Source organism: Coturnix japonica, chromosome 14 (genome assembly GCF_001577835.2).
Source record: "Coturnix japonica isolate 7356 chromosome 14, Coturnix japonica 2.1, whole genome shotgun sequence".
Lineage (NCBI taxonomy): Eukaryota > Metazoa > Chordata > Aves > Galliformes > Phasianidae > Coturnix > Coturnix japonica.
In genome coordinates, this window is record NC_029529.1 from 3,280,328 (window position 1) to 3,386,224 (window position 105,897).

A 105,897-nucleotide genomic window follows, 5' to 3' on the forward strand; every position below is an offset into this window, starting at 1 on the left:
TCCCTCTCCATACCACACCTGCCACGCTTTGGTTCGCCCTTCCCCTGAACAAGTTTTTCCCCTTCTCTTTGAGAGTGGTTCTTTTCAGCTGCCCATGAAAGGCCCCTGTTCCCGGTGATGGATTGCACCTGATTTCAATATCAATGAGGGCGTGCTCTGCTCCTGCAGCTTCTAGCAGCTTGTTTAGCCCGGGTTTGTTAACAGGGTCGCCCTCCTCCCCTCCCTCACTGCCTCCTTCTCTGCACCGAGGGCAAAAGCTGTGGCTGATCTCATCCTCAGGAAGGAGTTCTCCTGCTGTGGGCTGGACAGTGCAGGTGATGGGTGTGGGATGTTCAGGGGCACTGAGGTGGGGTTTATTGAGGACTGTGGGATGGGGAAGGATGGTGGGTGTGGGGTCTCCGTGAGCCCTGAGGTGTTGCCACGGTTCCTCCTTGCCCTCCTCTCATTTGAAAAAAAAAAAAGTGAAAGAGAAGAAAAAGTGAAAGAGAAGAAAAAGTGAAGATCCTTTTTTCCTCCCCAGCCTTTTATCTCCCCCTCCAAGACTTGCTTTCAGTCCTCTGTCGAATGTGTCCATTGCTAAAGGAGCCAGAGGGTGCCATAAATCCAGGCAGCCAGAAGCAATGCCTCTTGCTCCCTCCTTGTCCAACAGGCGCCTTTGTTCCCACTGCTAGTGATTTATGGCCCTTGATTTGGGGCTGCTCCCTATAGTGCTGTCCCCCCTTGTCCCCAAGCTGCGGTGAAAGTACTGGGAAAAGGAGACTGGGAAATCCCATAAAAAAAGTGAAGAGTTGGACTGGATGCTGTGTAGCCAGACTTGCTGCCCCATGGGCAGTGCCCAGCTCTCACTGCACCTGAAAATGTGCCTCTGTGCTGGGGCATCGTGCAGGAGGGTGAGTCACAGTCAGGGTTTTGTTCCTCCTTCTCTCTCCCCTCCCCTGGATTTAGTTAAGCTTCGTGTCACGGATAAGAGGAAAAGGAAAACAGGGAGAGGGGAAGCGACGCAAACTGTAAAAACAGTGAAGGAATCCTCCAGCTCCCCGGGGAGCTCAGGAATGGGAATGAGGGCCTACATTTTCCAACGGGAAGCACCAAGGGAAAAATAAACTCTCCAGATGAGCCGGAGAGGTGAGTCCCTCCAGACGGGGTCAAGATGCCTGGAGCTGCCAGATGGCTCTTCTTCCTCATCAGCCCCCGGCGTTGTCCTTCGAGGCCTGGGTTCATATGTCTTGTGTCTTTGGATATGTCCATGTCCTTCTGTGGAGGTGTCTATGCTGTTCCCAGGTATGCACTGATGTAGGCTCTCTGGGTTCTATTGCTAGCATAGCAGAACAGCCATCCTGTGCCAACTCTTACCAGGACCTGAGTGGTAAAATCTGATCCTGATTGAGGTCATCCTTTTATTTCCTAGCAGGCAGCAGCATGGTCGATTGTGTTGCCTCAAAGCATGGCAGTGAAGCTCTGTGATAACAAGTGGTGTCATCAGGACATAGCTCCTGCTGTCATATTGCCTCAGGGTTCCTGTGTAAGCAGTGGGGTGACCATCCCCAGCTGAGCTCCCTAGCTCAGTTCACCACTTTTCCCTGGTATGTGTGGTGGCTATGGGGACATTGGATCAGATCTTTGAGTTTGCTTATCCATCCTGCCCTTGTCTAACTGAGTCAAGCCTTATCCCCTGAACTTTTCCTTTTATTTGCAGCTCTCAGGAGCAGTCAGGTCCCCACCACCAGGAGCAGAGCACCTGGAGGGCCTCATCCTTCTCACTTTGGTGAAGTCCCGTGGTGTGTGATGTGTGTGAGGGATGAGGCACAGCACAAGGCCTCTGATGTTCCTTGTAGCTCTCCTCGGGCGGTGCTTACAGGCAGTGAATTGAGGCAAAAGTCCAGGGAGATAAGTAAACTGTAATTGATCCCACAGGAGCCCAGTGTCCAGTGCAGCTGGCCCAGATGATGCATTGAGGTCCTCACAAAGGCTGGATGCTCAGCCCTTCTCCAAGAGGACTCCTGGTGCTGAGCTGAGCTCCTGCCTCTTCTGCTTCTCCCCAGGCTCAGACTTCTGCTGAGATTTCTCTGTCGAGGTTGGGGCTGAGCACACAGCTGGGCTGCTGCCAAGCTCCCATTTTGCAGGGGAGCTCGGAGCCCTGTTCTGCAGCAGGGCCGTGGGGGCTGTTGGCAGCAAGGCGAGCAGCTGTGCAGTAAGACATGGTTGCATCACGGAGGTGGATCTAGGTGCGGCCCCACGGCGGGCTGTTCGTGCCTTGGGGCTACTCTTTGCTGTGGTGTCTGACAGCTGCTGGCAGGTAAGGGCTGGCCAGCAGGATCAGCGCTGTCTGAAACGCAAACCAGAAAAAGCTGCTGCAGGGTAGGGATGGGCGCCTGCTGGAGCCTTCTTGACAGCTGGATTTCCTGTGCTGCTGCCAGGTCCCCTCCATGGGTCTCCCCACAGTCCCCATGCAGCTCCCAGAGTCAGTTTCTCCTCTGAAAAATGAGGGATTTGAGTAAATTTGGGGTGTGGGAAAAGGGTGCCTCAGGTGGGTGAGAGGTGGGCTGTACTCTCCCCTTTCTTCTCTGGAAATTCCTCATGTGTGTGGGTTTTCCACCCAGTCTGCATGCCACAGCAAGGGATCCAGTTTGGGTAGCTTCTTCTCTCTTGCTCCAAACCACAGCAGAACTGCTGTGCCTATAGCCCAGGTTACACCACGCGTCCTCCCAGGGCTTTTGGCACGTTCTGGAAGTGAGTAAAACCAAGAGCTAGGCAGGGCATTGACATATACAGAGATACCCATCATATTTTCCCAGGCAGCTTTGTGGTGTGTGGGGCATGGGCATTGTGATTAATTAAATCGTGTCCCCATAGCAACGGGGTAGGAATTGGAGGAATTATGTATTTACTTTAATGTTCAGTGGCAGCCTTCATACTGAGATGAAATGGGAGCCCCTCTCCACGCACACACAGCTCTGGGGCAGCTTCTACTGCATTAGAGGGAAGAAAGGCTGCCTGTTTCTCAAGATGCCCTTTTCTATTCAAGCTCCTTCTCCATGTTTTTATTCAGTTGTGTCTTACACCAGGCGTCAAACCAGCCCAAGACTATTATGTGTTGAAAGCTTTCCCTGTGGAGCAAGCTGCCTGGATCTGCCTGGTGTTTTCCAGTCCATCTCCCCAGTGAGACACTCAGACACGTTTAAACGGGCACGTTGCAACAGGGCCCAGAGAGAGGATGGAGGAAGGTTTGCCAGGCACAGGAAGGCTGCCTTCTCTCCCTCTCCATGGTACAAGTGAGGAAGGCCATTACTTTTCCAGCTCCCAGTGCTGGGATTTTTCACCTGGTACCATGGCCGATAGTGAGAGGGGAAGATGCCCTACTGGTGGCAGAGAGGCAGTGGGAACTGCATGGTGGGGATCCAAACAAGGGTGGGGACTTTGCTGCTAATGTGAACTGAAGGGAGATCAGGCGAGGGATGCTCTTTTCTGGCAGCTCTGCTTCTCCCTCTCATCTGGCCCTACGTGTCCCTCCAGGCTTGGGAAGCAGGGGAACACTGGGGCACTTCTTTCCCAGGTGGAAATTTCCCCTTATCCTAGAATCACAGAGTCGCAAAGGTTGGGAAAGACCTCTAAGATCCCCATGTGCAACCCCAACAGATCCCATCATGCACACTGACCAGTAACTGTGTCCACAGGTGCCACATCTCTATGATTCTGGAACACCTCCGAGGTCGGTGACCTTACTGTCCTGCCCTGGATGGCCAGCATGGTTTCCAAAGGGGCATCACCCCATCCTGGCATTGGGCTTTGTGATTTCCTGGGCTCTTCAGGGCTCTGACAATTTCAATGCCATGCTGGCAACAACATTTATTCACTATATGCATCCAAGAGAGGAGGCAAAAAGAGACGGGGCAGAAAAAGGGGGGACAGGAAAAAGGAGTTTTATGATTCTATGTGGCACAGAGGTGAGATTTAAGAGGATCTTCACCTTCACCCTGACCAGCTCCTTATTCCCTCATTGTGCAAACTGCCTGCAGAAGCTTGGCTGCACAGCTGACGTGTGAGGCTGAGTTCACAAAAAATGTGCCCTTTTGTGGGGAAGCAACAATGTGCAAATTCAGGTCAAATGCAAATGCAGGGCTTCAGCCAAAACGAGCAAAGGAAATCATTTGGAAGATGTCGAAACATCTTGTTTCAACATTTTTCTAGACAAAAGATTGATGGTTTCTTCATTTCAAAATAGGTTGGTGTTTTTTTTTTTCTTTTCTTTTTATATGTATATAGATATATATATTTAATTTATTTTCTATTTCAGAAGCACTGATGTAGAAAGAAGAGTGAAAAAGGTGAGAAAGACCCCAAAAAGGGAACAGAACATTGTGGTGTTGGTGGGGGGATGTTTCCAGTTGAGCTGAGCTCTTTCTGACATCTGGCCAATGTTTCCCCCCCCTTTTTGTTGGTACAGAGTGAGCAGAGAGACCCCGTCCCATGGAGCATCCCAGAGGATTGCAGTTGGAGTTTGCCCAGCAACCAGCCCAAAATGCTCTTTGGCTGCTGGGAAACCACTTTCTGTCCCTTTCGGTGCCTGATTTCAGAGCTGTGAATGGCTGCACCGTGCATCCCCACGTACCGGTCGCTGTCCCTTGGTCCCTCTGCTTTTCCAGCAGCCCAAGCGGGTGAAAGCATCCCTTTGTGCTGCAGGAACGCGGCCGTGTGCCCTGCCAGCCCTCCCGCCCCACGCCGCGCACCCAGCCCTAGATTAGCGCGGCTATCAGGACACATTTAGATATGGACCATTTCCTCCGCCGTCGCCAGTGCTGGGGGACGGAGTGTGGGAAAGCTCTTCCCAGGGCGCGGGGCCCTTCTCTCGCCCGCGTTCTTGCCCAATCCCTGCTCTGGGGCCGGTGGTTAATCGGATTCCCACTGCGCCGGGCGCGATGCAGCCGCAGCGTGTGACCCTCTGGGGGTGCGGCGTGGCTGTGGAGCCCTGTGGGAACCAGGGCGAGAAAAGCTCCGCCAGAAATGGGGAGATTGTTCAGGGTTCAGTAGTCAAGGTCTCTTCCAGCAAGGCCACTGTGTCTTGGGAGCTCGCATCCCACCTGTGATTTGTGCCCCCCACCCCCACATCAGGACGGCCTATGGAGCGGGTGGCGTTAACCCTTGGTGGTCTGGGTCATTGGAAATCAGTTTTAGAGGGGCAGAAAAGCGTTTGGATGCAGCCTGAATGAGCACTTGTTGTTCTGTGGTGTCTGTGGCATACAGGTGGTGTATCCTTGTGCTCCGGACAGGCAGAACTGGGTGCTATGTGGGAGCACCTTGCCAGATGGCATTGCTATCCCCTCTCTGTCACTGGAAGTAATAGGGAATACAGAGGTTATATGGCTTCTTCCCAGCTGACAGCACAATGGGGAGTTCTGGGTTTCTGTGCCATGCCGTGCTGTTGGATGTGGGTTGTTGCATGCTGTATGGATTGGAGCAGAATGCTGAGAGTGAGCAGGGCATAGATAGGTTTTGGTGGGGACCGTGGCCCCAGAGACCTCTCCTGTATTCCCCAGAAGAGCCAAAGCACCAGGAGGAAAGACCATGGCACTGCTCCTTGAGGAACTGGGACCACAGGGCTGGTGGATGCCCGTGAAAGGGGGAATTGAAAAGAGAAGAATCTGTGTCCCATGGCTGAGAGATGTGAACACCCAGACTCTAAGGCTGCTGTGCATGGAAGAAGGACAGGAGCTGTCTTTGGAAATTTATTCCTCACTCTTGGGGCATTTTGCAGCCGGTGGGCCATGCTGCTGGTGCTCATGCAAGGGAAACCCTGGGAAAGACCCCTGGGACTGGCTCGTGGGAACGGGCTGGCACAGACCCCCTGTGGGGCCATTTCCCAATGCCAGTGCCAATTCTGACACCTCCTCCCGGCACCCTGCTGTGCCCCCACTCTGCTCCCGTGCAGCCCGCAGCCTCCTGCCAGCCTGGGGCTCCCGGCCCATGGCTGCAGCACGGGGAAGGGAGGATGGCAAACTTCACACCAGTGTGTCAGGCTCCCAGCACACCTCCCTCTCCTCCTGCCTTGGATGTTGTTGTGAACACATCAGTGGCAGTAAAGAGGTTAATGGGAGTGGGAGGAGGGAGAGGGGGGAGAGTGAAGCTGTTCCCATGAACTGGCTCCAAAGCTTTTACAGAAGTGGAGCATCTGGCCATGGGGCTCATTTGCCCCGGAGCAGATGGTCCTGTCCTCTGTCCCAGGCATGGGCGATGGGCTGTGGCTGATGCTGGGCCCAAAGGGCCTTTTGTCTCTTGGAGATTTCACAGAAGGCAGTGCTGAGCCCCATGAAGGAGAGAGGGGCTGGGAAGGGATCCCAGGGAGAGCTCAGCAGTTCTCAGCCTAAATATGCTCTTGTAGGTGTTTTGTTTTTTTTAAAGTCTCCTAAGCTCAGTGTTGACCCCTTAACCCACAGCCCAGTGCTGGGCTCACTTGGTCCAAGTATGCCCTGAAGGCTACTTTGGCTCTGCCTTTCTCCATAGCAGGGAATTATACCCCAACAACAGATGCTGTGCTCACCGCACAAAGCAGTGCGTTGGGTGGAGAGCATCCTAGCCAAGGGTGTCACAAAAAAGAGACATACAATGTGATAGTTCAGTGCTTTGAGCAGAGCTGAGCTTAGCTGGCTCCTGGATTTCCTAAGAGCTGCATGGGAAGTTCCCATGCCAGAAGCTGCTGGGCAAGGCTGGAGCACCATCCTGGAGCAGGACCTCAGCATCACACTCCACTTTGTTTTCTCTCTGTGGTAGCAGGTGTGACATCCATCTTTGGTATTTGGAGCACACTGCAATTAGTTGCCATGTGTTTTGGACCTGTCCCTGATGACAGGGTGGCCAGGGGGACAGTGAAGATGCTCTCATCCCGATGTCTCCTCCAGTTTGTGCAGGCCAGGCTCCACCTCCATCCATGCTGGAGAATAGGCCCCTTGCTTATCCCTCTCTGAAGACAGAGTCAATCTGCCTGATTCACCCCTATCTCAGCCTGCAATCTCCAGCGAAATAGCTCTGGGCCATCTCCTCTGCAGCTGTGACATAATTACTGTTACCGGAGATTGAAGCAAAACCTCCCTTTGCTCTCTGTGCACTGCAGCCCCTTCTCAGTACTGCATTGTGTTGTGGAACAGCCCTCACCTTTTCCAGGTTTCTACCTAGGGCTGAGGATGTGAGGTCCTTTTCTTGGCTCTGCTTTATCCTTCCTTAGAGGACTTTGTACACCAATGCCTCTTCTCTTCTTGCTTCTTAAAGCAGTGACCCACCCCTGCCAATGCAGAATGTTATGATTTTTAAAGATATCCCATCGCTGGAGTCCTGAGGCTCCTCTAGGATTTGTCCTGAGCCCGTCCTGGAGACCTGCCCACAGAGGTGGGAGAAATGGCTGAGCCTGCCTCCAGGTGAGCCTCCATCATCCCACAGAGACTGTGATTTCCTCCATCCCTTTGCCAAGAATAAAGAGGACTGATGACATCTGCAACTTTGCCAACACGTTCCTTAGCCTTCTGAGTCTCCAAGCATCCAGGACAGCTGTAAGTTATTCTCAGAGAGCCTACATCCTCCTATCCCGCTGGATTTTCCTACCTTGGCTCCACCACATCCCTAAGGGAGGACAGTGCTAGTTCAGATCTTCCTCTGGACGCCTGTTTACTGGAGCAGGGGAGCGGTTTTCCAGATGTTCTGGAGGGAAGTGGCTCCATCCAGGGACCTGCCCATTGAGCACTTTGTGTCCTCGCTAAGACATCTTTTCCTTGCATGGAGGATGCGTGTGTTCGGCAGCCGGCTTGGCTTGCATCAGCTTGGAACTGCTCCCAGACACCTCGTCCAGGGCTGCACACTCACACATGTCACAGCGGCTGCAGGCTGTTGGCCCCAGGGAGAGACTGGTCTCCTGTTCCCCATCTGCAGCACAGATCATTCTGCTCATCCTAGAGCATCCCTCCCAGATCAGGTCATCTTCCCAGTCAGCCATCCTGGAGGCACGCACCCCTCTGGTGTCCCCCACTGTCCCCATTGTCCCCAACACACTCACTTTCACCATTTCCCACCAAACCCATCCTGCTGGACCACACCAACTTGATGGGGGCAGCTCAGCAGAGTGCTGCTCTTCCTCGATGCTGTAGAAAGGAGCGGCCTGGTTTGGAGAACTGAGAATAATAGAAGGAAATGCAACGTGTTGAAGTGCAGTAGGATGAGGGTATCTGGCTGCTAAATACAACAGGGGAAAGTCAATGGCAAACAGCTGCAGTGCAGATGCTGAGCAGAAACAAAAGTCTCTCCGAGGGCGGGCTGCAACTAAGCAGCAGATGCAGCCTGGGATGAGCAAATTGTTTTATCACAGAGTGAGGAGATCATTTGTCACCTTAAACAAAACCAGTGTGCCACAAATGGGAAACTGCAAATTCTCAATGACAGTGTGCTGCAGTGCAGAGAAACCGCAGATGATGCTGAGGAATGGATCCAGGACACTGAGACGTGGAGGAAGCCCTGGTCAGGAGGAGAAATGCCTTGATCCAACTGCAGCCCCTGCTTAGGTTAAGCCAGTAAACAGCCCTATTTGTTCTCAAGCACTTCAGTGTTTTATTGGGCCAGGATATTAAATGTGATGAAAAGCCTGTCTGAACCCAGAACAGAGACTCAACAGAGAGGAGGGAGGAATCGATCTGTAAGCATGAGAAGGCTGGAGATAAGGAATTGGTCATGGGCTGGGTGCTGCTGGTGAGGCAGTGCAAAGCCAGCACTGTCTTTATAGGGTCTGAATGCAGTCAGGAGCTGCAGTACATCAAATATTTTAATGGGGAGGGGTGCTGATTTCTTCGGGAGGAAGAGGCAAAACAGGCTCCTCAGACTTGTAGGTGCTCCTGGCATCCTCCCACCCTGATGGGCAGGGGCACACCAGGCTCTGTGATGCTGGCAGCCCTGTGCCTCCCCATGCCTTTCTCCAATGATCACTGAGTTTTCTGAGTTGTTTCTATTTCCCTAGTGCAGAACCAGGAATGAGAGGATGCACCCTCCTCCAACCATATTTTTATACAGTGATCAGCAATCACCATCCATTCCTTTGTGTGTGTTTCACCCTCTCCATCTCCATGCTTTAGGCTTGGGGCTGCTTGCCAAGGGCACAGAGCTTCCATGCATACCTGCTCTTCTACAGACATCTGAGTAGAGAAGAGATAGTGCCGGCAAACAGATGTCGACAGCTCCTCGCTGGGAAGCAGTCCCTCTGGACAAGTCGGGTCAGCCAGGAGTACCAGTGACTTTCTGCATTGTCCTAAAACTCCCAGCCTGAACCACACCGTGGGTTCCCACAGCTGCACTCACAAAGGAGACACAACGGGCTCCTCTGGGGACAAAACCTAATCTGAGAGATACCAGGCTGAGAAAGCTCTTCCTAAAAAAGACACAGTCAAAAGCTCTCGGATGCCCTGTGTCCGCTGATACCCGATCCAGCCGCCTGTGCTACCATTACCTCCAGGCAGGCTTTGTCCGCTGTGGCTCCCCTGAATGTCACACTTGTTCCCAAATACCAAAGGAGAACAATGCAGGGGCAAGGCAAGGAAAAGCCTCCTCTGTCCCTCCCAGCCCGAGAGTAAATATCAAATGCCTGTGCTGAGGGGGAGGGAGGGGAACAGTGAGCAGGGGGACAAAAAGGAAAAAGTCAGCAGTTGAGAAATGTCACAGTGAAACTGGGTCATGGCTATAGGGTGGCAGGTAGAATAGAACCCATATCTCTGTGTTGGGAGGCCTGGTGAGCAGCTCCTTCACACAAAGCCCCAGCATCCTCTGCCCCATGGGGCATGAGCTGGATGCAATATGGTTTTCCATCCCTATCTTCTCTCCCCACTGGTGATGAAGTCAAGTCCTCTTCAGCCCCCTCCTTCCTGCTGGCTGCACAGTTTCTTCCACTCTTAACGTGTCCCTTTGTCCCTTGAAGGGAATGTGCATCCAGCTGAAAGTGCCAACAGCCCTGTCTCATCCCGGATGGGGACATGGTCCTCCCACGTCCCTTTGCTCCCCAGAGCTCAGGCAGTGCAGGCAGGAGCCTGGCTCTATCAAAGGCTGTTGGAAATGCAAATAAACACCACCATGAGTGCAGTGGTTATCAGCTGTGCATCCTCTTCCTTGTCTGAGCGTGAAAGGGAAAATCAACTCAAAATATGCATTTCTGCCTGCACAGCTGTCCTTGCCCATAGACCGATGGAGGGGCTGGCAGGTCCATGGCTTGGACAGCCTGTCCAATGGGACAGGAAAATTGGATTTCTGACCCCAGACTCACAGATACTAGAGGCTGCTTTCCCAGAGATTTTGCCAGGCTTTTCTGCAATCCTGTAATGAATCACTGGGATCATGGAAGGAGGCAAAGCAGCAAGAACAGAGGGCAGGTGAGCTTGAAAAACCAATCCAACTGAGCCCACAAGACCAAGATGGAAAGTCTTATTTAAGATAAATTGGAGAAGTAAAGGCTGGGTTTGGGGTGTCTAGCTCTGAACTAACACAGATGCGAGGACAATACATCTGTTCTCATTTTGTCTGGTATATACAACAGGGAAGGTTCAGAGGGATCTCATTTGGGTCTTATCAGTGATGAGGTCCCAGGGACAAGGCTGGACACAATGCCATGTTATATCCTTGGTGGACCGTAATGGGAAGTTTGAGAAGTGACCCCACTGAGCAAGCCAAGGCAGCGCCGACTGCTGAAACTGCATTTTGGAGATGAATAGAGTCTCATGTGTTGCAAAAGTTGATGGAAGACTTCCTGCAAAGAGAGGACAACCCAGGAGCAGCCCCATCTGTTGCCAAATGGCCACACAGGGAGTGTGACCTTGTCTCGTAAGATAACGAGATTTATTCTGCTCCTTTTGATAGGACATTGATTAAGTCTTCCATGCTAGTGAGGGCACCAGAGGTTCAAAGTGCCGAAGGGGCAGCATGGAGTAATGCAAGACAAGGCTTCCTTGGCTATGCCCAGAGATTTATGGATGCTGTTTATCACAGTGCAGGACTGGTTATGAATATCCAACTGCTTGTGACCAGAAAGGCAGACTCCATCCAACCCGCCGCATGGAGATGAACTCCAAACAAGCCTTAAGACCCTTGGCACATCGGGAACCCAAACAGAGTGCTCTGCCAGCATTGGGCCCTGCTCAGCTGGCTGCTGTCCCAGCGCTGTGCCTCTCAATGCTGGAGTGATGAGTTCTCTGTGTGACCAAGCTGGGGATCCCACCGAGCTGGGAGGGTGTCTGTCTGTTTGTCTGTCTGCTGCACTGACAAATGGCCAGGGCCAGTTTTGGTACTCATTCAAGAAAAATAGCTGTTTTCAGTGGACGAAGCCTCACATTCCTCATGCCTTTAGGATGAGATCTTCAGTTAGGGCAACCCAACAGGACATCGCCAATGGAGCAGCATTGTGCTGGCAGCACTCCCTCAGAAATAAAGCACAGCTACAGGTGCGATAGGAGCAGAGGAGCCCTTTGTGGGTGAAACTTGGTGCTGCTGGGAGATTTCAGCCCAATTTTGGGCTGGGAGCCGGGCCCACCTGTGTGCAGGAGGAGCACAGGGCCATGTGCACTCGCGGCTGGCTGCCTGCAGGAAGCTTCCCTGTGCTATTTTTGCAGTGCTGACCTCACTGCTCGGAGCAGCCTGCCCTTCTCCAGCCTCCTCTCCTTGATAGCTGCCTTTTGCCCCGTATTTCCTCATGCGTTGAGCCATCACCTTAAGACTCTTCTCATTTCTTGAGTTCTTGTTTATCTCCCGGAGCGGCACAAGACTCTGACGGGGCTTTGCCTTCCTGTCCTGCCTCATCAGTTCCTCTGTTTACCTACAACATAAATTAAGCTTTTGTTTTTTGTTTTCTTGTATTTTTGGGTGTTTATTTTTTTCCTTCTGTTTTATTTTGTTTTTAACCCAGAGCAATCACTTGGTACCAGGAGAAATCTCTCTCCTTTCTCCTCATTTCTCCATGGTCCCCACCTCTTCTCCAGTTCTTACCACCTGCCAAGAGTATTCCTTTTGTCTTCACCACAGCCAACAAGCCCAGAGTGCGTCCTATAGTCCCCACTGCCACTAACAGGGAGGTAAAGGTTTGATCCCAAGGGGACTCAGAGGGGAAATGAAAATCCCTTTGCTCCCCCACCTCCCTGCGCTCCCCCATGACCCCTCTCCCCTCGGCGATCCCACACTGTTCCCTCACAAAACAAATTCTTCCTGGATTATATTTTAATATCTGCAAAGCCTCGAGTTTGAAAGAAAAACAAATGTGAAACCGGCTCTTGTATTTACTAGATGTGAAAAAAAGAGAAACCTCCTCCATGGTTCCTGAGAGCCCTCCTAGGAGCCCCATGAGCAGATTAGGGTGGGCAGAGCTGACAGCCGCGCACTCCATCAGACCGGGGATTGAGATGTCAGGAGTTCAAACCAAAAAGAGACGGGACAGGCACGCAGTGCAAGGGGAGAGTGTGGTAGTGGGCATCTCAGGAGCCTCTCTCCCCATGCATTACTGATTTGTGCCCTTGGGGATGCACCAGGAGTATGGGCCTGGGGAACACCTGCCTGTAGTAGAGGCTGGAGTCTGGCTTTTGCATTTGCCCCAGTTTGGGCTTGGGGGAAAAGACAGCTTGTCTGTGCCCAGCCCTCAGAGTGTTCCCTGCTTCACACAAGGGCTCTGTGCTTGTTCCAGAATAAAAGCCACAGTATTCTGACTGTACAAACCAGGAGAGCTCCTTTTAGGCTAAAGTCCTTTTTCCAGCAGAGAAAACAACTCACACACAGGTGGTTCCTGGTGGGGGATGGCTGCTCATTCCCTGTTTGGACAACACCTGAGACAAACCCAAAAGAAATGCCCTTGTCATTTTTAGGTGTGCTCTTTTGAGGTCAGGGGACGCTCACGAGGCGCAGGACTGAGGCTGCAGCGAGAGGAGCAATTGCTCCGCTGAGGACGCCTTGTCCCTTCCAGGAGTACAAACCATGTTGCCTCCACCCTTCCTGATGAGAACCTTTTCAAGCTCCAGGGAGTGGCAATAAAGAGTTTCCTTGCGTTTTGCTACCAGGCTTTTGGAACAGCCACTGACATCAGCCCTCCCCAGGTGACTGCAATGTGCAGAATGACAGCATGGATCTCTGCCGTGGTTTCCCAGCCCATGGGACTCCCCCTGCACCTTGGCTCCAGGCAGCAGGTGGCACAGGCTGCCCACGAGCCCCATGGCACCTCCTGCAATATTTGGATTTGGATTCCTCCTTGTGCAAATAAATCCAGGTCTGAAGGCTCTGGGTGGTGGGAACATCTTTCCCCATCACCTGGCTGGGTTCTTTGCACTGAACTTATATGTATGGGAGAGTAATTCCAAGAGGACTGCTCAGACCCTCAGATGGGCACCTCACACTGGGCACCTTGGTGGGAGCATATGGAGATGGAAGCACAAGTGAGGCTTGGGGGGCCTGGGATCAATAGTATCCAAGATCAAGAACGTGAGAACAAGAACATGGGAAGGAATGTTCTGAACTCTCCTCATTGCCATGTGGATTTATTCTGGCTTCTCTACATTTTGGGCTGAAAATATTCTCTTCCCAAAAGGATCGCCTGCTGTTGGTTGGCCACCACAAGGCCATCCCATGGCATGGGTGGATTTCAAGGAAGAGAAGGATTTGTCATAGCAAGCTAACTCCCCAGAGGCTTAAAAACATGTTTTTAGTGAAGTTTAAGGGGTGGTTCTGAGTTCTTCTGAGCAAGGCAATCCTGCTGCAGCTGGGTTGAACCACAGCAAGAACAAAAGCTGAGTTATAAGTATTCTGCTTGCATCTATGAAGAATTCTTCCTCTCATCAAGTCTCAGGCCTTTTCACCTGGAGCCTTTCTTCTGAATAAATTGCTGCTGTAAATTCCAGTGTCTGACAACATCCTTGTCCTTGGGCTGTGTGTGCACTTAAGAGCTTTCATGGAAGCACAAAGATTGCCCTTGCTATGCTGATTTGCAGGGGAACCCTGGAAGTTTGGAGTTCCCTGTCTTGGATGGTTTCTTCCTCTGTTCATGGCTAATCTCTGCCCTTCATTCACAGCTGGAATGAGATCTGAAAGCTGAGAACCATAGGCTAGGAGGGATGCAGAGTCCAAGCACATCCCTCATCCCCAGACTTGTCTCACCGATCCAAAATGATCTTGCAGAGCCCCCTGAACCCATTGGTATGCACTTTGGTGTCCACACGAGCAAACCCTTTGGCCACGTGGGGCCCTGCATTATTTCTGGGTCTCAGAGGAACTATTCAAGGGGAAAACCACGTGCACATTCTTCAGAACAATGGAGCCCAGCTCCAGGACGATGCTGTGGTCCAGGCGCATCCTCTGAGGACTAAACCCTACAGGAATACCTGAAAGAGGAAGACTATAGTTAAACTTCCAGTTCCCCTAGAAGGTGGAAGACAATAGGCAGCCACTGTAAGGCATTTCCTGCCTTTCTATTGTTCCCCTGATCAATCTTTGAACTCACTGTCTGCAAAGGGACAGAACTTCTAATTACAGAACTGGGTGATGAGCTGCGCACAGGCCTTTGTGTGCATCACCCCATTGTGTGCATCCCACTGGGACAGACCCCAAGCAGCTGGATGAAGGTCTTTTTGGTGAGCATTCACTGCTGCCAATGTTTCTCCATCACATGGGGCTCACCAGGACCTGGAGTATCCCACTGCCCCCCTGCACACCCTGAGCTCTGCGCAGAGCTGGCACAGGGCCGGGCTGCTCTATGGGGCAGGCAGCACGTCCCCATCCCCACACAGGGGCACCCAGCCCAGCTCAGCCCCTGCTTGCCTTTATCTTATCCCAATTCCCAGCCCTGGCTCCCAATTAAAGGGTAAAAACACGTGGGATCCAGGCCAGGCACGAATGGTTTCTGCACAGCAATTAGCCCGACGTGAGCGAAGAACAATTAGCGCTGCTCGCTGGAATTCGGCCATTGTGCCGTTCATTGTATGTTTTTGCCTTAAAAGGGGGCCACGGTGTTGGGAGGAGAGCGAGGGCCCCCATTCGCAGCGCCGGGCTGACATTTGCACTATGTTAGTCATGCTACATGTCAACATTTTTGTGAGCTTTCCAAAAACAGAAATTCTAATGGGATGTTTTAATCCTGTCCACACCCCCGCAAGTCCCCCCCATCCCCCCCTACCCCTCCTGCCTCCTTTTCCCCATTCACTTCCCACCTCCCCCCTCCTCCTCGCTGCCCTGCACTGAGCTTATACCACCCTCTCAGCTTTGGCTCCCGGAAACCAGAGCAGCGAAATTCCAATTTATACTAACATCACATGAAAAATGAACTGTGGTTTTTAATCCCCTTTGCTGGGGTGGGGGGGAGGTGGGAAAAGAGCAAAAGATTTCCTGGGGCTGTGGGATGTGGGGAAGGGGCTTTCAGAGACCACCAAGGGGAGGCAGGGAAAGTGGTGGGTGAATGTCACAGAGTGCTCGTCAATGGGGTGATGGAGAAACCAAGGAGCTGTGGGAGCCTGGAGATAAACCACATTACCGCGGGGGGGTTGGAAATAGCTTTGGTGAGAATGCAGGAGCAGGGTGACATATATCTGATGTGTGTGGATGCAGGAGCTCTGAGGCAGCCCTGGTTTCACTGGGGAGCAGTAGGAGTGGAGATGCTTGGGGCAAGGATCCAAAAGGATCCTGGGTCCTTCTGCACCATGAGGTTTTGCGGGACCTGGAGGTTCAGGTGGCTGTGAGCAGGGAGGGGAGGGTGGCACCCCATCCATCATGAGGGAAGCTGGGAGAGGAAGATCTTGGGATTTATTGGGGCAGGTGTGGAGATGGAGGGGAGGGGTAGCTCTGGGCCTGCTGCCCTGGGGACAGGAGCCCCAGTACCATGCATCCACTTGGGGGGAAGCCGAGGTACCATCACTGGTGTGAGCTGGGAGCTCTGTCTGTCTGTCCATCCTCAGTGCACTCTCCCTTCCACACCTATTTTCACCTTTATTTGTAACACAACAGATCCATTGCCCTAAGGAAAGCACACCACACACCCTGGCCATGGAGACCCAGGAGAGGCACTGACCCAGCGTGGACCCCCCCCCATTTCATCTCCCCTCTACCCATCTGAATGGTGAGCACGAGAATCTATGCTGACCACCCTCCTGCGCCCCCGCCTTTCTTCCAGTGTGTCCGTGAGTCCTCAAACCCTTCCCAGCAATGGGGCCTTGATCTGGGGGCAGTGGGGTTGGAAATGGCTCTGGTGGGAGAAGAATGTGGGATGGAGATGAGAGGGGGACTGTCCCCTCCCGCCACCACCAAAGCCTGAAATTCTTAGACCTGAAGGAGTCACCACCAAATTCCATTCAACTGACAGAAAAGAAATCAAATCCTTTTAAAGAGAGCCCACTTTCCCCACAAGAATGCTCCCCCAGCCTTTTGTTGCAGGGCTCTGCTTTCCCCCAGCAGCTCAGAGGAAGCTGCTCCAATACATTAACCAGTTTAACTCACTCGTGACCCCCCCTGCCCGCCACACAATGGGGCTCTTCGCCCGCTTTTCCCCCCTCTCCCTTTCAGGATCTAAATCCCCCGCTGTTCCCCACTCGCTGCCTCTCTCACTCAACCTTTCTCAGGCCTCTGCTTCAGCCCAGGGAAATAATAACGCTTTGCATTTCTATAGACCCCTGGCCCCATGGGATCTTAGCGCTCCCTGAGCACATCATCCTGTCCCCAAAACCCCAGGGGACCCGAGGGGTAAGGGAGAAGCCTTTGGGTCTGATGCTGTGGAGGGGTCATGGTGTTCAGATTGGGTCTTTGGAGCTGGAGAAGGTTGGGGTCAGACAGGGATGGAGATGAAGACAGCGCAGCACCCACAGGTTGGGTGTCACCAACGATAGAGATGGGGACAGCTCATCACTCACCAATGGCACCACACTACAACGGGGTGGGGAGGGTTTATATTTACAGAGGAGTTAGGAAACCTGAATATGTGAACAAAAACTGAGTCCTGCCTTGGGTCTGAATAGCACTGCCCCGTTCCCTGGTGCACACAATGAGAAGTTAACCAAACCCAGGATGGCAGCACAGAACTCTGCTGCAGGATGCTGCCGGCTTCCTACCAGTAATTGTTGCAAAGTCTCTTTTGTGCTGTCAGAAAATCCCAGAGAGAGAAAAAAAAGAAAGGTGGGGAATGGGGTGGGCAGCAGCAACGTGGCTCCCAGCCGCCCTCCTCCTTCTCCTCCATTGCACATCCAAGTGCATGGGGCCAAATTGTTAAATTCCCACAACACCATGATCGTGGTGAATTCTGTGTCCAACAAAGCTTTTAACCCCTTTTTTTTTCCTATACAATCTCAATGCAATTCACAGCTCCAGTGCTGTGCTTCTCCCCGATGACCTGAACACTTTATTATCGGGGATTTATTTACCCTTTTTAACATCCCCAAGAAGTTGTGAGCCTCTTATGGACCACCTATCGAGCACCAGGGTCAGGCTGCAGCAGGGGAGGTGATGCAGAGGGTTTAAACCAATTTAAAGAAACCTAATCCCATGGTGTGGCTGAAAGAGAGATGGCCCACAGCAGCCCCTGCCCTGGGTGAATGCAGCCAGGGAAAATCAGTGTGGGGTTTTGGTGGGGTTAATTTGCAATGGGAGAGAGCTGGTATGGTGGCTTTGCCCGCTGTCTGTCTGTCTGGTACTGCACAGAGGGGTTCCCATGGGGATCTCTCATCTCTTCACCCCCCATCACGCTGCCTCTTTGGGTACCACTCATCCCATCATCCCATTGCCTTGTCCCCTGTCTCCAGACACCCCCATGCTGGGTGTGGGCTGATCAAGGAGGCCAGGTGCCTGGAGAGGAAACCTGCAAGGACACAGCTGATCCCTGGGGAGCTGCTCTCCAGCGGGACAGTGCCAACAAAAGAAATGCTTTCTCCAGCACTGCAGCACTCCATCCCAGGAATGAGATAAGAATTGGCCCCAGGGGACCCTTGTGCCAGTAGTACAGTGGATTTCAGCCCCTGGCGCAGTGTTCTGGATGCACAGAGCCCACATTGTCACCCACCCCATGGCACCAACCGGGACCCCAACATCTGCCCGTGGCGTGTGTCCCCAGCCACCCCGGGGCTGTGAGCAGCTGTCGGGGGACAAGTGCGTGTCCTCCCCTTTTGGCTCCTGGAGAAAGGCGCTCTTTCTTTGCTCAGGGTTTCGCTGCTCGGGCTTTTCAGCTGCCTCTCAAGCTGCAGTTGCTGTGCCATCGGGTTGGAGACAAAAGGAGAACAGGAAAAGAAAACAGAGGCTCAAAGGCTGGGCTTCAGCAATAGTGGGAAGTGGCAAGTGTGGGATTTGGTTCCTGTGTCTGTAGGGTCCAACTGCTTATTTTTTTTTTCTGCTTCCCTTTATTATGGGACACTTCTGCGGCAGGATGGGTCCCTCCTTGGCTACAGGCAGTACCATACAACTCCAGAGCTGTGCCCACAGTCTTCCACAGCACTTCTGGCCATGGGTACAGTGTTAGAGGGCTGAGCAGGGTGATACATATCCCAAAAACAGGGGAAGGCCAATGCTGGGGCTTGTCTGAGGAAGCAGCCTCCCTGCTTCGTCCTGCCTGGTATTATAACATTGTTTATGCAGTGCCAGAGATGAATGGAGCACGTGACAGCAGGAAAAATGTGAGTTGGACAAGGGCCCTGCCCAAAAATGCAGCAGCCCCTGATTATGGCATTGCAAAGCAGCACAGGTCCAAACCCAAATCTGCCTCCCTGAAGCAGACACAGAAAACCCCAGGACTAGGATAAGGGGAGAAAGAGGCCCTGCCATTGGTGCCAGTTAAACATCAGGTTGGTGGCACAGCGTGGAGCAGCTCTCAGCCCAGCGTTCCCTTTCAGCTCCCATTTCTCTCTGGGAACAGAGCATCTCATCAGTGCAGCATTGTTGCCACGGCTGGCAGCCATGGGGGAACCTCAGTAGGGTTCATTTTCAGCCTGTATTGAGGGACTGCCCATCATGTGGGTTCCATAGGACATGGCACAGTCCAGCCAGATCTGCCCAAGCAGGGGTTGTTGGGCTTCCTCCTGAACCTGGCACTTGGTGGAAGCAAGAGAAGTGCAGCTTGTTTTTTAATTTGCTATTAATTTTTTAAGTCAGCCCGGATGTTGATCAGGCTGAGCAGTGCTCTGCTGGACACAGCTCTGTGAGGGGCTTGTGGGGATCACGGTGCTTCCACCCCACACCTCAGCAGGACGGCAAAGGAAACGGGCAGCACTCCCACCTACCAGAAGCGGACATGGGCGGGTCCACGCAGGACACGACCCACGGGCAGGGAGCAACTGGAGCGGGGCAGGAATTGAGAGGGGATGGGAATGGGGGTGAGGATGAGGATGGGAATGGGGATGGGGATGGGGATGGAGATGGGGATGGGGATGGAGATGGGCTCTGCCTACGCCCCGCGGCCACGCGTGGGGGCGGTGCCGGCTCCGGTCCCTCCCCGGGCGGGGCGGGGGCAGTTTAAAGGCGGCGGTGGCGGCGCGGCGGGGGACGGCGGAGGTGCGGACGGAACGCGGCCGGTGGCGGCGCGGAGAGGAGCCGGGTGGTGGAGGTGGCAGCGAGGAGGAGGAGGATGCTGAAGAGCTGCGGGAGGAAGCTGCTCCTGTCCCTCGTGGGCTCCATGTTCACCTGCCTGCTGGTGCTCATGGTGGAGCCGCCGGGCAGACCGGGGCTGGCTCGGGGAGAGGCCGGCGGGGCTCAGCGGGCGCTGCAGAGCCTGGGGGCGGCCCGGCCGGCGGGGCAGGGGGCTCCGGGCTTCCGCAGCTTCGCCGATTACTTCGGGCGGTTGAGCCGGGCACGCCGTGAGCTGCCGGCCGCCCCCCCGAGCCCCCCGCGGCCGCCGGCCGAGGACATCTCCCCCCGAGACGTCTTCATCGCCGTCAAAACCACCAAAAAGTTCCACAAAGCGCGGCTGGAGCTGCTGCTCGACACCTGGATCTCCCGCAACCGCGACATGGTAAGGTCGCACCCGGCAGGTGCCAACGGGGCCGCGCCGTTGCCACCTTCTCTTTTCGCTCCCCACGGGCTCACCGGGGGTTTCTGAGGCGGGGTTGGTGGCTTTCGGGAAGGGGGAGAGATGCGGGGTGGCTTTGGGAAGAGGGAGTGATGCAAGGAGCTTGGCCGCCCCTCACCGAGCGGTCAGACCCCAAAAACCCTGAGTTCTCGCGGTGGGTTCCTTGCCTTGACCTGTTTTCCGCTGGGGAAACTGAGGCACGGCGGCGGGGCAGCCCCTCACCCCCGGGGCAGCGCTGGGGGCTCCGGCAGCGGGTACCAGCCCTGCCTCCCCGGCACAACGCCGTCTGCACGGGCTGACCCTCTCTCCGTCCTTCCAGTACTGAAACCGAACTTACAAGAAAGAAAAAAGCATTTCCTTAGGAAACGTGCCTGGCCATCTGCTCTTGAGACACTTTTCCTAGCCGTAGGCAGCTTCCCGAGCCAGTGAAGCCCTGTCCTAACCTCCCCATCCGACTGTCTTCACGTGTTTCCTCCTGCCCCGGAGCTCCGTTTCTCGCTGTTTGTCGGAAGCCCGACGTGTCCCTGCCTCCTTCCTCGACTGCGTCGGGCCCTGCCGGTTGCCCCGAGCACCACCGATTATTTTCTCTTTAATTTATTTTACCGTGTTTTGTCCCGTGGGGATCTTTTCCTCTTTCTGCTCTGGGTTTGGCAGCGGCTCTGCCTCCCTCCTCGGTGCGGTTATTTAATGGAAGCCTCTATTATGCTCCGCTGTCACTGCGAAGGGGGTGGAGAGTGGGGGGGTGTGGGGGGGAGAAACTAACGCTCTTTGAGCACCTACGGTTGATCCTGGGAATGGCTGCTCTTCTCGCCCCCCGCCCTCCCCTCCAGTGAGCTCCGGCTTTCTTTTGGGTTTTTTTCTTTTTGCTTTGTTTTGCTCCGTTTGTCCGTTTGGATTCCCAGAGCCCCGCTCCTCGGCTCTCACGCTGTCCCCCTGGGCACGCTAACAAAGCCCCTTTTCTCCCGGCGCAGAGAAAAGGCTTCGCAGCCTCTTGTGTGGCACTTTCCATGGGAACGGGGGAGCCGGAGCCGGCCGTGTCCAGGTCAGGTTGCCTAGAGATGAGGGCCACGAAGCCAGGGGGGGCTGCAGCCCGTGAGGTGCCCGCCCGGGAGCCGCGTGCTGAGTGATGGCCCTTGTGCGGTACTTGAGGACGAGGGGCTGCGAGAGCCGGCAGCACCGCCAGCTCCTGCGGGGACACCCGGCTCTGCTGCCGTCGGTTCTGTGCTTCCCACGCTGCTCCAGCCTCTGCCTTTGGGAATCATTGGAGTTCCTCCAGGCTTGGGGCCACCGTGGGCTCCTCCTGATTTGGGGACATGTTTTGGTGTTGGTGCAGTGTGGCTCCTCTCCATCACTCCTGCATCATCTCCCGGCTGGGGATGGGTGTTTGTGCCCTGTGGTTTGTGGTGGGCTCCAATGTCTCTCTGGCTCTGAGTCAGGCCCGATTCAGTTTGGGTGTGCTGAGGGGAAGTTGGTGCAGCCCCTGGTGCAGCATCGCTCTCCCCCTCCAAACCTCCTTCTCTGCAAGAAGGGGTTAGATCTGGCAGTTATCTCCAGCCTGCCCCTGACAGATAGGGGGAATAGCCATTGTGTTCCTCCTGGCTGCCCTTTGTTCTGCCTACAATAGGCCCCGCTTCCTGCGCTCTGGCCCATTGCACTACAGTGCTCTCAGGGCAGTGGGCACCCCCTTCTCCTTCCTGCCTCTTTCTGCACAGAGGGCAGATCCCTATTCCCTGCTCAGTCTGCTCTGTGCAGTGCAACCAAGGCTGGGGACAGGCAGCCCTGGGGAAGGACTGTGGGGTTTTCCCATCCTTGCTTTGGGGGGGCATTTCCAGCTGTCTCAGTATCCTTAGGATGTTGGAGTGCAGCCTGGGGAAACCACTGGAAAGAGAGGAGGGAGGGAAGTGGCCTTTATGCTCAAATCCTGGAGCCAGCGAACCCAAACCATCCAAAAAACCATCCAAAAAACCATCCAAAAAACCATCCAAACCCACTGTTTCCTGCCATAGCAGAATTACTTAAGAAACATCCCAGTCCTGGGGCACACAGGGCAGCGGGTGCTCAGCATGCTCCATGTTGCCCACGGGGAGCCAGGGCAGGGCTGGCACCACATTACAATCCCATCCCACCTGCGTGGGAGCTGCTCGCTTCCCCCAGCAAAGCACGATAATTGCAGGCTTTGAAAAATCCCTGCTCCCGGCACTGAGGAATGCATTTGCCTTCCGGACAGCACGTTCCTCTGGTGGTGGAGCCCAGATTTCTTTAGCACCTTGGCCAGAGTTTACATCCTGGGGGAGAAGCGCACGTGTCCCAGTTTGATGCCCACTGGGGCTCTGGCGGGGCTGGGGTGGAGTGGTGCCACCAGTCCTGGGGTGCGCTGAGCACAGCTAAACTCAGTGCATGTGTGTGCATCCCTCCCTTGGGATTTGCAGCCCCTGTGGGTTTTTCTTTAGGGAGAGGTTGTTTGAGCAGGGCCACGGGCACTGTCTGGGCCATTAATTGCCCGCCCATAACGATGCCGCCGTCCTTGTCAATAAGAGTGTGGTGTGTGTGTAGCGCCAGGCGGGAGGGCGGGGGACCCTGGCTGCACAATGAGCTCATTGTTTGTGCGGAGGTTATTAAAAAATTATAGCATTTAAAATTACAGTGGAGGATTCTTCCTCCTTACTGTGAGGAGCCGGGGGGAGGAAGGGACCTTATCCTCTTGCCAGGGTGGTGTTCTGTAGGGCTGTGCCTTGCAATGCCTATGCCAGCCAGAGCCCATCTGGACAAATGGTGATGGGGACAGTACAGTAGTGCTGCTCTCAACCCAGAAAAGTGAGCTGCTGCTTCTCTTCTCCTGCAGAGGGGAGGGAAGAGGTGCAGCCCCCCTGTGTGTAAGAGTGGGGGCTGGAGGGGGCTGTGGTGCTCCTAGCACAGGGAAGTGAGATGTGGGGAGGGTGCAGGATTGGTGCGCTATGGGGTCACGGGGCTGAGGTTCCCCTTTTAGTAGGAGGAAGGTGGGGTGTGTGTGATGTGTCATCTTTGCCAGCCCTTCTGGAGCACTGTGCAGTGTGGCACAAAGAGGAAGGCTGCCTGCACTCAGCTCTGCCCGGCCCATAGGATGCTCTGCACAGCTCAGAGCAAACCCACAAGCTCACCCAGCAGAAGGGAAATGAGTCACTGCGAAAGGAGAAATGGAGGGGAGGGTGGCAAAATCTAAAGAAACGCTGTCCCCAGGGGAGAGATGGCGGCAGGGGGACTCCAGCCCTGTGCACACAGATTGGGGCTGACGCATCCCCTGGCTGCAGGGACCTTTGGGGTACCTCTGTGCAGGGCCGGGCGCAGCAGGGGTAGCTATTGTTTGGTGGGGCTTTGGCATCCTGTGTTTCTTGAAGTTGCACTTTTGAGAACAATGAGGTTTCCTGCAAGTCCCGGGGCAGGGGCTCTGGGCAGGCAGTGTGCCGCCAGTGGGCCCTTCCTCCCCTCTGTTCCCCTGGAAAATTAACTGTATGGGGATGTGAGAGCTCTTGGACTCATTCAGCACCATAGTGGGGAGTGGAGGGGCACGTGGACCTGAGGTTGGTGTTGAGTAGGTAATGGCTTAGGGCTGCTGTGTCACATTCCACTGGTGATTGGGGCTGGGGCTTTCATTGGGTGGGCTCTGTGGGCTGTTCTGTGGGGTGGGGATGCTGAGGGTGCTCATTGCAGTAGCACTAATTCTGCGCTGGGGTGCTGGGCCATGCAGCTCTGTCTGTGTTTTCACCCAGTTTCAGCCAAGCACAGACCAGCACAGCCCCTGAGCTCAGTGGTTGTGTCCCACCTGCGTCTTCTTCCCCATCCTTGGACTGTAGGGCCAGGTCCCACCGCTGCCACAATGGGGCTTCTTCCCCATCATGGGTGCTGTGGTCCCTATCCTTTCCTGGTCCTTGTCCAGGAGCTGTGCAAGAAGGTCTGTAACAAATGCAGACAAATCAATGAAAAAAGTGAGAGAGAAGTTGTAATGATCTTGGCTTTAGCTGAAATTCTCAGCTGGGTCCTGGCAGTGGAAGGTGAAGGGCCCTCCTTGCAGCAGGTCTGCATGCCCCACCATGTCCCCAAGGTGCCACCAGCATGGGGAGCCCCTCAGGGATGTGCAGGGGAGGGGCTGAGAGGAGGATGCCTCGCTGGGGTGAGGACTGAGTGAAGGCGAGCAATAAACAATGGTCCCCACGGCCTATTTATAGAGGAGTGCTCTGCGGGGTTATTTTTGGAGCCATGCGGTGGCACAGATGGTGCTTCTGATCTAATGCATCAAACGTGTTCTGTCGCAGAGGCTGTGTACCCTGGGAGGCGGGTGTTGAGGGGATCCTCCAGCCCCAGCACCTTGGGGTGTGTGCATCCCTGGGAGCCCTTCCTGTTCCCCAGCCCTGTGCTGGTGGGTTCGTGACCCCATCCTACAGTGAAACCCTTTGCTCGAGGCCATGATGATGGATTTGGGGCTGGTCTATGTATCCTCAAACCCAGGGGTGCTCAGCAGGTGTGTGGCTGTGCATTTATGAAAATTTGCCTTTCCACTTTTACTCTTTCCTTGTCAAGCCCCATGGGTCACTTGTAGCCCTGTGCCCCAGTTCAGCAGCTCACAGCTCTCCCCTCTGCTGGGTTAACCAGCGCAGCTGTATGCTAATGACCACCACTGCCCGCTTAACTCTGCTCTGCTGAGTAAAGTCAGCTCGCACCCTGCTATTGTGCAGACCCCGCTCCCTCCCCATATAACCCACAAAACCCCCACACGCCGCTGGGGCCGGCTGCCTGCGGGGTGGCACCGAGTTTCCAGCTCACTTGTAATTCATCATCCCGTGTCCCCCTCCCACCACCTCCTGCCTTCCCCCCCCCAGCCCTTTTGTCTTTCTTCTTCTGCCCTTTTGTACACGTCTGGTTTGTAATAGCGCTTGGCAGCTGGCTGTGGTTCCTCTCTTCCAGCTTTGTTTGCTGCGCTCTGATTGATCGCGATGCCTTTCCCGCTCCCCTATTCTCTACTTCTCGCCCTTCCCCAAATGCAGGGCAGACAGCAGCCCCCGGCCCCTCCTTTCCCGGGTGACATATGCCAGGAATTAGCTGTGTAAATAGAGGAGTGCAGCCGGGTGGGCAATAGGTAACAGGAGACAGTGCCCTCTATGGGGCTGCCAGTGGGCACCCATGGGTGCCAGCATCCCTCTGGCATTGCCCAGGGAGGCTGTGGGTGCCCCCTACCTGGAGGCAGTTCAAGGCCAGGCTGGATGGGGCTGTGAGCAACCTGATAAAGAGGGAGGTGTCCCTGCCTATAGCAGGGGGTTGGAACTAGATGATCTTAAATGTCCCTTCCAACCCAAACCATTCTATGATTGTGCAAGTGGACGGGGCTGTTGATGCAGATGGGGATGAGGGCAAACACACCTGGCCTGCTGCTTTGGCACTGCCATCTTTGTGTGTCAGTTGTTCCAGATGAGGTCTGAAGACCCTGCTTGGATGGAGCTGTTGGCTGCACCTGCCCTGTACTATCCCCATATCCCACATGGGTGCTGGTGGGATGTTCCCTGCTGCTGCTTCCTTGTGGGATGTGCTGGGAAGGGGCTGTGCTTTGCAATCTTCTACACCCATGATTGAGAGCATCACAGGGGCTGCTTTGGGTTTTAGCCAGGAGGGAGAACTTGCTTGTCATGGGGATGCTGGGACATGGCCCGAGCCCTGCTGTCTCAGCCCTTTGGTCCTCAAAGGCACCTCATCTTCTCTTTCAGACCTTCATCTTCACGGATGGGGAGGATGAGGAGCTGAAGAAACAAGCACGTGAGTCCCTTTGTGTGCATGGGCTGAGCGCGCGGTGCTTGGGGCTGTGCTGGAGTCCTGCCCAGCACCCCCGACCAGGGGAATGCCAAAAGAAGAAAATAAAGGTCGAACTGCTGCAGTGTAGACGCAGGGTTTTATGGGGACGTGGAGCTGGCAGCCGCTCCCCGGGGTTAGGGTCAGCTCAGCCTATTCTCCCCATGCAAATGACTCCTTTTCAGGCTGGGAAGCAATTCCCTTTGAGCTGGGCAAGCAAATAACAGGTGGCCACTGTGGGAAAAAGCAGTGGGAACAGAGTGAGGTTTTGGCTGTCACATCCTGGGTGGAGAAGCCAGGCCATGGACATCCCCCTCCCACCCCCTCATCCATCCCCTGCCCTTGCATCCAGGGTGGCTGGGGCACATCCCCCAGGGTGATGTAGGGGGGTTGTACATAGCCCTGGGGCATGGCTTAACCCCATTCCATCTGCATCCCCTGCTCACCCTATTCCTTATCTCACATTGATCCAAAGGCCATTCTTCCCAGAAATGTGTCCTTTATCCAAAACAAGGTGGCACAGAGACCATTGGGCACCATAGATTCCCTTGGGATCCCTCCCATCACACCTGCGTTGCTCACAGTGGAGCATCCACATTTGAGGGAGTGGGATGCGCCAGCACTGGGCTTTAACTCCGTGTCTCTTCCCTTAGGAAATGTTATCAACACCAACTGCTCGGCTGCACACAGCCGCCAGGCCCTGTCCTGCAAGATGGCTGTGGAATACGACAAGTTCATCGAGTCGGGGAGAAAGTAAGGAGTGTCTGGGTCTGCCTGGAGGGGGCCAGGGCTGTAATTCATAATGGGGTGGCATTTTGGGGGTTGTAATTTGTCTTAAGGTTTGCATTATTTGGGGCCATAATTCATCATGGGGTCAGGGCAGGGAGCTGCCCCAGCCTGATGGGACACGGTTGTGCTGATGCCGCAGGTGGTTCTGTCATGTGGATGATGACAACTACGTGAATGTGAGGACGCTGGTGAAGCTGCTCTCCAGCTATCCACACACACAGGACATCTACATCGGGAAGCCCAGCCTGGACAGACCCATCCAGGCCACAGAGAGGATCAGCGAGAACAAGATGGTGAGGGGGGCACATGAAGGGGGGACCACGAGGCATCATCACTCCATGGCATTGGAGGGAGGTTGGGTTTAATTTGGGCTGGGCTTTGCTTCAGCAAGAGGTGGTCTCATGGCCTTTGCTCCCCTCTCTTGCAGCACCCTGTGCATTTCTGGTTTGCCACGGGAGGAGCAGGGTTTTGTATCAGCCGAGGGCTGGCACTGAAGATGAGCCCTTGGGCCAGGTAAGCGTTGGCATTGCTCTTCCATGGGGACTCAGCATGATTCCAACGGGGCACAGAAGAGCGACAACATCTTTAGGGACGTTTGAACATGTCCTACCACTTTGCTCTCTTTGCCTTGATGGAGTTTTCTGCAGGGGCTTGGAAACAAGCTGGATAGCACCTCCATTCCCCCAAACCTAATTGCTTTTTAGTTAGAGCCTGGACTCCATGGGGTGCCCACATTGCTCTGGGCTTTGCTCCTCTGCAGCTCCTTTTGTCTCCCCACAGTGGGGGCCACTTCATGAGCACCGCGGAGAAGATCCGCCTGCCCGATGACTGCACCATTGGCTACATCATCGAGTCTGTGCTGGGTGTGAAGCTCATCCGCAGCAACCTCTTCCACTCTCACTTGGAGAACCTCCACCAGGTGCCCAAGACAGAGATCCACAAACAGGTAACCCTGCCCTGATGGCCCTGGGATGGATGGAGAGGTTGGGATTGACAGTGCCTTTGTATGCTTTTACCTGTTGGGAACTGGGCATGCAATGGGATTTGGAGAACCTGGAACAAGGCCTCGTTTGAGCAGGGGTGGTCTGGGCTGAGCCTTGGTCTGGGTTACTCAGCACACATCCCCAGCCAAGTGCCCTACAGCAAGGATTTCATCCAAGGTTTGTTAGTTGGGTTCCCTTTGTGAGCGGGATTCTTATTCTTTATCAAGCAAAGTGGGTATCCCAGCTAAGGTATGATAGATGTGCTTCCAAACAGTCAGTGGAGAGGGAGAGTCCCCTCAGAGCTAAGGGTGAATTCTGCAGCCTTCAATTGATTTCCATAGCTGCACCACCAGCTGCTTGACCCTCCGCCTTGTTCCCCCAGGTAACACTAAGCTATGGCATGTTCGAAAACAAGCGCAACTCCATCCACATGAAGGGAGCCTTCTCTGTGGAGGAGGACCCATCCAGGTGAGATGGGGGGGGGTCCTATCCCACTCCCCCCAGCAGGAGCTCCTTTGGGTTGTGCCACTGTGTGGCACATCGCTGCTGTGTGCTCAGCATCCCCCTTCTCCTCCACAGGTTTCGCTCTGTGCACTGCCTGCTGTACCCCGACACGCCGTGGTGCCCCTCCAACGTGGTGTACTAGGAGACGTGTGTGTCCCCTCCCAACCTCGTCCCAAATCTCCCCGGTATCCGACGGGTGTGCGGGACCTGCGTGCATGCAGGTGTGTCAGTCCTCCGGACGGACCTTGTTGCTGTGGTATTGCACAGTGTGTGTGTACTGAAGGCTGCTGTGCGGCCCTTTGTCCCCTGCCCACCCTGCCCTGCCTGGGGACGGCGAGTGGGGACGGGTCCTGAGCACTTAACCCCAGGGCATGGGGTGAGCCCCTGCCCGCCGGCAGCCCCGCGCCATGCGTGGGGAGCGCAGCTCCGCATCCCCCCGCCTTGCTTTGCTTGATTTCCTTCCAGATGTTGGTTTGTTTTTTGGTGTGTTTGCCTCCCCCCCACCCTTCCCCAGTTCTACCCCCTTCCTCTTTCCTAGCCCTCAAATCTCAGCATCGAGGCTCCGGCTCCTTGGTCAGGGTCAGAATTTTACACACTCTCATTCCTTCACGGCCACGGCAAATGCAAAGCTCAGTGCCAGCATTCGCACCATTCCCCAGAGCCCCCTACATCCTGCTGAAATGTTTTCAGCGGCGTAAATCTATGCACTATTTATAGAGACCAATTTAAAGACTTTCTATAAATACAAGGAGAAGAGGGAGGAGGGCTTTTCCGGAGCTGTGTGTGCACAGTGCTGTGGTGTCTCCCCTGGTGTCTCCTCCTGGGCTGAGCACAGGCAACCCCACACCCCGGCACATAGCATTTGGAGGAGCTTTGTGGGTATACCCCCCCATCTATGGGGCTAGACCATCCTCCTGTATTGGGTGGTGCTGGGGGCTGGTGCACCTGGGATGCTTGTGGCGGTGTTGTTTCCCAGCCTGGTATTGCTCTCTAGTGCAATGGGAGAGTGATGGGCACCCTAAAAACACAGGTGCCCCCTCCCCAGCTCTTCTCCCCCCCCAGCACTGTTGTATTTTGTCCCATGGCTCTGCTGGGGAACCCAGGAGTGGGGTCCCACCTTCCCAGGTACAGCCAGAGCAAAACCAGTTTGGGAAACACTGCCTGGGCGCCATATTTGCTGTGAGCCAAGGGTGGATGTAACCCATTGCAAGGAGGGCTGGGGACTCCATGTCCCATGTATCCCTCTCTGCATCCCTCTGTGTCCCCTTGTGGGGGGGGGACCAGTGGGCAAAGCCTGAGCTGAGCATTTCTGACCCGAAGCTGAGTGAAAATGGCCCATAATGGGTGCGTTGTACATATGTTATTGCGCCAGTATTTTTTTTACTGTGCCTTTTTATAAAGAAAAACAGGAAAAAAACAAAAAACAAAAAACAAAAAAAACCCAAAACAAAACAAAAAAACGAAGAAAACACAACATGGAGAGTTATGTAGATTTTTAAGATGCTTTTTATATGTTTTCTGTGGATCGGAAAAGAAGAAAAAGACAAAATGACCTTCTGATAATCAGTTTAAGAAAGAGGAGAGAAAAAATGACGATGTCTTGTAACTATCACTTACTTTAATTTATATGTTCCAGTATCTGGAATGTCACTCTGTGCTTTTTTGTAAGTAGGATGTGTCTAAAGGTGATAGCTGTGGTATGGGGGAACTGATGTGGGCAGCGCGTTCTCAGGGACGTGAACCCATTCGCTGCCGCCGTCACCAATAAAGCAGCTTTGGGCTGACCCCCGTCCTGCTCCTGGCTCCGTGTCTCTGTGTGTTGTGCTGTGCGGGTGTTCTCTCTGTTCTCACGGGTACCGACCCATAGAGCGGGGGGTCATCTCCTCCTTCCCATCCCCAAAAGGCTCTATTGGGGTTTAACACCTCGGCAAGGGCTTTTCCCAGGCTCGGGGCTGGGAGTGGAGGTGTGAGCCGGTTGTTGGCATGGTGGTGTGAAGAGCTGCAGGCGGACGGCCGCGTGGGAAGGCGGCAGGGGACTGCAGGGAGAGCCCCTGCCCGATAGCACCAACCATAGGAAAGAGCCCTCAGAGAGGTGTGGAGACAGCATCACATCTACTTCCCCCCCCGCCCCTTCCTCACCCAGTGCTCAACTGGAGCGGCTTTCATCTGCAAGTCATCTTCTCCTTCCTCTGTCCCCCGCCTTCCTCTTCACCCAGCAGCTCTATCAGAGCTTTTTTTTATGTCTCGAGCTGCACTTACTTTCCATTTTCGCTCAAACTTCTCAGTTATCAACGCTAAAAATACACCCTGGCAGGAAGTCAGCGAGTGCTAAAACACCTCACCCCAACACACACCCACAGTTCCAGGATGAAGGCAGAGCCCCTCAGATGGCCCTTTATTGGGGTGATATGGGCAGAGAGGCTCCAGAAACAGGACAGCCCCCTTTCTGCACTATGTCTTCCCTTGGCGGTCCCAGTGGGGCACCCAGGGCAGCCCAAAGAACCCATTTCCAGCCATACCCGAGCTGTGTGCTCCTGCTCTCCCTCCTCTTCTTGCAATAGGGGAGGCCCAGCACTGGGTTGGGGCTGCCAGGAGTTGGGGGTGGTGGGCTGCACAGTGCCTGGAGGGGGGGAAACACCAAAATATAGACACAGAAATAATATTAAAAAAGAAAACAAAACAAGAAACAAAAGCACCCAGAGTGCCCTGGGGAGCAGCGCGGGCAGAACAGAGCAGCCTCTCCCTCTCGACTCGTGGGCTGGAAAGTAAATAAATAAATGTGTTAATAAATAAAAGGGCAACAAAGCCCGGCCCTGCTGCTCTCACATACTTGGCGGGCGCGTCGGGACAACCCGCTTTCATCTGCGCTGCTGTGGGACGGTGTGGGACGTCCTGTTTACCCTCCGTGCTGACAACTCAGTGCCTTTCAGAGGGAGTGAGGGGACAAACCGGGCTGGTGGGGACACGGCTGCTGCAGTGGGACCGCTGCTGTGACACCGCCGTGCCCCAGGGATGCACCAGCACTGGGCTGGAGGCTCTCCTGGCCCTGCAGGGAGGATCGCAGCACTGAGGGCAAAGAGGAAGGTTCTGCGTTAGTCATTTTTGCTGCTCTCTCTCAAACCCCCTCCTATTTATTTTTTTTTTCCTCTTTAATTTGCATTTGGGTCACTTCATGTGCTGGGCTTTGTGTGAATTGCTGCTTTCCCAGCTGCTGGCGGCGCGGGGGGACTTGTGTTAGTGCTGCAATAGGACAAGCACTGCTCCTGGCAGCAGCCCCGGCAAGAAATATTTGTGAATCGGGATGGGAGGGGTGGCAGGAGACGGGGAAACTTGTGTGAATCCTCTCCAAGCTCCACTTCTAGCCAGCAAACTGGGAATGCTTGTGGGAAATGAAGATAAAAGCAGATGAATCACAGGGCTCGAGCAATGCACACATTGATTCCTATTCATCCATCCGTCCTTCCATCCATCCATCCCTCCTTCCATCCATCCATCACCCACCCACTTGTCCACCTACCTCGACTGGGCATTACCCATCCCATCAGTGTGAAATCAGAGCCTGTCAATGGGACAGCTGCCCCCAGAGCAGCCCCCTGCATTTTCCACCTCCCCCTGAATATTTTCGCTGTTTCCCACACTGTATCCCTTGCAGATGATTTAAAAAAATAACACTCCCAAGCCCTCCAAAGTGTGTTTTTCTCTTCCTGCCTCCTAAGAGCAGCCGTGTCCCTGTCAAAACCAATTCCTCTCCCTCCCCCAGCCCCAGCTCCTGGCCCCCGGCTGCTTCTGGTTTGCCTCAGCCGAGTGCTGTACTCCTGCAGCCACAACGTGAGCCAAGAGCGGAGGAGGAGGCGCACGGGAGATGAATTGAGCATCTTAAACACAGCTGGGAGCACTTCCCACGGCACTGCTGGACAAAGCTGTGGTCCCATTGTAAAGCTGCACTATATGGTTCTACAATATAGACCTGCTGTATGGCACCTCTATGCAACCCTGATATCCAGTCCTGCTGGGATGCCTCTATTGAGGGGTCAGTGCTGGGTTTGTATTGCCCCCATTAGGTGCAGGGGATCACAGTGACAGTGCAGGTGCTGCTCCAGTTGCATCCCAGCGATTGTCTCATGCTTTCCAGAGCCAACACATGAAGGACAAGCTGACCATGGATGCACTGAGGCCAATACAGGCACTGACACCCCAAACTGTACTCAGGGCTGTGAGCGCCTGTCAGACTGGGAGACACAAGTCATCCTGGGGGGTCATGGGGAGTTTTTGGGGTAGGGGTTGTTTCTGCTCCCAGCCAGAGCATCCCATCCCATCCCATCCCATCCCATCCCATCCCATCCCATCCCATCCCATCCCATCCCATCCCATCCCATCCCATCCCATCCCGTCCCGTCCCGTCCTGTCCCGTCCCACCCCAATCTCTCCACAGCTGCGTCCAGATAATCTGAGTGATGATTTATGGGGTAAGATCATCTCATGCAGTGCTGTTCGGCTGGTGGGAAGAGGAACGGGGGTGGGAACAGAGCCACTCATCACTACATCTGCAACACCTCTCAGGTCCCTGCACAGCTGGGAGGGATTAGCGGCCCGTCCTGAGCTCTGAGCGGGGATCTCATCGTGTTCACTGCGGGCTGCTGTGCCCCATGGAGCCTGCTGGGGGGGCACAGCCCTGCATCCCGCACTGCTGCCTGCTCGCTCCTCCCGTTGCTGCCTCCGCCTCAAACCCTTCCGATTGCCGAGTGCAGGACTTCAGCATCCCCATGCGGTCAGGCAGATCCGCTTCTCTCCGTTCGTGCTTCGAGCTTTGCGAGCCTGTTCTGTCTATGCAGGGGGGAGTCAGGCTCCGAGAGCTGCCGGCTCGGGCAGAGTGGAACGAGGCGATAGACGGGGCTGTGCTGCAAGGCCCGAGGTGCTGCAGGCAGGATCGCAGAGGGCAGGACGCAATTTCGGCTGCCTGCTGCCTCCCCTGGGCTGGGGAACAGGGAAACCGGAGCCCTGGCAGGGAGAACGCACAAAGATATTTGAAAGCATTTCCCCAGGGCATCCCTCTGTGCCTTATCTGCGAGGATGGAGATCTAACGGACCACTACTAAGGCTGAACATGGGGTGAGGTTCATCTAAACACATTCCTCGCGCTCCCTGCCGTCATGCAGGCACCAGCCCTGCCTCGACCCAAGCAGGTGAGCAGAGCTTGCTGCACACAGCCAGCTGCCAGCACTGGGAAAGGGCACGGGCTGCTCCCATCCCTTGGAGGGTCACCACCTGGTAAAACATTCACCTGCTGACAGCTGGGGGCTTCATTTTCCCTCCTGCCATCAGCTGCCCGTGGCTGCACCCAGCCTGGTTTAATCAGCACAGGGCAGGGGATGGGAGATACAGGTGCTTCTTTTAGGGGAGGGGAGAGGCGAATCTGTCAATTATTAACTAAGGGAGAACAACTGGTTTCTGGTTGATTCACCTCAAGGTGAAGGGGCAGCAAGAAGCCCCTTTCTGCACCTCATCAGTGGCCTCACAGCTCACACAGCACATCAATAAATACTGCATTAACAGAGTTAAAGTCTCACTGAAGGATGTCAGCCCACCCCAGCAGGGACATCTGGGGGGCATCAGCTCCCGGTGAGGTGGCAGCCATCCTACATGGCACTTCTCATTCCCCCTCTACCAGCGATCTCACAGCTCTGCTGCTGCCCTCAGCCCATGGAGACACCACAAAGCAGGAGAGGTACCAACAACCCAGGCAGGTTTATGTGCAGTGTGAATCAATAAGTAGGAGAGGTGGTTTTATATCGTTTATTTTTAAAACATGAAACCCAAGCTGAATAGAAACCACAGAAATTACATTTAAGGTTTTTTTTTTCTTTTTTTTTTTCTTTTTTTTTTTTTTTTTTTTGTTTCATTTTAGTATTTGCAAACCGAAAAGTTACAGTAAAAAATAGCTACATTACAATCAATAGAACTACAGAATTAAAAGTAAAGATACAAAAAAATGGGCTCAATCCTCTTTAACCCTCACAATTTAAAAACATTTTGGGTAAGTGCAGGAACACTCCAAAGAAACTAGCAGGTCCAAAGTTAAAAACAAAAGAAAAACAAATTATATATATTTATATATTATATATGTATATAAAGTGGTGTGATATACAACCATTATGGTTAAGAAGAAAAAAAAAACCAGAAGAGTTACAAAAAGGCCAGGAACGTGTTCATCTTTAGGTTTCTGTGCACAGTGTCCAAGAAAAGAACTGCCCTCTGAATGATGCGACTACGACTCGTGGGGCTGCCCATACTGAGGGACCTGAGGCACGCGATGCAGCAGCGGAGCACCCGGACCCGACGTGGAGGACAACAAATGGAATGAAGCTGTATGGGGAGCCCAGGGCCCCCCCGGGACAGAGGCTGCTGGAGAAGTCTCTGTGTGAGATTGGAGGAGGAAGAGGAAGGAAGGAGTTTGGAATTGCATAGCGAGGAGCGATGTGGTATCAAATACGCGGAGCACCTAAGAGCTTCGTGCTACAGTTCTCCTCTTCTGGAAAGGAGTGTTTGGAACGTTCTGGTTGCATGGCCTTTATGTTCTGCTTTGGGGCTGGGTGAGCACCAGGGAGCTCCAGGCTCCGTGACAGCCCTTCTCTTGGGCAATGCTCACCACGGGGCTCAGCCTGGGATCACACTGTTTCCCCCAAAGCACAGACTGCTCATTAGCCATCCAGGCACTGCCACCAACACAGCTGACACTTCTGGAAGGAGTGGAGAAGCCACCTGTAGCTCAAACCCCCATCACTTCTGGAAAAGGAGAGCAGTTGTTGGTGAAAACAGAACCCACCTGGTTACAGGACAGATCTCAGCCCTGCCAGGTCCCATCTCTCAAGGTGTAAGAACTACTATCAAAATCTGCCAGAGGGCTTTTCCCCTCCCAGCCCAAGATGTTCAGTGGGTTACACTGACTGGTACTGGGGAGAAAACGTTGGCTTCTCCTTGCCCCCTGTGTAGGAAGTGCTGCAAAGACCCCTACTCACTTAAGGAGAAACCCACCTAACCCAAGCCTACATCAGGCAGGGTGGCTACATTCAACAAGCCACAACGCTTCCTTACTCTTCAGAGGGCTCAGCATGTGATTTCTGGTGCTGCTAGAAGGAAATGAGAGGACCAGAAGTTAAACATGGATTTATCCACATGGGGTATCTGTACCTTGCTCATATAGGTATGCACTCACTCCTGCCTGCTAACACCTGGCAGCACCCAGAGTTCTCATGAGCAATGGCCAAGCAGCCCCCTGAGAAAGCATTTACTCTCAGAAAAGCCAAACTTTTCATGTGAACACAACAGATTTTTAGGGAACAGCTATGGAAATCCTGACTTGGGAATCATTGAAATCCTCATGCACTGCGTCCTCCTCAAAGCACTCACATGAACATCTTTGCATCTTGGCTGAGATGACCGTACACGGAAAATTAACAGCTATCAAATGGAGAAAACTGAAAAAGGACAGGAGGGGAAGGGAGCACTCCATCCTTCACATTTGGATACATGGATGCACGCTAAAAACCTTAGCTTGAACCCTTTTATCAGCACATAAAATGAACTCAGTTTAATAATACATACAGGATACAAACACTACAGTTATATTCCCAAGACAGCACAAGAAATTCACAGCCAAGTCTTGATTCGATTTCCTTTACAATTACAATGCAGTCTTGAACACTGGACACGAGAGTCCAACATGCTATTTACATTTCACATTGTGGAGATGTTCGTGTGCTTGGAAGAGTTCTCAGTTTCAAAAGAAAAAGTCATTCACACATGATGATGCAGTGGAAATAAACCAAGCCAACCAGACAAGCCAATGACCACATTTGTGCTTCTGAAAAAGTAACATGAAGTGCCTTCAGTGATGCAGTTGCCTCCAGCTGGACGAGCCTCCCTCCTTCCGCAGTCAGTGAGGTGTCCAGAGGCCAATCTCAGCTCCCCTGAATTCTGGACCCCTTTGTCAGCAACCAGTAACATGATAAATGTTCTGATAAGGTCAGCTGGGACACACCGAGCGATGTGGCCTTGGCATTTTGTCACATTAAGAACAAAGACACGCAGTGGAAGAGAGAGAAATCTCTACAGCTTTCCCTCCTACAGCTTGAAGAGTTTGGACTCCCTCAACCATGTATGCCATCTAGAACAGATGAGTCTTTGCCACATAGCACCTGCTGTTCACTCGAGAGGGAGGCACAGAGTCTGGGAGATCTTGGCTTCTGAGAGTCCCCTCCTCAGACAAAATGTGACCATATGGATGAGACTGATTGCGTCGCAGCCATAAGAATAGGCAAAGGCCATCTGTTCTTCAGCAGATCTACTCAGACCAGCCTGCAGAAATGCCATGCTGTTGCTCAAGGTTCCAGTAAAAAAAAAGGAAAAAAAAAAAAAAAAAAAAAGGAAAAAAAAGTAATAAAAATACTAAAAGAAAACCAAACCATTTTGTCTGTGTTTCCTATCCAGCGCTCTGCACAGCATGCAGCAGGGCAGCAGAGTTCCAGGATGCTTTACAAAAGTGCAATATCCATGTCAAGTAAAGGAAGTGCTGGCTGGACAAAAGTACACAGCTCACACTGCAGTCATGTTATGCTGGCCTCCGGAGAGCAAAATGTCATCTCCAAAACATTCTTTCCAGTTATATTTTGAAGTCAGAGAGCACATATCTCCACATCTGTGCCTTGCTGCAACCCCCAAGTGTCATCAGGAGTTGTTCTGGGTGGTAAGGGTGGCTATGCCGAACCTTGGAAAGAAGCAAGTCAAGGTGGCTGCTGCATTAGATGCTACAAACAAGAGGCACAGGCTTCCCCATGCCCCCTGCTGCAGCAGGCGGTGCCACTGTGTCAACTCAGATGCAGCCCTTCCTAAAGTGCAGTCACACACACTCCAGCTGCATTCTGTACACAGCAGAGGCAATATACAGAAGCACTTGCCTTCACAGGACTCCCCACACCCTCCAGCTTCCAGAACACTTGCCTCCAGGGAGTAAGATCAGGCCACAGATTTAGGGTAGCCCCCCTAAAAATGATAACCTAAGTAGCAACCTGGACACCCTTGCAGTTTGGCCTTAAGATTGTTTGGGTTTTGCTTCTTTCTTCAAACCAAGGGGAAGGTTCTGCTGCCCCTGGATAGCAATTCCACACTTTGGACCCTGCAAGTTAACCATACTGCATACTCTACTCCTGGGTTTACTGGTAGGTTTTAGGACAGGGTGGAAAATCTGGTGCTCCCGAGCCACAGTGTCCCTCCATATACCCTGCAGCACTCTCCCTGCCCTTGTTATTTGATAACACCGAGGTATGTTTCAGTGTGAAGCCCATCAAGAGTGTCTGAAAGGCCTACTCAGTCCTGAGCAAGAAAATCCTGCTTCCAGAGATTTATAGTGAAGCTTACTCCCAAATCTCATCCTGTGATGCCTCTTCTTCCCTTTCTTTCTCATCCCTTTGAATGGTAAAAGCTGGCCTGTATCTTTTTCAGTCTGTTAGTGGTTTATCTTTTGGTGAGGAGCACAAAGCTTGCTTCCCACACAGCTGGTCCCCTTTCACAGCAAACGCCATCATCTCAGCTACCTGCGAGGAGCAATTCTTACCTCACTGCAAGAAGGCAACTGACTTGAGGAAAGGCAGATCGGTAGATTTTGCGCCTCGTACAGCAAACGTGGGATCAACAGACCCTGAGTCTGAACGTCACGGAGGTGAACATTAACTGCCTCTGCCAATGGCTCAGCTCCAGTTTGAGGGATATTTCCCACTCTGTTTCTTCTGCCAGTTACTTAATGCCACGCTCAGCAGCTACGCTGAGATGCCCCTGCTCAGAGGTAAAACAAACAAAAGAAACCACAAAGGAACATCATAGTTTCCCTACTGGAAGGCTGTTACTCTACACTACTACCAGCCCCTCATGAGGCAGACTCCTCTTCCAGTAGGAAGCTGCCAGTGCCTGTTGGAGCACTGCCCTTCAGTGGGAAGTACAGCACCAGTGGAGGATGTTGCCCTTTGCAGGCACCCAGCTGCCCCTTTGCAAGCTTTGTTCTGCCTCATAGCTAAAAAAATGCCTACATGTGCCTAAATACAGTCAGATAGTGGTTAGCAATGTGCCTTGAAAAACAAAAACAAGGAGAATAAAAACATGTTCTGACAGTCACGACGTTGTCCAGATGGCATTGGGGCTTCTGATTCTGAAGCACAGAGGATATACTGATGATCTTGTGAGTTTGTTAGGATTGTGGCTCCAAAAAACTTCCTTCAGTGCCAGTTCAGCAACCCTGTGCTGTAAATGGTGATAAAAAAAGGAAATGAGAAGAAAATCCAGCAGAGTTCACAGGTCACTCCTGCAGGGAGAGCTTGCATTTACTACAAATCCATCGGTGCTTGTAGCCCCTCTTGTTTTCACAAGCTGACTGTCCCATAAGACCTAGCACCAGAGAGCTGAAACTCTTAAGTGCAAAAATCCCCACCACAAAGTCTTTTCCTGGAAAAGTTTGGCACCAAGTGGGTGGTGGTTGGCTCCTGTTTGATCTGTGTCAGCCTGATAAAGGCAGCACCCTGCTGCAGAATGCCATCTGCAAGTACCTGGGCTTCCCTGATGGAGCAGAGAGGTCAGGTTCAGAGCAATGGACAGGGTAGTTAAATGGTGCTGGGATCCTCTGCTCCTCCTTGAGAATTCACATGCTAGCTACAGTGGGAAAGAAAAAGGCATTCTCTTAGTGGTTTAAAAACGAAGTTATCAGGGTAGTGGAGTGGGTTTTTTCCCTAGAATAGAACCACAGGCTCCCAGATTACAGTGGATACGCAGTGACAGCAAGAGGCTGGGTTTCCCTTCCCCATGCAAGGCATGTTGCCCACCACAATGCCATGCTGCACATCAACTCAGCTTCCCCTGGTTGTACGCTGTTGCAGACATTGAGCCTCTGTTTCTTCACCATTTGACAGACTGAGCAGCTCTGCTGATCCCATAGCAGATCTACCACCATCTTTCACCACATCCCTCTGGGGAACCAAAGGAGAAAAACTGCGGGCAGAAGATATTCACCAATGCTTTCTACCAGGTTACTCCAACAAAGCTGGCCCCAGGCAGGTGGAGTCCAGTCATCTCTCAGAGCTGCTTTGCCTGCACGCACTTGCTCTCTCTTGTACATCAGGTGCAACAAAGTGAAGGATTGAATGCAAAAGGGGCTTCCACTCCAGTGGGCAGGTACGAGATTAGAGGGGCGTTCTGAGCTGGAGAAACAGGAGCTGCTGCACTGGAGTTCGGGCAGAAGAGCAGGATCATTCTACGAGGACAGCACAGGGGCACAGCAGTTGGCACATTGTTTTGTCTGACTGCACATGTGGGTTCTTGTTGCTGTTGTTCTTTTTTGTTGGTTTTTATTGTGTTGCTGTTTTTTTTTCTTTTTTTCTTTTTGTTTTGTTTTTTTTTTTGCTTTTGCATCTTAATGCACACTGCCAGCATCTGGACGAGGTTGGTTGGTGGCGAGGTATTTGGCTCTCATGCTGGAGGTGTACTGGAGGAAAACAAGACAGGAAAACAACAAACAAACAAACAGAACAGAGAAGTCAGAATGAATAACGTTAGGACGGAACAACAGATTGCAATCACTTCCCAGCATAACATAGGCAGTGTTTGCTGCATATCAAGGAGCTGCTGGCTTGGTCTGACAAGCAAAGTCTCACAAGTCACTGTGTAGGTAGAGCAACACACTGGTATAGCCTGCTGTGAGGATGCTGGCCAGGTCAGTGCGCATGGGCTCATGATTTATACAAGCTCCCCACAGAGAGCGAAGTCTTATGGTCACTGAGTCAAAATGTGCCATATTTCACTTGGAAGAAGAAAGGGAAATGGAAATGATACAGATGTAAAAACCTTCCTCACTCCTTCATCCTTTTTTAGTCACGTTGCCTCTTTCAACCATGCCAGAAAAAGGAGGTTGAAAAGAAAATGGGTGTAAAGTTCATTGCATCTCTCTGCAATGAGGTCATCAGAAGATTGCATGCACCACAAATGGACACTTTGAAAGGAAAGAGGGGAAGAGTGAATCCCTGTGAACAATTTATGCCTGAGAAAGAACAGACACCACCAGACTGGAAACAGGCTGCCATCCAACAAGATATTAGCTATTTAATAGTTATCAGGTGGTTAATTATCCACCATGGCATGGGATCCAGCCTGTGCACCATGCAGTGGTAGACAAGACTCCAGCTTGGGGGTGAGAAAAGAAGCTCACAGAGGTGTGAGGTGCCTTTGGTTTGGGGGTTGTTTTATCACTTTTTATTCAAAGCAAGGTAATATCAAACAGTTCCCAGATGCTACTGAGATATCCTATCCAGCTTTGGATACTGAATGGAAAAGCGTGCAAACACATTGCAGTAAGAACAAGAGACTCTTTGTGTCAGTGTGTTCAGTGCTTCGATCATGGCCATGTTAATGCTTCTGGGATTCAGTTGCCACGATACTCCAAACCAAGCAATGAGGACAGGTGCTTTTCCCTCTTTTTAATACCAGCAGGAGCTTGAATAATTCTGTAACATCCACATCTTACTTCCCAAGAGTGCTCTTCAGCACACTGACTTATTATCACCTTTAAAACTGTACCACATAAAATAGCCAGTTAAGCTGGCAAAGAGACAACTGGAAGGCAGTTCCACACCAGGAGCTATGATTTATCTTGCCCGCTAGGAAAGAACATTATGAGGCATCCTCAGGCTTTCAAAAGCCTGGCTATTCAAAGGAGGTTTCAGAGAATTAACAGCATTTTCAGGTTTCCTTCACAGACCAAACCGGGCTGAACGTCTATACAATAGAAGATAGATACTGCTCCTTCAGCAGGGCTGACCCCATTGGCAGAAGATGAAGATACCTGTGGCTTATTTGCACACTTATCTTTTACTATCTTCCATAATTGGAAAACTTTCTGCAGAACATGGATCTTTATATAAAACTCTGGCCTAGAAACAGCATCTATATTTAGAAGACAAAGGGTATACATGTTCTTCCTCTTTTCAAGATGGTTGGGATTTTTTTTTGCCAGAGAGAAAGAAAAGGTAGAATACGCCAAGCTGAGCCAGTTTAAGGACTATATTCCACACAGTCTAAGAAATATGATTACTGTTTCAGAAATGAAGTTTAGGGCATTATTAATACACGAGACTAACTCAGAGGACTCAAAGAGGCTTAGAAGTCAAATAACTTTCTCATAGGATAAGCAGGACACATTCAGACAGTGTAATGTTGAAACTTCCAGCCAAGCATCATGCTAAGAAGAGCATTTTAGAAGGCAAAAATGCACCTGATTGCTCATTTTCCATTCATATTCCATACGCAAAGCATGGTAGGAGATGAGTATGAACAGAAAATTCACAGCTGTTAAGGTTTTGCAAGATGTATTTGGAAAAATAATCTCCTAGGATCACGGAAATCCTATTGATTCAGAGCACAACTTGCAGCATCAACTTTCTTTAGAATGTTAACAATCAAGATGGACCTCTTGATGAACCACATTATTGCAATGTACTCATTGTGGAAAGAGAAGTAGGAAAGAATTTGCTCCTTCCTCACCCAGGGAAAAAAAAAAAAGCCCACAGCAGCCCAAGTGTCACTGAAACAAAGCCATCAGGATCACAAGATTCGGACAGTCAAGCAGAATGCATTTTTACATTCAAACCTACCTGCAATCCACCACAAGAAACAAACCAAGACTCAATAGTCAGAGTTAGGGCTGTTGTTCTCTCCTTAACTCAGGATTTTTGTCCCTTTGAACCTTTTCCTATTACAGTTTGAACCGGTTACTCCTTCTGTTAAGGATATCTCCAATGGTCATGAAAAGTCGGGTTGAAAATTGGAAACAGAAATAGAACTTCCGCACTCCTCTTATAACCAGCACAGCTCCACAAGCATGCACCAAATATTCAGTAACCACATTAGACTCTCTGCATGAATGCTTTGCTCCACATGCTGTCAGCAGCAGTCTCTTATCTAAGCATTTTAGTGCCTCCTTTGCTGTGAAGCAATGGAAAGATGCTGCGGAATACACAGATCCCAACATCTGGACAGGCCAACAGATGGAGATGTATCAGCAGAAACTCACCAGTCGTATGGATATGAAACCAAAATATACTATTTGCTATTAAAATAACTTAGACATTAGCTTCTTTTTAAAAGAGGATCTGAAGACTTCTAAGCCTGAGCACAGTTTGGAGCTATGAAGTCTTGCTTCCTGCTCTCAGGTGACCAGGATACACTGCCTGACACAGCCATCATGCACGCAGTTGCATTGAGTTTCCTCTAAAGACTAGCTTGCATAAAGGACAACGAACATGCACAATGCATTGATTCTTCTAGTACTCTCAGCACCCAGGTGCCTATATGCCTTCTTGTACCCTTTTAAACACAGCAAGGAGGTCACTGCCTTCTCCACACTGTTAGCTACCCCAAGCAAAGGGCCTAACAAACTTCTTGCTGCTGTTCCTCCAGGTGGCTTGTGTTTGCCAACACAGCACTCCTCCCAGGCACTTACCAGTCAGCTACGACAAACACAGCTGATTGCACAAGAGTTTATTTTGCATCTCTTGAAAGAAAGAGAACCATTCACGTTTAGCCTTGTTGAGGGCATAAACTTTCATAGGTGTGGTTAGCGAGCACATAAGAGTGAGGTGATTAACAGAAGTAGCTTGCATACAAAGGAATCATTCATTGCAAAAAAATGATAATAATTGGTTAATTTTAGAGACCATACATTCTACCAAGTCCTGTGAACTGTGCAAGATGGTGAGCATTTCACTGCTAACAGAGCTGCTCTAAAAGATCACTTACCATGTGAAACCACGACTCCAAGTAAAAACCATTGACTACTTGTAGTTAAAATAAATACATCTCTTTGGCTATCCTGACTTTGATTCCCTGCCAGAGCTATTTTAGTAAGCCAATAAAAACCAAGGTTCCTGGAGTCAAGTTCTTAAAGGTTGATCCACCTTATAAAAGCTACAGCACAGTAAACACACAGGGTTTGGTGTCATTATGAATAGGAGGTACAACACGGAGGGATACAGCCAATTCCAGCCAGTGGGTTCTGAATTCAAAGAGATTTAAGTTGACCAAGTAAAAAGGACAGAGGTTCTGTTTGTTTTGTTTGTTTTTAAAGTCTTGGAAAGAATGCAATGGCTTTTTCTTAGCCCTGCAGACAGCCACATTAACTCTGTGTGTGACCTTAGGGAAACAAGACAGTAAAGACTGAAGTCATGTTTCAGCCCAGGGGACAATTCAAGCCTAGTATAAAGACCCTAGAATTTTCCCCCCCCCCAGGCAGTATTTTATTTCATGGGATAGACTCAGAAGCAGTTTTCTGACTTCACTACAATACCACCTGCATGAAGCAGAAAGACCACCATGAGCCCAGGAGCAGTCTTTACAAGGCTTGAGACTGAAGGTAGTTGAGACCCTTCCACGGGTTCCAGCACCATGCTTCAAGACAGGTTTGTGTTCATGCACCATGGCAGAGGACACTGAGACATCCAAGTCAGACAGCACGCTTCCCAGCACGTCACAAGACAGGCAAACAAATAGCAAGAAGCAGCAAGAGCACAGACCAAGCAGCAACATGACAGAAAGGAACCCAATGCAAGGCTAAGAGAAGTTCCAGCAAGAACAGCAGGAATGGAGGAATAGCAGATTTTTGGACACATCTTTCTGGGAATGGAATAAAGATAGGGGTCATTGACTGCACAGCCCAAAAGCAATAGCCCCTTTATTCCAACTGGAACCAGCATCTTCCAGTTACTGCATGGCTGTAGCTCTCTTGGCAGGGAGCACACTGTCCTTTACACCAGGTGAGCTGCCTGGGAGCTTTCATTGCACCCTCTATTTAACCAAGCTAAAAACTCCAAGGCCTAATGCAGACCATCTACTCCTTCTGTATGCAAGTGGCTTTCTAATGGACTACTGTGAGGGAAGACACACTGGCTATCTTGGAGACCATCGGCAACAACAGCACATTGAGAATTCAGACAGTGAAATGATGCTAAGGGGGCTCTGCTCACAGAGCCCATGGGAGATGGATGAAATGATTTGGACATACACAGAACAAACAAAACAGTAAAAGGTTTTGAAACAGAGTGAAATAAATCTTAGTGCTTATGCCTTAGGGAAGTTGTCTTTAAACTGACTCCTTTCTGACTTTAAATGCAAGGAGAAGCTGCACACAGATCTAACAGGCACTGAAACAACTCTTTAGGACAGGTCACCACTACCGACCAGAGCCTTTCAACAAATTGAAAATCCTACTGAGGAGCTTAAAGCATGTGGCAGATAAACATCTGTGGTTTGGGGCACATGCTGCTGTGAGCAGTCAATACAAAAAGAGCAGCAGCGGGGATCAAGGGAAGTCAAAAAGCTGAAATAAGAGAACTGGTCCTGACTGAAAAGTTACTAGATTGGTTCTTGCTATAAAGCAGCTTCTTGGGATGGGTTAGAATAGAACTTCTATTCTGCATTTAAAGTGCACTATTAATCCCACATTTAAGGAGTGTTCAGGACTAAGTGTTCAAGCTGCTCTCCAGCGTGCACTCTGAGGTAAAGCAGCCTTGGGTGAGCTGTTGTTGAGGCACGGGCCTCTGTCGCCATCACATCGAGCACCAGAAGCCTTTCCAAGGTTAAATCTGCTGCTTGAGTCTGCACCAGAGCAAAGCTAAGTAATTTTAACCCTTGGCAGGAGGGAATGGGGTGGGAGGTGCAGAGGAAAGGAATGTGAAGAAATAAAAGGCACTGGCCTGGGATAAACAGTGCAGGGATGAGGAGTGGTTGGGAGTGGAGAAAGGGGTTGAGCAAGAAGGACCTTTTTGTTTCCAGTACCTGTTCCATTTGCGGGCGCTGTTACCAGTATGTCCGTGCACTGTCCGAGGGCTTAAGCTGCCAGCTCATATGGCTGCTACTGTCCATGGCAGCCAAATACAACTGTGATGACGCAAGAAAGAGAGAAAAAGAGAGTGCAGCCTCAACGTGCATGAAAAATACAGTGCAAGCAAGTGAAACGCTGTGGTGTGTGTCAGTGACAAGGTGGGCTCTACAAACCTAAAGGAACAGCCCTGTGGCAAGAAGGAGAAAACAGAAGGAATGAGAAGAGGGAAAAAAACAAACAAACAAAAAGCCAGGAAAAGTAACGGACAAACAGTGCGGCAGGATCATCACAGCTCAGCTTTCACCATCTGTTCTCAGAAAGAAAGCTAAACAGAGTGCATCGCTTCTGTCCACTCACTGGATAACCCCTATTTACATGGTGAACTCCCCTTCTCCCTCCCAGGAAGAGGCAGAGACATGAGCATTAGTATCCTCCTATCTCTCTCCTTCCACAGATAACTGGCTACAAACAGGTTGTGCAAGTTCTTCTGCCTCCACACCATGGACTATGGAGAGCTGTGAATACAGAGAAGTGCCCCTCCTCTGCTGACTGCCTCTACTGCAGCACTGTAAAAAGGATTTTCTCTCTCTCCATCTAGCATTATGCCCTCCCAGAAACCACGCTTATCCTGCAGCCCATTCCTTGCTTCACCGAGGCAGCAGCTCTGTTGTCTACAGGAGCAGCAATACACTCTCCTCCTTCCTCATCTCGTGCACTTCCCTATAGACCACACAGACTTCTGTCAAGCTCCTCTGCAAAAATAAAAACAAAATCTCATCTTTATCTCCTCCCAGAAACCAGCCTAAGGCACCAGGACTTGGTTCCCCTTTCAGGGTATTAACACAAACAGTTACTGAAGAACCAGGAAACATCTTGCATAACTAAAGCCCCTGCAGAAAGGAGTGTGCTTTTTTTTTTTTCTGAAGCAAAAGAGCAGCAGGGGAAGGGGAGGCAGGACCTTGGCCTACAGACACAGAAGGAACATATGTCTTGGCAGTTCCAGAGGGATAGTGGCAGGAAACACCAGTGGTAAAGCAAGCTCTTGCCACACCATACTGCGTGCATCACGTCAGCTCTTCTGAGGACTGTCTCATTGCTGAGAGCAGATAACACTACCAGAGCTTCTGTTCAGAACAACAGGCATCAGGAAAAAAACAAACAACCACCTATTTGTATTTCTAAGAAGGTTACAAGAGATCCGGCCAACTACCAAGTCAAGGATCCCCTTTCCACTATTCTACTTCATCTACGGTGAGATGAACTGGTCATTTTGAAGTGAAAACATGAATGTGATCGTCCCCCTTCCCAACACAGCTCCTACTCCTTCCTCCCCTCCCCATGAATATGAATCATGTGCCGCTGAATGTGTTTTCTTTACCTATTCTTGAAGGCTGGCTGATTACTAATCATGCTACTACTCAACCTCTGCAATCACACCACCAAGTTAGTGAGCACTGCGATGGCATGTTCTCCAAGTTCCAGTGTAAGTAAGGTTCGCAGGATATCAAAACCTTCCATGAACGTGTTTTGGTTCTTTTTTTAACTCCCCCTCCACAGGAAATTAAATACAAAAATAGCTTCTAAAGAAAGTAAAAGAGTTGTAAAACAAAAGATTAAAAAAAAAAATAAATCTCAACAACAAAAAAAATACAAGTTCCATCCCACTGTCTCTTTAGGGCAGATTAAGGAGAGAGGTTCAGCAATAACTCTGAGCTTACTGCTTTAACAATCTTCTTTTAAAACTGAAGGAATCAGTGCAGTGCCAGAGATAGCAAGAATACTGCATGCAAGTGAATCATCCTGCTGAAGTCACCCACCAAGACACTCATGCATTTCAGTGGTGGCAGGACTGGGCCCATAAGATTACTAATGTTAATAGACTTAGTTTTTAATGTTTTTATGTGCAACATCAAAAGTAGCATAGTTAAGTTTTGCTCTCCGTGGCAGGTGAGACGTGGCTCGTCTACTACTGCTTTGATTTATGGGCCAGATCCTGTGTCGGACTGCACAATCAGCTCCCTTGAGAATATACAGAGGTGGCAAATGTGTATTCCCCAAAGTCGCTGAAGCAGAGAGGAGCAGTAAAGAGAGACTTACTGAGGGAGGTGGGGACTCCCGGCCAATGAGCGGGGTATTCTCGCAACGGGGGTTCTGGAAATTTGCATTCTGGCTCCTAGGAAAGGAAGACACACATGGTAATGGGGGTATGTGCCACACTTCTCCAGGGAAGGACTCTGACATGGACATGGGGCAGAGCACACGCACCCCCAGAATTACTGCAGCAAATCAGTCTCCCTCAAAGCTTTTCTTACAGGCCAGGTGGATCCCCTCATTCAGTTCCACAATTAGCACTCAGGCTAAGGAAAATAACGCTATCTTTACACTCTTACTCGGAACAGCCCACACTGAATCACATCGAATGAATTAAAAATAGGTTTGTGTGAAAAATCTGCCTCTCTACAGAGTCAGAACTGCCAAGTTGCAGAACTGCAGATAAAATAAGGACAAAATCTAAGGGGAAGAACAAATAACGTGCCAGCCCAAAAGAGAGTCAGAGAGCCATCAGGGTTTGGCACTTCTGCAGAAAGCTCTGAAGGTCCCACCTGGACCAGGCAGCTCCAGAATGCAATAAATACCAAAGCTGACTTCAAACACAGGGAAGGAAAGAACCTGCAGACCTTGCTATGGCTCTTGGTCTCTAAGGAGGTTTAGAAAAATCCTCTGGCAAAACTGCTCTGTCTGAAGAGCTGAGCTCCAAAGGGACCAGAACCATTGTGCAATAAGGAGCCTGGACAACACTGCTTCCCTTTTCTGAGGACAGATGTCTAAATCCCACAGTACAAAGCAGGTTGTATTATTTTTGAGTAAGCTGCCTAATAAAACGCTTTCTACTGCAGTACTTTTAGGCTATCCCAGTAGATGCTAATCGGAAAACATGCCTTTTGACATTTCATACAGAATCCTTAATCACTTCCACTGCTTAGTTGAAAGTACCAGCCCTGCAACTACAAAATGTGAATGCAGCAACTTGGATGAGATGCAATTCAGCCTTTTTGTCAGGATACTCACATGTACTCTGTGACGGGAGCATTGCTGACTGTGTGTGCTGCTGCTGGAATGCTGGTCTCACTGCCATAACTACTCCCACAGCTATAGAGGCTGGGCATGTGCACTCTGTATAGATTATCGTGTGTCTGTCTGCTCCCCTGAGCAGCTGATTCTTCTTCCCCATCATCATCTGAGCTTCTGCAAGAAGGAAAAGAAGTTCCTCCTAGAACCCTACAATTACCCCATACGTGGGGTTTGCAGGAAACCATGGCAATCCTAGGAACCTCCCAGCCATCCTCCACACCTCCACATTTATACCCAGTTGGGATGCCTCAGGGTGGCAGCGTCAAACACAGCCTACACCACTGTGACTCAGACCTCCCACAGATACCATCTGGACTTTTAGACTGCACGATCCCCTGCAGTCTCCCTATGGACTTCTCTCAGGGTCTGGCAGACAGTACAGTTCTTCAGCTGCCCAGTCACATAACCAAAGAATGGACATGCATCCCCAAAATACATGTATTTTTTCCAAAGTGCCATGTTAAAGGTGCAGTACGGATGTATTGCCATGCATTCTGTAAAGCATCCTTCAGAGCTGCAGTCTGTGTCCTATTCCTTGCAGCAATGTCAAAAGGGCTTTTAAGGATAGGACTCTGAACTTCCATTATGGTTATACAGTATCTGCTTCAGCTTCTAACAAAACTTCACAAGTCTCCACATGTATAAAGCAGCAACATTTGTTTCTAGAACCTTTCTTCCCTCAGAAAAGCCAGGAATTTAAATCAATTTCAATACAGAGCAGAGCTGTTTGCAAGCTGATTTCCTTTTCCCCTTCCCGTATTTTTCTTCTGTCTCTCCTAGATAACACACACTATTATTTTATCTCCCTAATAATGGGATGAATTATCAAGATCTGAAGTACATTTTAGTGTTACAGGACAGGGCTAGAGAAACATAGTGAAACGTACTGTTGCTGGGGATAAACATCATGGGCATCACTAGAGCATCTCCACCACCACTTGCAGTTTCTGCACCACCAGGTGGCACTGAAGATTTAATCAGGGAATCACAGCCTGTACAGCTTCTTACAGGCAATAAAGTATGACATCCTCCACCTCCCTGAGGGAGCCAGAGGAAGAAGCAGTGCTCCAGATAATGCAAGAGGGAATCTTTCAGTTCACAACAGCAGCCAGAACCTGCTGGGGCTGATGGTATGGGCAGCATGAGAGATAACACTGCATAAATCTCTCTCCTTCAAACAGACTGCCGTTCGTTTTCTGAAAACACCTCTACAGCTGCATGTGGAAGAGCAAAGGAAACCAGCCATTTTCTGCAGCAGCATTCTGACACATTTCCCAAGGCTTTCTCTGTGGGCACTGCAGGCCTGGCGGGCTCTGGCTTCCTACTATTGTTCTGGATGTTCCATTTTACTTTGAACCTTGAGCTTAGGCTTAGACCACAAAAATCACGCTTCAGGACCACAGTGGAGAATTTGCTGCACAGTCTAATAGTCTTCTACAAGAACAGAAAATCCAGAGCTATTTTAATAGCTGCGTGTGGTACAGCAGCCAGTTGCTGAGGGAAGATTTGCTCAAGGCTTACAATCAGCCTGCTTGCCATCATCACTAGTAGTTCCAAACAACTCTGCTATCCTGGATTACCATCCATGTGCAAGCATCTTATCTGCCCATGCTATTGCAGACAAGACCATTTTCTGTTTCTGTTAGCTATGCAAGTCAGTTGCCATAGTGTTAGCAAAGCCAAGAAAGGCAAGTGTGAGCTGCTGCTCATCCTAGCTCTCCTCCCCATACTAGAACAAATGCCAGAGCAATGCAAGAGAAGAGGTACTGTACAGAGAAGCACATAGTTCAAGCATTTGCCTTTCTCTATAGCTATAATCATTCATCTCTGACTTGACTCTAGTCCTACAGTGTACTGAGCACTCTTTGCACATAGTATTCCAGCACAGTAAAGTTCAGACGTAAATATTAATCACAACCAGAGCAAACGCCAGCAGTTTTTTTTGCCCTTGGACCTGTGCTTAAAAAGGCCTCACGCTTGTGGGACCACATGGGAAAGTGCTCCAGATGCTAATGGGCACAAATCCAAAAGCTAGGCTTCATTAGGAAACAGCTCTACAACACTACAGAGGTTCTAAACCCTCTCTATACCTCTTTTGCTGCCAAGTGTGTGGGACACTGCACACAATGGAACTGAACATGAGGGCTGTGACAAAGGAGAAGAGAACCAGGTAGATGAGGCCTTCCACTCCATCATAGCAAAAGCCCGTCAAAGCCTGGACGTAATCCTGGAGAGAGAAATAAGCAGAGTTTCTTGGTCACTAGAGAGTTAACACCGAGTTCTAATTCAAAAGCCTTCCCCCTGGATAATGTTCTCTGAAACAGCCTAAGAGTTCACAGTTCCATCTCCAGAGCATATTTTAATTTTCATTTTGGAGACCTCATGTGTTTGTTCATAACTTCCCTCACTTTTACCTCTACTCTCAATACCCAAAGCAAATTTTGACATGGCAGTAAGAGATTAAAGAAAGAAAAAAATCCAAGATAAAACTTATCCACCCAACTTAAGTCACCACATTTTTCAATAAGCCTCTCAGCTCCTTCCCTCCATCCTCATTGCCCAAGAATTCAAGCACGGATTACCTATTTCTATACTTCCAGAGATGCGGCTAGAGCAATAGTTTGATCGTGCTTTACTGCAGCTATAGGGCATTTCATGGGAAAAGCAATAAGCTACGATGGAAACAAGCTTAAGGTGCCTTAACCTTACAGTTGTAGCTTGCAGATGTAACGAGTCATTATCTGGTTTTCTACACTGATCTTCAAACACAAAAATGCAAAGCTAACTTGATCCAAAATCCCGTTCTCCTTCCTGCTGGAGTCAATCAGTGAAGTTGTTACAAACCATTCTGGCACACCAGAGATTTGAAACTCCAGAATAATCAGTACTCTACAGGCTCTACACCCACTTAGTGCTTTCTTAACACAAGCCCAGTTACTGAGTACTCACCAAATGCAGACTCCGACAGTCTACTAAAGCTGTCAGTTGCTGCAAGTTTATCTCTGTTGAATTTAGAACCTCCTGGACCCGTGCAAGATACTCCTGTAAGCAACAAGCCCAATGATTATTACATGGAAGCAGCTTTGCAGAACCTGGCACTGGGCTTTGTACACATGTAAGGGAAGTACAGGGAGAGCAAAACTGAGGAATTACCTTGGAGGTGGGATGTTCTCTGCTTGCTGATCTCATGAGTTCCATAACATCATCTTGCATTTCCACCAGAGCTTTGTGACTTCCTGACAGCTTCTGTTAACACAAAACAAGAAGTGTTTCAGCAACTCCTGGACCAGCAGAACTACTGGGAGTTAGGACTTAAATCCAGCTAGAAAATACTGAAGCACCACCTATATGAATGGTTCAGCTTCATGAAATCTCAACTGATATGCATTCAATTCCAGTGAAGTTCTACATTCACTAACCTGCAAGTACAAACAAACATACATGCAGAGCTGTGGCCAGTGCCAGAACAGAAGGCCAGTATAAAAGGCGAGACAAAGCACTTATATTCTCATCACAGCATACAGATGGATTGTTCTACTCAGTCAGATGGCTGAGAAAGAATCAATGTTAATATTGAAAGTTGTTTTCACTGGGGTGCAGTTTTCACACCCCATTAAAGCATCCATGGCAATTTCACATGCTACAGCGCGTCAGAGAGTATACTAAGCAACCAGAAATGCAACTGATGGCATCGGTGCACAGCCTAAAAAGTGTTCTTCCCCCATCTTTGAAAACAGAGGAAGATGAGATTTAGAAAAAAATCCTAATTATAAACTGAAGCAGCTGGTGTCTACTGCACAGTGGGTGGTGTGGGTTCCTTCTGGCCTCTGATACAGAAGGCAAAGTTTGGGATGGGCCCAGGAGCTGTTCCTCAGCCCCCACACAAAAGAATAATGACTCACGTTTATACTTCAGGATGCGAACCCTTGAACATCCAAGGGATTTAAGAGGTGTATGTGAGAATCACTCCCCCACCCACGGAAGTGGCTTCGTTTTGGGAGTGGAGTGTTGCCACTGAAACCAAAAAGAAACCGCAAGAAGAGATTCAAAGCAGGAAGTCTGCAGGTTTCCATTCTGGCATGAATTGTGAGTGCTCTGCTTCCACGCTGCTGCTCTTAGAAGAGTGCCATGTAAACAGAGATACCATGAACAAAAGCCATGGCCCTCACCACATCACATACAGCCCCCTCTGAAGGGGACCATACAAACAGGCAAAGATGAAGGTGGAAAACAACTGCTCACTAAATCACGTGCACGGCTGGAATGTAGGTACCAAAGCTTTACCAACAGGTGGAGCATTTCCTGCAGCTAATATCTTGCAACTTGCTGTTTGCTGGCACCAAAAGCATTTAACCTGCCAGAAGCAGGATGCTGAGAAGTGGTGAAGGAAGGAAGGTAACATGCTGCTCACACTCACCTGCTGGAAAGGGTTGGGGTATCCAGCACTACAGGTCATGTAATAGCGGAGAGTATCTACAAAGACAAAAGAGAAAGTCACATTTATGACCTTGTTCCATTATTCCAGTGTTTTATGGTTTCCACAATGGAGGTGTTCAATTCTCAAAGCAATACACAAAATGAAAGCGTAATGTAAATGAAACCACTTCCCTCACTCTTGTGAATGGAGGAAACCAGAAAAAGGGATGTAAACTGTCCTTGGAGATAAAAGAAAACAATTGTTTTCTGCTCCCCACAATCAAGACTATTTGTTTTTTTTCCTCTCCCCTTCAACAATAAAGAAGTATGGGGCTAACACTGTCAGAGGAACCATCAGTACAAGTTTTGTTCAGAAGTCACTTCTACTCATAGCATAACCAGACCTGAGTCTAGGAGAAGTCCAATTGAATGTTTAATTCCTTCAGCTTTTGAGTATCAGAACACCATTCTGTGGTTGCTGAAAGCAACCAGAGGCAGGGACTGCTGCCTGGGATATACAGCAAGGAGGTAACTTTCAGCCAGTTCCATTCACCAACAAGATCACTAAGCAGCCACAGAAACACAGGCACAGGAGAGGTGCCAAAGGTGATATAAATACAGGCTGCTAACTAAAGTACCTGTGAAAGCACACTGTTGGGCCAGAGGAGGTGCAAACACACATCCCCATGCTACCACACTGTGCTGAAACATACTGCTTCCTAAATATTCAAGTTCATGTGCTAAAAAAGCCTTCCAGTCCAGGGACTCAAAGGGGAGACTGGTTTTAGAGTTCTGTAGAGAACATAAGAAAGCCCTCCTAATTCAAGAAAACAACCTGTAGAACGTATCACTTCAATATTGTTTTGAAAGCAAGAAACATCTTGGAACGTGCTGAGGAAAGAAATGGATATAAAAAGAGTTCTCATCTTTCTGACATGCACTGGGGATGAACAAGTAAACAGCAGTCTGTTTTCTGGTGGATGCCACTCGCATGCAATTAGATTTTAATTAGGAGTTGTCAGACTACTTAGTCAGATGCATATAATTTCTGTGCTGGAAAGGTATATTCTGTATTAAATCAGTAGTGCAGGCTGGCTCAGGAAAGAAAGCTGTTAATGGGATACCAGCAACAAGGGGTGATCCTTAACACTGAGGGGTTCTATCAGACATCGCAGAGCACTGAATGTGCACTTCTACACATGAATACAGATAAACAGAGTTAAAATGCACTTCCTAAGGCATCACCTATTTCCAGGCTTGAAGACACAGCTTCATTTCCTCTCATTCTCCAGCCTGGTACCCTCTAGTGCCCTCCATAATAAACCACCAACTGCCTGGATGAGGTCAGCACGCACAGATTACGAATCTCAGGCTTCCCCCCCCACCATTCTATGATTCACAATTGTGTGCTATAGAGGGAATGAACTCTGAGACAGTTACCAGTCCAGTACCTCCAGATTAACCCTCAAACATTTACAGATCCTCTTCAGATGAATGAGAGCACACCAGCTTAGCAAAACCAATGGTGAAGTTCACCCAGTGAAGACAACACCAGCTTGAAAACACACAGACCACCTTCTCTCTCAACACCTTTTTTTCCCTCCATTCCCTTTAATCTTCTATCTGTGGCTCTCAGTAGCAGGTATTCCAGGTTGAAAAAAAAGCACTCCCAGCTTAGAAATCAGCAAAATGCACAACCATGAGCGAGGAGAGCTGCAAAGGGAATAGACCTGAGAGCATCCCAGCTCTGCAGCACTACCCATAAATATTGAATGCACCTTTTGGCAAACCAAGGCACTGAGAACCGAATGGTGCAGCACAGGCTGCCAGCTCCCATGTGCTGTGAAGCAGCCTGACAGCTGTTATTTATAATTCATTAGCCGACTTTGGGGCAGCTCTGCCAGCTGCTCCACCTCCCCCCCCCACTAGCTCTTTCTCTGGGATGATTTTGGCCTCCCCTAAAAAGCAATTAGCAGAAGCTGAGCAGATTGGAGGGCAGTGAGAACTGCTGTGCGGGCTTTACTTTGCATGGACCACACAAAGCGCTGTGTGCAAGCACTGCACCAAGGAAAGGATTGTTCCTCCGATGCTCAGCCACCCTCCCAGGGGTGGAGGAAAAATGGTAAAAGAGCCCCTGTGCTTCAAGAAAAGCACATCAACAGCATCCCACAGCATCACACACAGCTCTGATGTTGGCACTTCTTTATGTTACATCAACAAACTACCAGAAATTGCACATTGGCTCCCACGGTGGTATCAATTTCACATCACCTATATAAGTGCATTAAATTGCATGACCTATTGTTATACATAGCTCCAGAAAGGTTTCTTTAGGGCCTTCTGGACTGCCCTGAGAGTGCAGATCACTGAGGACAGTCCTCATTATAATCACAGTTTGCAACCTGTGATCCCAGGCTCAAGGACTGCTGGCTGCAAGTGAAGTAAAGCAGTACAGTGAAATAAGTGCATCCCTTACTTCACTCTGGAAGAAGAAAATCAACACTGCTACACTGCAGTAACACCGGTATTGCAGCAGACTAGTGTAGTGTTCTGTACAGAACATGTGCTTTCCAAAATGCCACAGACAGCAGGAGCAGCATTCCCCTGCACTGAACACAGTGAGCTGATAGCTGCACTGCTTTAAAACAAATCTACAACAGGCACTGAAGCTGCCTTGATGCAGCTGCATAGCCTGCTGCTAGCAGACCTCCTGACCCACTCTCACAGTGCTCAGGCGTTGTGGGAGCAGAAAGCAAGGAAGGGAACTATCCAAAATGCTTCATCTCCACAAAGTCTGTTTTTCCTCGAAAGGAAAGTAGAGCTGCCTACTAAACATGCTTCAGCTGCTGGAAGCTACTCATTGCTTCTGCAACCATGGAGACTTACTCTTCATTTCAGAGCTTAGCAGAAATGTGAAAATGGCATTATGCACCTGCCAAAAGGCAGCAAGAAGGTCTGTAGGGTAAAGAGCAATCAGGAGAAAAAACACACCTTAGCTTACAAAACAAAGCCTAAATCTTAAACAGTTTTATCCACCATTCTTCATCTCTATTCAATTGTTTTCTACACAGACTGAATTATATATATATATATATATATATATAATATTATATATATAAAAATATAATATATATATGTATACATATAATTATATATGTGTAGAGAACACTTGAATATATATATTGTGTGTGTATATATATATATATATATATATATATATATATACACACACACACACACCCAGTGAGAGTGCCTCTGTATGTTCAGCCAGCAGAGACAGCTGAACTATATTGCCTGAGATGTTTAAGAGGAAGGAGATTCTTCTGACTCGATTTTGTTGCCTGCCTAGGTTTGTCTTCTCCCTAAGGCACAGGGATGTATCCACGTGCCATTTATGTTTCTCTTAGATATGCTACTGGAAATAGTGAGAGCAGACTGATGTCATCGTGAGTTTTTATGAAAGAGCTCATAGCCATCCCAAGTGCCCTCCACACAAAGCTTTCTGCTTATCAGAAACCCAGCAAAACAACATAGGAAAACACAGCTTCTGACCACCAACATCAGCTCAGAATGAATCTCAAAGAGTGTTTCTTTGGACAAGCTCTTTTCTGCCTATGCAGCCCAACAGCACAGCCACCACATCCCCCACGTGGGGTTTCATCCTGATCTTAGATGGGAAAAGGAGGTGGTGGTGTCAGTTCTCTGGTTCATTCAATGCTGGGCTTCTAAGATGAGAGTAAAGAGCATGAGGCCAATTAGGAGGCTGTAGATGTTAAGAGTGCTTGCTGTTCTCATCTGAGCAGCCAAGTTGCAGCATCCAGTTTGACAAACTCGGCTGGGCTGGAGCTGACAGACTCCATTATCTTTCCCTGGAGGTTTGTGGCTCCTTCAGAGGAAGCATCTCTTCACAATGCAGATTTCCAGTAAGAGAATCTGGAGAAAGCTCTTCCTGTTGTTTAGACAGATTGCCTTCTTATTTCATTTCATTCAGTAAGTCATCTGATAATAACATAATATCAATGAAAAAACGACGAGGCTAGAAGATGGCCTCCTGCTTTGAAAATAAACATCTTGGCTGCACCAAGTCTTTTTGCTAGCAGCAGGAGCTGATTATACAGCCACTGTTCAACTCCATTGGCTTTATCTCAATTAATGAATACTGGGCGCATTAGGCACATACATCATCCATCCTCTTCTGACAAATGATTTAAACCTCTCCTCTTGGAAACCTGTATTAAGGGTTTTTTCTTTCCTTCTTCTTATTTTTCTTTTTTTTTTTTAAATGCAGCACATTTTCTCTACAGAACAAGGACATCTCCTCACCAGCTAAAAAACATGACAGCAATAATGATGCACTTAATCAGATTATGCTCAGCTCCATTAACTCTATCTAGATTTGCAAATAGCAATTAATATACAAACAAATGTTAACATACTAGTTGCCCAGTATCCAGTGCTGTTATTTTTATGGGGAAAAAAACAACAACTAACAGCAAGAAAGCATTGTAAATATACAAACCTGGATTGCTCAGCTCTAATCTGAATGCCAGAGTATAAGGTTGGGAATATTATAAGACAACATGTCTAAAACCAACAACTAACAAAATGATTAAAAGGGAAATACTGACCCAGCATCATAAAGCCTCTAGCTGGCTCGCATTTAAGTTTACTTGTTGGTTCTTAAGTGTCCTTAAAAGCAGATGACAGCATCCAACCCAGTATCTTATACCAGCACCATTTCAGTTATGTGATTCCCAAGCTAAATGTGGTTTCTGCCTGTACAGCAACTCCCAGCAGATTCTTCTTCCACGATCTATTTGAGTCACTCCTTCAGCTCACACTTTTTTCCCTTTTCTAAAAGCAATCTGTTTTCTGAACTGAAACATTCACAATGGGACGCACTCTGGTGAAACTAAGTGGAACGGTTCAAACGTTTCTACCTCATCCATCCATACTGCAGCAAATGAGAGTGTGTGATGAGTCTGAGCACTGGAACTGGGAGCCTTCAAGCAGGGCAGCTTCCCCTGGGAAGACAGGGCTGCTTCTGGCTCTCAGACCTTGCCTCCTTGAACTTGTCCCTCCTGTAGCTAGAGCTCAACTGATCACAAAGCAGTTGCCACAGTCTGCAGCCAAGTGTATTGAATGTCTAAAGTAAAGCATCTTTTAATGCCATTTTAGAAGAGCCACTGTTGAGTGTCTCTAAACATTTCCACACAACAGCCCTTGTATTGTGGCCTTTCTTCCTGCTCAGGTGCACAGGATGCTCCATGATATGGGGGACCAAGCGTTATTTCCATAGCTTCCTGATCATAAGGTAAGTGAAAAATCACATGGAAAGGCAGAATATGTGATCACCTCCCCACCAGCTGCCCAGGCTCAGAAGGAAGACTTATTTCCTTCTGAAAAAATATGGAAAAGTGCTTGTGAATGCTAAATGGTTCCTAGCAGCAGTGAGCTGACATGTCGGCAGCCCTCGAAGAAGCCACCCTTCCAGCTCAGGCTGGTGACAGCACCTGCTCTTCCTCCTCCTCAGCATCTCGCTCAGCCCCATTTGCTGTTATTTATGGAGCCTTAGCAACATCTATAGCTGGTGGTTCTGCTGCAACAGAGCTTTATTTCACTCTGTTTCTTTATCCCACTCCCTGCTGGGGGAATGGGGATGCCAGACCCACAGCTACCCACAGCCTCCATTGGAATATCACTGATGAGCAAAAAACTGCCAGCAGGTAAGGGCAGAAGAAATGCAAAAAGAGTAAGGAGGGGTGTTCCTTCAGTGTCTGGTATTTCCCCTTGGCCCCCATGGCCTGTTTGCCCTCTAAACCAAAAAAGGAGACTAGCTGCTGCCTGAAACCACTCTTGTAATGAAGGAAGGATTGTCACTTTGCACAATGCATTAAACATTTCATTCTCTTCTCCTAATTAATTTCTTAGTTACAAAGACCCTTCTGTAGTGAGCTGCCAGGCGCTCCCCTCTCCCTTTCAAAGGATCAATAAATAAGGCACTCCAAGAATAATCCGTTGGGTGATAATATCAACCTGTATGTATGTACTCTTTCATAATACAATCTGCCTCCAGACATCAATATTTCTTATGGCTTCCAGTCTCCGCATCCTCAGCCATAACTATATACCTAATTCCCTATCGGCTACACAGCACTTGGCCAAGTGCATGGCAGTAACACCAGACCTTCAGTATGCAAGGCAAAGATGTTCAGGTTCCAGCAAATAAGAACCAGTAAAGAGTGTGGCTTACATGTGGAGGCACCCCTCATCTCACCAACCACTTCAGCCTAAATTAGGAGTGGCAAACACAGAATCCATCCATCAGAGGTTCAGTTGAATGCTGCTCTGATGCAGGCATTTGGCTTGAAATGGAACAGGGTAAACCAAGCAATCCAAACACTGCATTTACAATTGAAAGGGAAATTCATATTTCTTTCCTGGTGCCTACTCTTTAAATTAGCTTTCAAAAGACTCCTATTTATAGACACCATTAAGAGAAAAATTGATACATGTATTTGTTAATAACAAATATAAAAAACAAATATATTAGATGCTGGAATACAGACAAAAGGAAACTTAAAAGAAATGACAACTCCAACTACAAACTGATATTGCCACAGTTCCATTGCTTAGAAAAGGAGAAAAACAGACCAAGGGAACTACATTTAAATAACCCAGGGGTTTCTGCTGGTCCATCTTACCAGTTATTTCTGTCTGTGGGCTAGAAGGGAAAAAAGAGTCTAAAGGGATTTTTGACCAAAAAGATCATCATTATTAATTATTATTATTATTAATCATTATTATTATTAATAATGATAAAAGATATATGCATACACTTCTGACTGATGTATAAATGCATTTTGTGGAAGAATGCAGGTATCCAGAGCTCCACACACATCTGCTTTTCCCATTGCCTGCAGCCACAAGTTCTCAGCCACACTCCTATGTGACAGCTGAGCCACAGTACCTGAGACAAAGCCAGTCCTAAGACTTACCAGCACTAAGGACTGCATTCTCTTCAACCACTTTAGAGATGTAAGCATCCGGGTTAATACAGAAGTCACTGGAGCCCTAGACAGAGGCAGGACAAAAGGGAAAAGGAGCATCAAAGAACACCAATATAAAATAGCAGTTGAGCCAGGTTAACATCAGGGAATCTTCCACTGCAGGGGGGTTTCAGATGCTGAAGTCTCCCTGTGATCCCCACTAGTACAGCTTTAGGCAGCCTCAGCAGAGCTAGAGTACAAGCTCATTAGGACAGCTACCTAGAGTAAGACTCACAATAAAACAGTGCGTAACATGTACTAATAGCTACTTAATCTTGTGTCTGATAAACCTGCAGCAAAAGGTGAATGGAATTTGGACCAAAGCCACTTACCACAGCAACAGCCAGCTCCAGACCCAAGGACCCCCAGCTAACAATCAAGGCAAACACCCCAAGCAAGCACACCCTGTAGGAGACAGACAGATGGCAGATGTAGAAACTCTCATTTCAAACTAACCAGATTCTTTCACAACATGCATTATCTGCAATCCAAAGCAATTACCAAACTCAAGACATTAACAGTCACTGCATCTTCAGATAAACATTTTATGTGCTGCTAACAACAGCAACCAGAGAAGCTTATGTCCAGTTTTTGGTTCACATGCTTCTTGGCCCTGGGGCCTCAGCAGGAAGAAGACTAAGATAGAATAAAAGTCTTTGGTCAGCTCTTGGCAAGGAGGCCAAAGGAACAGAGGCAGCCCAGGGGATGGCAGACTGGGAGATGAATGACTACATTCCTGTCACTTGGGCTATTCTCACTGCGGACATTACTTTCTACATGTGAAAGACACTGAAGAGAAAAATAGCCCCATATATCTATGTGAAAAAGAAAAAAGGGGAATACCAGCAGCACAAAACACATCAAAGCAAACCAAACAACCCATAAAAATGTGGTGATTGAGAACTGGGCAAATTCCTTCTGTTTCCAGAACAAGGCTGTCTTGTGTAAGTGGTGCATTGTCCATAGATAATGAAGCGAACACTTGGCCTGTGTTGGGACTCCTGACTCTGGTGTCAAGCTGTGTGCACCTGAACACAACCCAAGTATCCCACACAGCCCCAGGAGAGAGAAAGGCACAGAATGAGGATTCACCTTGCAGCAACCACAGAGCCTCAGCAGATCCCATGCAGCGCTACAGAATACAGTGGCCTACTACATAAGGACAGCACTGCTTGGTGCCTTTGCCTAAGCACAGTTACCTGTTCAGTATGACATGGTTTTTAATCTTCCTTTCAATGAAGATGACTGGGTCAGTAGCTGATTGCTTGGCTAGAAGATCTAAAACTGGCATTTCACCACCTCGCTTGGCTCTGACACACTTGCTTCTCTATGCCACGTGTTCCCTTGGGGAAATGCCTTAATATGAACTTCTGGCTAAGAGGGAATGAGTTTCTAATTTAAACCCTGGGTTTGCCATCTGTGCATACACTTGGACCTTTGTCTGCATAACGTGCCAGGTATGAAGTCATCTGGCAAATAATGAATCTGAATATGCATTCCAATTATTAATGGTACCATCACACACCAGGACAAACTCTTTGCTATATCAGCTGCCAAGCTGTCATTATGTTTACGACACTGGTATATTTGCCAAATGTGCCAAACCAAACCAAGCTACAATACAGGGAGACAATCGCTTTTTTTCTTGTAATGGGGCTAGAGCGAGGCAACATTTGCAGTGCTTTGTAGAAACAGATATGCATTAATATTGCAGTAACATAGCAACAAGACTTCTTATAACTGTACAAACCATTGCGTGTTCTCTGTAAAGTCTCTTCAGGTGTGACAACCAAAGGTAAAGAGGATCAGACTGTGACACAAAAGGCATTCTACTAGGCTGTGTAAACACACGCAGTGCTTATCATCCATTAGCAAACGCCTTCACCACTGTAGAGAATTAAAGGAGACTTCCACAGCCTGTAAATCCAAGGGAGGATGTTCGCATTACTATCTCCCAGCTGACTCCCAAGCAAACACAGGCTACCAGTGCTGCCCAGCAGAAGGCACACTGTCCAGCTCAGTTGGTTGTTTTTGATGTGAGAGCAGGCATAACAGTATCATGGAGTTGTACAGCTCCTTCCTGTGAACAGCTATCACACGTAGCCCTACTTCAATCCACAGAGGAATGCTCTACAAAGGCACTCTACAGTAAGAGGCAGGTTTAGACTGTTCAGCCTTAGAAGTCCTTGAAATCAATTGACAACAGACTACAGGTTTAAACTAGCAGGCACTTGCAATCCTTACACACTGTACCTGGGTCAGGACTTACCCCATAAGAATGGCCCTGGAGTTTCTGATGAGCCCAAAAAGCACCAACAAACATATCAGAACATGGAACAGGAGCAGGCCCAGATATCCCAGCCACCTGCAGCAAATAAAGACACAGTCAGCAAAGGAAAACTGATGTATGAAAGGGACAGATTAAGTGGTCCGAATGTCTCATGGGGAAAAACAAGAAGAAAACAAACTTAGCCCTTGTTTTCTTTGACGAGCCACTGCTAATGATTAATTTTCATAAATCACTGGCTATTTGCTGTGTCAAGAGCCCAGGGAGGCAAATGCATTTAAACAACATGATTAGCATACACAGTTATTGAGAAACGATGCTGCTAACCTTGCTCTAGTACAAAAGCCACATACAACTGGACACCATCAGGTAAAGAAGCAGCACTGCATCTTGCTGAACTCACAATATGTTTGTTAGAAATGCTTCAGTTGATTCAAATGTGTGGATAATGGTTTTCTTTCATGAAATACAGCTGGTGTTATCTTTTATTCAATAACTTTAATAAAAAGGAATGTTAGTGTGTGGTGTTAACACATGGAAGAAAGTTTACCTTCCTACTTTATTCAAGTTAATGTGGCATACAGCTTCTCTCCTTAGTATAAGAGCACTAGCAACCAATCTTTTACATTGAAAACGTTTCCCTCTAGCTAGTAACCAACACTCTTAAGAAAAACGTTGCTGTCATGCATTTTGATTTAAACTGAATACAGTTTTACCACATGATGAAGTCAGCTGAGTGGGCCATGAGCATCTACAGTAACATACAGCCTTTTGCTCAGCCCCACAGAATACACACACATCACTGCTGCAAAACAAATGCCACAACCACTACACTAACAGGGTGCTGCATACCTGTACCAGTCATAGAGGTCAATCTGAATTGCCAACTCCTCCAGAGACAGCTCTTCATTCTTCCAGAAGGGGATTTCAGTTGTTTGCCTGACCAGATCATCCAAGAGACTTTGCAGCTTCTGGATAACATGCAAGTGGTCTGTCTGCTTTGCAAACATCTCCTCCAGGATGAGCAAATTTGGCTCTGCTGTTTGGTTCAGGGCCACTGTGGTATCAAGTACCTGTAGTATGGCAAAGGAAAAGGACAAGAAGTCAAGGAAGTAAAAGATAATTCATCCTTACTAGCAAATTATGGACAGATTCCTGTTTTCCTGTCTGAAGAGGCTCAGACTGCTTCAAACTCAACCTATAAGCAAATAATTCTACATCTCTGTTTTAATGAAGTTTAAATGCTATTTTCTATATCAAGCAAAACTGCTCAAACCCAGACACAGCCGCTAAGGCTGGGAATGCCATTTTTTCCCCAAAAGAGACATTCACCTTAATCCTAAAGAAGGTTAAAAATGACTGCAATCAAGTCTAGCAGCAGGACATCTGTTGAAGGTTACCATGCCATGAGATTAGGAGGTTAGCAGCCATCAGGGTTGCAGAAAGAGTTAATGAAGTTTGATGTAACACAGGAACAACCAATTGTGCTAAAGTGATCCTTTTTGCTAACAGACTTGTCTGCCTTGGCCTGCCTCCATGTCCATGGAATAGAGCTGATCAGAAGCTGTATTTAAAACAGGCACAATCGCAAAGAGAAGACTTCACTTAACGAGCTGTGTTTGCTTTGATATTTTTAGAAGAGCTGAAGAAAGCATCTCTCCATTAACGGAAATTTCAGCTCAGAAGCTGACAAAAAAAAGGCAGAGAGACACACACAGCCAGATTCAAGAGATGTGCTGGGAAAGCCTGCCCATTCCCACACTATCCATTTGCTTTTGTGCTCACCCGGTCTTGGACACCTGCCACGGTGCGGTTTGCATGGCGTAAGGAGTACGTTAGCCGGTGGATGCCATCACTTGTCTCCCCATTCCCATAGAAGCCAACAGCTATTCCAGCACTGCAGAGAAAAAAAATGCAAGAAAAGGTACAGCTAAAGCTAAAGGACAGCAATATAAGGCACTGCTTACTTCTACAGGTAAGTCATAGCAGTTCTTCCACAGTCACATCACAGACTTTGATAGAAAGGGATGCTGCATGCCTCCACAAAGAGCAGCTGGGGGTAGTTATGCTCCCCAGCAACCACACACAAAAATCCCCTGTAAATACTTGTGTGCACTTCCCATGTAGCCAATAACTGCTTATACAGCACACGTGACAAACCATTACTTCTCAATATGTATATTTCATTTATGGTCAATAATGGAAATCTGTTAAAGAACCACTAGGGAGCTCAGCCCTAGACATGGGCAAGTAGAAACCCAGCCGGCCAAGCTGCCCTCCAGTGGCTCCTGCAAGAGGAATGGGTGCTGCCATTGCTATGCCAGCAATCCCAAGCCTTCTCTGGATGTTAAATACAGATTGATTCATCATATTTTTAAGAAAAGAATATATAGAGCTCGCAGTGACCACTCATCCACAACAGTGGATCTTCTAGATCCATTTTCCATGTCTTTTTCACACTCTGACAGTAGATGTTCAGGCTTATTTCTTAATTTATCTTCCCATCAGAAGCATTTGTGTTGTATTGATTTAGAGAATTGGGAAGCAAAGTTTAATAACTTACTGGGTCAAAAAGCTTATTTATTTTTAAGCAAGTGAATTCCAAGCTCACAGACAATTCAACTCCAGCTGTTTAGCAAATTACCACCTATCAGCTGATTTGCTGTAACTGTTTCACACATCAGTCCACTCCAACTATGAAGTAAACCATATTAGCTTAAACCTCACTTATAGGAAGAAGATGAGTTACAACCAGGAGATTATCTCAGGCAAGTCAGCAATACCTTTTTATTAAGGCATCACTGCAGGAACTCACCACTCCCCAAGCCCTTTTTTCTCCCCTTAATAACAGGGAAAGAAAGAACTGGTGAAGGGGTCATATAACTAAACTCAGGGGAAAGTCAATCAAGACACCAATTTCCTTTTCTCATCTCACATTTGACTTTAGAGTATTTAGACTCTTTTCTGGGATGGTTCTCAAGACACTGAGATTGGGCTACAAGAAAGGAAGGCAGTGGTGGGTGGAGGACTGGTTTTGTGTTGTGGGTTCTTTTTTTTTTTTTTGTATAAATTAAAGATTTCCTGGATTAAACGGTTTCTTCACAATAACTTTGTGTTATAGCACAGCAGTCACAGAGGTGGTTTGAAGGAGATACACAAGAGGAAGGAAACAAGTGAGACAACAGCTTTCAGGGTAAGCATAGTGCCTTTGTTTTAACAGGAAGGGTCACCACCACCCAGATGGGAAATGAACCCACACAGGCCAGGGTGGGCTTTGCCCAGCTGACAGGCACTTGCCCAGCTTTGCTTTGGCACATACAGCAGCCTGCAGTCCAAACCGCTGCTTCAACTGTCACTCTTCTTCTGCAGAGCAGATCCACTATGGAAATCTCAGCCTCACACTTGTTCCAATAATTACATCTCTGTAAATCACAGAGGGCCTGGCCCACAGAAGTCCCAGCTGAAGCCTCCTGGGGATGGCAGGTAACTGCATCACATGCAGAGAGAAGGCTGCAGCAGATAGCCAAGACTTAATATTTGGTGTTAATACAAGAACGGAGTCTTTCTTCATTAACACCATTCCTCAAATATTGTCATAATGCCAACTATACCAATAATGAAAGAGAAAAGCCTTCCGCCTTGCTCCCTACTGGCAGCTTTATATCGCAGGTGACAGGGATTAAGAAAACATAACAAAACAAAACCAACTCTCTCCCACCTCTGAAAAATACACCTATCTCAGAGCCTAAGTTATGCTCAGGATAAGACAACTCAGCATCTCATCACTGTAATTACAAACTTCTAGCTTAAATTTCCCTGGTCTTGTATCAGAGCCAAACTGAGATGAACCATTTTATGGATCAGCAGAAAACTTTAGCAGCTGCTTCTACAACCAAATAAAACCCAGGACATTCTTGACACTGAATATGCAGATTCAGACCCCGTAGTTGGTAAGTGATTTTATTCATCCCATTCCAGTTACTATAATGCTATTCTTTCAGCACAGGCTGAACCCTGCTGTTCTGTTCTTGGTATTCCAGCACAGTTTGGTGGAAGAGGCTCAGAAGCAGCATGCTGCAGTCATTTTGTCCCTAACACCGTGATACAGGTAGGTACCTCCACCAGTGTACTCAAATGTGCTAGGCATGCAGTGCTCCCCATCACAGGAACCGACCTGAGACTCTGCCAAAGCAGAAGCAGCACTGCCCAGCAGCCATCCTCACAGGCTTTCTGCCCAGCCCTGCATTACCAACTTCAGCTGCCCACAGCCAGCAAGGCATAGGCATGACTCCTATAAGATAACACTGCAGCAACAGGAATTGGGGATGTAAGGCATTTAATTCAAATAACAAATTCCTCCTGACACACATGCTATACATTCACTAGAGTCTACGTGCAAGATGAATTACCACATTGCTGCCCAGCAAAAGCCAGCCCTGCACTCACACTCTGTCTAGGAAAAGCCAGGCAATGGGGGAACTGCTGATATTTAGATTTGCATTTGGTCTCACATACATCCAACAGTTGTTTCAAATCCCTGCCCATACACATGCACACAGGTAAAAGTTGCTATTGTTTAAGGTAGTTTTTAACTACATTTTTATTTGATTAAAAAGAAACAGGGGCTCTCCTTCACTGGGGCTCAGTCTTTTTAAGTAAAAATAGATATACTTATTGTGACCCAACAATGTAAGCCCTTGAGGCCAAGACAGACCACGTGGCTCCATGCACAAACCCTAGAAGGTTCTGCAGCCTCAGCTATAGCAGATGCCTCTCACAGTACACTACAAAATGATTGCCCAATGGGGAAGGGTCTGCATTGCTATCATGCAGCACAGATACAAAACCAGCAATCCTGAATGAGAAAGCTTTTTTCCTACCCTAGCACCCTCTGGAAGATAAAACTCCAACACATTCTCAACACTTGTATAAGAAAGTCATCACTGCTTCTGCTATTCTTGTTTCTGCCACACTCCTCTCCCCACCACACACACAAACCTCACCTCCCAATTCCTCACCATCCCACCCCCAGTTCTTCCACCCAGACCTACTTGTGTCAGTTCCCTGCTCCTTCCACCACCCCTCCCTCTCTCTGCCTTCCTTCTCAATAGTGTATTTTAAATGAGAATCTGAAAATCCATCCCACCAAGCTCTTAAGGGTCATGTAATAAATTGCCCCTGCTGCTTGGTTTAGCATTTAAAAAGCCACTTGGCTGCTCATTTCACTAAGTTTTAGGAAACTTGTACACATTAATATGAGAAAACTGGGCATATCTGAGATTAACACTCATTTCTATTGCCTATATACCATAACCAGTTCTTTAAAGAGTTAAGTGATGGGAGACGGAACAAGTGCAGGCTGTGACTTTTACATATTCATACAGAGACAACAGTACGATTTGAATTACTGCATGTTGCACACATACACTTCAGTACTGCTTTAGAGCAAGGCCCAAGAAATTCGAGTCTGCAGAAAAAACACACATTTCCCTCTCTTTTCCTGAAAAGCTCACAGCTGAATTTCCCTGAGGACACAGACTTGCTACTATTTGCATGCAAGAGTTGTGTGAGCTCAGGACACGCCATGATAAAGAGACAAGAAATAGGAATCAACTGCAATTCCAAATTACTTAGCAATGTCACCCACAAAAAAAAATGTTTTATGGATTACACGAGGTATATGTGAACAGCAGAGCATTAATCTGACAAGGAGAACATATTCATTCCTGCTGCTGTAGAGATCTTCCAGTCGTAACACACGCTACACACAGTGAAAACCCCTGTGGATGTTCAATCACCAGTCTGAAAAGATGAGCACTAGCCATTCACATCACATCTTTAGAAATGAATAATCTAACTACACCAAGTCAGCTTTAATTACAGGAACTTCATAAGGAGAGCCCTTTTTAGACTTTATGTTCTCAGGAGGAATGTTAATTTGTCTCTCTAATTACCACCTTGCACTTTAGCACCAAGGGAAAGTGCTATTACTGGCACTTGAGAAAGCAAGATTTCACCACCTATTTGTACCCATTTCTTTTAGGTATTCTCTCCAGGAAGCTTCCTACTTGCCTTCAGAGCAGAGCTTCCTTCTGGGAACACTACTGTGACCTACAGGTATTTGAGGATGAGATGATTTATATGAGATGACAACTCCCTGTGCACAGAAACTGATGGAAATTACTAAGGACTAGAAATGAACTCAGTTCTCGAGGAATAATCTAGGCAAGTCCTTCCTGCAGCTTTGTGGTTCAAGCAATTTGGAAGACACGCTAGGGAGACAGTTTGCTAGAGAACTCCAGTTAACCAGTTCTGCCTTCCTGCAGGCTCGGCATTCCCCCTTTGCTCAGCAAGAAATACAGAGTCATTAGGAAATGGTGACACACGATGTGGTACTCAGTAGGATTCATTAACAGCCCTTGGGAATCACCCACTACCCAGATAAGCATGTATTAGGCATGGCTGGGCTCAAACAGAGTTAACTAGTTTTCAGCTAGGAAGCCAACAGTCCTCTCCATGGAACCTGAACAGCTTGTCTGGATCTTCTCTCTGTTTGAGCATCCAAGGTACCTGTGTTCACTTGCAAACAGTGGTGCGATCTGCCTCTCAGGTCAGCCTGCTGCCACAGACAGGTGTTCAGAAGAGCCTTATTTCCACTCATCACAATGTCACAGCATCTGCTTCTCAGGCAGTTCTGCTGTGTGTGACACAGCCAGGATAGGATATATCCAGTTGACTAATCTTTAACTTTTGGTATTTAATTGGGACTTCCTGCTAGCACAGAATAGATTCCATGCTTGCTGGGAGCTGTGTTTGCATTCCCAGACAAACACCGAGTGCAGACAGCCAGAAGTCATCAGTTCAAGAGCACTGTCATGTCCAGCTGCTGGGAGAGGGGCAGAACACAGAGCTCAGTCCCACAGGAGAGCAGCAACACTCAGACAGCACCTTCATCTCTCATGGATGATATCATCCTGCTATCACTAAACAAACCAAGGTCAGTGGGGACTTTAAAAATAACAAAATGGTTCAAAACAAGTATTCATGCAATATCACCGCAGATCCCAGTAGAATCTTAATTTTTAGGATACTCCTGGATTTAATACTTGCTAAAACAAATGGTACACCAAGGATGTAAACCAACTGGTTACACTTAGAACGAGCCTAAAATGTTTTCCGGCTTGCGGCCATGACTGGGAATTGCATCAGTCTCACCAGAATTTAAATGCTGACCTTCCAACTTTAAATTGTCTCAGGCACACTTGGGGAGATATGCAGTATTCCTCCTTTTCAACCTTGCCTACAATTAAAAACAAACAGAACTACCACACTGCAGCAGCTGTCTTGGACATGAATGCTGCATAACAATAGCTAACAAGTGCCTGTAGCAGCAACACAACTATAAATAGAATCAGTTGGAGCTTCTGTACAAAAGGGTTAGGACAACAGAGCTTTCAGTGGATTGGAATGGATGCAGTTGAAGCTCTTGAGATCACTAAAAATAAGGGTGACTGAAGTTGAGATTTCTTCTTTATGACTTGTTCTCTAGTTTGTCTTTCTATTCCAGGCACTTACTTGCAGTCAGCAAAGCACAGGAGAAAGAGCTCTGTGCAAAGGCAGCATAATTTGCCAATGCGCTAGCTCTCCAAATCACTGAGCCCTGGACTTCATAGGCAAATATATCCTCAGCTTGCTAAACTCACAACATAGCAATGTCTGTACTGTGGTGTTTGTTCAAGTACTACAGGGGTTTTCCAGTCTCTCAGATATACCTTGAAAGATTAAATAGAGAAGTCCATTAATAGCCCTTGAAGAGTTAAGCATGGCCTTCAAGGAACATGCTTGCTTCCATAAAGGTGGTGGATCTAGAATGTGATCTATTAGCAATTACAGTGAGCCATGAGATGACAAAATGCAAGCTTGTCGTTGTTATCTCCTGCTTCCAGATTCCACCATTGAATTTCTAGGAAATAGGAATTACATCTTCACTGACCAAAAACCATAGTGTCTCTCAGTGTCTTCTGCAATGTTCTCCACTAGCTTCTTAACTCTCTTGTTTTCAGCAACCTTTCTTTTCACCTTACCTCCATAAGTTTCCATTGTTCAGTCACGAGATGAAGCAGTGCTGACACTGGCAGCATCACCAACAACCACTGCACGTTGGTATACATGAAACTCAGCAATGCCTTACGCAGGCTCCATCTGCATGTCCACGTCCAGTCAAAAACCAATACCTCCAGACCCAAAAGAATGATCTGTGCCTCTTTCTTTATAATCCACTTTCCCTGTAGTTGTTCTTTATGGACCTCAGGAAATCCTCTCCTAGACTTGACAATTCCTTGAACTGTGGACAACATTCTACTTAAGCATTAAGCAGCCAAGGAGATAGTGCCTTTGATTTACCACTTGCACAGTATCAAAGAGCAGGCCATTAGCTATTCCTTTTCACATCACTGAAATCATTAGGCACTTCAGCAAGTGGTAGAGTGGAAGAAAATACATTACAGATCTTTAAAACACACAAATACAGAGTGAAGGAGAGATGACCGCCAACAATTACTAACTACAGGCAAGCTTACCACATATGAGAACAGCACATAGGACATCCTGCACCATGGCAGAAGAGCATCCCCGCCAGCCTTACCTGCACACCAGGGTGGCGATGATGACACACCACGCTGTACAGCAGCAGTCGGCATTCAAGTGTTCTTCACTCTTTCGGTGGCGGCAGCAGAGCCAGAAGGAGTAGAACAAAAGGAAGAGCAGGTCCAGAGCCAGGCAGGAGAGCGCAATGCCACCCAGCAGCAGCAGGGCCTGTGGGAAACAAAAGCCATCGTCACCCACGGCCACCTCGAGTTCACAGTGCAGGATGCAAGCAGGGCCCGGAGACCAGAGCAGTAATGCAGTGCTGAAGGGCAACTTTGGAAACCAGCTGTTAGGTAGGGGGTTTTGCTTTGCTTCCAGAAGCCATAAACTTGCAGCCTCACTTCCTCCTCCTGCCTCGACTCAGTGATACCACATCCCGCCTCTGAACCACAAGGAGCTGAGCCATTTTGTCCACCCCGGTCCACAAACAGTCAAAGTCAATCAGGGAGGGTTTCCCCTTTGCTCCAGATCAGAGGTCAGCAGATTTAGAGAGAGGGAAAAAAATAAATAAACAGTTCGGCCAGCTGCCTCTATCTGTACAGTCCTTTAATCCTCATGAATAAATATGCAGGGTTCTTCATTAGAAATCCAAGTGCATGAGTAGGTTTGAAAGGGGGTGGAATATATAATACACGAATGAGATTGAATTAAAAAGAAAAAGAATGCCCATGCAACTCTTCTATTCTAGATAGGCCTAGAATAAGTGCTAAACCCTCCATACACCACCCATCCGCTTAAAAATATAAAGCAAAACTAATGCAGGTGCTACAGACACAGCAGCTCCAAGTAGTCACAAGCTGAGGTAGTAAACCTCTCATTGATGTGATCTCACAAAGATGATAAAGGGCCTGGAACATCTCTTCATGAGTGATGTATGTCACACCTATTTCTAGTCAAATACGCCCTGGGTAAACAGGAAAGCTTTATAAGTGGTTTACTCCATTCCAATTGCTTTGTATTCAGAAAATCCTGGCCCAAATGCCAAAATGCAAAACTGCTTTGTTGAATAAAAAGTGAAATCACTTCTAATACCAAATCCAGCCACCCTGTCTCACACGAATGAATGAAATAAAGGACTTAATTTCATGTAGAAGAGTTTGAGGGCACTCCCTTGGCTAGTGGTAACAAACACCAACTTACCATAAGCATCATTAAAGGCCCTAAGTTTCCATCAATGCCCTAATATTGAAGAGGCAGGCATAGATCCCTATCGGCAAATGTAACACAAAGGTTTAGGCTTTTTAAAATAGCATCTCTTCTCCTCCTGGCCACAGTTGCAACAAAGATCATCAACAAAGTTTGTGAACACTTCTAAGCCAGACTGGTAACAAGTTCCTCTTCAGTAAAGTTTTTCTTTCCCTTCCCTCCCCCCAAGCTTGCTCTGTAGGTACCTCACAGCTGGGTTATTATCCTGGCAAGCTACACAAGCCACACAACACTGGAACATACTTCCCAGCCAAGCCAACATCAGTGTTTACAGGCTGCAGTGCCCATCAACCATTCATAATGAGATTCATGCTCATTAGGGCTGTCTGCTGCGTCACAGATATTCCATGTTGTGCCGTGCTGCCTGCCTACACAGCCCAAAGGAACCAACCCACAGCTCAGCAGCCATGCCAGGGATGCAAAGCGCCTACAGGTGCAGCTTTCCCAAACCAAACATCTGAAACTCCGTCCCCCTATAGGAACTGAACCTTGGGATGTTTGAGAGAGAGAGAAGTGGGGGTGGAAGGGAAAAAGCACAATCCCCCTTTCCCATGATTACGCCAGATGGTGTGCGCTGCTCGAGTTCCTGAGCAGAGAGAGGCCTTCGAGAGGGAAGCTGCCTTCAGAGACCTGAAGTTCCCCCACTTCTAAAGGCCTGCCATGCACAAGCACTCAGTACTAAATTAACCAACACATTCAGCGTACCAAAGTTCCTCAGGGACGCTGGTTATTTTTTAAACACTTCAGGCTGCTGCAACGCCAAGCTTTCCTGCATTGCATGCCTGCACTTCTTCGCTCACACCCTCAGCCCTCCCGCACACACCCGCAGGCACTGCTGCTGGAAAGCAGAGCACACCGAAAATCTTCTCCCACAGACTCTGTATCAGCAAGAAAGTCACTGCAGCTCCAGATGTGGAGGAACAGATCCCGTCAAATGGGGAGAAGAAAAGAGTAAGGGGGAAAAAAGCCTCCTAAAAAGACTGCTGTGCACCAAAGAACCTGAAGTCCTCGCTTTGAAGGGACACCTTAACATATGCTGAATATAAGCACTTAGCCAAAAGGACTTGGCTGGCCAGTGCACCAAGATCTGTGTTTCATTTTCCAGCGAATATTTGTTTTCCATTAATGGACATGTGCCATGACAACAAGTGAAATCATCCAGCAGAGCAGTTATTAATCTTTTTGACTGATGAGTCAGTTTAGGACCCAGAGATGGCTGGCAGTGAAAGCCTGGTTGTAACCACAGATATGCCTGCGCCTGCTTCTCAGGATTAAATAACAGTATTTAAAAGGGGAGGCTGAGGTTGGATAAGCCCTCAGACATTTCATCCTGCAACACTAAATCTGGGACTCGGTTATCCAAGGCCACATTATCCCGAGTAAATGTAAAGTTATGCACTGGGCCTTTTGCCACAAAAGAGCATCAATTTGTCTTTGAACATTTGCTGAACTATCAGAACCTTTATCGCAAATGATGCATGAACTGCCCTTACAGGAAAACGGAGACAACTTGGAGGAGCAACATTTTACCACTGTGCTGACACTAATGGCAGAAGCGGAGACAGAGCAGTCCCTGAAAATGAGCGTAAATCCAAGTGGTATCAGCCAGGCTGGCAGGAGACAAAGCTACGGTGTTCAGAAGCTCTTTCAAAATAAAAGCAAACAGTGGCACACAGGGAAGTAACCAAGAGCAGCACTGCTAGTTTGGAAAGGCACCGTGAAACCTGAATGCTCTTGGTCTGGTCTTGTGCAGGAATGTGCTCAACAGCCTCCTGCAGTGTAAACTACCTTCCTCAGCTCAGACTGGATGCCAGGGTTTATGGCATTCACCCACTCAATGGGAATAAGAAGCCAAAAGGGACAGAAAACATCTAGGTTCTCTTGCAGAGAGAAGCACCATCATAGTAAGAAATACAGGGCACGGCAAGAAGCTCCCCCCAGAAAAACACCCTTGTGCTGGTTAGCTGGATTGAGCCAGGAGCCTGCACACTGCACTAGGGTACCTTTAGGTGCTGATATTGCACCCAAAGACATATATGCTGATTGGCCTTAAGTGCAGCATAATTCACAGCCTCCAGGACCTTCTGTTATTGCAGACAGATTCAACCAACATGCAGCCCTGTCCACTGGATGACAAATGCCCACCCAAAACAGCTGTTTGCAGCTCACTCCAACCACAAGTTCCCAACTGTGATCTACGTCATTATGTTCATGAATGTCTCTCTCATCTCTGTGGTCCTCGAAGGCTAATTTCTGCTGCTGAAATTGCACTTAAGGGACGGATGCTCCATTCCATCCTCCCCAGCAGGAAGTGGCCTCACATAAGAAATTGCCATCACAAATGCAGTTAAGAAAGAGAATATCAATCTACACAACAAAAAAGGGCTATACAAGGTACATCCGAGTACATTTCCTAATAGAGGGAAGCTCAAAATAAAGATGAAGCACTCTAAAATAGGAGGTAAATGTTGGACTGCACTCACAGAAGTGTCAAGATCCAACATTGCCAGAAGAGCTGCTTGTTCATCACCTAGCTATAAGAGGAGTGATGGCTTGAGGGAGTCCTCCCACCTCCAGCTCTCCCTGCCACAAAGGTTACTTGGCACAATAAATCCTGGCACCAGCACAGGGTTAGAAAGTTAATCCTGAATAAGCACATGGATTATTTTGAATCAGTGTGCATTAACTGAAGTTTTACCCATTTCAACCTATCCAGCTTCCAATAACCGCATTTTCTTGACCTGAGCTATATTAGCAGCAGCACGGCATAGTGAACAACCATTCACATGGAATAGGCGATAGTTATTTCTGGATAGCATTGCTATTTTATTACTAGTCATAAAGTCCACTAAAACCTCAAGAAGAAACTTGAGACCAAAGCTGAAAGCCCTCAGGTGGTTTCTGAAAATCACGCCGTTTTGCTTTTAATCTTCCTTCAATAGTTTAAAAATTATTTCATCTTAAACTTTGCAATTCCAACCCACAGGACAAAGATATAAAACCCAGCAGCTATAGCTTTTGAGCATCCCAACAACAGGGCCGTATTAATCATTGCCAGATTGAAAACCGTTTTACAGTTCTACCTTCAAGTTGGCATTTGCCAAAAAACAAAAAGCTTTCCATTCAATCTGCAACTAACGTTCCTTCTGGATTTCCATGCAGCCACTTAAGATTGTGATAATAAAACAGACAGAAAAGGTTAAAGGAGTGTGGGAAGAGAAAAACGTTCACCCAGAAGAACAAATGAAGCAAACTGGGCTGCTGCCAAAGCAGCACTCATCTCTATTTATTCCATGAAGGACGGAAGTCTTCTTAGCAAGAAAAGAAACTTCTGTGGGATAGCATCAAGCCCACCCTCCTTCCTACACCTTTTTTTGCAGCATCTGAGGAGCTTACGTACTCACAGATAAGTAATTATGTCCTACTAAACCAAACTCTGTGTAATGCTGGCAACGGAAGCAACACGTTTTGACCTCTCATCAGCTTGTTCTGAATGTGCTGCTGTGAGCTCATAGGCTTGACTTTCATTTCATCTCCCATCTGATGGGAAGAGTTGCATGTGGGGTTCATTGAGGTGCTTCGCTGTCTCGGGATGTCATTCATCCACAGCTTCTAGGGAAGGGAGAACACAGGCAACCATGTATTGGCAAATCTAATTGGGAAAGGGGTTGGGGGGACGACATGGAAGCTGCTACTGATCTCAGCACCAAACCATCCCTATCTCCTCTGCCTGGGGAAGAGGCCTTCCCAGGCCAATTACTGTATTCAACACAGCAGAGAGCCAGGCTGGGCAGGAAACGTGATATGGAAGAGCCTTTTCCCACAGTACTGGGATGTGTTCTCCTTCATTAGGGATCCCCCAGCAGAGAGGAAGAGCACCATGGAAACAGAGGACAGGTTCTACTGTCTTATCTCCTTATACAGACATCTCCCAGGGAAAGCACGCTGTACAGAAGTGCAGTACATTATGGATAGATGTACTAACAGCAAGTCCACACTGGAGCAGCAATATAGGCCAACACTTCGCCTTTGGCTTTTTTGGCTACTGGCTTTCCTTTCTGGGAAAAAAAGGGAAATGCCAAGGATTATGTCATGCTTCTTTATTTTTACTTTTAAAATCACCTGAGGATAATACACCAAGCTAGAACGGATCCGCAGTTGAAACATCTAACATGACTAGATAGCTGAAATCTATTCAGCCAGGCTGGGTAAATACATAGGCTGGTTTTCTCCATCCTGAGAAACAACCTACACAGGTAAGGGCATTCTGGAGTTAATTGGAATTAGAGCTGTGAACTAAAGCCACTTTAATTACAAATGAGCGTTCACACAGGGATTTACTGTAGTTTAACTAGAATGGCCTTAATTCAATGCAGTTTAATTCACTTTAGTGCATTTAAAGTGGTTTAACTAATCTGCTTTGAATTTATTCCTCCAGTTAATTCAGATTAAATTCTCAAGTGCTCTTGTACGGGTAACGACTGAGAACAAGGCTAGGTTGATTAAAAATTTATCACCATTTCCTCCATACTAACATTCTGACCTCTTACTTCATAATTAAAGACTTTCCACGTTGCCTTTATATTTGGTCCAACTCACACAAGCCAGCAGCACTGAGGCCAAAAAGGCAAGGCCCTTCAGATATGCTGTTTGTTGCAATAACCAGCACGCGTTGCAGTCAGCACCAGAGTTTGGTTGAGAACTGTGATTTAACAGTTTATAGTGCAGGTACATCTAGACACTTCAGCTTCCATTGGTTGCATGATGGCGGGTGCTTGAATTTCAGCACAGCCTCTCACCACATAAACCAAAGAGAGATGCAGAGCACTAAGTAGAAAGGATTTGCTTAACAATTGGGTTGGATTTTTTTTCCTGCCCACGAATGCAGATCTAATCCATGCTAATCAGCAGTGAACGCTGGCATTCTAGTGGGTTGAAGTCAAATAACAATCCTTTTATTCCCTTAGCTGTTACCAACTCAGCAATCTCCATCTTACACAGCAAGGAACCATTCCCAGAGGTAAGGGGGGTCCTCCAAACTGGATGTTCTTATCCCTAGTTTCTCCATAATGCTGGTAGAAAGCCTCTCTGCACTACAGCGATGAAAAGAATGAGACACTCTCACCAAATTCAGTTTCCACTGACAGGTCCCCACAGACTCAATCTTTATTAAATGAGGCTTAGCTCAGAACTGGCAGCTTGTCAAATGAGCATTCTCGCTGAAAAGGCGGATTTCCTTCCTGGGGATTCTGCAGATTCCATTGCAGAGCTCTAAAAAAAAAAGCCATGGATGCACTGGTGCTCAATGCACGTCTTTGCCCCCAAATCCCAGATCAGCAAAATGTGTAAGGAACCCCCTTGAGAACTTCAGCTTTAGAAGTTTACTTTTTGCTATCATTCCCAGCTGGATGAAGTTAAGCCTATTAGTTTTGCTTAAAGAGAAAGATCAAATAAATATTGGGAAAGCGAAGGTGGAGGGCTCCAAAGGGAGCACTGGAAGAGTTCACTGGGTCTCTCCTGCACAGCTGATGCATACATTTGTCCAGCTCACCCATGTCAGACCTGCACAGTCCCATCACATTTCCTTTCCCACATGGGATGAGCTCACACCATCCTGCCCAACAGTGGTCCCTATACTCAGTCTTTTAAAAGCAACTTCATTTCCTTGCTTAGAAAGCTGTATCATTCATTAAAGTCTTAAAAATCCAATCTCCTCACAAGGTAATTTTCCAGTAAAGTGGATAATGGAAAGAAACTCTGTGCTATAAAGGCACTATGAATTTAATGCTCCTTGAACTCAGGGATAAGCAAGTACTGCCTGCATTACCTGGCTCCAGCCCAAGTGCTGTATAAATTCCCATGCCAAGACAATTCCCCATCCCCAGCCCTGCTGCGGGAGCTGGGCTCCACTCTCTCTTGCCTGGAACTCCCCGAAGGCGAGATGCAGCACTGCCAAGCTGCCTGTTGCACACAGCCACAGGCTGGGGTTTGCTTGCACAGCTCAGCACGTGACCTTAGCAGCACTGGTATATTTTAAAAAAGGCAGGAAATGCTTAGGCCTGAAGCCCAGTGACTTAATCCAATTTCCCCCCTCTTTCCCTTCCCCCTTCTACAACGTGGGCTCTCAGACAATACATTTCATTTAGAGGGGAAAAAAAATCTCATATGTGCCTATCCTTGCTCACAGTCAAGCAAAGTGTTTGGACACCACATTTGCTACCTATCTATGCTGACCACACATAGACAACACCAGTCTCAGGGATTTGCTTTCATACCCCCCCATCTGTAAGGCATTTGTGTTCTACTGCAGGCTACCAGCTCTCTTTAGTTGCTGCTATTTCTTATGAGATGTGGTTTAAAACACAAGTATTCATGTGGCTCCTATGCATCATAAGAGCTCTGCCTACATTTTGGTAAGGGCAGTTATATGCACCCCCTTCTACTACCCTGTTCCTCTTCAGGACCCAAAGCCTGTTTTTTTTTTTTCCCCAGGATAGACTAGGGAATGACATAGTGCTGGTTTAAATTAAAAGCCATATTCAGGATCACAGCAGTACTACTTGGTCTGCCTAATCCTCTCTTAAAACAGCTAAGCAAATCAGAGAGCATCAGCCACTAGGGTTCAAACAACCAGCTCTTGGGCTTCTCAAGCAGGATCAGCCCAGCACCTGCCACAGTTCATCCCACAGCAATCAGACACCAACCTGCTCTGAGAAAGGCTTACACACACCTTTTCTGTTTGGAAATGGAAATGCAAAACATTGGGGAAGGACAGTGGAAAAAAGAGCCTTTCCTAAGCAGAACAGAAAACAAAAAACTTATCCCAGATATGGAAACATCACTCAACAGAACAGCCACCTATCAACAGGATCAGTTCATCCCATCATCAGGGATGGTACTTTCCACAGGAGTGACAGATGCAGATAACGTGGTTGTTTCCATCATCATTCAACATTAGTTTTGACTTGCTGGGTTGTCTTCAGTGATTCAATATCACATCACACACACCAGTTAAGAAGCCTTTGGAAAAACCTGAACAAATCGCATATGCATCCTGCTGCATATAGAGCATGCACAGATGTACAGCACAAGCATTCTTCCTTTCATGCAGTGCTGGCAACTTCTCCATGCATCTCGTGATTTGCAAACATATCCAAGCAGGGAAAAAACAGACCAAGTGTGGCCACTTCATAACTATACCCCGGGAGTTCAAATAAAAACACCCACTTTCCAAATTTACCTCCAAAATTTCCATACAAAAGAAATTCATTTTAACAGATTTATTTATAGTTCTAAACAATGGCACTTGGACTGAAGCAGTTATAGAAAGTCAGGCAGGTTGCCTTCCACACTTTTCCACTGTAGGACCCCTTCAGGGCATCCCATCCCCTTAGGGACATCATTTTGCAGCCTTCCATCTCCAATAATTTCAGTGGGGCTGGAACCACGATTTCAAAGAGTCCACTAATGGAACACGAACAGGTAAGGAAGCTCACTCACTATGGGGAGAAGTGATGCTGTATGGGCAAAGAAAAGCAGCAGTGTTACCTCTGTTCTCAAGTAATGTGTGTAAATAGCATATTCCAGCATCTAACCAGATGAGCTCATTTTTAAGGAGACTGTCCAGGGTAGAGCAGTGGTTTTGTGGCAAGTCTCAGAACTGATCTGCAAAAAAACACTAAGCACTTTTTAATTGGAAGCAATGAATTTGCACTCCTTGCAATCAGAGGGATTGTAGAAGCATTCCCACTGTACCACAGGAACACAAGAAGTCCATAGAAACCCAGGAGAGACAAAAACATTTAAGACAAACATAGATAACATAATCACTGCTGTGCCAGTGGGGTAGTGTTCCTGAATCATTTACAGAATGATATCTTGCCCAGAAAATTGTACATGGCAGCACCTCTGCAGGCACCATTTTAATCCCATTTATATTTTAGGGTATTGGGTTTGGGTTTTTTTTTGCCATACATTCACTGCTGCATACACTAAACTCAACTATATGGACATTTCCACAGTCTTCAACATTTCAGTGAAATCCCAACCCATTGTGCTGTTGCGAGCTGTCCTTATGACATAATTCCTATGTAAAGCCAGCTTTAAGGCAGCACATTGGCCGTGAGGAGAAGCCCCAAAGGACTGGATGTGGCAGCCTGCCCCATGGGGCTGGAGATCTCCACTATGAGCTGGGAGGGATGCAGACCCCTGACCTACCTATGGGCCACAGATCTGAGCTGACCTGCCTACTCAAAGAACACGGACACGCAGACTGGCAGTGATGAGGGCTGCATTTCTCACCTTAAATTCACCCCAAAACTTCCTCTTTGAAGCTACAGCACTGGGGTTACAAGGAAAAAAAACACAAAGGAAATCTGTTCCCTCAACACAAGCAGTTTATTTCCCTCCCCCAAGAGAAACTCAATTCCTGCGCAGGAATTATTCTCACACTGCATCTTCCTTGACTTTGTTTGCATTTTTGTTTTGTTTTTCCCTTTTATTAAAGGAGGAAAAGAAAACTCTAAAAAAAAAAAACCCTCCAGGACAAAGTCAACCAATATTCACTATTGAGAACCAATATTCACTGTTGGGAACCTTCAAACCCAGGAACAAAAAATACCATAGAGAGACTAAGAGAGGAAGCAGATCAAAAAACCTCCACGCCAGCCAAGACCCACCACAGTCACAGCTGGAGCCTTTGCTCCTGCACCACTGACACGGCCGGCAGCCCCATTAAACACTGCTCTGCAGCCCGTGCACGGGAAGCACAGAGCAAAGAAAGGCCTCATGTAGGCTCCTCGCCAGCACTGAGAAGGGATGAGGGCCTCTGGTAGCTGTGCTGATGAGAAAAGCTATTTGAGCAGTGATGCTTTCTTTACAGCTTTTGCTGTGAAGTGCTGTGGAGCTGCAGATAGTCCACACAGCAAGCGGGTGCAGAACAGTGCTGCTGCCTTGAGAGCAGCATTCTGGCAAGTGGTTTGCACATCCAACTCTGCCACACCACTGTCCTGCTGCTGTGCTAGGAATAGCGGTCCATGTGATTCTTCAACAGGGCAAGAGTAAGCGTGCATACAGATTGCAAAGCCACGCAGTTACAGGTGAAATCCAGTGCCACCAAATGAATTACAGAGGGCACCCCACTTGACAGCCTCAGATCTCAGCATCTCTTCACTGTTTCTCCATTTTCCAATGGCATCTGGAAGGAAGGGGGAAATAGTTCCCTCCCAGCTCAGCAAAGCCAGGCTTCTATCACATACTTAGGGACAAGCACGCCTCACTTCCTTCCTTCACAACCAAGTCCTGGGATAACATAAGGATGGTCAAATACGTTGCTGCACCAGTAGTCACAGCAGTTAGTAGCAGTGTGTATTTGTACCACTTCATCCTATTTCTTGTTAGCTGCTTTCCCTAACAGATGCATCATCGACACTAGAAATCAAAGCGCTCTGAAGGTAAGCTAATACACTCCTTCATAGATCCTCCCATCCTGCTCACACATAATATTGCTCCCAGACCTCAAGTCCTGCAGCACAGGCATTCATTCATTCTTCTCAACTGCATTTTAAGATCAATTTTACAGGAGAGTTCCCAGAGCTCTTATGGAGGTTCTGCCCACGCTGATGTCATGGTTATATTTAAAGAAGGAATCCCACTAAAGTGGTTTATAACATGCTCTGGCAGGACAGTGTAGACAGAACTAAATCCTATTAAGCTACTTAGGTTGCTTTCCCCTCCTAAAGTCATTTGTCAGATGCTGGCCCTGCACACAGCAGCCTACCAGCCTCACACCAGCTTACCCAGAACCACGCTGAAAACACCGAAGCAAAGAAGCAAATCCAGACACCACACAAACAAGAAACTGGTGCAGTGATCTGCTCCAGTAACCTCCTGGGACCCCAGAAGGTGGAGGAAGCTGCTGGTTGGCTTCTTATTACAGTTTGGAATCTACTCGCACACCACCAAGTTTATTAGTTAAAATAAAAATGACTTTATCTAGTGCTCTTGACATGAGTCAATACAATTTTGAAAGAGAGTACCTGAATGGAAGGCATAGCTTATAAACAGAGATCACACTAATGGGGAGTGGGGGATAACTGGGAGATGAAGCACCATTCAGTCTTAACTTGGCACCCCTGGGAAAAGGGGAAAGCAGTGTTCAGAGCTGTCTGCTCTGCTTTCCCAGTAACTTGAATGCAGGCGCCACTGAGTCCTAAAAGATTAATTCCCATAAATGTTAAATGCACATATTTAAGGCTCCAGTTTTATAGCGTTCACTCCACGAGGTCAACACGTCACTGCTACAAAATTGCAGAGAGAAACCTTGATTTCATGGGCCCCATAAAGTAGCAGAGAACAATAGGCTGGAAGAGACCTCTGGAGGTCACTGTAGTCCAACCTGCTACTAAAAGTAGGGCTAATTTCATAGCTGGATGAAACTGCTCCAAGCCTTGTCCAAGCAAGTTTCAAGTGTCTTGAAGCTTGGCTTTCCAGCCCTCCCCTCAGCCCCTACTACAGCACCATGGAAAAACAGTTTGTAAGCAGCCACAGCCAGTTGCCATTTCCCAACGTGACTCATGGCCGCTGCCGCATCAGTGAATCACAGAATGGCCTGGGTTGAAAAGGACCACAGTGCTCATCTGGTTTCAACCCCACTGCTATGTGCAGGGTCACCAGCCACCAAACCAGGCTGCCCAGAGCCACATCCAGCCTGGTCTTGAATACCTCCAGGGATGGGGCATCCACAGACTCCTTGAGCAGCCTGGTCCAGTGCATCACCACCATCTTCTTGCCATGCACCCTGGAGAACAGTTTGACCCTGTCTTCTCCAACCTCTCCTTCAAGTATGAGAATGCTGCTGATGGAGCCCTGTGCCATCACCTCCTCTCCAAGTGGCACAGTCCCAAGACCCCCAGCCATCACAGTGGGCTTCCTCAGCTAGCACCCCTCCTGCACAGGGGCCCCAAATCACCTCACAGTTATGCAGCGTGCCTTGCCGTCTGTGAGCATCTGCACACAAAATGGCTGATGACCCCATTTTAGGGCTATTTTCAGCTTGTTTGCCTCCAGCTGCATGACCTACCCCACCTGACACGGTCACGAAGCACCAGAAGGTGACAGCTCTCCCCCCACACACCGCTGAGCGGAGGCGGTCGCTCCGTGGGTGTGATAAATGCAGTCAGTTCCATCCGAGACTGAACGGGAGACTCAACAGCATGAACATTCAAAACAACAACACGAGGCAGCAGAGGGGGATGGAAAGGAGAGGTAGAGGGTTGGAGACAAGAAGCAGCGGAGGAGTTGCACGCTTCAGACTGGAATAAAGGCACCTCAGGAGTTATCTGGGGAGCTGAGGGCACCGATGCTCACGCTTAGCATTGGCTGCTGCCTCCCAGAGCTGCACAGCAACGAACCCAGGGCTGGGATGCTGCCAGCCCACAGCAGAGCGTGACAGGCACAGGCACCGACTGCCTCAGCGCTGCGGCTCTGCACGCATCGATCCCTGTCCCCAGCAGAGGTCAATCAGGGAGAGACAGCAAAGCAGCAGCACCTCAAAAAGAGAAGGACGGGCAGGCTGTGTAGGGTAATCACACCACAATAAGGCAAACCTAGGTTCTGCCTCGTTCCGTGGCTCAGCGGGAAGACAATTGCAGGCACAGGCGTGGGGTGAGATGTGCAGTTGTGCTCATGTCTGGCGGGTTGGAGCGGTGCTGGCACCCAGGTGTTAATATTCCTCAAAATCAGCACAAGCATCAGTGCTGCGCTTGTAGGTGTTGCACTCCATTAACTTAAGAAAGCAAAGGAGAAAAGTCGCAACAGGAAAGCAAACCAAACAAATCTTGGCTTCTCTATTGAAAGGGTGCTGGTTCCAGACCATGCTGACATTAACCAAATAAAAGACATTAACCAAATAAAAAAGAAAAAGAAATACAGCACCTTTCCCACACAGTTCCCTTCCAGAGAAAATACAGAACCATGTAGAAAACGTTTAGAGACCAAGAATACAATTTCATTTCAAAGTCTGCCACATCTTTTGTCAGCTCCTCTGAGTTCAGTACAACCAAACGAGGTGTGGAGACACTCAATAAGCAGACAGCTAAATGTTAGATTGCTTGGTTATTTAAAGCTTTAGCAAAAGAGGTTCACAGTCATTTACAGGTGCACCATCCTCAGGCTTGGAGACTGCTATTATTTCTGCATCAGCTTGCTTTCATTGCCACAGAAAAGAGGTACGAAGCATCGTTTCCATGAGTGGGATCTCCCCACAAAGCGTTTCTTTCCACACTTACAGCAATGTATAGCAATGTGTTGGAGATTTCTCTGCCCTTTCTCCACCATCACTGCTGATGTTGGGCAAGAGAAGATGCCCAGGACAAAGCATAGGCAGGTGCTGCCTCACCCCACACACTGGTGCAGCCCCACAGCTATAGGCAGTTTAGCTGCCTCTAAACCTTAACAGTTGTCCATCCTGGGTGAGGATGCACACAGCAGGGGGGGGGTTGAAACTATAAGATCATTGTGGTCCTTTTCAACCCAGGCCACTCTATGAGTCTAAGACGTAAGGTAATGAGGTTCTCCTCTCATCTTACAAGAGGCTGTAAAATCCTCACATTCTCAAATGGAAGTCAGACTGACATCCTATCTACTTCACAAATATTAAGATTGTTATTTAAGTCCAGAGTTGTTATCTATCTAAATTTGACCTGCTGGAGCAACGAAGCACAGCAAACACAACTCCACCCTAACAATCATACCTATTTTTGTTTCTGTGCTTGGTGATCAAAGCTTTTCCCATAATCCCAGGAGCTGTGACCACTTTGGTAACATCCAAGACAGAAAAAACCCTCCTGTTTCAGGAGGGACTGAAGCCTGTCCTATGGTAATGCAAACATCACATTCAGGAAACAAGTCCCGTGTGTTTGTAAGACCAATGGCATAACAGCAAGAACGTTGATCCTGCAGCTGAAGTCAGGGTGATCTCATAGCCTTAACTGACCTTACAAGCACTACCTGTGGGATACAAAGAGAGCTCTCCCTCAAAAGTCCGCTCACCTCATTGACAGTCATGGTGCTTTTCATAATCTTGTTCACAAATTCAATCAAGCTCCAGATACAATCTAATCAAGTCGGACAAGCTGGCTCAGAGGAGCTGTCTTCTCAAGTCCTTTAATGGGAGGTCAGCTCAAAACAAGCTCTGATGTCCCAGGACTCAAGCAGCCATAATTCATGTCACTCATTGCTGTAGGCACCAATGACTCTTTCAGCTCCCCAAGCTATTTCAATACTCACTCCAGTGAAGCATTTGATCTCCAGACAACTAGACAAGTTGGGTTTAGCCTCCTCTCCTTGTTGGTCACATCCATAACAATTTCTCCCAGCACAACAGCTCTCCTAGGTGTAGGATGAAGCTGCTACCCAAGGAATTCCATTCAAGTGATTCCTCAAGTTCAAATTTCCCCCTGGAAAACTTAACCCTCCCCAAGAACTCTACTGCTAATCTGAAGTTACTCTCATTTCAGAGTAAGTAAAAAGCACCCACGGATTGTCAGCACTCTTTGTGTTTAGGAAGATCTCATCATTCATGTTTAAGACATGTTTATTACTTTAACATGTCCTTAAGAAGGAATTTCCTCCTTCAGAAAAAAATAAAAAACAACAAAAACTCACACAATGATTAAACAAGAAAAAAAAGTCAATTTCTATTTCATTTGGGGCTAAAGCATTTAAAAGCATCAATGTACCTTATGATCTTCGAGATAACGTAACTCTCAAATATCGACATGTGTGCTGATACTGTAAGAACAGACTATTCAAGGGGTCTGAGGTTCTAAAGTTAAGTTAAATTTTCATCTATAGAGCTCAGAAATAACAGCATCACTTTTAACTACCATAGAACAAACCAATGTGATTGGGACTGAAGCATGTCCAGCTGAATATCCCAGGCACTGGCTGGGATACACACAGATTAAGGCACATCTCTCCATTAAAAGTGGGGAGGGGAATTTTTTGTTTCCTTATAAAGCTTTGTGTCACAAAATACCACTTCTTCCCAACAAGCTTCAATAGATAACAAAAGAACAAATGCTCCCACATGCCAAACTCATAGCGCTTCAAAACCAGCTATTCCCAAGCTGCCGAACAGATAAACAGAACCAACAAGCTTCCTGCCAGCAAACCACTCCCCATCTTCCTCTTGTTCAGCATTTACAGCTAGCTCATTTCCGATGGCAGCTCCAGCAGGAAGAGCTATTTCAGCCAGAGCACAGAAATAAGATGCCCAGAGCCCCCGACTTACTGGCTCTGCATTGCATTCAAAAAGCACTTAGAAAAAGGGCTACTGATGAAAGGAAGGGTGCTGTTATCTCCAACACGCCAAACATCTGAAAGGATGTCCCCTCCCAGACACTTCAACGTACAAAGTTCAGTTCCTTTCCTTTTTTTTTTTGTTAAGTAAAATCATCATAAAAGAAAATAAACTGTTTATTGTTTTGACCGCACACCCAGCCAGCTCGCAGATAAAATATTCCTGCCCCACCCCCACTCCAGGTTGGTCCCTGATGAGTATCTCCAATACTTCGGGTATCAATATTTCTTTCTGGAAACTGAGCTCTGAGGAGAATGAAGAAGTGAAGAAGCTTGAGAGCATTTATCAGCCTTGACAGCTTCTCTCCGCATGCAGCACTGGAAAACAATTTCATTGATGAATGGATGGGCTGTAGCTGGTCACACAGCCCTGTATCTCGCTTTCAACCTCATTACTCTTTAGAAGAGGTGCACCTTAGCAAAGGGCTTCAAAACACAGATAGGCTCACAGCAGGTAAACGTGTAGGGAAGGTTTGGGGTGTTGCTGTGTTTCAGACACACAGCTGAACCCCAGGGAGCTAGAGATGGCCATCATTGGTATTCCTGCTCATCCAGCTGCAGAACGACATTACATCACCACCTCATACCTTCAATGTCAGCACCATAGAGCTCTGCATGATTTCACATCATCTCTGTAGCTGTTGGTATGGAGGTGAGCACACAATGAGAGCATTGAATCCCACATAATCCATTGCCGTAGAAGCAGAGGGAAATAAAACTATATAAATCAGGCACTCAAATGACAGCCAGAACAGCCCAAGAACATTAAAGTAACAGAGAATAAGGTCTTTAAGAGGAGAAAGAAGCAAGGAAAGAAAAAGGAAAGAAGGGTGCATTGGTTCACTTCACAGCAACATCCCCTGCTCAGCTGCAATTCCACAACCATGACATAACCAAAAATTAAATGTTATCACAACGCTCTTGTCACTTGTGGTACAGCGGTTTCTTCTATCAACTTTCCAAGCCCCGCATTGTTTCAGATTCCAAACCAGAAAGAAGCCATAAAGAGCAGGAAGCAGCTAATCTATAAGCCAAACCCAGAAGTGTATTTTCCCCCCATGGAAGAACACCACTAATGCTTAGAAAAAGCTGTAAGATCACACAAAGGGAGAGAAAGCCAGGAACCTTCTACCTGGCTCCTGAATTCTGCTCATTGACTCAATACCCCAAGAGGGGAGATTCAACACAAAGCTTTGTGCTTTTCCATACACACCCTAACCCTACTAAGTGCCAAAGCTTGACCACATGTGGGCACTTTGTCCCTGCCTCAGGTTCACCTGCTTGGCAGAAGTGTTTTCCCAGTAGCAGAGCAAATTTACCTATTGCACAGCAGAATACTCAGACACCAGGGAGTTTGCCTGCAGAAGTGATACAGTCCCTCATTTCTACCCACATCCAATGGGGCCTTGTGTGCAGGCACAGGAAGCCAGATCAGGGTTACAGCAGTGAAATAACAAGAAGAAAGCTGGGTTTTACACCTGGGTCAGGGCTTGGTGCAGTTCAGGTTGCAGCAGCTCAGACACTCTGACCTCAAACCAGCAAAACAGCTCAGGTCAGCAGCAGGACAAGTTATCCTGTAACTTCAGACCTGCCTCTGCGTGGTGTTGAAAGCTGCTCACAGCCAGATCAGCATCTCTGTGCAATCACTGGGCAGCCTGGGGGGCAGAGTGTTATGCCACCAACCCAGACAAGCCCTCCTGCCTTCCCTTGGCTGGGGACTGTGTAACCATGACCTCAGAAGCCACAAACTTCCACTTCAGAGAGGTTCAATTAAAGGGCTGAAGCTGCACAGTTGGTCAAGGCTGGGAGAATTGCATCAGTTTTAGGACTGCCCATGCAGGTCCTCGTGTTCAGGTCCCATTAACACAAAATAACATGGTGCTTAAAGCCACAGTTTTGCACTGTTTTTCCACTGAGGTCTTGCCTGAAAAGGACTAAGTACATAAACATGCACACTTAAGGCTCAAATCCAATTTTAAATAACCCCTGGTTTGTTGGAAAACAGCACTATCAGAAGTTTCTTTCACTCTTGTACAAGAACACTGTGCAACAAGGAACACACAAGAGCAAATCTACAGCAAGGATTTATTCAATACCGATGCAGGAAGCAGCTTCTTCAATGCACTCAAGTCTTGGTCCCCCAGCAGTTCAAAACACAATCCGTTTCTCTTTGATGTTGCTATTAAAAACACCCAACTTTTCAGTGCTGAGCTTCGGGCAGGGCGCTGCACAAAACCACAAAGCAAAGCTGAGACTGCGCATAACCACGCTACCTCTTGTGTGTAAAAGCAGATAAAGCTGAAGTCAGTCCGTTTGAATAGACTTGCAGGAGCACACAAGGCAGCTTGTTTATTTATTTATTTTAAAGCAAAATCTCAAAGTATTTGTTCAACTCATAAGGAAAAAAGGCAACAATAAGCTCTCCCTTGGAGTGCAGCTAAGTACCTGAACAATGAGAGGGCAACAACAGAATCTAACAGCACCCTGCTTCTCTGGGCTGTAGGGAAGAATACTTTACCAAAACACAGTGCAGGGAAGGAAGCATTCTGTAATGCTTTACAGTTCCCAGTACAGAGTGACCTCTCCTATTACTGACCCCAACCCACACGCGCTGCACACTTGGACACCAAAAAATCCTCCTGCGATTTACAGATGCAAAAGAGGATGTGGTGACAACTGAGGCAGCCAAGGCTTGGCTATTAAATCAGGGATTGAAAAATGTGCAAGGCAGCAGAATTGTAAGTCACTCGGTCATAATTTCAGCAGGAAATGCTCAGTGCTTATCAACTGCTTTGAGCCGCCCCTGCTATGCTAATCCAACAGCTCTCAGCGCCTGTGACGGAGAGGACCATTGTCAGAAATGGAGTCCTCTGACATTTGTTTTCATAGCAGCTACAGCTGGGGAAGGCATTACAGCAAAGCACCTACCTTACAGCAGAGCGCTGCTTGGATCAGCGTTCAAGGCAGGAATTCAAGCACTGTATGCTCTGCTGCAGCTTTAGCTGCTTGGAGCCCCACAGATCAGTGCCTCTTTACTTTGTGCCACTACATCTCATCCCTGTGCTGACTGAGCTGTGCAGATGTTACCTGGAGCTACTACTTCTAGGCTGGGCTGTTTCTCACTTGTGGTCAGCTTACCGTCTGCAGTTATTCACACTGCGTTTCATTGGAAAAATGTAAGCTCTTCTGGACACTGGTGATACAGAGCTACCCCATCTCTCCAGGAAGACTTTGCTTCACCCATCCCACATTTCAGAAGTGCAGCATCCCCACCAACAGCACTCAGCAGCTCTGTGCTTCTGACCTTGAAAATTTCAACACAGACAGCAGCTGCAACACTGCTTGCTGTGCACAAAACTATGAAGAGAGAAGGAAGTACATTTGCTTTCATAACCTCAACTGATTGAAGCTTCTTCCCCCTCCCAATACAGACCTGGGCTGTTTTTGTTTCATCTCTAGCTAGGTACGCTGTAAGCCTTACTGCCACGTCTTCTCAGTGCTATCTTTAGATTAATAACCAGTGCTTGAGATGGATTCTCTCTCTGCATGGAGAACTACAGCAAGCCAAGAGCACACCAGCCAAAGGGCTGCTACCCAGTCAGCATTTTGACCTTATAGGTTCCCCAATGCTAAACACAGAAATACACCATCAGCCTTTCTGGCTGTTGCGTTTCCTGAAATGCACTTTCATCACATCTGCACCAGGAATCAGGGCTTGGTTCCTCACTCCCTGTTTGCCAACCACTTCCTCCTTCATTTATTTTTAACTTCAGTGTCTTCCAGGTCACTCTGTGGCTGCATGGACTTTCAGCCAGATGTCTTCTACTGTATTAATGGCTTTCCTTGGCTTCATAAGAAACCTGCAGTGTTTATCCCTACATTTCTCTTCACAATTTCCTCTGCATTTGAAAACAGCTCTTCCAATCACCAAGTGTCCTCACCTGTGCAATCAGCAATTTGCCACTTTGGCAGTTTATCACAAAGTGGGATTCCTTACTTTGCAAACAGGGCTGTTCAGGAACTCTCAAGCAACACATATGACAGAGGACGACCTCATTAACCACCCACCCCACCCAAAGCAAAACTACAGCCACTGGAGATTCTCTGGAGCTACAAAGCTGACTGCCATGCCCTCCTAATCTACTTCACCACTTTCACTTCAACACCAGTGATCACAATTACACGCCACAAACTCCCATCAACTCCCTAAACACAACAGCAACACAAAAGTAGTACAAGCAGCAGCAGAATTAGATCTGCATTAGATTAATGGTGAATGATATCCAACTCCCAACATATACAAAATGCTGGATCTTTGACAAGAGACTTCTCAAAGCCCTGATGGGTTGGCAGCAGTTGCCTGGAATCTTTCAACCTTTTAGCAGGTGTTAAAGCTGCTGGGAAAGAGCCAAGCAGTACTTTTGCCTCACTGAAGCAATCAAACCATTTGTTACATCACCCAAACACTGCAAGGAGTGAGAGCAATCCTCCAGAAAGGAGTTTTGAGCAGCCCTGAGATAAGATTCCCTGAAGCGACAAAGCAAACAACTCTGGTAGCTTCATGGAGCTTTTACTGAATGAAAGTAAGCAGCGCATGAACTACAAACAAAGCAGAGCAGCGCATTTGCTCAGACACTCTTACAAAGCACTCAGTAACTGTTCCCACTTAACTCCAAGCAGCATAAATCCCACCACAATACCTCCCGCAACAACTGTGTGTAAGTAAATGAGTTTTCTTTCTGTTTATAATGATAAAGGTTGGAAAGGACCACTAAGGTCACCTAGTCCAGCCACCAACCCATCCCTGCTATGCCCACAAACCACATCCCTCAGTGTCACACACCCATGGTTCTGGCACAGTGTTCCTACCCCTTTCTGGGCAACCTGAGCCAGTGCATCACCACACTGAGAAGTTCTTCCTAATATCCAACCTGAACCTCCCACAAACCTTCTCCCTTACGGTCCATGGAAGAATCACACAGGACATCATCAGCCTTCAATGCTAAAAGAAGCTAAAGAAAGAACCTTCTGATTTAACTCCTTCCTTCCATCATCTTCAACAATGAAATTGCCAACTCAAGTTCAACTAAAGATAGAAATTAAGATGGAGCATGTTCTGAGACAGCATTTTAATTCAGCTCTGAGAACAGGTTGCCCAGATAGGCTGTGGATGTCCCATACCTGGCGGCATTCAAGGCCAGGTTGGATGTGGTCTGAGCAGCCTGGGCTGGTAGCTGGCAACCCTGCACATAGTATGGAGTTGGAACTGGATGATCATTGTGGGCCTTCTCAACCCAGGCAATTCTATGGTAGCAATGATGGAATTAATGCAACCAGTCCTTTGTAATAGGATAATCTTACCCTGTCCAGAGTGGGGAACCTAGGATGCTCTTATGAGGGAAGCAGGAAGAAGGCAGCCACAAAATTAAATGGTGGCAACATGTCCCTGGTGCCTCTGAGATTTTAATCACGCTGGCTGAGACATGGCAGTTATACACCTCAGGATCCACATGGTGCTTATATGGGTTGACCAACCACATGGGTTCACCTTCCTGAAGACTCATCTCCCACCACACACGTGCTCCTCCCATCTCCTGGTGATAAGGCTCCCCAACAAGATGCAAACAGAACATTCCCAGTGCACACCTCTCCACACTGTCCTCCTTATCCCATATCAGTGAGGGTATTTGCATGAGAGAAGTCTTCCTGCCTAAGTTCTCCATGCCCTGCACCCCCCTTACTGACACCGTAATCCTGTTTATGACAGGCTGGTTGCTATGGAAGTGATTAAATGGCCACAAGATTATACCTGCAGGTGAAAGATATGCAAGCAAAGGAAACCCAAGCAGTTTGCTACATACTCTTACACACACGACACAATCCCCATACAGTGACTGGGAGATTTAGCAGTAACAGATTTAGCAGAGGCACAGTTTGACGGTGAGGAATGGCACAGCATTAAGCTTCCTCCTAGAAAACACGTGGTTCACAGTCATACCACCAGCACCCACTAATTTTCACCAGTGCCCCACAGTGGGGCCTCAGTCACTTTCCCAGGACCCTGGAATTTTTTTTCCTGCTCTCAAAACGCTCTCTTTAGTCCAACAATCACAGTGAAAGAAGAGACAAGAGCCTATAACCAAGCTCTGCATCTTTAACCCCCCTTTTGTTGATTACTGTCTTTTATAAAGCAAGGATTCAGGGAGCAGAGAGAGGCAGATCTGACACACAGTGACATGCATGACTAACCCAGCCTGAGCAAGCAGGGCAGGATGAGAACGTGCCTGGAATGCAAAACTCTGCTTGGGAGCTATTACCAGGGGCACAAGGAGAGGGGCTGGCTGGAAGTTACATGTGTGACTGTGAGGAATGCAGCCCAGGCAACCTGCAGACACCAGTCCTGATACCAGGAATCATAAAGGACACTTTTCCACTTGATAAACTGACTGTCACACTGCCATTTGCAGAAGCTGTATGTAAGAGTGTCATGCTCACAGCACATGGGAGGCAGGCTCTCTGCTGACCAGCCCATGTGCAGATGCACTGAGTACTCAGGACAGACCGGTGGCTTGTTGGAAGGCAGCAGTGAGTCAGAAGCTGAATGAGAGCACGTCTAAAGCAGAAGTCTTGCACAACTAGTTTTGTTATCAGAGATATGTCTTACACATTGGTGGGCAGGAAGAACTAACCACTAAGATGTCAGTGGTGCCTTCTTAGAACCCTTAATTTACTGCACCAAGTAAACAAGATTACTCTTAGCAAAGACAGCACAAATCAACCTAATGTAGTTATTAAGTGCTGAAAGTCCTGCCCATGGGTTATACCTGCAGAACTACATCTCATTCACTGAATGTGCTGCTGTTCTGATCCCAGATGACACCTTCCCCTGGCTGTGCTCCATTGCCATCAGCAGGAGCGACTCAGACACCAGGCAGCCTTGAGCTGCAGTATTTCTGAGCACTGGGAACACGTGAAGAGGTGGATCGGTCACAGGCAAAAGACAACAGCTAATAAAAAGCTATTTAATGTACTTGGGGACCGTAGAAAGACAAACAACGTTCTTGGAAAATCAATATTTTATTGAGGGAAAAAATTAACAGCAGGCAACTGGATTTTAACAGACACCAACAGAAGCCATGCAAACAGCAAAGAAGAGGAAAGGGCACCTGTGTGAGGCATGCATGTGACCCAGCAGCATCTGCCTCACTAAGAACTTCAGGGTTAAGAAAGATGTACAGGGACAAGAAGAATTACCGCTCCAATGGGGATTAGGGTAAGGAGATCCCCATACCTTGTTTCTCATCATCTGCTGGGAGAGGATGCAAGTTCACACAGCACATCCCTTCCTCCTTCCCCCATAACCTCCACTGTGCCCAAGGCTAAAGCTGCACTAATAAAAACAGCAGAGCTGCAGTAAACTGTCCAGCCTCGTTACTTACACCTCAGCAGCGTGCTCCCAGCATTACTAACACACTGCCTCTCCCAGAGCTGCCTGCTCACACAGCACTGGGAACACATCCTCAAGCACTGCGTGTCCACAGCAAGAATTTCCTCAATGGGACTGGATGGATTTTGTAGTCATCACCTTTAGTTCACCCTTTAATTTAAGGTGTTTACAAAGCTTTGGAAAAGCAAGTCCATCAGCACACCAAGCCTGGCCCAGGAGATGGTCTTGAGGTCAACCAGGACTTTTGCCTTGTTATACTTACTGGAACAAAAGGCTATTTCAGTGTTGGCAATTGGTTGCTGCCACCAGCCTGCCTACTTAGGCGGATGCCACATCTGTAGTACAATACGCAATAACTTCCCTGCATGTATAATAAACTGGACCTCAGCATAGGCTGGAGCCCTGCCCCAACCAGCTCCACTGCTCAGCCCATACACCCACATGAAGGATGAGAGCCCATACAGGCTGCAGGGAGGGAAGGGAGGACACAGAAAACATAGGTCACATTTTGAACCAGCACAAGGCACACAGAAATCATTGAGCAGTGTTTTGAGAACAGCACTCTCAGCCAAAGTAAAGGTTTCTGTTTAGCCACAGGAGAAGTGTCAAGTAAATCATTCTGTCCTCACTGGATGTGCTAGTGCTGCTTCCCACTACATCCAGACTGAAAAAAAGACCAACACAGATGATTCTCTTTTCTCTGCCTCCTAATGTAATTAGGAAGTTTCCCTTTTAAGGGAACATGTACACTTGTCATTATGAATGGGGTAACTCTGATGTTGGCTTGTGTAATTACTGCTGTCCACTGCAATCCAAGGTATTGACTCTAACCTTACTCAAGTTCAGATTCTAAGAAAACATCCAATCTTTTTAGCTGTGTCTGTCTAAGCACTGTGACAGCCAACTATCTCCACCACAGCCTCATTCTGGGCCTCTGCCTTTCAGCATTGCTCACACTTGTCAGCCTATCAATCTGAAGCTACACTGGGATCCTGTTCTCGGGGTCTACCACTGCACTCAGCAATCTGAACTACAAGTAGAGTTGCAATGGGTAGAAACAACAACTCCTTCTGATGGATTTTTAACCTTCCATCCAGTTCTCCTTCTCCAAAATTACCAGAAGTACAGACTTCTCAGGCCCAAGTCATGTGTATGTGGCCCTAACAACTACTTAGTTCTGAAAGCTTCCTTCCTCCTCTCAAAAACAGGAAGAGACGACCACACGATGCAAGTTTACCATCCATTTTCATGCCCCAGAAGACTTGAGAAAAAACACCTGGTACTTTTTGTTTTAGAACACTCAGCTGCTTCCCAATTCCAAGCAGCAAAACAAGCTGTGTGTGCAAAGCCAGCAAGCAGCTTGTTAGATTCTTACTGGAAAAGTAGAATTCCAGAAGGAACTGGTTTGATTAGAAGATATTTGCACAAGTTATTACATTTTCTCTCCTTCTATCTTCACTTGCAAGTTATCTGATGGCACCTTCCCCAAAAAGCAGCACATCAGGGTAGCTCCACCCTTTCCTCTTCATGAGCACCACAAGGTCTGATGCAGCAGGTCACACACTGAGCATCTCAGCTGCTTCCTTCATTGCTTTACCCATCCAAAAGCAAACCAAGAGCTCACCAGGGGTGTGTTCCCCAAAACGCAGAGTTCTACAATTGATGCAGCACCGTTTATCACAACTACAATTGTTCCCATGCACTGAGAATTACAAGCCCATAGCTGGGCATCCAATTAAAGAAGGAATGAATAAATGAGTTTTACCAAAGGCTTTCAAGTCACCATTCTAATTTGCACCCTAAGTCAGCAGAAGGGCTTTCTCTGCTCCTGGTCCCTCCATCACATCCCAATGCAGCACATTGCTGCCACTCAGGCCTTACAACCAGAGCAAAACCCATAGCAAGAGGCCTGGGCCTTTTGGACAGCTGAGTGTAGCCATCACAAATCACACAGCAGTCCAGCAGTGCAAGAGAGCAGCCAGGCCCAGGGCAGGATGCACTGAGCGCTGCCTCCACCACTTCCATTCATCCCAGCCCCAACCCCCAGCTCTAACAATTGCAGTTCAGTGCTGGGCTCCCAAGGAGGCAGAAATTGAAAACACGTTTCCATTGAAGCACAGCTTGAATTTCATGAATTCCATTACTCTCAACTTTCTCAGCATTTCCTGGAGTGAATACTGTAAAACAGGAGAGAAAGGGGAGGAGGAATGGGCAGGGAAAGAGCCCCATCCCACCCCCCTACAGCAGCCAGAGAGGGGGTGTGGGGGCACTGCCAGCACACAGCAACAGGGGGAAGGGCTGCTCCTAGGGAGGAAGGGATAGTTCAGCATAAGCTTAGAGGAAGGAAAGCAACACACCACAGAAGTGCCAGAGGCCTCAGGAACAGTAAAAGTCATCTGTTGTGAGTGCTCAAACAACAGAGCTGCAGGCTGAATCCAGATGCAAAGAGCAACAATTGCAACAACGAGAAAGGAAGGCACATTGTGATCCCATTGCTCCCAGCAGCCATAGCAAACCTCACTGGAAGCCTGGGAGCACTGTGAGGCTGCAGGAAAACCCATCCCAAGCAGCACACCTAATGCATAGCGAGGTACTGCTCTACCCATCAATATGCCAATGGACACTGAAACAACTATAATTGCCAGAAACAACAGCACTGAGCAATAAGATGGTTTTTTTTCTTTTTTCCTCATGCACAACTATAACCCAATTTACCTTGGGATTATTCAAGTTTGCTAATTAACACCCAGCAGATAACTCTGCTACCATTACCCAGACCCAGACCCCCTTCCTCTCCCACAGCCTGCCCTTATCTGAGGGGCATTACATCATCTGCCAGAGCCCTCTTGTAACAGACACCATTATGCAACTCAAGTGCCTCCATTTGGTTTTTGGAGTTATTTTGAATTTCAGTGTTGAATAGCAGGCTTGTTTAAATTCACCGCATGAACAGGCGGCGTTTTATAGACTGAAAAGGGTGCCCATGCACAGACACCAGCACTGGCATAACAACACATCTGAATGTGGTGCACATTTGTGAAACATCCATTCTCCACATGCCAGGTTCTCCCCTATCCAGGAATAAGCCTGGCATTGTTAGGACTGATCAGCGCTATCTTTCATTCCTTATTTCACCCTGCAAAGCACTTTGGTGCATGTGCAGCACTGCTCTGGGATTGACCAGGCAGAGCCAGCCCATAGCACTGAGCAAGAAAACCCTGACCTGAACTACAGCTCCAAGGATGGGGGTGAAGGGACAGCTCTTCCCCCCCAGTTGGTTGCAGTGCTGCTCTCACCACTGAAGTAAAACACGCTTAGTTGTTCAAATGGTAACTCCAAAAAAAGCCCAGCACATCTACATCTGCCAGAACCAACAAGCCCAGGGCCATGGAAAAGCAAAAGTCGTTCAAAACGTTACCATCACCTCCAAGTACACAGAGATAGGAAGCAACACAAGTATCAAGTCTGAGTCACCTTGACCTCCCTACCCACACATTGCATGCTAACCTCCCCCTCCAGCTCTTTCAGCAAGAGAACAGCAGCCCTAAGCACACACAGATGACTGCTTTACAGAAACATGCACATTTGTGGCTCACCAAAGCTCACAGTGATGAGAACAGACTTGAAACCCTACAAGTTGGTCACCACTAGAAAGCTAAAGAGGGAAAAAAGAAGTTTAATCTTAAAGACTTAACAGCATGAAAGTGCGCTGGGTTTGGTTTTTCTATATAGGATAAGATGGGGAAAGAAGGAAGCATCAGCAGCACCCTGCTGCACAGTGACTATTTGCTGGGCACCCACTGACCTTTCATGGTGTGGCTCTCTCTCATTTGTGGATACATGTAACCAACTCCTGGTTTCTCACTACAGTAACACAACAAGTTTTCTCAGCCACTTTTTTTTTAAGGCTGCCATCCGAGTGCATCCCCAGGACAGCAAGTCTTGCATGACCTCAATCTTCCTTTGACGTTTGCTCATCTGTCTTGTTAATCATCATCTCCAACGAGCAGGAAGTAGGATGGCACACTGAGCTGCAGACAGCCTTGCTCAGAGGGCAGCAGTTATGGGGTGTTGTTTAATTATTTGAGACAACCCTTCAGCACACCAGCACATCTGAGAGTATTTTAAGCCCTATCCATGTCTCAAGAGCACACAAGCTGGTTTAGAAAGTTCAGTCCAGAAGGTGATGGTGGTATGTTCCAAAGTTGCTCAAGCCCTGTCTGAATCTCAAAGCAAAGAAATTCCCAGACACCACGTCCCTTCCCCCAGCGATGGGAACCTCGCTCAGCTGAAACCAAGCCAAATTCTCCTACCCGCTCAAGGGGAATGGGAAATCTCAATGTAGCTGGTAGAAAGCTTACTGCTAAAAGACAAAACAGAGACCAGAGGAGAGCTGACAGTCATCAGGAGCTTAGTTAGGAGGGCTTTGCACTACTAAGTGTGCGGGTGGGTGGGAACTAGCAGGAAAGAGGTGTAAAATTAGGCTTGCCCTGGAAGAAAGAGCAGGAAAAGAAAAGGGAAAAAGAAAAGAGGGGAAAAGAAAGATGCCAGAGGTCTGGAGGCACCCACCCTTCAGCTGCCCAAAGATGCTGCATCAAGAAACATGATGTACAAAGGCATAAAACCTTTGTCTCATTCTCAATAGGCAGATTTTTGTTTACAGGTTCAAAAATAAATCTAATCCAAAATACAAGTGAGAGAGATAAAGAAGAGTTGTGTGCAGCTCCCTTAATCCACATTCAAAGCCTTGGGATTAAGACAGAGGAAAGCACCTGACTTCCACCCTTAATCTCCAGCCATGCCTAATGAGATATGTTCTGGGTGAGAACTTCTCACTTTCCCTAATAATGAAAAATAAGCAGCAATAAATTCCACACCAACATCTGCTTGAAGCACTGCTTGTTTTACTGGATAAACGTTTGCACAAAGGCTTTTTGTTAACTGGAAGAGCGTGGATTCACCTCCCCTCAAAGAAAAAAAGGCATTAAGAATCAAGGAGAGAAAAAAAAAAGAAGATGAAATGAACCATTTGATTTCCATGGTCCTTTCTGCAGAACACCAGTGATGGGGCTTTGTATCCAGACACCAAAGGGAAGCTTCCTAAGCAGCTGCATCGCTTTGGTGGCAAACTAATTTCAGAGAACCTCATCTGCATTTCCTGTTCCTGCTCACTCTGCTTTGAAAGCAAAGTCAAAACGCAAAGTTCTTGAGCAGCATTTGCTGCAAACCAACAGACACCTGTGTGTACACCAGCATAACACACCTGCAGCACGCAGAGGAGGATGCAGCACCTAAGATCTACATTGTACTTCAGACCTAATCAGGAGACACAGGCCGCTTAGAAAACCAACCCAACAGGATTTTCAACAGGACAAGTGGTTTCAGTGCCAAGGTGCCAGCAGCTGCCCACTGTATGAGCAGAGCAATGGTTTTAGCACTGGTTCAACTGGTGCAGCTGACAGCAGCATGATGCTGCCCCAAGCCAGGCACAGCATTACAGTCTCCTAGCATTGGGAAGTTCAGCAGGGCTGGCAACAGCTTCTCTGCACAGGATTAATACTTCCAGGATTCTACACACACAAAGCAAACAGTTTCCACTTCTGCACACCCTCATCTCCTTCCCCCACAAGGCATCCCACATTTCTCCAAGCCATCCTTTACCTCTGTGCACACTCAGTTTTACTAAAGCCATACATTTAGAACTGTTGCTCTCTGACCAGAGGGCAGCGATCCACAGTCAGGGTTTCCAGAAACTGTGAGCTCTCAGGAGACCATCTGAAAACGTAGCAGCACAGCATGGGTCAGCAAAATAGTACGGCTGCAGACAGAAAGCTGGCAGAGGTTGACTTCTTTCCCTGTCTGTATACCATATGCTGCTGTGCAACTGGATGTATGGTATACAGAAACCCTTCTTTGCCTTACTTCGGTAAATCAACCATCAAAAACTGTCTTAGTTTCACATTTCTTGGTCAGCCATTGTGCTGCAGTTCCCTTGGATCAAACAGGCCAAAATGGGGCTGATGTGAGGTATGAGCACACGGTTACTCACGCGACCAACACTGATGAGAAAAGGGAAGCTGGGATTTACCATTAGTTCTTCAAAATCCGAAAGCAACTTCAGTGTAATTAGAAAACATTGGATTCTGCTAACCAGGGTCACCTAACCTTTCTGAAAGTGTGAAGAAACGAATGCTGCAGTGGGATGCTGATCAGGCTTTGGAAGAGGTCCAACCGTTCCCTTCAGCCTGACCCCCCTTCAGAAAGGCCCATTACTCGCTGACTGGGAGCCAACTAGACAAGAACACGTCATCCAGCTTGACTGAGACACATGTTCCCAATTTACAGAAAGACTCTGGGTTTCAGCATTGAAATAGGACGCCAGTACAGTAGAGGAAGTTCTAAAACAATCTCTCTAATCCAAGTTTTTTGGCAGTTCAGGCTTCAGCGTGGTTCCCCAGCCAAGAAATTACTTCCAAAGACGACATTAGCTGTTATGCACAAGGAAAGAGCCTCACTGAGCCAGCAAGTACCTGACAGAATTAATTCCGTGCTGAACCCCTGCCTGCCCGTTCAAACACACATGCTATGGATGAGAGTCTGCAAGCCAACAAAAGGCAGCACCCTTGGACCTACAGAGCCCCTTGTACTGCTTGGTCCCCCAGCACACCTAATGGGGAGAAAAACATACTACTACATAATAGCAACAAGCAATGCATGCAAAGAACCTCCTGGGTGACAACACCAGATAGACCATCACAAAAGCATGGACTGGAGCACAGCCCTGTTCTTATCCTTGTTACCTTCAGCATAGCTGTGCTTCTGAACTGGTGGGAATCTATCATCCAGGCTTTTTCCCCCATGCACATACAGCTGCCCCTGCACCCACCCTGTGTGCAATAGAAGCAGCACTGTTAGGATGCAAGGAAAGAACTTGAAAGATGAGCTGGAGAGCTTTGCTCTCCTCTGGTCTGCTCCACACAGAGCCCACATTTACACAGATTCAGGTCAACTCTGCCATTTTGCAGCGGTTAAGAAGAGCAGAAGTTTAAGCCCAGGTACTCCACAGCTCAGCTTCTTGCAGCCTCTTTTCCTCTTCACTGTTTATAGAGCACTTCTCAGCTCACAGTGAGATGTAAGAGCCATAGACGAGCATTCCAAGTTCCTTTCGTGCAGGTACCAAAGGCCCATCTCAAACAACTACCCCTATATTCACTGTGCACCTTCCAGCATGTGACCTCTGCAGTGCCTTAACCAGCTCCCAGAAATAAAGTGATTTATGGCATAGCACTGAATTCACAAACAACAGGTTAAGTTAGTGACACCAGCAGTCTAAGGAACACCTTAACTTCCCAATTGAGTTAATCAGAAAGTGGACAGTGCTGCTGCAATGGCCATCATCTGTTTAGCAGCAAAAGGCACAGAAACCAGAATTGTCAGAGGGAACACAGGCTGTGCTCCATTTTTACATTCCCTTCACTCCAGAGTTTGTGACTCACTACACAATGAAAAGGCTTTGCAGAGCACTGCAGTATGACTCAGATGAGAATACAGCCAGAACAAAACTGTTCATATCAAGATATCTTCAATTCCAGTGACTCACGGGAGGGCAGGGAAAAGAACTGGAGAGATGAGTTGCTCTGTAGGGATGGCTCTATGGAGCAGCACATGGAGGCAGCTCTGATGGGATCACCAAACACACCAGCCGCAGATGTGAGGGATCACAGCTCACCCGGGGCTGAAGCTCACCTGCCTTTCCCCCAGTAGGGAAGATGCCCTCAGATTGTCAAGAGGGAAGCCAACCATCTGAAGGCCATGCATATACATATACTGAAACAATCCAGTCCTGGTGGGAGGATTTGTTCTGCTCCTGCACACAGTGTTCTAACCTAGCACAACATGATACGCAGCAGGAGAAGATAAGAAGTAAATAATCCCTGGAGATGGCATTTCAGAGAGCAACTCAAGGTGAAGGAGGTACATGGTCAGAGCCCCCAGCTGCACCAGCCCTTGGGGCAGCATCACCATAAGCACTCCTCGAGCTCTCAGAGGAAAGAAGGCCCTTGGTTGTGGCACCACACACACAGCTGCCTCCAGATGGGCCATGCACAGCAGTGCACTGCTTTGTAGAATGGGGCTGCATGGGACAGAACTGCTGTTAGGTCCTGGTCCTCACAGATGGACCCAAGAGACACAAAGACCTGGATATCTAACACAGACAGTGTGTGTTTAACTATGAAATAGATGCACTTTGGAGAGGTTTCAGAGGACAACAGCGTGTCTGCTGCTTCAGTGGAATAGAGGCTCAGGCATTACAGTAATCCCTGACGTGTAGAGGTTACATCCTGGTACATCTGTACCCTCCTCACCCACAGCACGTGGCACTCCAACAGGTGACAGGACACCACCTGCATCCACCTCCCTGGATCTCACATTTTGTTCAGATACGGACTCCGATATCAAAATTCATATACTATCTTCACAACAAAGAGGGCAGGCTTTCATTAAGAAGTTCCTAAAGAAAACAGTGCTTTACAAAGGAAGCGATGTTTTCCCCTCTCTCATGAGCTTGGAAATCTCCTGAGAACCAGAAAGGACACACTGCTTCCTTCCTCACATGGAATCAGAATGAGAATGGATATAGTGACCCACTGTATGCCTGTTTAATGACAGCACTCACTACTCTATCGCTTTAAGTCATGGAAACTTGAAGGTATTTTCAGTTTAGCAAAGGTAATATCTATATTGAAGCCAGGGACTCTCTGTCCTTTCCCATTCCCATACATTCCCAGTGAGCATCCCCCGCTGACCTCACACTGACAGCTCACATCACAGAACGAGGGCATCAAGCACAAAAAACAGAGCAGAAAACAAACACAAGCACAAACTGGGCCAACTCATGAGACCTCTAAAGAAGGGAGCTATAAGCAGGATTTGAATCAAGAAGTGGACTGCCTTATATTCACAGTTTTATATGATTCCACCTCCATAGCGTGACAGGTTCCTAAAGAGAAAGGGAAACTATGGCAGCACCGGCTGCAGGCAGAGCAGGGGATGCAGATTCATAATAAAACAAACGGGCAAAAAAAGACAGAATTCAGAACAATTTGAAGCATGAGAGAACACTCAGCATTACAGTCCCCACTCCCGGATTAAGCTGCCCTGTTTCACTGCCTTAGAATTAATCTATATGGCTACAAACTCCAGCGCCAACTCACAGCAGCGCTGTTATATAAGCACAGCACTGATAACACTGCCTGCATTGCTGGAGCTGTCGGCCATCCCTCCCAGCACTGAAACAGGCAAAGCTGCTATTCACACCGTGCTCCCAAAGACAGACCCAGCAGGAATCCAGACGTTTGGCTTGGGATTTGATAAGACATTTTCTTTTGAGATGATGTTCAGCCCGAAAAGGCCATTGGCTGCCATGAGTCCTGAACAGCATCGCAGGAAGGGCAGCACTGCACTGCACTGCACGGAGGAGGAGAAAGCAGAAGTGCAGATGTGATTACAGCAGGAAATTTATCTGAGCAATGAGCACAACTGCAGGGAGCTCCTGGGGCCATCCAGGTGAAACCCACACACCTGCAGAGCACCCAAAGGTCACACAGCACAGCCGGCTGTGAACTCTGAGCTCATGCAGCACAAGCAGCCCCCCATACCCCTCCCATAATGGGGCACAGCGGGCTGCCTGCGGCCCACAGCCCTGCGTGGCCATATTGAGCCCCGTCAGCCAGGGGAACCACAGCAAGTTGACGCACAGAAGCCCCAAATGCTCCAACTGGGTCAGTATTGTGCGCTGGTTATTGGTTTAAAGAGGTTTCTCAGCATCCCCGCATCGCCCCCGGCACATCCCGCTCTCGTTCTGCTCCGGCATCATCCCGTAAAGCCGCGCTCCTGCAGCACCGCCCGCACCTTCACTGCCGCGGCTGCAGCTCCAGGACGGCTCGAGTCCGCTTCCCAAAGCGAAATGGTGCAGCCAACCAAACAACCAACCAACCCCGGCGGCCGCTGTACTACGAGGCGGCGCGGTGCCACCGCAGCCCGGCTCCGAGCCGAGACGGCACCGCGACCATCGCAACCACGCGGCCAACCGAGCGGCACCGAACCGCCCGGGAGACCCCGACCCGGCGGCATCGGGGCACGGAGCGGGGAGAGGATCCCCCCCCCCCAAACCCCCATGCGGACAGAGGGGACGCAGCCCCGCAGCCCCCGTCGGGGCGGCCCCTCTTCGGCACCGCGCTCACCTGCTGGTACTCGGCGTCGTCCGGTCGGAAGTCGGCGGCGGTGAGCTCCCAGCGCAGGCTGAGATGCGGCAGGCGGTGCAGCAGGCTCACCCACCAGGGCGGCGAGTAGCTGACCCCCGCCATACCCGCCTCATTCACCCCGAGCCGCCGGCCATGCAGCGCTCCGTGCCGCCGGCTGGAACCGCGCCTCACCTGCGGCCCCGCATGGCCGGCTCCCCCGCCTCCCTCTTCCCCCTCCCGCCGCTCCGCTCGCTCCCTCTTTGTTCGCCGAGAGGCTCCGCCACCCCCGCTCCTGTCGCCGCCCTCCCGCTCCCATTGGAGCCGCCGCGCTCCGCCCAAGCTCCGGCGGAGGGGAGGGAAGGGAGCTGCCCCCCCGTGTTGGGCTGCGGGTCCACCTGTGCTGGGCTGTGCGGGATGCTCCGCTCCTCCTCTGACCCCCACGGCAGAGTTCGGACCTGAGCTGAGGTCACCTGGCACCGAGCGCTGCACCATTCACCTCTCTCGGTCCCCAACCCAAAAGTGTCAGTGCTTCAGTAATTCTCGCAGATGAGGACCCAGCTGACAGCTCTGAGCCCCCACAGGGCGCCATCCCCACCACTGTAAGAGCTTTTTGACCAGGGCAGGATTTTCACCTGGGTGTTATTAACAGCTACAATGAAATCTGAGCGCTCACAAAGAACATCGGGTCCAACATCAGAGCTCACAGCACTGTGTGCACAACCGTGAGATAAACAGGGATACAACACAGAACCCCTCTGCTCCTCCGGCCTCCTGCAGCAGCACGGCAGAACAGCCCATTTTCTGTTCTATTTTTCCTATCTCATGGTTCCTGCCAGGATGAGGGAATGATGTTATGCTCTGCAATACCTCACCTCCAGTTCAAACAACCCTAAGACAAGGACCTCTGCATCAGCCACCAATGCCACAGTTGAATCAGTTCAATGCTAAAGTGCTCCGGGGTGGAATCTGTGCTGCAGATGTTGCTGCTGCTGTGAGGCTCTGGATGGAAACTCCCAGTCAGGCCGTGTGTCCAAGTGCCTTTGTGAGCCTTGTGATGGACGTGGAATAAAAGCAGATGCAGCAGCCACTCAACACGGAGCTCTCATGTGACAGCTGTGATGTAAATCAAACTGAACGAAACATTTCAGGATGAATGGCAGAGAAAGCTGGATGCCATTAACAGGGGTGTCAGCAGCAGCGGCAGGATGAGGCCCTGCATGGGGTGGGAGTAAGTAGGGGAATGAGCTGCCTCACAGTACCCCTTGCATGCCCCTCACTGCCATTCAAAGCAGAGACAGCTGGATTAAATTAGAGCAGAATGAGGACTGGGGATTAGAGAGAAACAGAAGCATCACAGCAGTTTTAATTTCGATCCCACAATTGTCGATAATGATGTGGGAAAACCTGGAAATAAATTCAGCAAACATTTAGTCCATTTAGTAGAATGGACTAAAGCTGTGTTTTCACTTTGAGATTTTTATTTTCCGTGCATTCTTTCTTACACATCTCCTATCACTCATTGGATTCCATTCAAGGTAACCCTTGATTACATGACGACACCCCACTAGCAAGGCTTCCATCCACAACTACAGCTGCCTTTTCCCTCCCAGCACAAGACCATCAGTCTGAGAAAACACCCCTAGAAAATGTCTCTTTCCCACTCTTCAAAAGCTCTTGACTTCAGATCATTGAATCACAGAATGGCCTGGGTTGCAAAAACCCACAGATCTCATCCAGAGATGATCCCTTCTATGTGCTCTATATGATCAGAGATGATCCCTGCTATGTGCAGGGTCACCAACCAGCAGCCCAGGCTGCCCAGAGCCACATCCAGCCTGGCCTTGAATGCCTGCAGGGATGGGGCATCCACAGCCTCCTTGGGCAACCTGTTCCAGTGTGTCACCACCCTATGGGGGAAAAACTTCCTCCTAATATCCAACCTAAACCTCCCCTGTCTCAGTTCAAGACCGTTCCCAGATGCAACCAGAGCGCCTTTAGTAACAGTCACCCCACAGCCAGGGCTCTTTTTACTCACCATATGAAGTAATTCCAATTTTAATGCACTGTGAATCCAGGAACCTCCTGCCTGTCAG

At 48.4% G+C, this 105,897-nt stretch overlaps 2 protein-coding genes and 1 long non-coding RNA gene across 6 annotated transcripts; 2 read left to right on the forward strand and 1 right to left on the reverse strand.

Moving 5' to 3' along the window:
- The first annotated feature begins 218 nt into the window (after positions 1–218).
- On the forward strand, positions 219–11,246 carry LOC107320547. Its single transcript, XR_001558307.2, has 3 exons — positions 219–314; positions 4,295–4,325; positions 4,445–11,246. It is a non-coding gene; the product is annotated as an uncharacterized LOC107320547 (long non-coding RNA).
- Positions 11,247–19,486: 8,240 nt separating this feature from the next.
- On the forward strand, positions 19,487–29,909 carry LFNG (LFNG O-fucosylpeptide 3-beta-N-acetylglucosaminyltransferase). The gene is made up of 8 exons (XM_015876963.2): positions 19,487–19,960; positions 25,750–25,798; positions 26,485–26,584; positions 26,760–26,913; positions 27,048–27,133; positions 27,401–27,566; positions 27,986–28,071; positions 28,183–29,909. The coding sequence occupies exons 1-8, from the start codon at positions 19,577–19,579 to the stop codon at positions 28,247–28,249; spliced, it is 1,092 nt and encodes a 363-aa protein (XP_015732449.1). The 5' UTR covers positions 19,487–19,576; the 3' UTR covers positions 28,250–29,909.
- Positions 29,910–33,886: 3,977 nt separating this feature from the next.
- On the reverse strand, positions 33,887–104,056 carry TTYH3 (tweety family member 3). 4 transcript variants are annotated; one of them, XM_015876783.2, is made up of 15 exons: positions 103,805–104,056; positions 70,545–70,714; positions 63,686–63,797; positions 62,753–62,973; positions 61,883–61,978; positions 59,946–60,018; positions 59,563–59,638; positions 52,566–52,621; positions 51,302–51,394; positions 51,098–51,190; positions 50,239–50,375; positions 48,086–48,262; positions 47,114–47,189; positions 44,971–45,072; positions 33,887–39,631 (listed from the first exon to the last, which is right to left on the reverse strand). In XM_015876783.2, exons 1-14 carry the CDS (start codon positions 103,925–103,927, stop codon positions 44,992–44,994), a joined length of 1,584 nt encoding a protein of 527 aa, XP_015732269.1. In that variant the 5' UTR covers positions 103,928–104,056; the 3' UTR covers positions 33,887–39,631; positions 44,971–44,991. The 4 variants fall into 4 exon arrangements, with proteins under 4 accessions (XP_015732269.1, XP_015732271.1, XP_015732272.1 ...); XM_015876784.2 differs by lacking the exon at positions 33,887–39,631 and adding an exon at positions 42,664–44,790; XM_015876785.2 differs by lacking the exon at positions 44,971–45,072 and having other exon boundaries at positions 103,805–104,055.
- Between the last annotated feature and the right edge of the window lie 1,841 nt (positions 104,057–105,897).

What these genes read in the sequence shown, in the direction of transcription:
- LFNG (XM_015876963.2), top strand. Translation starts at nt 19,577, where the DNA reads ATGCTGAAGAGCTGCGGGAGGAAGCTGCTCCTGTCCCTCGTGGGCTCC. An exon ending in TCTCCCGCAACCGCGACATG is followed by an intron (nt 19,961 to 25,749) that starts GTAAGGTCGCAC and finishes CTTCTCTTTCAG; the next exon opens with ACCTTCATCTTCACGGATGG. An exon ending in TTCATCGAGTCGGGGAGAAA is followed by an intron (nt 26,585 to 26,759) that starts GTAAGGAGTGTC and finishes CTGATGCCGCAG; the next exon opens with GTGGTTCTGTCATGTGGATG.
- TTYH3 (XM_015876783.2), bottom strand. Translation starts at nt 103,927, where the DNA reads ATGGCGGGGGTCAGCTACTCGCCGCCCTGGTGGGTGAGCCTGCTGCAC. An exon ending in TGGCAGGTGTCCAAGACCGG is followed by an intron (nt 62,974 to 63,685) that starts GTGAGCACAAAA and finishes GCCATACTACAG; the next exon opens with GTACTTGATACCACAGTGGC. An exon ending in TCCAGGGCCATTCTTATGGG is followed by an intron (nt 60,019 to 61,882) that starts GTAAGTCCTGAC and finishes TGTCTCCTACAG; the next exon opens with GGTGTGCTTGCTTGGGGTGT.